The 143,194-nt window shown below is 44.2% G+C and overlaps 4 protein-coding genes across 17 annotated transcripts in view; 2 read left to right on the top strand and 2 right to left on the bottom strand.

Annotated features, from left to right (window-relative positions):
- Positions 1 to 11,869: 11,869 nt before the first annotated feature.
- ANKRD13A (ankyrin repeat domain 13A) lies at positions 11,870 to 40,542 on the bottom strand. 3 transcript variants are annotated; one of them, XM_075012411.1, is made up of 16 exons: positions 40,234 to 40,542; positions 35,649 to 35,698; positions 34,830 to 34,962; positions 34,544 to 34,668; positions 34,007 to 34,052; positions 33,089 to 33,232; positions 30,741 to 30,936; positions 29,221 to 29,287; positions 26,083 to 26,164; positions 23,816 to 23,874; positions 22,479 to 22,609; positions 21,584 to 21,741; positions 20,033 to 20,137; positions 18,345 to 18,505; positions 17,818 to 17,885; positions 11,872 to 16,929 (listed from the first exon to the last, which is right to left on the bottom strand). In XM_075012411.1, the coding sequence occupies exons 4-16, from the start codon at positions 34,631 to 34,633 to the stop codon at positions 16,731 to 16,733; spliced, it is 1,506 nt and encodes a 501-aa protein (XP_074868512.1). In that variant the 5' UTR covers positions 34,634 to 34,668; positions 34,830 to 34,962; positions 35,649 to 35,698; positions 40,234 to 40,542; the 3' UTR covers positions 11,872 to 16,730. The 3 variants fall into 3 exon arrangements, with proteins under 3 accessions (XP_074868510.1, XP_074868511.1, XP_074868512.1); XM_075012409.1 differs by lacking the exon at positions 35,649 to 35,698 and having other exon boundaries at positions 11,870 to 16,929; XM_075012410.1 differs by lacking the exon at positions 35,649 to 35,698 and having other exon boundaries at positions 11,870 to 16,929; positions 18,345 to 18,496.
- A 1,491-nt stretch (positions 40,543 to 42,033) lies between these two features.
- On the top strand, positions 42,034 to 104,105 carry GIT2 (GIT ArfGAP 2). 11 transcript variants are annotated; one of them, XM_075013095.1, is made up of 21 exons: positions 42,034 to 42,179; positions 55,452 to 55,585; positions 58,610 to 58,722; positions 59,788 to 59,893; positions 60,942 to 61,028; positions 64,685 to 64,815; positions 65,745 to 65,839; positions 68,588 to 68,633; positions 73,882 to 73,930; positions 75,692 to 75,764; positions 76,096 to 76,193; positions 77,806 to 77,917; positions 81,293 to 81,435; positions 82,172 to 82,321; positions 88,222 to 88,470; positions 92,676 to 92,765; positions 97,442 to 97,524; positions 97,647 to 97,835; positions 100,541 to 100,666; positions 102,381 to 102,444; positions 103,256 to 104,105. In XM_075013095.1, exons 1-21 carry the CDS (start codon positions 42,128 to 42,130, stop codon positions 103,466 to 103,468), a joined length of 2,403 nt encoding a protein of 800 aa, XP_074869196.1. In that variant the 5' UTR covers positions 42,034 to 42,127; the 3' UTR covers positions 103,469 to 104,105. The 11 variants fall into 11 exon arrangements, 10 of the variants coding, with proteins under 10 accessions (XP_074869196.1, XP_074869195.1, XP_074869201.1 ...); XM_075013094.1 differs by having other exon boundaries at positions 73,879 to 73,930; XM_075013100.1 differs by having other exon boundaries at positions 73,879 to 73,930; positions 100,541 to 100,695; positions 103,256 to 103,395.
- An 8,453-nt stretch (positions 104,106 to 112,558) lies between these two features.
- On the bottom strand, positions 112,559 to 123,820 carry TCHP (trichoplein keratin filament binding). The gene is made up of 13 exons (XM_075012918.1): positions 123,754 to 123,820; positions 122,742 to 122,934; positions 122,200 to 122,410; positions 121,832 to 121,888; positions 120,691 to 120,759; positions 118,621 to 118,794; positions 117,530 to 117,642; positions 117,171 to 117,237; positions 116,694 to 116,866; positions 115,482 to 115,563; positions 114,872 to 115,057; positions 114,359 to 114,502; positions 112,559 to 113,273 (listed from the first exon to the last, which is right to left on the bottom strand). Exons 2-13 carry the CDS (start codon positions 122,930 to 122,932, stop codon positions 113,241 to 113,243), a joined length of 1,500 nt encoding a protein of 499 aa, XP_074869019.1. The 5' UTR covers positions 122,933 to 122,934; positions 123,754 to 123,820; the 3' UTR covers positions 112,559 to 113,240.
- An 11,315-nt stretch (positions 123,821 to 135,135) lies between these two features.
- Positions 135,136 to 143,194, top strand: part of GLTP (glycolipid transfer protein) — a 16,548-nt gene continuing 8,489 nt past the window's right edge. For both annotated transcript variants that reach the window (XM_075012575.1, XM_075012574.1), the window contains exon 1: positions 135,136 to 135,323. In XM_075012575.1, coding sequence (XP_074868676.1) covers positions 135,221 to 135,323 — 103 coding nt within the window. In that variant the 5' untranslated portion in view covers positions 135,136 to 135,220. The remainder of the gene's footprint in view (positions 135,324 to 143,194) is intronic.

The following is a 143,194-nucleotide window of genomic DNA, read 5'->3' as shown; positions in this document are numbered from 1 at the left end:
CTCATGTTATGATGATCTTGGAGCCAAATATTTTGAGTTTCTTTTTGAAATAATGTTTTGTTTTGAATTGCTTTTATTTTGCATTGGATTTCATATTACTATATAACACTGTGAAAAGTCAGAAGCAAAAAGAAATGTTTTAATTGATCTAACCCTTTTTATTTTTAATTTTCTGGAGAATTTTGAAAGTTTCCTGATCAGAATGAAAACAAATTTCAGAATACCCAAAGTCTCCGTGAAATGCAATTTCCATTCTCCACATGCCTCTGCTTATCTCCAGCTGGGCGTGGGTAGCTGTTGCAAATGAAGGAGCAGGCTGGATAAATGAACCTGAGTCAGACCTTACAACAAGGCTTGTAAGGTTGAAAGGGGTCTGATATATACAAGGTTACCCCAGCTTTGGGCCCACCCTTCTCCCGAAACAAAGAACGTACCTACCTAGGGGAGTACGTAGCTTGCAGAAAGGAAGTTGGTCCGTGCATGTGCTTCAGATCTTCAGCCTCTGATGGTTGCAGGCCCACTGTGTGTTGTGATCCTGAAAACCCCAGGGTGCCAATCTACAAGGGGGTTACAAAAATATCTTGAGTCTAGTGGACAGACTAGTTCACCAAAGAATGTCGTGTGAGGTCTTAAATGGATGAAAGCCAAGGTCACATTGATTGTCAATAACATTGAGCTGTATGCATACATATTGTGCCTGGAGTTATGTATGTATACTAAAAATGTGTTTAAAAGACTGTATGAAGACAAATTTGACAAACAGGGTTTCTGTCTGACGTTATGACTGGACAGCTACATATGAAATCAACAGGGAGGAAGCAGGACAAAGGAAAAAAAGCAATGCATTTTTGTCTCTGAGAACAGACAGAGAACTTTGGGATATAATTGGAAAAGAATTACTCCTTTATTCGGCAGCTCAGAAGTAAATGGTCAGTTTGTTTATTTTAATGAAAACAGGATCTCTGCCCTACCTTAGTGGAAAATGTTGAAAAACATATTGTTAGGCCTTCTTTAGACAGTAGGATAGTCTATTAAGTTTAGTCTCTAAAATGAGTGTTACGATTTTGTTTTATAGGTCACCCCTTTGTTTTCACAGTTCTTATGTATTATCTCTCAAATCTTTGGTAAACTTACCCTCAGTTTTGCTAGAAAAGTATCTCAATACTGTGATATTAAGTTAGGATCTGATTGTGAAATGAATCCATCAGGCTGGTGGAGACAGAAGACCTGGTATCTCTGAGTGTTCAGTGGACAAGGGTTGGATTACAGAGGATGCCTTCAAAGAGGTTTAGGGACTGGGATGCACCTACTATTGCAAGGTAAAGTAAGGGCTGGCATTGCCTAGAGGAAATTTTGTTTAGGTGTGTCTGTCTGGTGGTGTCAGGGAGCTAATGCCCACCTTAGGCACAAACAAATCTCCCTTATTCTGAGGACACAGAGGTAACAAGGAGACTTGCAGTCATGATTGCCCCAAACATCATTGCAGGGTTATTAACTGAAATTCTTATGTAGATCTATGGGTTGTATTGGGGGTTTTCTGCACCACAGTTTCTGGGTTCTGTCCCTCGTACCCACTGGTGTCCATACGGCCAAGGCCCCTCATATTCCACAGCTGCAAAATTCCATCCCTTGTGACAAATTTGGGCTCCAGAATCTCTGATTTCATTTAGAAAACTTTTTAGCTCTTTTATCAAAGAGGTAGCCTGTTAGTCTGTATTTTTGAGAACAAGAAGTAGTCCTGTGGCACCTTATAGACTAACAGATATTTTGGAGCATAAGCTTTCGTGGGCAAAGACCTTCTTTATCAGATGCGTGAGTGTGGGGGTGGTTTCAGAGGGGTATGTAAAGAATGGGGTCCCAATAAAAGGGAGGGCCAGAGCTGACAAGGTTCATTCGGTCAGGGTGGAAAAGGGCCATTATCAGTAGTATGTATCATAAGAGGAAAAAACAAATCAGATAAGATGGGGGATATGGCCCATTGTCAGAGTCTAATGTGGAGATGTTAACACCTAGGGCAGAGAAGCTCCTTTTGTAAGGGACGAGCCACTCCCAGTCTCTGTTTAATCCTTGGTTAATGGAGTCAAATTTGCAAATAAATTGCAGCTCAGAGATTTCTCTCTCCATTTGATTTTTGAAATTTCTTTGTTTGAGGACTGCTTCTTTTAAATCTGTTATTGAGTATCCATGGGGATTGAAGTGCTCTCCCACAGGTTTCTGTACATTACCGTTCCTGATGTCTAATTTATGTCCATTTATTCTTTTACATAGAGACTGTCCAGTTTGGCCCATGTAAATTGCAGTGGGGCATTGCTGGCACATGATGGTATATATTATATTAGTAGATGTGCAGGTAAAGGAGCCCCTGATGGTATAGTTGGTGTTAGGTCCTGTGGTGATATCACTGGTGTAGAGATGCGTGCAGAGTTGGCAGCGAGGTTTGTTGCAGGGATTGGTTCCAGGCTGAGTTACTGTTTTGTGATCTATGGTAGCTGGTGAGGATTTGTTTAAGGGTGGCGGGCTGCAGGCGAGGACAGGCCTGCCTCCCTCGGTCTGTGAGAGTGAAAGATCACTGTTCAGGATGGGTTGCAGATCACTGATGATGCGTTGGAGAGGCCTTGGGTTTGTGCTATATGTGATGGTCAGTGGTGTTCTCTTGTTTTCCTTGTAAGGCCTGTCTTATAGCAAGTGGCTTCTGGGTACCCATCTGGTTCTGTCAGTCTGTTTCCTCACTTCCTTAGGTGGGTATTGTAGTTTCAGGAAGGCTTGGTAAAGGTCTTGTAGATGTTTGTCTCTGTCTGATGGATCAGAGCAAATACCGTTATACCTTAGTGCCTGGATGTATACAATAGATGTCCTGCATGGAAGCTGGAAGCATATAGATAAGCACAGCGGTCTGTGGGTTTTCGGTATAGAGTGGTATTTATGTGACCATCGCTTATCTGAACAGTAGTGTCCAGGAAGTGAATCTCTTGTGTGGACTGGTCCAGGCTAAGGTTGATGGTGGGGTGGAAACTGTTGAAATCATGGTGGAACTCTTCAAGAGCCTCCTTCCCAGGGGTCCAGATGTTGAAGATGTCATCAATGTAGCACAGGGAGAGGAGGAGCGCTAGGGGACGAGAACTGAGGAAGTGTTGTTCCAGGTCAGCCATAAAAATGTTGGTATACTGTGGGTCCATGCGGGTGGCCACAGCAGTGCCACTGATTTGAAGGTATAATTTCTAGCTCTTATGGGTATTACAAAAAACATCAGAGTGGTGAATGGTGTGTCAATTGAGACAGTGCTGTCTTCCTGAGTTTGAAGATGGCATGAAATTATAACCCTGAAAGGCATGGCATGAGCTGCCCCATTCACCTAATTAAGTGTGAACACTGAACGGTAAAGATATGACATTTTGAAAATTGAAAATATGGAGATTAAATTTAATTTCATATTTTACTATAAAATTACAGCCAATTTACTGACCAATTTTTTTTCAGTGCAATTGCATACAGTAAAAACATCCATGCTAAAAATGTATTTGATGTTGCTGCAAAATTGAAGTCTGGTTTGCTCTGGAGAGTGGGGGTTCTTGAGTGTAGCTGATATCTGTCTGTATATATAGAGCCATGGATGCATTAATCTGCCAGTCTGTGCTTTACAGCTGCCTGGCTTATGGTAGATCTAGTGTCGAGTGCAAAGGATGCCAGCCACTCAAGTTCTGTTTTTATCTTTCTGGCTGTGGAATACATTAGATTGACATTTCTAGAAGCCTTTGTGTTTTATGTGCCAGTGAAGTAATTTAAAGTTGTATTTGAAAGGTTATCTCTAGGAACTCTGTTAAGATGTCCTTCACGTGACATTGTCTAATAGTGATAATCAAATGCTCACTTTTTTACAGTCTTGTCTGAAAATGAGAGCAGCAAGTCAGGAGGAGAGAGAACATGCTAGCGAGGGGAAAGTTGGTACTAAATTTTCTACTGCTGCTGCAGGAGAACGAACCCTATGTTATGTGAAGCTCTGGTTGGGGGAAGGATATGGGATTTTCTAAATCGGGAGGACTATATGGTATTACCCAGTAATAAAATGCAACCCCTATTAGATGGATAAAAGCTGATTAATATGTAGTTCTTTAAAAGTAATCCTGTATAGGTAACCATCATCCAGTGGTGATTTTTCTAGAGGGCTCTAGTTTGCTTTAGTTTTTGCTATTCAATATCTTAATCAGTGATCTGAAGAAAAACACAACATGATACTTGATAAAGTCTGCAAATGACATGAATTGGTGGAGTAATAAAAAATTGTAAGGGTAATCAAGTCTGGTCTAGAGTCATTGGGATTGCAGCAGAAAAGACGACTCACATAGGCATCTTATAATGTCACTAAATGCAAGGTCATGTATCAAGAATCTGACTATGTAAGCCACACTTATACAAAGAGAGACTGTAACTCAGAAATGGACTGTGGGGGAGTCATGGTGGATAACCCACTAACGTGAGCTTGCAACCTGAGAGAAAATGCAGTCCTTGGCTGTATAAGCAGGGACTGTGGAATAGAAATAGGAAGATGTTCATACTCCTGTACGGGGCATTAGTGAGACCTGTGACTGGGATAGTGTGTCCCATTCTGGTGTCAATACTCAAAAAAAAAAGTACTGAGAAGTTGGAAAGCCTTCGGAAAAGGGCTGCAAGACTGATTGAGGGTCTGAAAGACCTGCATCACAGTGAGAGAATGAAGTGCAGTCTGTTCAGAGAAGATTGAGTCTAAGAGTAGTTACCTGTGGAGAAGATTTCTGGAAGTAAAGGTCTGTTCATGTGCACAGACGAAGGCCCAAGATTATATGACTGGAAGCTGGAGCTGCACAAATTCACACTAGCCACAAGGTGCAGATTATTTAGTGAGTGTAATTAGTCATCGAAGCAGTTTACTTAGGGCAGCAGCTCTCAACTGTGGGTTGGGATCCCAAAGTGTGTTGTGACCAATGTTCCCTGTAAGCTGTGTGTTTGGGCGGCTGCCTAGGAGAGATTCAGGGGCCACTTGGCTGATTAGCAGAGTGCCCACAGCTGGCAGCATGTGTTTCTACTTGTGGTGCACATATGCCCATGCCTGGGTGCACATAAAAAAATTGATTCTGCTCATTGATGGAAATAGAATTAGAGGGAACATTGGCTGTGACCCCCTTTTAATGGGATCACTGAGGCTGGCTTTGACTTGTGAGGGCTTGGGACCAAATTCCTAGTTCCACTACCTGGGGTCAAAACCAAAGCCAGTTGCACTGAGCGAAAGCCTCAGGGCTATGGCCCCAGGCAGTGGGGGGTCACAGGACAGGCCCCTGCTGAGGGCTGAAGACTGTGGGCTTTGCCCCGCCCCCGCCACGGTATCAGACTTCAGGTGGGCTCAGTTCCCCCTCCGGGGGGTGGCGTAATAATTTTTGTTGTCAGATGGGGGTTGCAGTGCAATGAAGTTTAAGAACCCAGAAAGTTTTTGGAGAATGTTGGGGATAACTTCCTGGTCCAAGAGCTGAACAAACTGACCAGGGGCCATGCGCAGCTTGACCTGCTGCTCACAAACAGGGAAGAACTAGTGGGCAAAATGGAAGTGGGTGGCAACCTGTGCTGCAGCAGTCATGAGATGGTAGATTTCAGGATTTTGAAAAAAGGAAGAAAGGTGAGCAGTAAAATACAGACCCTTGATTTCAGAAGAGCCAGCTTTGACTCCCTAAGAGAACTGATGGGCAAGAACCTTTCTGAAACTAATATGAAGAGGCAAGGAGTTCAGGAGAATTGACAGTATTTTAAAGTAGCCTTATTGAAGGCATAGGAACAAACCATCCCAGTGTGCAGTAAGAAAAGCAAATATGATAGGCAACCAGGTTGGCTTAGCAGGGAAATACCTGGTGAGCTTAAAGTCAAAAGGGATGCTGACTGGCTAAGTAGCAGTGCAGCAGAAAAGGGCCTGAGAATTACAGTGGACGGGAGGCTGGATATGAGTCAAGAGTGTGCCCTTGTAGCCAAGCAGGCTAATGGCACATTGGGGTACATTGGGAGAAACATTTCCAGCCAATCTAGAGAAGATATTATTCCCCACTCTTTGGCACTGGTGAGGCTACATCTGGAGTATTGCATCCAGTTCTAGCCCCCCACCCCAGTACAGAAAGGACGTGGATGCATTGGAGTGGGTTCAGCAGAGGGCAACCAAAATGATTAAGGGACTGGAGCACATGACCTACGAGGAGTGGCTGAGGGATTTGGGGTTATTTAGTTTGCAGAAGAAAAGAGTGAGGGGTGATTTGATAGCAGCCTTCAGCTTCCTGAAAGGGGACTCTGAAGAGGATGGAGAGAGACTATTCTCAGTAGTGATGGCTGGCACAACAAGGAGCAATGGTGTGAAGTTACAGAGGGAGAGGTGTAGGTTGGATATTAGGAAAAACGATTTCACCAGATGGTTGGTGAAGCATTGAAATGCTTTACCTAGAGAGGTGGTGGAATCTACATTCCTAGAGGTTTTTACGTCCCAGCTTGACAATGTCCTGGCTGGGATGGTTTAGTTACTGTTGATCTTGCTGTGGGCAGGGGGCTGGATTACATGACCTCCTGAGGTCCCTTCCAGCCCTAGGATTCTATGAACCCTGATCTAGGCAGTGGGACTCTTACTTTTTTGTCTCATGAAGCCTTTAACTCAAGAGTAGGAGGTTGTAAATGAGCCATGAGAGATTGTGCTTGATGCAGGAATCCCTCTGTAAAAATCTCCAACTTGTTATACAGGAGGTCACACTAGACCGTAACAGTCCTTGTAGTCATAAATTCTGCTAATTAATACGTACTAAAGTCCTGCTTTTGGCCTCCCACACTCAGTAATGCACACAGTCTTCTGGAATAACACAGACAAGCAGTGATTGATTTTCTTTTGATAACACTATTAAAAAAACACAGGCGAATGTGCCAGTGAGTGGTGGGGTGCGTTCAGAGTGCTTACTGGTCCATGAATGTGCACCAGCCATACATTTCACAAACACATTTACAATGGAAAAACTGACTTAAGTGGGAATTGGATCAAGCGCTGCCCCTGAGTGATATCAAGGGGGTCCTGACAGATTCATAATAGGACCTCTGATATCACTGGTTTGGGACATGCTGCACTAAATAGGATGGTAAATGTAGACCCATGAGACCTTTTCCTTCTCATACTTACCTCTTTTCCACACATGCCATTTCTTTCCTCTTTCAGTGCTCATGGGGAGCATCTTCGGTATCCTGTTGATCACCATGATCCTGATGGCAGTGTGCGTCTACAAGCCCATTCGACGACGGTAGCAGAGCAGGAAGAATCTGATTGGAGCCTTCACCTCGTTTTTGGACATTTTGAAGTCAAAACCCTGGTGCTCGAAAATGACCTGTGCTATGCAGCAACCATAAATACAGCCTGATTTGTAGTCCCTAGCTCTGATGTATAAACTACTATGGCTGCTTCGTAAATAGCCTCTGAGGAGTATTTTTTCTCCCTCTAAGAAATAATGTAACCATTGTATCTCTTGACAAGGCATGCTTACAACTACTTGGCTGCTCTCAAAGACACCATAGCTTGATTCTGAAAATCTCTAGCAACTTGTAGCTCAACAGAGACCTATGTCTACAAACATGGATGACTACAGTTAGACACTTAAATGTGACCTCAGTCTGTCAAATGTTATGTTGGTGACTAATTTTAAGCATTCATGTGAAGTATTTTACTTTGGTATTCCCCATATGCAGACTCTGACTTGAGCTTGCTCTAGATCTGAGTTCTGCTCTCAGTTTCCAGATGGGAGTAATATATGAGTAACCCCCTGAATACTCCTTGCACACAATCTCTGTCATCTTAAAATGAAAACACAATGTACTTTAGATATGGTTCACATGCCATTTGGGAGCAAGACTGATTAAATTTCAGCTGTTTCAAATGCCAAAGTTTTTTAGATCTCGTTGGTCAAATGCCCACTGGAGTGGGGTGTGGTGGTATCACTAACAGAGTTAAATGGAAACTTGTAACTTTTGATTTCAGTTGTAAAAATCAATATTGCAAGCAGACATGCACTTGATATGGTGTATTGAGTGGTTTTGCAGTCTTTAGGAATGCAGCTCTCTCAAGCATGGAGTCTTATAAAAGTCAGCCAAAAGGTGAGGGACTACCCATCCTCTAGAACCTTCAACTTGACTTTGTAGGTGTGGCATTTGAACTGAAATAAAGTATGAATAAAAATCAATTTAGTTATTTTGGGGCACATTGGTTTGTTAGTAATATTAGCTGCTTTTATTTTGAAGTGTCCATACTCAGACTTGTGCGAAAATAACCACGCTGGTTTTAGGGATCCAGTCCAAGTTTGCAGACCAGACCCTAGGGTTGACCAAAGTTCATGTCTTTAGCTATGTAATAGGCTTGGGCTCAGTAGAATGAAATGACTCACAGTGTAAACTTCAGTCCTTTAGATGTTTCCAGGAAAGTCAGTCATGGCTGAAAGCCTGCTTTGGTGAGATTGAGGGAATGTCTCTTTCAAAACCTTGCAGAAGTGTTCTGTGTGTTTGTTACGTGTAGCTGTCAGCTATGTGCATTGTATGTAATTTGTGACAAATGTTTACACTGGCAAATCCCACATGCTTATATAAATGCTGCTCTTTTTATTTGCACTGATTTAAATGTTAGTTGAATTTTTCTTCTTTGATATTCAACAAGGGACTACTTTTGTTGATGGTAATTTATTTTAGAATATTTTAATTTAATGTGAGTAACGACTCCCTGCATCTCTTCTGTTATCTTCCATTGTCTATTGTAACTTACGTAAGTAACATCTGATGATTCCATTTTATTTAAAAGGATGATGTGACTGCAGGTAAAAGTAGTGATGACTCTTTGCAGCTTGTCTGTATTATAATGAGATGATGCCCTGGTATTTGTAAACTTTAAGTAAAATATGAGCAAAAGCAAGAGTAAACTAGCAGTAAGTTTTTGTTCTTGCTGCTTCATTTTCTGTTTTGTAAATTGTGTCAATTAAATTGTCTGTTTACTCTCCTCCATTTTAATTTCACCTGAGTTTGCACTTTCATCTTCATAAGTATGGCAGTAAGGGAAAGTCTGGCTGCACTCAAGGTTATAGGCTCGTACCTACCTGTCTATCTGGTTGCTTGGAGTGGTAGTCTTGTTTGCATTCCTTACTCCAAGCTAACCCCTTATTGTACAAATAAAAAAGTTAACCAACCAAGTCTGTTGTTTGTATACAGATATTCTGCGCTCATTACAATATGTGCCACTGCTCTGTGAAGGACTTGGCAATCGGCCCAGCAGCCATTATGGACATTTGCCCTAAAGCATTCAGAACCCAAGGGAAAGTGAGGGTAAGCCCATATGGTCCTGTCTGATACTCTATGCTGGGATATCCAGAAGGCTAAGAGATTGAATTAACTGAAAATGAAATGTAAGATCGTGTATAGTTAGTTACATGTAAAGTGACTTTAGTTTGGTGTACCAGTGAACTAAGCCCATGTTGTTTCTCTCTTCTACATCAGTGCATTTAATGCGGTATCTGCACATCTTCCTGGTTAACTATGAATTGCTATTTTCAGGATATTCAATTCCAGTGGAAAAGTATCCTTATTAAGCGGTGTTCAAAAGAAGTTTCACATACATGCTTGAAGTTATAGGAGAATAGCATTGGTTTATTCTAATCATTGTCTCATTTTCAAGGAAAGCTGAGACCCAAAGATTTAATGCATTCTTAACTTCCCACCTTTACTTATCTCATGGGACACTCAGGACATGACTAAGAGCTTTTTAGCTGTAACAAGCTGGCGTGTGGATAAAATTCTCAGGTATCCAATGGGCTTTGACAGCAAGGGCTAAGCACTGGAATGTGTTACTGAGAGAGGTGGTGGAATCTCCATCCCTGGAAGTTTTTAAGTCCTGGTTTGACTTAGTCCTGGGTGGGATGATTTACTTTGGGTTGATCCTGCTTTAGGCAGGAGGCTGGACTCAACTCTATGACCACCTGAGGTCCCTTCTACCCTAGAATTCTATGATTTATGACTGGATTGGCAGTACTTGGCACTTGTGAAAGTCAGGGTCCCGCTGTCTCCTGTGGGGCATCCTACATTAGTAAACACTTGTGAATTCTTTCCTAAAACATGCATCTGTGTGACTCTCTCCACTCTTTCTCCAGGTCGTGTTCTTACTACTGACACAAGCTGAGTTACCGGTGTTCATGTGAATTTCAGATGCGCTCCTACATGCTAAATTTCTTCCCGTAGCAACCAGCTGGTAAATGAAAACTCAATAATTAGACTGCATAGTAACCCACTAGCATAAGTTACTATCTTCTTTCTCACACCCTAGTTCTAGCTGTGATGTAACTCTTTTCTCCAGTGGCAGTCCACATTAAAGTAACTAGCAACAGTGGGAATGCCTTTTTTTTTTTATAGCCCCAATAGTTGTCAATGGCAAAACTGTAGGTGTGATTACTTTTAAAAAATTGCCTGTGGTTTTAATCCTGCACAAGCCTTCATCCCTGAACACACTAGTCAGCACATGCAGCCTGATGTAGGGAATACATTGCTTGCTCCCATACATGTTTCTTCAGGACAAAAAGTGTGTTAACTGCCAAACAGCATTCTGGAATGCAAGAATGGCCACAGTGGGTCAGGCCAGAGGTCCATTTAGCCCAGTATCCTGTCTTCCAATAGTGGCCAATGCCAGATGCACCAGCAAAAATGAACAGCTGATCAAGTGATCCATTCCCAGCCCTGATGTTCTCAGATGAAGCAAAGCAATATTATATCCCCTTCTGAAGTTCAGGGAGCATTTAGAGAGACACTAATGATCTAATTTGAATATATCAAAGGAGTCAGACTTTTACAAAAATGGTTCTCTGGTTGGAAATAGGCACATGTTTATCTTATACACATAGCACACCCATCATCAGCATGCCTGGCCTGACACTATTTTAAGGCTGAGTTTGTGGGGCAACTGAAAGCTAGCAAAGAGCCTGCTCTGTTCCTTGCTCCCTGTTGGGCCCTTACTGCCTTAAACATCTTTAGATTTAAAATAAAGCAGTTGTACACTGAAGTGTGCTGTTGAAGGCTTTTCACTGCCTTGTCTTTATACACCTACAATGAAGACCTGAATCTGCAGTTCATAAAATGTGCAGTTAAATACTTTCATCAGCTACTACCCACAACTGGAACATTCCTTATGTGGGGACATAACATCTGTCTTCACACTGTGCAATTGGAGAATACTGAGGCAATTGACATGGGGGTGCAGAAGGGTCTTTAGTGCTGTTTTTCCCCGTAGGCGCATTGAAGTTTCACTTTCAGAATTTACTGCCACTTAATTTTTTTCTGTTCCTTGTGCACAGTATATAGTATGTTGCTCTACTCAGAACTTTCCCATCTCCCTTGATGAGCTAGTCACTGCAGCCTGTTTGCACAAAATATACTTGAGCTGAATAGGTCAGTACCCTACATAAAACTACCACCAGAATAAATTGAGGAACTACAGTTTTGATTTAGCAAGGCACTTCCACAGGCCAAACTTTAAGCCCTTGAACTAAATGAAAATAAATGTGTGCATATCCATACTCTCCTGAATTGGAGCCTTAAGTGAATTACAATTGATTCTGCAAATAATTATTGTTCTGTTCACTACACTTTCCTGTTGCAGTCATCAAAAGATACAAATAAGATTAAAAAAAGACTTGGGTAGCTCTTACTATAGAGTGAACTCTCTTCTACATCAATACATTTAATGCAGCATCCGCACATCTTTCTGGTTAACTGAGTGGCTATTTGCAGGATATTTAAGTCCAATAGAAAAGTATCCCTATTAAGCTGTGTTCAAAAGAAATTCCAAATACATTCTTGAAGTTATAGAAATAGCATTAACAGTTTATCCTAATTGTCTCATTTTCAGGGAAAGCTGTAGGCCTTCTCTAGATCACACAGATTCAATACTCATCCAATTGCAGCATGGATTTTAAGAGATCAGAGTTAATCTGGATTTATAATACATGAAAGAGGGTTACAGCTTTAATGATTCATAGCTTAGAAAACAGTATAAACTTTCTAAGTAAACACTGTAGAAAGTGAGAACCTTGCAATTGCAAACTATATAAAAAATGCCCTTTAAAAATGTTTCTGTAAACATCAGGTCTGGTATGCACTACTTTACTGTCCTTGTTGCTTTTACACATAAGGATACCCACAGGACTCAAACAAAAGCACTATATTTCTAAGGTGTAAAATGCTTCTCATTTACTTCAGAGATTATTTGTACCATACAAAGGGTTTAAAAACAGAAGATTCAAAGTTACCCATCAATGTCCAAACTGTCTACATGGATTAAGTATATCTCTTTTAAACAACTTAATTAGCTTACACCTACACTGCATACTTGATAGATGTGTATATGAAAATGTCAATTTAAGGAAAAGTACATGGTAAAAACATAGAAAAGTTAAAAAAAAACTCTTAAATATCAGATTTCAATGACACTGCTTCAAGGAAGGAGTTACAAAAATCAAATATATATCATGGTTCCAGATGATTCACACAGAAAAATACATTGAACAAGTAGGCATTCAGCTCAAAAATCTGTGTGTGAGTGAGCTGTATTTATAGCATTCAGAGGAAGCTTTTAACAAACTCAGGAGATACAAAGACTTACAATCTTTGACTTGAGAAAAACAATGTATATCTCAACAGAGCAAGGCACTTTGCTATTAGAAACCCACAGCAGTCACAGAGTACAATTTGAAGATGTACAAGACATCAACTATTTGTTTTACACCCCTAAGAACATACTGTAAATTTCACAAGGTTACACAGCTGATAGTTTCCTAATCAGTAATTCTTGAAAACAAGCAAACAAGCGAGACGTTAACTGTGGACTTTCCCCAGAACGGGGGTGGTACCAATTCTTTACCATGACATTCAGGTGCCTGAGACAGGAGACCAATTCTTTCCCTGCAGTTCCCCACCTCACTCATCACACACCTTCCAAAATAGGAAAGTTCAAAAATCCTGTGTCGGACCCCTCAAAATTATGAAATTGAAGAATAAAAGATACTGGGTTTTGGTCTCGGTTTTTTCACTGCACCTGCCCACAACAGAGGAAAGTGATTGAAATTCTCTCCAGTAGGCCCAATTAAAGATCACATTACAGATACCTATGAAATGCAGCCTGGTAGTGCAGCACCTCCAGCTTCTCCCCAAACCCAGCAGTCTGTTTATTTTATGCCCATCACATGCCTTCCCAACCTTCAACTCAATTTTGTCTGCTCCACCTGCAGCTCCAGCGGTTCTTCACCCTTACACTGAGGGAACCTTCACGGCTCACCCTCTCTTCACCTTCTCAGACCTGCTGATGCAAGGATGGGTGGGGAAGAACAGAGCAAACTGATCCTTTACTCACAGCAGGGGGCTGGAGGGGAGCAGAGCTGTTTTGAGCATGCTATCAGCTGGTCCTTTCCTACCTCAGGACTCTCCTGACTCCTGAGAGCTGAGGAAGCTCTGACTGGCAGCTGATCCCAGGAGGTAGAAAAGTGAGCAAGGTAGCCAAAAGAAAGCACATTTTCCTCAACAGGGTTGGGGGGACAAAAAAAAACCAAACAAACAAAAAATCAGACAAGTATTAAAAACTGTGTCATTGTTAAAACGGCCCCAGTAGGGGCTAAAATAGCGTTACAATCAGTTCAGAAGTGCTGGCACTGCTAATCTGCTACTCCTTTTTCTAGCCAGTCCTGACAAAGCCCCATCTTTTCCTAGTTCTTTCCCATCCAAGCATTTCAAGCCCCCTGATCCTAGCTGTTTTCAGACCTCCTGCCTATTCCACTGAAGGTGTTTGCTTTCCTGCCCTTTCTGGGCACCCCAACAAGGAGCATTTGGCACACAAGAGAGAGGCTCCCTGGCCTCAGCTCTGCATGTTCCGTCCCAGTGCAGTCACTCATGGGAATTAATGCAGTGAAAGTCCTGCTTAATTCCTGCAGCCCAAAGGCAGAGCCTACACAGGTGCTCTTCAGGGATGGTCCATGCCCAGTGAGGTCAGCACGCAGAAACGGGGTGGGAATCAAGCATGCTCAGTGCAAATAAATCTTCAGACAGCATAGTTGCTAATCAATAACATCACCGGCAGCCCTTAGGCATCCTTGCTCCAGAGCACAGAAGCAGTAAAGCTTTTCAGATAAACCATTTAAACAGTTTTACCAACATTGTCCTCCCCTCCCTGCTGCAAGCTTTGTTCTCAAAAAGGTGCTGAAGCTTAAAAAACCCCCAAAATTAAATAGTACTTTGCCTGAGGCAGACATCAAGCATTGTAAGTTTCAGTCCAAATGGTCACAGTTGTGTAGCAACTGAAAACCACCTTATATAATGGAAAGTATTCTGCAGCCTGACCTATGATTGTTGTTGCCAGCTCTGCCTAGAATAAAATTAATGTGCTTAAAAAAGGATTACTATTCTCTCACTCAGCTCTCACTCTCACTGGGGAGGCTCTTGAATGAGCATTTAGTTTACAGTGACCAAAGCACAAAGGAAGAAATTTCTGGAAGGGAGAAAGGTTGGAGATCTTGTTTTTCTATTAGGCAATGTCTTTATTAGGGAAATAAATCAATTTCAGATATGCAATTCTAGCTAGAATCCATGTATCACAATCGACTTATTTCCCTACTGAAGACATAGCCTCTATAGTCTCACATCAACGTCCCTTACTCCATGCGACAGCGTGGAGTACAGGGGTAGACTGCTGACCCCAGGGAGATCGATTTTGCTGCATCTTCACCAGACACGCAAAATTGAATTCTGGAAGATAAACCCTGACTAGGTCAATCTTCTATTTAAGTATAGTCAAGCCCTCAGTAATCAGACTGCCAGACAAATGCTCTTAAAGAGAGCAATGCACTTTATTTTCACATGAGCAGGAAAAAAAAAAAACCCTCAATACTTCAATCTGTTAAACTTCACAACTTGTTAAAAACCCAGCAAAAAAGGCTTTAGTCCCTTTCAGGGAGATATGACAATTACCGCAATTCTCTTCTCAAAAGAGAGAAGCAAGAATTCCCATGTAGAGCTGCTTATGGGTAAGCAAATGACTTTGCTGCTGCTAATCCCAGATAAGATATTCGAGGGTGAAGCTAGTTTTAAGAAATGCAAGCTGCATAGTCTGAAACAAGCATGGCACAGATTATACAGGTTCAAGTGCCCACACAAGGAAATTTGAATCTCATTGCTACATAAAACAATGGATGACTATACAATATAAAACTGAGTTCTAAATTACCCTTACTGATTACTATCACATCCATTTTATTTTAATATGTTACACAGAGCCAGAGGCAGCTGTGTTTTGCCTGAGTACCAAATGCAGGATAAGACAACAAAGTACCCTAGGTTTCTTTGCACTTTTGCCAACTCTAAGTAGGAAATATTGCTCAGTGATATGCTTTACTGCATAAGGCTTTCCTATGGATGTACAATATGTACTGGAGGAGTGCATTTGACAATCACAGCATGTAAGCTGTGTGCAGTTAGAGAACTGCAGACAAAAGAACTGAAAATATATAGTATGAATAAAGACCTGAGAAAACTTGGTTAAAATACACTCCCGTATTGCTAATGAACCAGTTCCCAACAAGGGTAATTCTATTGCATTATTTTGTCTTAAATAAAAGATTTAGATAAAAAAATATGTCTTCACATGGATGAGTTACATTTGACTTTTAAAAAGCAATATTTATATTTCCCTTTGAAAATGGCAGAACTTACTAATAGGCATACATGAAAATTTCACCTCATTTCTCTTAACGAATTCAGCACACTACCTCCAAAATAAAGTGTAAATTTTTTTCATGCAAAAAGTAAATTGTTCTTTTAAAAAAGCACCTACTTCTCTTATGTGTTTTCTTTATGCACTCTTTGACTGTGAGTGCTAAACTGGCCTCGAATCACTAAAAAGAGCAGCTTATCTTTCAATTAACAGGTTGTTCCTTTTCAAGGTAAAAAACTTCTATTAGCTATCTTTTTTGTCCTGGCCAGCAAGCATTAGCTTTAATCCTGAGTGCACCTCTAGCTAGAATTAACTCTTCAAGTTTAAGAACCAACCCTGTTGATAAGGAAGCACTGCTGCATTTTAAATGCTCAGTAACTGGAAAAAGGAAATAGCCGTCTGCACCCAAACCTAATGGAAAACACTTGCTGGAGTGAAAGACTACTTCACATTCTCCTGTTTAGGAAAGAAATAACAACAGGCACTGAATTACTAGACAAGACTGAACAGAGTAATATTTCTTTGGTAGGTATTAAGGAAGTTTCTCTTCTAAACTCCATGTATCAGATTTTAAAACACTGCTGCACTCCTACATATATAGCCCAGGCAAGGTTTCCAGTTCGTCTATAAAATATTTTTCTCTCTCTTCCCTTTATGAAATTTTGAACAGGAGATGGCCTGGGAGGCCAAATATAGATCTTGGAACTTTACAGCTGCCCTCACCTTTAATCACGGAGGTTACAGTCCACACACAATACTCGAGGCCACTTGGACCAAGATGGAGACTGAATGCAAAGAACTTTAGCATCTCTGGACCATGTCTCTATATTTAGAGTGTGTTACAGTTAAAAAGGTAGCTAGGACATCCTCTACTTATGCAACCCAAGAGCGGTCTTCAGGCTCCTAGCTACTGCAGCCCTCAGCATCCCATTGAGGCATCCCGATTTCAGAGGGTCCATGGAGGAATCTATTTTTCTATGAGAGAGCGCTGCAAAGCTTGTTGAAATTCTTCTTCCTCCGCTTCATGGCGCCGTTTCTCCTGCTCCTGTTGTTCTCTGACAGATAATTCCATGGCAAGTTGCAAGTCTTTATCAAAGCTGTAAGACTCACTTGGGACGCTAGAGTGTGGATTACCTGAGCTAGTAATATAGCTCTCCTGAAGTGCCCTGGTAAAAGAGAAACAGTTTCAAGTCACACATACCATTATTTCATTTTCTTCCTATCATTCTTTGAATGATGTCTCCAAGAGACTCTCAAATTGGCAGATCACCTCCGTTTCCTAACGTGGAAGAAAGCAATCCCCAGGACAGTTATAGAGAGGATTGCGTTCTGTGAAGAAGAGTAGCACTCATGCAATTTCTCAACACGAAATCCATTTTCCTTTGAGAGTTCCTGAGAGCCAGCTATCGAAGATCTGCTCCTGAACGACTACATTTCCAGCAGGCCTCTCAACATGAGCTCACCTAGTTTATAAGCACAAAGCTGGTAGTGCAGTATCATTCTTTATGCATGCACAAGTGCTCCTTTGCATCTGCAAGAGGAGGAACCTACAGATTTGGCAGCCTGTTTTCAGAAGGCCATTAAAAATTTGCTCCCTAATTTGTAAGGCACTGTCATTATGTTTGTGGGGAAAAAAAAAAGTTTTTTCCTTAAGCATCCAAACGTGTGGTAAATAAGGGTTTAGACACTTTGAGGAGTCACATTAGAAGCTGTTGCAGGAGAAAAGGAGAACCTTAAATTCTGAGATAAAGGATCCTTTGTTTAGAAGGCCAGCAAGAGCTGGTCAAAGAAACCCCAACTCCTATCCTCAGGCCGAGCTAACAAGTCCATACTCTACGACACTATAAAACTCATCTGAGGTACTTGGAGACTAGTGGTACTAGACAGTGATCTGGGCATCTGTTCTTTGGCTGTGATTTGCCTCATATGACTGGCACTTCCCTTCTTGCTTGCAAGAAGTGCAGCATGCCTGTGGGGTACGGCTGGAGATTTTTAGACTCTGGTCCAAGAATTTGGCCTAATACATTTAAGAATTTTAGAAAAGTTGGAATTACCTTTGATACTGTATATTGAAGTCCTGTGGGTAAGCAACTGCTCCATTGGCATGCATTCCTAAGGCTTCCTGAAGTGGGTGGGGAGGAGAGAAGTGCCACCGTGATTAAGGAATTAGCAATACAACTCACACTTGAAAGTCACTGATCAGTCAGACATGAATAATGAATTGATATTTGCTGTGACAAGTTTCAAAACCTGCGTGTTCCGATTCTTTTGAAAACTGCAATATTACAGGGATCTGTTATCCGTTGCTGTAGGTACTATAAATACCTTGGTATGAGTCTAGAGGTGCGTCTTACTATATACAGCTCATGTTAAAATAATGAAATACTGCTTTGGTGGATAATAGAAAGCTCAAACAATATCATAATTTTGCATTAGGTGTACAATTACTTTGGTGAACAGGTACTTCATTCCAAGTCAAAAACCAGGTATTTCCAAGTCAAAACCAGGCTGGGGGAAGGAGACATTCTACACTTCACCTAGAAAGAGGAAGAACATTGAACAGCTGGCAGTACAGACTTACTTTATTCCCACTGGACTCCAACAAACTCTGCTGAATAGCAAACTGCATTATTTCATTATCTTCATCCTGGACACGCATGTTCCTCCGATCATCTTGAGTGTGATAAGATTTGGGAATCTCAAACACAGACTGGTCAACCTCAAAGCTAGAAACTGTAGAAACTAAAATATAGTTAAAAATGTACTGTATTGTACACTTACAGGATGTTAATCCAAAAATCAACACCAAAACCACATTTATATAAATAAGCCAAAACAAAACACCAAGAACAACCATACTGGAGCAAAACAACAGTCCATCTTGCCCAGCATCTTGTCTTCTGATAGTGGCCAATGCCAGGAGCTTCAGAGGGAATGACCAGAACTCGTAATTAAGTGATCCATCCCCTGCTGACCATTCCCAGCTTTTGGCAAACAGAGGCAAGAGATACTTCAGAGCACAGTTTTGCATCCCTGCCCAATAGCCACTGAGGGACCCGTTCTCCACAAGCTTATCTAGTTCTCTTTTAACCCTGTTATAATCTTGGCTTTAAGTTCAGACACACCATCCATCACACATATGCCCTAGGTGAATGATCAGCTGAGAAGCTTATAGAGCAGCCAAGGTAAAGCAATAAACATAACACAAATGACACAATGCCAGCAAGTTTTGCAGCAGGGAAAACTAACATGGCACCAAAGAACTAAACAGGCAAATTTGCCAAAAAGTTAAACACTAAAATGCAGCCAACCTACCACTAAGGCTGCCGATTCCTAGCAGAAGTTTGCCAGATGCTCAGAGGGGAAACCTGTCCCATTGTAGCCCGTTCTGTGTATTCGTGGAAACAGGGCTACGGCTGATGATATAACATGGTACTTTTACATATATAGGCTTTGTATAAACAGTAAAGGCAAGAACGCTAGTATCCAGTACCCAAGGAATTAATCTTGAACAGGCAATTGAGTGGATGCTTGAAGTGTGACTGGTTTAATCCAGCAGCAGAAAAACATCAGCCCATTGTCCAGATCCAGTTCCCCAGGGTTAGCAGCTGGTGGGCTACCACCGCTGTATTTACCTGCACCTCCACAGGTGTAGGTAATTCAATCTCCTTTTGGCTGCAAATTACCATTCTCAGGCAATGGGAGCAGCAGTAAGTGGTGTCCTGGTCCACAACCAACTGGAGTTTCAATTGCCCAAAGCTGCAGAGGAGCAAGTAAATATAGTGTTGGCCTGCCAGGGGCTAACCCTGGTGAACTTCCACTCCTAGGTTGAGCTGACTGGTGAATACACTTTCCAGCCACTTAGATAGTTTACTACTCATATGGCTTTTGCGATCAGTTACAGTAAGAACTACAACCTACTATAGTCTCCCAAATTTAGGTCTGTGTAAGAGTGGCCAAGCTCGGTCAGGTTAAAGGTCCATCAAGCCCAGTACCCTATCTTTCGACAGTGGCCAGTGCCCAGTTTCCCAGAGGGAATGAACAGAACAGGTAATCATCAGGTGATCTTTCTCCTCTTCCAAATTCCTAGCTTTTGGCAGAGAGAGGCTAGGGACACCATTCCTCCCCATCCTGGCTACTGATGGACTTATCCTCCATGAATGTAGCTCGTTCTTTTTTGAACTCTGTTAAAATCTTGACTTTCACTCCTATATAGTAAGTAAACATTTCATAAAAACACCAGAGCTTTACACCTCTTATCCAACTCACACTGTGCGCTTTCAGCAGTTTGTGACGACCTTTCCTCAGCTGTCCTGCAGCTATTAACATTTTCAAATGTAATTCGAGCATTAAGCACATGAAACAAGGGAATTTCTGTAAATGGAAGACACAAGATTTCTGTAAGATACAGAAGAGCCACCTACTTTTCCAGTTACAGCAGCAGCAGTGGGTTTTTATACAAGCTTAAACAGATAAATTTCACAGATATTATGTAGTTGCAGAGTGACCTGCACCTCACTTTACCACACACAAGTCAGTAGTCAGTCTGTCTCATAAGAGCACTATGCAAGCCTTATAGTCGTACAGACGTCAACCAGCCACCTCCCAGTCCAATACACTGGACACCAGTCCCTGCAATGCACTCTTCACAAAGACACACCTTCATGCCATCTGAAAGTTGCAGCATAGCTTAGACTGCAGCAATGGGCTTTTTATTAAGCCACAGCTCCATTAGAAGAGCATCTCACACCTCGCTTGTTGACCTGCAGTGGCTACCTCAGTGAAGTTTAAGGTGATGATTTTGACCTAGTCAGCTCCAATTATCTAAGTCCCAATTTGTGTGGAGAGTTGATCTCTGGCAATCCTGAAACTGCTGTAGTCATGAAAAACATTTTCATAAATAGAAAGCACTAGCACTTCCCTGCTTGGTCCTTCAGAGCTTAGATTTAATGGTCATCTGGATATAGCAAACCCTCGAGATGTGTGCAATCAAGTCATGCATGTCTCAGGGTAACACAACTGCCACGCCGACAGAAGAGGGAAACCGCTGCTGTCGGGGATGGCAGCCACAAGTCAGGCTGCCGACCCTGACAGGAGCTGTCTCCCCACTGCTGTTACGGATGGCAGCCTAAATCGCAGCTGCACCCCTGCCAGGAGCGGTTACATGATTCCCAGAGTGGCAGGAAGCTGGGAACTAGGTGGCCACCTGGCTCCCAACTCCCCTCCACTTGCAGAGCCAGGAAACTGACCAGGGCAGCAACCATGGTCAATTTCCTGGCTCTAGCCACCTGAGGGGCACCTGGAACCAGGGGCAGCCTGACTCCTGCTGCCCTACACTCCTTGGATTCAGGAAACTGACCAAGACTGCTATACTGGTTAGTTTCTCAGGTCCTGCAAGCAGCGGGGAGAGGGGAACCAGGCTGCCTCCTGGTTCCTGGCTCTCCAGTACTCTGGACGCTAGGAAACTGACCAGGCCTGGTGGACTGGTCAACTTCCTGGCTCCTGCAAACCCAGGGGAGACAGGAACCATGCAGCAGCCTAGTTCCCATCTCCCCTCGACTTGCATGAAAACTTGAGTTATGCAGGGCTTGCAACAACGCAACCCCCATGTAACTCAAGGGTTTACTGTATATGGTAAGGCTCAGCTGTTTTCCCACAGTCTGACTGGGAGATGGGGAGGATGACAGGTGGTATTTTAGGAAATTAACTGTGTTTTAATGTTCATCCCCATTTTAAAACTTTTGTGCTATGGTTAGTGACCACAAATAGAACCAAATGGAAATGAAGAAAGAGTCTAAGTGCAAGATTGCTGAACAGTACCAATTTTGACAGGAAATCCAGGTGGAAACTCCAGGGTGATGAAGTCTTTAAGTCTAGCAAAATGAGCACTGGCTCTGGCCATCAGATCAATTATTGGGGTGACCTGTTCCATGAGAGAGAGGGGGAATTCTTCACACATCCATAAGGTTGCTTTAAACCTGTAACAGTGAATTATACAAGAGGATATCAGAAGAGTCTGCACTTTTGTGCTATCCATGTAGCAAAATACATACTATATTATCTGACAATACCACTAGAATTACAGAATGAAATACCTGGTTCTGGCACACACTGGGTACTCGGATACACAGCTCATTTTTGAACCTGTGGCCCAGACACACTACAACCCATGTAAGAATCAAGAATCAAGAATAATTACCATCTAAAAGAATGTCTGCTGTGAGAAGGCGGTGTCAGTCCCATTCCCAGTGGAGAGATTGATGCATCACAGAAATAAAACCTCACAGCTGTTGCCCTTGCTGGAAGTCTCAGAGGCTGAAGATCAGCCACACAAAGACAGAAACGCACTCCCAGTCAGACTTGAGGCGTAGTATAGAAGTTAATGTTGGCACTGGCTATGTTACTTCTTGTTTGCTGATAGACTTGAGCCTCCAGAGCCCTTACACATAACAGGCACCATTCACTTGTATTAAGGATAGGATTTTACTAAAATGGCTAGCACTGGACTCTCTCCTCCAACTCATTTTATAGGGAGCATCAGCAGGCCAAGCCTAAGTGCTTTTGAAGAATGCTACCCTTAATTCCATCCCCACTCCCTGAATAAAGTGAAGTGTATGAGAAATTCACAATATGGTTTCTAAAAGCAACACACTAGAGGCTAATCAAAGAAGATAGACATCAATCAGCAAGATTTTAAGACAAGATCATTTCTCACTTCTGTGTTCTAATAGTGACTTCTTTGGGTCTTCCTATGTCCCTATCTTTCAGATCAAACTTCGGGTCAAAATATTCTTCCAGAGTAATGGCTGTAGGGTTATTCATTGTGGCATACTCTGTTTTGAGATCCTGCAAAAATAAACAGTACTTAAAAAGGTAGCCATAATCCTGCCTACAGACAGCGCCAAATGCTTTAATTGCCTATTTTGAGTTTAGGCTGTTACGTAGATGTAGCCTAAGTGACAAATGCATAAAGCAGCTCATTCTCAATTAGAAGTCAATAGCAAAACAAACATACACAGATCCAGCAGAAATTAATACACCACGTTTCATACAGGCTTTGAATGCTTTACAAAGATAATACAACATGTAGCCACAAAAATATACCCCAGTTAGAATGGTGTGAGGATTTAATGTCTGAGATAGAAACTATAAAAAAGAGCTCTGTGTGGCTTGAAAGCTTCTCTCTCTAAACCACAGAAGTGGGGTCAATAAAAGGTATTACCTCACCCATGTTGTGTCTCTAATATTCTGAGTCCAACAGGGTTACTACACTGTAAGCATAAAATACAGCAGTCCCAGGCTCTCTGAGTACCCACTATTATGATGGGGACTTGAAATTCCAAGAAGGCAGAGTTCCTAGACATCCAAGCAAGCTCCTCAGCAAAACTCATGGGCAAACCATCAGCTGATAAATCCATTACCTACTCATCTTTAAACTTGTACAGATGAAAAAGTATCCTCTCTTATGCAGGGCTGGTCACATCAGTAAGTCACACTCCTTACAGACAGGAGGACACCTCCCATTTCTCAAAGTTGCCATCCTAACATGCTACTGTAGCACTGGTAACCCCAGTTATTTCTTTGTATTGCTGGGTCACCACTGAAACATCATATCTGCAATGCAAAGCAGCTGCAGGTGTGCAAGATTACAGTTTCAGAACGTTTGGGAGTACTCTAATCTTTTTTTGGAGGTGTGGGGGCAGTAGGCAGGCCCCTTAAGAACAGAAGCCCACGGAAATGCCATATTCTAACCTGCTTACAGCAGTCAAATTTCCCGCTCTTCCTTTGAGATTCCGTAACCCTCCCCCAGTCCTACGCTTCTTCCAATGGAAAGGTTCCCTCACTCTCTTACAGCAACAGTTTGGGGGGCAGGAGAGAGAGATGAATGGATTAGAATTCTCCAGTATAAATCTAGAACCCAGCGTTTAAACTATGTTTTTGGAACTGAAGAAATAGTTTTGATAACGATGTAACAAACACCACCTAACTCACCTGCATTTCTTAACACTGCAGCAACTGCTTTCAGAGTGACGAGAGAAGAATTTTACTTACCTGTGCACCATACTCATGCTCTACAGTACCCAGAAAAGATTCCAGTGGACTCCTGTCAGCTAGAAAAAAAGGGAGGGGGAAACGATAGGCTCATGAGATGAGTTAACCAACCCAGAAGTGCACATGCATCCACTCAGGCTCTGACACAAGGGAAACTCCAGCTTCACAGTGAGAAGGTGGACAGAGCCTTGTCCGCATTGCTCATTCAATGTGGGACAACCACAGGTGAGACTAGTTTTCAACAACCTTTGCTAGAAAAGCCCAGGATATATGGATAAAATGGGTATGAGATGAGGGGGAAAGGATTATGATTTTAAGGACATTAATATCAGATGCATCTTAAGTGTACCATTGATTACCGTGCCTCTTTTTCTTGGAGTGTCTGAAAACTACTGAGAGGCATTTGTTTCCCCACAGAAGAGAATTGTCTGGCTTTCTTCCACCTAATAGTATAATCTCAATACACACCCCAGAATTAAGAGTACAAAAATAATGCAGACTTAGTCTAGTTTTAACCAAGTAAAAGTAAACAGAAAGGAATTGAAAGTACAGAGGATTTCAAGACAGACAACATGCAGGTACAGAAAACAAAACCCTGGGGGAGAGTAACACCTTCTGAGGCTTTAGAGCAGGTATTGGCAACAATTTCCACAGGGGACCACACAAATAATTCGGTAATTGGTCACAGGCTACATTTTTCTACCATGCTGATGGCAGAGATTCATGGTGTATGAGGGAGTTTGGGTATAAGAAGGAGTCGTGACCTGCGTCAAGAGATTGGAGGGCAGCAAAGGGTGTCAGTGGCAGACTCTATCAGGAAGATGCTGGCTGTGGTCAGCTCCCAGCCGGAAGCCCAGCAGGGCACTGAGGCCTGCCTGCTGTGGCCCCCACATGCTACTCACAGTGGCCAGCTGCTGAAGCAAGCACGTCTTTGAGTGCCCACTGGGCTAGTGGGTCTCTGCAGCTCCCATTAGCCCGTTGCCAGCCAATGGGAGCTGTGAGAATGGTGCTGGGGCCAGGGGAAGCATGTGGAGATCTGCTGTCTCTCCTCTTCTCCCAAGGGGTGCGCAGGCAGAGACACCCCCCAGCAGCCAGCTGCTTTGAGCATGTGGGACGTTGGCAGGCAGCCTGCCTGAGCGCACAGCTGGGGCTGCAGGATCTTAGTGGCCCAGAGGGTCATGATGGGCCAGTTCCAAATGTTTGACTGTCCAGATCCAGCCTGCGGGCTGCACTTTGCCCACTGGTGCAAATTTTCAAAACACCTTTTCTCAAAACAATAGACGCAAAATTACACTAGATCTTTCACATTTACATTAGACCTTCAGACCAAGTAATAAGCCATCTCAAGTAAAGAGTAATGGAATTATAAAGGGCAGGTGCAGAGTAGATTATAACTTGTTACTCTGAACCACGTGTGCTCTGCCCAAAGGTTACCTCCTGTTTCTTTGCTCAAAGATCTTAACAAAATGTTCTATTTAATTTTTACAAAGCAGCAGAAATGCAGCACTTTGAAGACTAACAAAATGATTTATTGGGTGATGAGCTTTCATGGGACAGACTCACTTCTTCAGATTCTTTTCGTTCCAGTACAGACTGACATTTATCAGTACAGAGGACTAATAGCCTTATATATGCTATTATGTGCCAACAATCCCCTGACACAGTATATTGGACAGACGGGGCAAAATCTTCGCCAAAGAATAAATGGACACAGAGCAGACATCAAGAAACACAATATACACATAAGCCGGTCAGTAAACACTTCAACGGAGTGGGCCATTCTGTTAGAGACCTGAGAATTTGTGTCCTGGAACACAGAGAATTTAACGACAGATGAGAGTGAGAGATTTGCAAGTTAGGGTACATATTCAAATTTGACACATTAACACGTGGTATGAACAGAGACATCAACTACCTCATGCATTACAAAGACTGCGTCCCTTCCTTTGATGATTGTAATTATCTCAGACAGGACAATTAAGATCCCTCCCTCCCATCTCTCTCCCCCTTCCTTCAATCCTATTTGATTTGTCAGTTTTTATTGATTTTTTTTTTTTTTTTTTTGGTCCTCTGCACTTATGTCAGTCCGTATTGGAAATGAAATTGATCTGAAGAAGTGGGTCTGCCCCATGAAAGTTCATCACCAAATAAATCATTTTGTTAGTCTTTAAAGTGCTACATTTCTGCTGCTTTGTTTTGTTGGAGTGCAGACTAACACGGATACCTCTCTGTTACTATTTCATTTTAGATGACTAAGGGGAAATTACCTTTGTATCTTTTTTTCTCTTCTTCTGTCAAGTGTTCTGTTCGGATTTTTGTGACTATATTCACGTTGTTCGCCGTGTACACCTTTAAAAAAATATGCATTATTATCTATCCCATGTATTACTATTGCTCCTAGGGGCTCATACCACTGACAACTAATAAAGAAAAGAAAAATCCGCATCTTAAAAGATACCAAAGCAACAAGTTCGAGACGACAAACCAAAAGGCAGGGGAAAGAGGAGGGCAACAATCTGTCTACTTTTAAGAAATCAGAGATCAGCAAAACTTGAGTGTGGTCTACCTAACTCATTTTCCCATGAATTGTTAAAAAAGTTACACACATATATAGTAATGTCATTACTTTGACAGAGTCTCATGCTAATGCTGAGCTAGACAGGCATTGGCTGGACAAGCCGCTAAAAATCAATATCAAAATAGCTATCCAAGAAACAATTAACAATGGAAAACTAGTCAGCAGGAGTCACTTAGGTCTAATCCTACAGCAACAGCAAAAGTCAAAGACGTTGTAATTGATTTCACTGAACTGGGTCAGACCCTGGCAGAGAATCTCGGGAAAAGATTTACGTGCTTGCAGACAGACTTCCTTTTAATTAAGTTGATTCCAACTGAAAGATTGAATGGGCACTTTAAACTGAAGAAGCATAAAATTCCCCCATTTACATGTTAATCTTGAGGGAAGAGGAATAGGGAAAAGAAGTCAGCTACATGCATGCATCTCTCTCTCTCCCCTCCCCTGAAGAAGTCAACAATTAGATTCTGAGGATGGTATTTAGCTGATGATTCTTTTGATTATGCAGCATCTATCTAGAAGGTATTCTGGCTCTTGTTGGTGCACTCTCATACTTAGGAATAGTTCTACAGCAGTGATATCATTCAAACCTTTTTGGTTTGACTCCAAGCAACAAGAAGGGTAAGAAGGTTGCATTTACATTTTTGACCATATCACAGCTTCAAATTAATTCAATTTCACATGGTTTGATTGTACAGGTTGAAGTCACTAAACTTAACAAAAACGCCATCATATTAAAAGAACAGTAAGTCTGCAAAGACAAACCCAAGTTAAGATATGTCAGAACTAAGGTAACCTTAAACTGTCCTGTTTGAGCATTTACATTATTGCTACAATTTGATTACATGGTCACATAGCAGGAGATATGGACAGTGCTCACTGAATGGTAAGCTATGTGATGTTTGTTTGTATGGTTTTAATGTGCAGAAAATAACGTACTAGACTACACATCATCCAAATCCCTCACCAGAGGTAAATTAGCATGTCTTCATAGGTCTCCTATGGTGCTGTCATTGTACTATTGCAGTGCTTTATAAAGGTTAATGACTTTATGTTAACGACCCTGTGACCTAAGTAGGCATTATTCCCATTTTACACATAGGCATCTGAAGCACAGACCAATTAAGTGTCAACAAACTGAGTGCCCAATTTCACAAGTCAAAGATCTTATTTTTCAGAATACTTAGAAAATTCTGTGTTCAGAGTACCTCTCCAATTGAGCTCAGGTGCAGTTGAGAGTTCTCAGTTTTTTGCAGTGTGTGGTGCCAACCAGAGGCACCAGACCACTGAAGGTTTTGTGCACCCATATATAGCACAGCTAGGTCTAAACAAGGTGACAAAGGCATTAAAAACTGAGGCCAGGCCACTGTTCACCAGTTTCGTAGCCAACGGGAGATGGCAGAAACAGTTTTCTGAAGTCTTGCACATAGTGCTATGGGAGAACACTACACCAGTGATGAATTCAGGAGCCTCCTAAGCTGCAAGACTGAACTGACCAATTGTAGGTATGCACCAGCAACCAAAAGTGAATAAATCACGGTTGTGAACCATTCACAATGCTTTCCACTGCCCACCAACATAGCTTCTGTTCAGCCTCAGCCAGCTGTTCTTTGTTCTTGGATTTCACCCACGCACAAGGCCATCTGGTGAAGGAAGTTATCTGCATATTGCTGGCACGGGAGTCCGTGTTGCTTCACCAGATCATCAAATGGCTTTTGTAGATAGATGAATAGGAGTGGAGGGAGAAGTGATCCTCCCTTGTGGAGCTCCGCAAGGGAGGAGCTCATGAGCAGAGGTACCGTTTCCCATCACCACTCATTGGCTGCAGCCATCCAACCATTTTAATGCACTACCTTTGTCTTGTCTGAGAAAGGTGGCAGGAGTCAAAGTATCTTTGATTTCAGTTTTTGAAAAGGTTAAAATTTGTGAGGGAAATATGACATCTCATTTAAATACAGATGGAACCTCTCTCATCCAGCACGGGAGTCTATGTTTTGTCTATGTCCACTTATCATGGGTGTTGCCAAATTTCCCATGGTCCCATAAAAGTTGTTTACAGCCACCAGCCCTTGTGCTCAGTGTTCTGTATGATTATGAGTTCTAATTTATCCCCAAATGTCTTCTAAGAGTCCGGTAAGCCATGGAAGTGTGCGTAATGCTACTAAAATAGATAATATTGACCTCCCATGGTTCGGCAAATTCTCTAGCTTGGCACTGGTTAGGTCACGAGGGTGCCGGACTAGAGAGAAGTTCAACCTGTATATTGGCCTGCCATACTGCTCATCAGCAGAGTTGGGATCTTCAGCTTATGTGATAGAAGACTGTGCTACTGATCTCACGGAGTAACTGGGAGCAGAAGGTGGTCATTATCTCTAGTGGCAGATCTAGAAGGAGATGGAGATACTTTGCTACTGGATTTCACAGCTACTTAACAGGCAGCAAAGGAATGTAACTATGCAGAAATAATTAGCTCAGTTCAAAGTTCTGGAGTAAGCATTTTCTCATAGTTACACCTTTCTCTGCAAAGCTTTCTCCCTGTCTGCTTTTGCTCCGACTCTCACCCTGTTTCCTGAGCTCCTGCTCCCTTATCTGTGACAATCTCCAGGGTGGCTGTTACCCATTTCCCTGCCACTCCTCATCACTCTCATTCCCTTGCTATTTGGTATCCCTTTCAAGGCTTCTCACTCTCAAAAAAGATCTGGTGGCAAAACAAAGAAGTTACACATGCCAAAGGACACTATAAAAATCCAAGATACACAAGGGATAAAGAAGATCAAATTAGAACTCAATTAGCTATGAGACATCTTAGTTGTAAAGAATGGCTTTTTACCTTTGCTTCATAACCATTAACACCTTCTGCTTTCTCTGTCCTCCATACCCAAAATCCAGAGGTATTTCTGATAAAAGATAAACACCACAATAGTCTATATATTTGCAGTTTATGTTGAGCTCCAAGCCCCTGTTTTCCCTACCAACTTTTCACCTGAATAGTATTTTGAGCATTACTAAATGTAACAGCTCTAGAGAAAAGGTACAGCAGTTACCTAATATGATCTTGCAAATACCAACACCAACATAGCAATCAGTAATTTCCGTTCCCATTCAGAGGCTGGCTTAAGTGTAGAGACCAATGAACTGTGACATTATTTTGTTATTTGAATGCCTGACCATCTAGGAATTGGGAGGTTCTGGAAACCAGGGCATTGTATCACACAGAAAAATCACTCCTAACTTCCTGAGCTTAATTTCAAACAGCAGCATGTAGCTGCCAGTTGGGGAACTGGGTTGGCAGAGCAGAGAAACAGTTATCTAATAAAACATTAGGTAATGGTTACAAAGTGCTCAAGTCCCATTTTCAAAATGAATTTAGACACTTGGCTCTAAATCCCATTGAAATCCTATGAATCTCAGGACTTCAGCATTTTAAAACATTACCCCTTCAGTACATCTCAGTATTCAAGAAAAAGAAAACTTTACTGTGAACCACTTAGCGCCATGGCATCTAATACACTTGCCACTCGCTGTGTGGCAAACTGGACACCATGGTGAGACAAAATGCAGCTCCTCAGAGCCGTGCATGTTGAGCGCCCTCCACCTGCTCTGTGCACGCACCCGACCACTTGCTGGGACAAGTGCTTGGTGACAGCAGGGGCTGCTCCTGCACCTCTTGCTCTGGTGCAGCTCCTATGTCCCCAGAGCGGCGTGGCTCCTGAGGCTTGGCACAACCCCTGTGGGCCTGGCACATCCCCACTGGTGGCAGTTCAGGCCCCAGCGTGGCTCCTGGGGCAACAGCTCTGGTGAGTTGCTGGCATTCAGTTTGCGGGGGGTGTGGGAGGTGCCCGTCTCTGAGGGAGCGGGAGGGCATTGTTGGAGTGCAGGGTGGGGTGGGGCTGAGGGTGGAGGCTTTATTTAGAGTGGGGAAGGGTGGAGCAGGGAAGCCTGGCTCTGGGGGAGAGGGAGGGGGAGCATTCACTTATTTAGAGCGGGGAAGGCAGGGGGGTTGTGGCGAATGCAGAAGGATGACAACCACAAGCGTATTGGACACCACAGACTTAGTGACTTGGGATAGCTGCATTCCCTTAGTGGCTGCAATCCTGTACTCAAGATTTGACAAACTTTTCCTTGCACTAAAAAGACCAAATCAATCCCCACCTAACCCCCCTTCCAGCTGTCATAACAACTGCTTTATAAAGTATCTGCACAGAGCAAAATATACCACTTATGGTTACATACAGTATTATTTTTAAGCTATGTATTACAAACCTTTTAAAAGTTACACTGCAAGCATAATAATCTTGCATATTTTATATTGGGAAGACTTGTTCATTAACAGAAGCTTAACTACCTTACCTTTCAAAAGCAATATTTTTAGTATCAAGGCACGTATTAATAATGGGAGATGTAAGGCGTCTTTCCACTTCCCTTCTTTCTGGTGTCATAGAGCTCAATGTCAGATGCTTCATTTGTTGAGATATTTCAAAACGCTCTGTTGTGACAACTTTGTCATCGTGGTTTATCTCAATTAGTTCTGCCCAGCCTCCAGTATCTGTTGAAAGGACATATCTTATGCACTACAGACTTCAGAACAGACCTTCATTATAAAGAACTGACCAAGGCACTGAGGCTGCATCTACACTATGAAATTCGAATTTAAGGCAGTTAGCTCGACATTACCACCTGACTGTCTTCACTGTAAATACCATTAGCTCGATTTTGGGAGCACTAATATCAAGATTACAATATTGCCATTCCCTGATGGCTATAGCATTGAGCTCAAATTCAGAAGTTCGATTAAAAACAGTGTGGAAGCGCAATGTCTTAAAATCGAATTTGTTAGCCTCCAGAGGTGTCCCGTATGTAACCCACAATGCCCCTCAGTGCTCCGCTCTGTCTGCTACTCTCCAGTTTGCCAGAAATAGGTAACAGGAAGACTGAATTTCAAAGCAGGAGAAGCAAGCCTGTGGCTGTAGGTTCATGTTTGTATGAGAGCCTGAAAAATGTCTCTCTTTCCTTGCAATAGGCGCTGTGAGCGCATCTACCCATTACAAATAGCCCCTGCATGGAGTTTGTGGTTCTGTCACTACACATTTTTTTTTTCCTGCACTGCCTTGAGCCAGCCACTGCCCCACTACACAATGTCGCAACCAGGGTGTTGTGGGGGAGGGGGCGGCGTCAAGCTTGCAAAAGATGCCAAGGAACTTCTTGTCAGTGGTTTATATTTGTGCGCGAACAGGTGCCATGCAGTCAGGGTCTTTCCTGCACTCAGCCTGCCGTTCAGTGCTGACCGTGCTGCCAGGCAGCACCATGTTCTAGCTTGTGCATGTTTAGGGCTGCAAGGGCAAGAAAGATACTCGGGGGCTTGCTGCCTCTAAGGGGAAGTCTCCCCTAGTGGCTACAATACCTGGGGGCTTTCTGCTGCCAGAGGGCAGTCTCCCCCAGCAGCTAAGATGTGGGGGGACTACTTCAGCTACTTCAACATTCCAAGAGGCTCTGCAGCTGCAAACCACAGCACACTCCACCAAAAATCTTTTCGGGAGCTTGCTGCCCACTGCAGATACCTGCTGGTTTTATATTTTGATTATAAAATCTTTTTGCTAACATCAGTCTTCATGCTTTGACCCTCTCAGAAATTCCTGTTTGCGTTATAGGTTCAGTGTATGGTATTTCCCTGCCAGCCATCACCCGTCTTGGCAATATCTATGTAGGGAAGGGGAAAGTCAAAAATTCTTTTCTCCTAGACTTTTCTATCCTCTTTCTATTAACTTTGAGAATACAGTCCAGGTTCTTATATTATTTTCAGGGATCAGATGCAATGATGGGATGGGGGACACTGAGTGGATGGTCAGTTGTGAATTCAGCTACAGAAAAAAGACACTTCTATAAACTTTTTTGCTGTCTCTGTGGGTGCCCTACTTTTCCTTCATTTCAACAGGAAAAATGGACGTCTGCGTAGCATGGGAGGGGAATGAGTAAAATTCAATGTGGGAAAATGATGTCAAAGACCAGCGGGCATACCTAGAATGCTAGGGGGATGAGGGAACTGTGGGATAGGTTGCCACAATACATTACTGCAACAGTCGATGTTTACCAATTGAGCGTAGCAGCAATAAGTTGACTTTGTGAGGAGCACATGGAGAGGTGAGGATAGTCAAAATTGAGTTTATTAATTCCAGAATTACAATAATCAATATTAATAAGGTCAAATTTCTCTCGTAGTAAAGACGTAGCCACAGTACAGACCAAAATGAGGATTAAAGCAGCCTTTCAAAATTTTAAATCACTCACTTACCCAGAGGAATTTTTTGGAGTTACTACAACTAACATGGTAAGGATGTGTGAGCAGACTGCATGCCTGCCCAAGGTATTTTTATGATAATTGTGCATAATGGATTTAAGAGACCGTAAGAATGAAGATTCAGGCCTTTAAGAACAAAAATACCTCTGATTTCTTTCTGTTTTTGTTGAGAGTGGGCGAAAAGAATAAAGTCAAGTTCCAGTGATTCATATTTGCTCTAGAAGATTTTTCTTAACAGAAAGTCCAATCACTTCTACTTAGCCCAGTGGCCTAAAATGCCAGAAAATGCACTTCACAGCATAAACAGGTCTGTGAAAGCACATGACAATAAAACTTAAAAGTACATGTCCTTTCCAATAACACTGAAAGTCTGTCAGAATAATTTATGTTCTACATAATTTACCTTCTCCCTTGAAAATTAAGCTACGTCTTCCTCGTTCCCAGCTCATATTTTCAAAGCCCAATAATGTAATATCAACGCGTAACTTAGCACCACTTTTCCAGATGCGACAAGTATCATTTGGACATACTCTGGAAACTAATGGAACTACAAAAGAAACAAAATGACACACACAGATGCAAATATAAAAATCCTTAATAGAAAGAACAAGTGTCGGAAGACTAAATTCAACCAAAAGTTATGTGCTTGATACAAAAATTGCTCAATGAAACGTTATGACCTGTGTTGTGCAAAACATAAGAGAGATGATTATGTTCTTTCCTAGCTCGAAACCCATCAACCAATGCATAGATAACAAGAATAGTGATTCTCAGTACTGATTTTTGATTTATTGATGAACACAATAGGGAAATGAAATATTAGACCATACCAGTGACCTGATGCAATTTTGTATCCTGCCTCTTGCAGTGCTAAATACGTTGAGGTTTGGAGAATGTCAAACCACTTGTAAAGCTATTTTGAGGTATAAAGTAATAAGCTTCCTGAATATTTCATGTCTTGATGCATAGTGTTTGTGCAGCTCTTATGTCTCCCAAGTATCAGTTCTTCTAAGAACTTAGCCATCCTTTCAACGCAGTACTCCCCGCCCCCCACCCCTTTTTTTTTTTTTTTTTTTTTTGTAAACAAAGCAAAACAAAAAACCCTCAGATATCTGCAGGAAAGGTACAATTTGTGCAGCAGGTAAAAGTGATCAGAAGGAATCTTAAGACTCAAAGGACTTTGTGAGCTGAAGTTAAAAGTGAGATTGGAGAGAATAAGAGCTCTACGTGCGTGTGTGTGTTTCAAACATACTTATTATACGAACAATTCTTAAAATTTAGAGGAATAAGATTTTAAAAAATCCCCCCAAAACAAACTTACCCCAGCTAGTGAATTCCCATTTCATTTCCACATAAAAATCAGAAGTCTAGTGTAGAAACAAAATACTCAATGAACCAATGAGGAAAAGAATACTAGATTATTTAGAAACAAGAGAAAGTACAGGTTGAGATGCTCCTGACAGTACACACAATGAAATAATAACAAGTATGAATTTTACAGGAGGTAAAACTGAAATTAATTGAAATTAATGGGCACAGAGTGTAACATTGTTCTGTAAGTCTAACTATCATTGTTTTTTTATTGCATTACTCTTCATTTGTTATTCTAATTCACATAACTTTCAGTCTTTAACACAGAAAGAATAAGCATCCTTTTCCAAGACCCAAGAATAGTAATAAAAAGAAAAAACTCCATCATCTCCCATATGTTTATATAGAGCTGATAGACATAATTTTGAACTGAATAATGCATCAACTGGACTTTAAAAGTAGCAGATTTATGTAAACTGGAACCAAACTAACAATTCCTCCAGAAGCAACTGACAAGCATGCTATTCGTATCTCATGAAGCATTTACCTCATTAATTTTTTGAAGTAATTCAGGAACCCCTCCAAGCGTTGCAGACGTTTGGTGGTAGTCCCGATGCTGTAGAATCAGGTGTGCCATCTCTGGGTCTCCTGTGCTTACAGCCTCGTGTAAAACTGCAAGAAACCCAAACACAGGCTAGGTTTAATATTAACAAAAGCGAAGTGAATGAACACTGCAGCCATACCCCATGATCCTAAGGTGACATTTATGGGGACAGATTTTTGTTTAAGGTGACAGCTATTAACATACAACTGTCTTTGAGCTGATCTCTTACCTGTCCATCCCTGTGCATTCTCTTTGGTAACATCTGCCTTGTGTCGAAGGAGGACTTTAGCAGACTCTATATATCCCAAGGAAACAGCAAGGTGCAGCAAGGTCCGACCCCGTGGGTCACGCTGATCAACGTCCTGTTGAGTAATCAAGAATCAGCTAATGAGGAAACTGCTATCAAATGTAAATCATCAGAACACGTTTTAAGTTAAACAAAGATTTTCAGCAATAAGCTGTACTAGCTCAATGCGTATTATGTGCACCTACAAAACAGTTTATTGCTTGGAACTACTTATCCTACATGACTTGCTTTGATATGGCTACTGAATTGCCTATTTGTCTTCTTAAAAACTTGATCCCACTTCCTTACTGAAATCTGACAGGAGTAGAATTGGGCACCACAGAAGTGATTGTGGGTAAGGAAGATTGCATCACCATGATGGAAAATGGGGAGGAGGAAAACAAAACAGTCTATATTATGCTCCTCTTGTTCTTCATGAACAGTTTCTTTTAAGAGACGTAGACAGTGTTCTATTCTTTTTATTTTGTACCAGGAGTAGCCACCAGTTAAATGCACACAGGAAGGGATAATGAAAGACATCCAACATGCTAAAATCAGCAAAAATTTAAAAGAGCAGGCGATAATTTACAATGCACATTTTGTATTTGGGGTGAGTATATGGAAGAACATGTCAGTTAAAATATCAACTGTTTCACTGACACAAAGAACAATGGAGAGTGAGTTCATTCTCTACAAATCACTAAGAAATGCAATTACACAAGGCACAAATAGCCAAAACATGCAAGCACAATATATTCATACCTTACATATATTTTTCACTACTAGCTTTAGAAACAGAAGAGCATCTATAACTAAAGGAAAATGGGAAAAGTCAATATCGGGCTAAGAAAGGAAAGTGATTACATCAACTTAACATGTTTATTCGACAGCATTATGTTTAAAACACCAACTAGTAAGCAAAAAGAAATTTGAGTTAAGCTATCCTAATTTCAGACCTGCAGCTCATATGACCTTCAGTTTGATTTGCTATAAACTGCAATGCCTAATGCAGTGGCAAAACAAAAAGACTTTGGTAAAATCTTATCTGAATTTCTTTACTGTGGTTAGCCTGTGGCTGTACATTGCATCCGTCTGTCATTTCGTATGCTAACTGTATCTGGTGAGTTACCTTAAATCCCTCAAGACCTATCATGGAACATCTGTCACACACAACAAGCAGTTTGTCCTGAAGACATTAGAGGAAGTATACTCCTGGAATGTCTTTTAAAACTTTAATTTAAGAGAGATGTTTCAGTCTTTCCAACCTTTGATATGTTGCCTTTTCTTTTTTCTTTTTTTTTTAAATAAAAACGATCTTTGTGGCAGGAAATTGGACTACTGTGTGCATAAACAGGGCTTTATGCATTGTGGTTGATAGCAGAATACAGATTAAAATACACTGAGGCAGTAAACTCATCTTTGTTAAGTTTCAAGTGTTTATTTTAATACTGTTTTACCCTTAAAAGAGATGAATAAAAGATTCAGTAACATTTATAGACATTTCCTTAGTATAGACCAAAGATTATATGAATTAGAGACAGTAACAACATTCCAAAAGTCTCCAGAAAACAACACAGATGTGCTTTATGCCAATGCTAGTGTTTTATAGTCTACAGCTAGAGTTGTGGACAATCATTAGGATTTGTGTCAGAAGGTGGCATTAGCTGATGAGTTGAAAACACATTCACTATCTCAGGCACAATAAAAGCAAGCAAGCAAGCTATGCTTCTGACAGTCTGTGCTGTGCACTACTGAAACTCAAAGTTCTGTGTATACCCGTAGCAGGTATCATCATCATAACTTAGGCACCTGTTACAATAGCATGCAATACTGTCTGTTGCTTGGGATCTGATGTAGATTTTTGAACACATTTCCTACTTCCTCTCTCAATATTAGTACTTTCATTACAGCTCATGCCTGACTGGTGGATTATTGCATTTTCTGTTCTACAGTGCATCATGATCAGTTATTTTCTATCACAGTTGTGATTCTATATCCTAGCAAATCTGAAGCTGCTGGGCTCCTATGTTCTCAGGCAGTCAGTGAAGATCAGCAGACTACACTTACAATAAGCTCGTTGTGTTTTAACCAGGAAGGAAATTACTGCATTACTATCTTTGGAAGGCAGTGATCTTACTACCAGATCAGTAATAGGGGAGGGAAGATAAGGGGTCTTTTTTTTTTTTTTTAAAATAACATAGGGAGATACACATCTCATAGATCTGGAAGGAACCTTGGGAGGTCATCTAATCCAGTTCCCTGCCCTCTTGGCAGGACCAACCACCATCCCTGACAATTTTTTTTTTTCTTTTTTTATATCGATTTGCACCACACCCCTAAATGGCCTCCTCAAAGAGTGAACTCACCACTCTGGATTTAGCAAGCCAATGCTCAAACCACTGAGCTATCCGTCCCTGCCCCAACAAAAGATAAAGGCTACGTCTACACGTGCCCCAAACTTCGAAATGGCCATGCAAATGGCCATTTCGAAGTTTACTAATGAAGCGCTGAAATGCATATTCAGCGCTTCATTAGCATGCGGGCGGCAGCCGCGCTTCGAAATTGACGCTCCTTGCCGCCGCGCGGCGCGTCCAGACGGGGCTCCTTTTCGAAAGGACGCCGCCTACTTCGAAGTCCCCTTATTCCCATGAGCTCATTGGAATAAGGGGACTTCGAAGTAGGCGGCGTCCTTTCGAAAAGGAGCCCCGTCTGGACGCGCCGCACAGCGGCAAGGCGCATCAATTTCGAAGCGCGGCTGCCGCCCGCATGCTAATGAAGCGCTGAATATGCATTTCAGCGCTTCATTAGTAAACTTCGAAATGGCCATTTGCATGGCCATTTCGAAGTTTGGGGCACGTGTAGACACAGCCAAAGAAAGAAAAATAAAACGTTGCAATTTTCAATGGGCTGACCCTATCTGAGCATGCTATTTGATTAAAAAAATTTGTTTCTCTTTGCTGTGGGCTCCCTCCACAAAGCTTCCCACCCCACAGCTAGGTGGCACTCATTTACTGCTTTTCTGGCAAAAAGCATTAGTGCATGTCACACCTGCCTGTCTTCTGGCATTCCTTAAAATGATTTCTCACATTTCCCTAAAAGCTACAGGTTAAAACTCCCAAACCCAACACTCTCTCATCTGGCAACACCCATCGTTCAGCAGAACCATGGATCTTGCAGGACCAGAGTGCCAAGGCTGGGAGGAGGAGGAGGGGCCAGCCCGACCAGTGGCAGGAGCACAGGACAGAGCACCCACAGCTGGTCTGGCAGCAAGGGGTCGGGGACAGCAGCAGGGAGCAGTGGCCCAGGCTGGTGAGATGGCAGCCCAGGCTGGGAAGGGGCAGCTCATTGCCACGGCTGAGCAGGAAGCCATGGCAGCACCCAGACATGCGGCCCCAGGAAACTGTGGCTGGGGTCAGGCAAGAAGCTGTAGCCCAGGGAAGTTACAGTTGGGAAGGGAGGAAGAGAGGGGCTCAGGAAGCCATGGGCAGGGAGGCCAGGAGCAGGAGCTGAAGCCAGCAGGGGGGAGAATTGACCAAAATCCTTGGTCCAGGACCCCTCAGGTCCCGAAGTTGCTGGACCAGGGAAGCTGAACCTGTACAGAGTTGAGGAAAAATGGTAATACAGTAGACCCCTAAGTTACATGGGGGTCGCATTCCTCACAACTCCCGCATTACTCAAATTTCATGCAAGTTGGGGGAGCCAGGAACCAGGCAGCAGCCTGGCTCCCCTGGGCTTGCAGGAGCCAGGAAACTCACCAGCCCACCAGGAATGGTCAGTCTCCTGGCTCCCAGAGTGGCAGGGAGCTGGGACCCAGGTGACAACCTGGATCTGGTCTCTTGGGTGCTTGCAGGACCTGGGAAACTGACCAGCATGTGGCGGGTCAGTTTTCCAAGTCCCACCAGCACAAGAAAGCCGGAGACCAGGCTGCCCTTGGTTCCTATGTCCCCGCCACTAGCTGGTCAGTCTCCCAAGTCCCATAAGTGCAGGGGAGTCAGGAAGCAAGCTACAGCTTCATCTTGGGCTGCTGCTGGGAGATTGGCTGGGAGCCCAGACACTTCCCAGTCATTGGGCAGCACGGGACGCCTGACCCTGCCAGCCACAGTTCCTGTGGTAGGTGCTACTGGCTGGGCTCAGCGCCCCAGACATGGGACAGCAGGATCCACCCCGTCCCCACCTGGGGATCCTGTGGCAGGTGCTGATGAATGGGCTCAGTGCCCCAGCCGCAGGTTGGCAGGATCCACCTTGTGCCCCAAGCGGACTGGGCACCCCAGCTGTGCGGTTGCGGAATCCACGCTGCCCCCCTCAGCCAGGGATCCCGTGGCTGAAGCTGCAGGCTGGGCTCGGTGCCCCCGCCAGCTCCCAGTGTGGAGCTGCCGGGTCCCTCCACTCCCTAGTCAGGGATCCCATGGCTGTTGGGAGGGCTCCGCACCCAGCTAGCTTCTGGATGCAGCCCCCCGCCTCCCTCCTGCAGTGGCTAGGGCTGCACTGGCAAAGCTTTGCTCCCTGGCAGCAGCCCTTTAACAAGCCAGGAGCAAATCCCTCTGTGAAGGGGGAAAGAGAGGTGGCAGAGCAGTTGGCTCTGCCAGCAGAGCCCCACCAGCCGCTGCGTGCGGGGGGAGTAGGGGCAGGGGATCCCCTTGACAGGGGGCTCTCCTCCCCTGCACTGCGGCGGCTGGGGCTGCGCTGGTGGAGCTCCTTAACAGACGGATGACCTGCCCCCCACCCCCCTGTACAGCAGCTGTTGGGGCTAAACTGGCAAAGCCAAGTGCTCCGCCAGCTCGCATCTGAGGGGATTCCTGTACTCTCTACATATACCCTATATTATCATTTTTGCTCCATATCTGATGTAGTGGGTCCTACCCACAAAAGCTCATTACCTAATAAATAAAACAGTTAGTCTTTAAGGTGCTACAGGACTGCTGGCTTTGTTTTGCTAAGATACAGACTAACATGACTACCCCCTGAGACTGGACAGAGCTGTTTACAATCTATCTGTATCTCTCTCTAGGCCTATTTCTGGCTTTACTGAAAGACAATCAGATATTTAATAATCAAAACCTGCATGACAAAGAGTATAATCACTGTATCTTCCTGAAGTGACAATCACTAGTGAACAGCTGTAAAAATAAACAAACAAAAACACACGTCAAAGAGCTTAACAAAGAGAACCAAAATATTAGGCTTCTTTCCAGGTCCCTAGGTCACACAAAATGCATATGAATGATCAATTATCCAGATTTAGATATCACAACATAATGCCCTACATTCTGCCTGTGGCAGTCTTAGAGGACATTCCCTGTTCTACAATAAACCACTTCACCACATGTCGGTCTGGTGCCTGCTTTACCTTTCCTTCCAGCTCTTTATCCAGCTGTCTGTAGTCATTATTCCAGACTAAGGCGTGCAGAGGATACCTGCTCCTAGCCTCACCTAGGACGCTCATCCTGGCCCTCACCCGAGGGCACAACCTTCCCTGGGCGCTGCCTGCCCACTGCGCTCTCCCTCTTCGCTCAGCGACAGCCCCACCAGAGCCTCTCCGCACTGGTACCCACCCGCGTCTGGTGCCTCACGGATACTATCAGCCAGCTTCAAACAGCCCACACCCCAGCTCCTGCACCCTCCATTCCCCCACAGGCTCCCAGCCCTACAGGGCTCTGCCCGCTCCGGGGCTCCCTGCCCCCTCCGCCCCGCCCCCACAGTGGCTCCCAGCCCCCTCGGCGCCTCCCCCGCCCCCAGTGGCTCCCAGCCCCCTCGGTCACTGCCCCCTCACGGGCTCCCAGCCCCCCCCGCCCCACAGGGCCCTCCCGTCTCCTAAGCCCAGCCCCCCCCCCCGCTTGCCCACTCTCTCCAAGAAGCTTCACCGCCGAGCAGTAGCCGGAACGAACCACTAGGCTCCCGGAAGAGGGGGCGTCCCGGCATCCCAGGCAGCTCCGGTGAAGCTCCCCTTACCCCGCTAGTGAGTCCAGGGGAGGGAGAAGTTGCCCCTTGACACCCCCACTCTCAGCAGGCAAATGGGCTCTCCCATCCTTCAGACTCGCCGGTTGCTTTGTGCTGGGACATGAGGAAGCAGGAGATCTTCCCCCACCTCACTCGGGCATTGGTTTCGTCTGAAGCGCTTCGTAACAGAGTGGGCGGGACGACCCTACCTAGCACTTCCGTGAATCCGGGGGTCGCTATTTTGGGCGAAGATGACATCACGTACTGACTCCATTGCTGCCATCTTGACTGAGGGCAGCAATGCCCTTCCGTATCCGCACACTGGGGCACCTTCCCGTCCCCACTCCTGCCGAGGCAGCTGGGTAGCCTTGTACAGCAGTGGCTCAGACCTGTGGCTGTGGTCTTGTCTCTCCCTCAGTGGGCAGCCCGTGCTCGCCCTTCATTGCACTCAGATACTTTCCTCTGGAAAGACTTATCAGTAAAATTTTGTCTGGAAAAATGTATTTGCAGTCGGGGGACAGCGTAGTTAAATACAGAGACAGACGGACGTATAGCTTAACAAATGTCTATCGACTGAGTAAGGGGCAGAGCAGGTAGGGAGCTGCATACCCTAGGGTGAGACAGGTAATTCTTACACGCTCAGTTAGGCAGGTTTGCATGTTTGCAAGCTGCTCTCCCCCATCCCATTCGAGTCCTCTGTTAACTTCTTGCCATGGCAAGAAAGCGGACCGAAGATGAGTTTGTGGAGGAAAAGGCCATTGTTGGCTGTTCGTCAGGACGGGCAGAGATAGTGTCCTATGACACCTTGAGACCAACGAATTAATTAGGTCATGAGCTTTCATGGGCAAAACCCCGGGAAATGGGTGTTGTCCACAAAAGGCTCATAACTTTATGCATTTATTAGCTTCTAAGAAGCCACCGCACGGCCTGCTGCTGATGCGCCTCCACGCACGGCAGAGGTGGGAGGGCTCTGAGGCTGCTCTACTTCTGGCTCTCTTGCTGCCAGGAGCTAAAATGGTCTCCGAACGCGCTACAGACCCGTCCATGCCAAGAACTAAGATGGCGGCCACGGCCGACGTGTGTGGGGAGGGGCTCCCTCTCACGTGACAGGCACCGTCCCTGTCGCCTGCCTCGGCGTGAGGTTGGCCCAAGGGGTTTGGTGAATGGCGCTGGGGGCGTAGAGAGCGGCGCTAGCGTGCGCCTGCGCGGTGCGGCCCCCTGCGGGCTGACGGGGGCTCCCCAGCGGGACCTGAGAGCGGCCGGAAGAAGCGGCCCGTGCCCGCGAGCGAGGCGCTCGCGCCACCATGTCGAAGCGGCTGAGGAGCAGCGAGGTGTGCGCGGACTGCAGCGCTCAGGGTAGGAGCGGGCGGGAGCCGCTTCCCTCGGGACTCGCGGCGGGGGGGGGCGGGGAAGGACCCAGGCGTCCTGGCCGAGCCCTGCCCCGGTGCCCGGCGCCTCTGCGCGCAGCGGGGTCCCTCCGGCCGGCGGCTGGCGCAGCAAGCAGGAAGCCGCCGGCGCGGAGCAGGTGACCGGGGCCGGGCCTGGTCTCCGGCCCGGGGGCTCGGCAGCGCCCGGCCCCTCTGCGCTTCCGGCCAGCAGCCCAGCGGGGGCCTCCGGGTGAGGCCATTGTGGCGCCCGGCGGGGAGGCCCGTGCGGAGGGGGCTCGTGACAGACGTCGGGCGTCCGCTCGCTCTTCCCCTTTGCGGAGGGCAGGGCAGGGCAGGGCGCGGCGGCGGGGGCCGCGGAGCGCGGTTGGGCTGCGCCCTGGAACCCCGAGTCCCTGGGTTCGCGCGACTCAGCGTGGCGGGGAGCTGGCGCCCGGCTCTGGGCTGCCCGCCTCTCCGGGGAGCTGGGCAGTTTCCTGGCGCAGGGCGTGGGGGCAGCCCGGAGGGGTGCTGGCTGCCCTGCACTCACGGGAGCGGAGAAGCTGGCCAGCGCCACCGGCGGGAGGTTTCCCAGCTGCAGTCAGGGGCAGCGGGGGAGAGCCTGGCTCTGGGCTGAGCAACAAGAAGCCCCGTGGCACCTTATAGACTAAGGGATGTTTTGGAGCCTAAGCTTTCGTGGGCAAAGGCCCGCTTCGTCAGATGCACGAGTGGGGGGGGTTCAGAGGAGTATTTAAAGAGCAGGGGGTCCTACCAAAAGCGAGGCCCAGAGCTGACAAGGTCCGTTCAGCCAGGGTGGAATTGGCTCATTGTCAGCGGTACACATCAAGAGAGGGGAAAGGAGTTCACACCTCCGCATTGGAATCTGACAATGGGCCACATCTCCCCCCAGCACTGATCTGACTTGTTTTTTCTCCTCTCCTGATGTATACTGCTGATAATGGGCCATTTCCACCCTGACTGAATAGACCTTTAGCAGCAACGCGGGTCCTGTGGCACCTTATAGACTAACAGAAAAGTTTAGAGCATGAGCTTTCGTGAGTTAACTCACTTCTTCAGATGCTGGTCCTGGAAATCTGCAAGGCCAGGTATAAATAGGCCAGAGCAAGGCTGGGGATAACGAGGTTAGCCCAGTCAGGCAGGCTGAGTTGTATTGTCATCAGTAGATCTGGAGGTGCGAACTCCAAGAGAGGGGAAGCTGCTTTTGTATTTAGCTTCTCTTGGAGTTCACACCTCGAGATCTACTGATGACAATACAACTCAGCCTGCCTGACTGAGCTAACCTCGTTATCCCCAGCCTTGCTCTGGCCTATTTATACCTGGCCTTGCAGATTTCCAGGACCAGCATCTGAAGAAGTGAGTTAACTCACGAAAGCTCATGCTCTAAACTTTTCTGTTAGTCTATAAGGTGCCACAGGACCCTTCGTTGCTGCTACAGATCCAGACTAACACGGCTACCCCTCTGATACTTGAATAGACCTTGTCAGCTCTGGTCCTCCCTTTTACTGGGATCCCCCTCTTCATATACTCCTCTGTACCCCCCCATGCATCTGACGAAGCAGGTCTTTGCCCACAAAAGCTTGTGCTCCAAAATATCTGTTAGTCCATAGAGTGCCGCAGGACTTTTTGTTGTTCTTGAAGATGCAGACTAACAGGGCTAGCTCCTTGATACTTGACTCTTGGCTGCCACCCTGACAGGAGTGGGGAAAACTTCTTCTGTCAAGGGCAGCAAGAGCCAGGCTACTGCCCCTGTCAGGAGTAGTTTCCTAACTACCGTCAAGGAAAGCAGCCTGACTCTTAGATGTTTTGGAGCATAAGCTTTCGCAGGCAAAGACCCGCTTCGTCAGACTCATCTCTACTTACTATTCCAAAAATGGATTTAAACTTTCTAGCTTGGTCTGGGGTGATCTAGAAATTAGTAGACAGGTTCTGTTAACTCTGTCCGTGTATGGGTCACTTCTCCTCTCTGTGCCCCTGTGAGCATTGATGGGCTTAACTCATCAAAGTTTGCAGCAAGTTGTAAGCAGTTTCCTGTAATTCTTGTCTTTCAATGGGTGCAATAAATTGTGTTGTGCACATCAAGGCATGTGTGGATGTGCACCACCAATAGAAAGACATGCTGCTGACTGTGTGCGCTCTGCTGATCATCTGGGCTGCACCTCAGTTTCTCCTGGGCAGCTGCCCAAGCACTCGGTTTACAAGGAGCTCTGTTTGTAAGTCCTTGGATGAATAGATGGCATGGTATTGATGTTATTCCAGCAATGCGTCACCCAAACTTGAGAGAAACAAACTATTTGTTCACTTACACTTTCTTTGGTAAGAGCAATTAAAGTTGAAAGTGTAGAACAGGGTGCCCTTCTTTCTATGCCTTTCCAAAACGTGGACTTAAAAGTCCCAAACTGAAATGTTAGAAAATGAGTTTCTGGCTTACAGACTTCCTGTTTATGCCAACATATAGCACGGTTACTGGGTAAAAGCAAATTGTTTCTTAAATGAGGTAGATTTTCCTAAGTGCACCTGTCTCATTTCCTGACATTTCAGTTCTCCGGTTATGTTGTAGAGCAAGAATAACAGTTTTAAAATTACACTTCAGTAAAGTTTCTTAATCTTGAGGAACCATCTCTAGAAACAAGAGGGTGTAGCTCATTCAGTCACTGACATTTCCAGGGACGGGATTGAAAGGGCTCACTGGACTACCAACATGTTTGTTTTCATCTGCTGTATGCGTATGTATTTTGAGAAGCTGTTAAAGTACTGTTGTAGCTGTTTACAATTTGTTTATTATATAGTTGAAGTTTAAAACATGAGCTGTATAATACCAATATCAATACAAAAATTGTGGTCGCTCCAGTACTAAGGTTTAGATTGTAGTTCTTGTCCCAATGAGTTTCTGTCTTTTTTTTTTTTTTTTGTATATTTTTAGCCACAGTGATTTAAATAGGCTTGTGGGCATCAAGGCTGCAGCAGCCAAGGTCAGAGAGAAAGAAATCAAGAGCAGATGAAATGTTTGCAGTGTGGATAAAGAGGCCAGGCCAGATGGGGGGTCAGGAGGATGGGGGAGAACATAAGAACGGCCATACTGGCTCAGACCAAAGGTCCATCTAGCCCAGTATCCTGTCTGCCGACAGTAGCCAATGCTTGGTGCCCCAAAGGAGGTGAACCGAAGACAATGATCAAGTGATTTGTCTCCTGCCATCCATCTCCTGCCTTCGACAAAAGGCTAGGCACCATACCTTACCCCTTGCTAATAGCCATCTATGGACCTAACCTCCAAATATTTATCGAGCTCTTTTTAAAACTGTGTTAGAGTCCTGGCCTTCACAGCGTCCTCTGGTAAGGAGTTCCACAGGTTGGCTGTGTGAAGAAAAACTTTCTTTTATTAGTTTTGAACCTGCTACCCATTAATTTCATTTGGTGTCCTCTAGTTCTTATATTATGGGAACAAGTAAATAACTTTTTTCTGTATTCACTTTCTCCACACCATTCATGATTTATATACCTCTATCATATCACCCCTCAGTCTCCTCTTTTCTAGACTGAAAAGTCCCAGTCTCTCTAGTCTCTCCTCATATGGGACCTGTTCCAAACCCTTAATCATTTTAGTTGCCCTTTTCTGAACCTTTTCTAACACCAATATATCTTTTTTGAGGTGAGGAGCCCCCATCTGCACGTAGTACTCAAGACGTGGGCGTACCATAGTTTTATATAGGGGAAGTAAGATATTCTTTGTCTTATTTTCTAACCCTTTTTTAATTATTCCTAACATCCTATTTGCTTTACTGACTGCCGCTGCACACTGCGTGGATGTTTTCAGAGAACTATCCACTATAATTCCAAGATCCCTTTCCTGATCTGTTATAGCTAAACTTGCCCCCATCATATTATATGTATAATTGGGGTTATTTTTCCCAATGTGCATTACCTTACACTTACCCACATTAAATTTCATTTGCCATTTTGCTGCCCAATCACTCAGGGAGGGAGTGTTATGTTATATATGAAGCATCAAGATTTTCCATTGTTCTAGCAAGGTCTGGATGGGTGGTTTGGAACAGGGGTGTAGCTCCCTGCAGGCACAGGTGGCTCCATGTCCCCTGCTGCTCCGAGGCACTGCCCTCTTCTGCTTCCATTGGGTAGCAACCCCATGCTGCTGTTCTCCCAGCCAGGTGGAAGGGGGAACAGCAACACACAGAGCCATAGGTTCCCCACCTTGGTTTAAAAAGAGGGCTGAATCAAAGATGACACCCTGATTCCAGTTTTTCCAGCCTGTAAGGGATGATGATGGTGACCCTGGTGATCGACAGCTGAGTGACACAAGTCAGGCAGTGTGTGATGATGAAAAATGAAGTGTGTGTTGCGGGGGGGTGGAGGTGTGGAGGGGAGGGAAATAATGACTTAAAGGATCCAGAATGGGATGGGGAACCTTCTTTGGGTCGAGAGCCACAGAAAAAATCAGTTGGGGGACACGTATAAGTGAGAAATCAAATAAATAAACCCCCCTGTCAAATGTGGCCCCCAACTGAGAAGCAGAAATAAGAGACATTCACTTCACCTCTCTCAAATTCCATCCGAGCCTAGGAGAATGGCGGCTAATAGATTTTTGGGGGGCCTCCCTAGGTTCTGGGGTGGGACCGAAAATGGGGGTTTCAGTGCACAGGAGGGACCTGCTGGATGGCAGGCTGGGGTGTGGGTGGGCGGAAGGGTGCATTTGTGGCCTGGGGTGAGAGGTCTGGACAGGAGACAGGATGCAGGAGTGGGGGTCTGGGATTAGGGAGGCAGATACAGGAGCTGGGAGGGAGTGCAGGTGAGGGGATCTAGAAGGGAGAGGGTACTGGAGTAGGATGTGGAGTCTAGAAGGGAGGGGGGAGGAGCAGAGTGAGGGTGAGAGCTGTGGAAGGTATACTGTGGAGGGAGGAAGCCCATGCCTCTGTGTGGCTCTGCATGCTTGCGTAAAGTATGTACTGCTGTCCCAGTGGCTGCAATTGGGGCAGGGGGTTGTATCTGCATGGAGCACCCACCCCCCAGTGAGGCAAAACCTGCAGGCCAGACCCAGCCACGGTTTGCCTGTATCGGGCCTTTGAGTCTTAGCCCCTCCCCTTCCTTCCAGCGTCTTCCCTCCCCCAGTGGTGGTGCAAGCCAGTTGGTACTAGTGCTTCAGCCATTGGCATACCTTACTCAGTTTACATTTTTAGGTATCACAAGTTTTAAAAAAAATTGTCTAAAATATAATTTGCAGAATAAACATTTAGTGAAAGAAATCCTGTGAATTTGCATACTTGTATGAGTTAAACCCCTCGAGACCCGACCAGTGCCGAATGGGAGAATTTGCCAGCCCCTTGCGTAGCACTTCCACTGCTTACTGAGTGCTTCAAAGACATTTGGGGTAATTAGAGCTGAATAACAGCACTGAACTAGTGGCTAAACAAATGTATGGAAACTTGACTACACCCATATTAAGTGCTTGTCTGGCTAACTAACATCATACTATTATAGAACACTAGAACTGGAAGGGACCTTGAGAGGTCATCGAATCCAGTTCTCTGCCCTCATGACAGCCCCATGGCAGATTATGGATGTTGCTGGACGTAATCCTGTCGGATTACAGGTGTTGCCAGACGAGAGTTTTGGATTAGAGAGGTTAAACCTGTATAATGTAAAAAATTTGCTGCATTGCTAATTCTGTGAGTGAATTTAAGGAGAGACAAAATCTAGTTACATTACCCCTTTAAACATGTTTCCATACAGAGTATTAACATGGAACAATTTAAAAATTGATTTCCTTTTTGTGTTTGCTCTTTCTTCTGCTTGGATACTTATGAAAGACTTTATTTCATACTCAGTTTCACTTCCTGACAATTCAGTTCACTATTATTGCTATATTATTGGATTGTAGCTACATTTTTTTCAGAACAGGGCTTCAGTGTGTTCAGAGTTTAACGTTCATGTGGGATAATACACATGATTGGAATGTTGGTATTGAAGGCTACAGCCTGGTTAGGAAAGATAGACAGGGGAAAAAGGGGGGAGGTGTTGCCTTATATATAAAAAATGTACACACTTGGACTGAGGTGGAGATGGACGTGTTGAGAGTCTGTGGGTTAGTTTGAGGGGTAAAAAACAAGGGTGATGTCCTGTTAGGAGTCTACTACAGGCCACCTAACCAGGTGGAAGAGGTGGATGATGCTTTTTTTAAACAACTAACAAAATCATCCAGAGCCCAGGATATGGTGGTAATGGGGGACTTTAACTATCCAGATATATGCTGGGACACTAATACAGCAGGGCACAGACTATCCAATAAGTTCTTAGACGGCATTGGAGACAATTTTTTATTCCAAAAAGTTGAAAAAGCCACCAGGGGAGAAACTGTTCTGGATTTGATTTTAACAAATAAGGAGGACTTGGTCGAGAATTTGAATGTGGGAGGCTGCTTGCGTGAAAGTGATCATGAAATCAGAGAATTCTAAGGACTGGTAGGAGGGAAAATAGCAAAACAGAGATGATGGATTTCAGGAAGGCAGATTTTGGTAAACTCAGAGAGTTGGTAGGTAAGATCCCATGGGAGGAAAAACTGAGGGGAAAAACAACTGAGGAGAGTTGGCAGTTTTTCAAAGAGACATTATTAAGGGCCCAAAAACAAGCTATTCCCCTATGTAGGAAAGATAGTAAATATGGGCAAGGACCGCCTTGGCTTAACAAGGAGATCCTGCATGATCTCAAACTAAAAAAGGAATCGTATAAAAAATGGAAACTAGGACAAATTACAAAGAATGAACATAGGCAAATAACACAGGAATGCAGGAGTAAAATTAGAAAGGCTAAGGCACAAAATGAGCTCCAACTAGCTACAGGCATAAAGGGTAACAAGAAGGCCTTTTACAAATACATTAGAAACAAGAGGAAGACCAAGGACAGGGTAGGGCCATTGCTCAGTGAGGAGGGAGAAACAGTAATGGGGAACTTGGAAATGGCAGAGATGCTTAATGACTTCTTTGTTTCGGTCTTCACGGAGAAGTCTGAAGGAATGCCTGATATAGTGAATGCTGGTAGAAGAGGGGTAGAGTTAGTTTTTGAAATAAAAAAAGAACAAGTTAAAAACCATTTGGAAAAATTAGATGTCTGCAAGTCACCAGGGCCTGATGAAATGCATCCTAGAATCCTCAAGGAGCTGAGAGAAGAGGTAGCTGAGCCGTTAGCTCTCATTTTTGGAAAGTCATGGGAGACAGGAGAGATTCCAGAAGACTGGAAGAGGGCAAATATAGTGGCCATCTACAAAAAGAGGAATAAGAACAACCCAGGAAATTACAGGCCAGTCAGCTTAACTTCTGTGCCAGGAAAGGTAATGGAGCAGGTAGTTAAGGAAGTCATCTGCAAGCACTTGGAAGGTAGTAAAGTGATAGGGAACAGCCAGCATGGTTTTGTAAACAAACAAATCATGTCAAACCAACCTGATAGCTTTTTTTGACACGATAACGAGACTCGTAGATAAGGGAGAAGCAGTGGATGTGGTATACCTAGACTTTAGTAAAGCATTTGGTACGGTCTCGCATAATATTCTTATTGACAAACTAGGCAAGTCCAACTTAAAGGGGGCTGCAATAAGGTGGGTGCATAACTGGCTGGCTAATCATACCCAGAGAGTAGTTGTTAATGGTGCTCAATCCTGCTGGAAAAGCATAACAAGTGGGGTTCTGCAGGGGTCTGTTTTGGGACCAGTTCTGTTCAATATCTTCATTAATGATTTGGATATTGGCATAGAAAGTACGCTTATTAAGTTTGCAGATGATACCAAGCTGGGAGGGGTTGCAACTACCTTGGAGGATAGGGTCAAAATTCAGAATGATCTAGATAAATTGGAGAAATGGTCTGAAGTAAACAGGATGAAGTTTAATAAAGATAAATGTAAGGTGCTGCACTTAGGAAGGAATAATCTGTTTCACACATACAGAATGGGAAAAGACTGTCTAGGAAGGAGTACAGCAGAAAGGGATCTAGGGGTTCTAGTAGATCAGAAGTTAAATATGAGTCAACAGTGTGATGCTGTTGCAAAAAAAGCAAACATGATTCTGGGATGCATTAGCAGGTGTGTTGTGAACAAGACACGAGAAATCATTCTTCCGCTCTACTCTGCGCTGGTTAGGCCTCAGCTGGAATATTGTGTCCAGTTCTGGGCACTCCAATTCAAGAAAGATGTGGAGAAATTAGAAGGTCCAGAGAAGAGCAACTAGAATGATAAAAGGTCTGGAGAACATGACTTATGAAGAAAGGCTGAAAGAATTGGGCTTGTTTAGCTTGGAAAAGAGAAGATTGAGGGGGGACATGATAGCGGTTTTCAGATATCTTAAAGGGTGTCATGAGGAGGGAGAAAACTTGTTCTTCTTGGCCTCTGAGGAGAGAACAAGGGGCAATGGACTTAAGCTTCAGCAAGGGAAGTTTAGGTTGGACATTAGGAAAAAGTTCCTAACTGTCAGGGTGGTCAAGTACTGGAATAAGTTGCCAAGGGAGGTTGTGGAATCTCCCTCGCTGGAGATATTTAAGAACAGATTAGATAGATGTCTGTCAGGGATGGTGTAGACAGTGGTCGGTCCTGCCGTCGGGGCAGGGAACTGGACTCGATGGCCTCTCAAGGCCCCTTCCGGTCCTAGCGTTCTATGATCAGTTATGCCTGTCCTGCAGAGATTGGATTAGAAATTGAATTATCCAATCACTGGAGTGGAAAGGATGTCAAAAGGTCATCTAATCCAGTCCTTCGCACTCATGGTAAGTCTAAGTGTTATCTAGTCCCTCAGTGGCTAAACTGTAGCTCATGAGCCCCGTGAGGTCCTCTCACTGTTACAGTGTGACTGGTGGAACTCCCACCACATCCCCTTTTCTCCTCTACCAGACTGGTTAGAGGGGAGCTCAGGAACTCTGCCTTGCAGTTGGGGATTGGGTAGGGGCTTCTTCCCTCTGTGTGTGTGTGTGTGTGTGAGAGAGAGAGAGAGAGAGAGAGAGAGATCATCTTGGGGCTTTAACCTCATGGGGCAAATATGCTGCTGCTTGGAGCTTCAGCAGGAGCAGGACTGATGCCCCAGCAGATGTGCTTCGCGCTCAGACTTGTGAAGGTTGTCCTCTTCAGCTGGATGGGTCAGTAAGTTTGGCCACCCCAATCTAGATCATCCATGACTGGTGTTTATCTAAGCCTACTCTTGAAAATCTCCAGGGGTGGCAATTCCACAACTTCTCTAAGCATTTTATTCTAATTAGTAATTAGCAAGTGTATAGGACAGTTTTTATTTGTTGATGGGGTTTGTAAAACCTAAAATGTAGCCTTAGACTATGGTGGATGCATTTAAAATCCTTCAGAACGCTATCGATGGAAATAGTAACATTTCTGCTCACTATCACTCTAATGGGGAATAACAGTAGAATGTTGCATATTCTAAGGGTGTGCACTGTATTACGGATGTTAGACTGAGTAATCTGATAACCAAATGACAAACAGAAATTTTGGCAGTTACTTGGTTAACCACTCTACCCTGCATTTAAATGCAGAGTTGTGGCTGGGTGAGGGGGGAGCATCAGAGAGCCTGATCCCCATGGTGGGGAGAGTAGCTGAGTCAGCCTGTGTGCCCACTCAGCCTTTTAAATGCAGTGTGGCGAGAGGTAGGACAGAAGCTGAGCCAGCCTCCTGTACAGTAAAACCCTGAGTCACACGAGGGTTGTATTCCCCAAACCCCTGCATAATTCAAATTTCACATAGGTTGGAAGAGGGGGACCTCTCCCTCCTCCTGGGAGCCTGGAGCCAGGCGCGGCAGTGCTTGGTCAGTTTCCTGGCTCCTGGTTCCCATGGGGCTGAAGGTCTTCCCCCTGCCACTTCCCCCCTCCCTCATCCTCTGACCCCCAGGAGCCAGCCACTGCTTCACCTGGCTCACGGTGCCCAGGGGCTGAAAGGGTTCTCCCTGCTTCCCTCTTCACCCCTGCCCCCTCCTCCCAATAGTGGCATCCTCCTGGCTTCCTCCAGCTGGGGGAAGCCATGCCCCCACAGGCTCCATTCTCCTGCTTCCTCCAGCTGGGGGAAGTAGGCAGCTGGAGCCTGGAATTTTGACATTTGTATTAATGTGATTAACACATATGTCAGACTCGCGTAAAGTGAGGGTTTACTGTACTGAATTTTTTAACAATGTGAATGAGGATTTCAGAACTGATGTGCTCAGCTTTTCCCTATCTGATACCAAATAGTTAATGTCGCAGATATATGTGCTAAACTGTTAGGCACACCAGGATTCTATTATGTGCTTTGTCAGTGTACACTTCCTATTTTAAGTTATTTTACAAATTTACTCTTCAAATTTAGCCTGCAACACAACACTACTTGTTTTGAATTGTTCTGTAGTGTTCTTATAAACATATAATAGCCTATTTCTCTTGTTCTCTTGAGTATCTTGCCAGCAGCGTGAACTTAACTGTTGCTAAAACCAGGTATTGTTTGTGTACGGAGCTTTGCCAGCGTTAGTTGGTATCTGTTTAAAAGTGATAAGCAGTACACATACAAGATTTTGCACTAATTAATCTTTAGTTAAAACTAGTGCAGCTCTGATGACAATGAAACTCCTCAGCCCTGCTTCCACAATACTCTTGGTCAGAAGCCATTATCCTCCCTATTAGTCAGGCCTGTAACCTGGGGAGACTTCTTTGATGCCTTCCGCTTCCTGGCTTAACACATCCAGGCTTTGTCCGCATCCTCTTGCTGCTTCTTCCCCAAACATTTTTTTAAAAAGCAAACGTTTTCTTTTAGTCCAGATTGACAACTGTTGCTTAAACCTTTAACATCTCCTGTCCTAATGATTGTGTCCGCTTCCTCTCTGGTCTCTGTAACACGTAGCAGCAGCTAAGAACAACATCTTGCCTATCACTTTGATTGTGTCCATCTCCTGTGAATCTTTTCCATTGACTTTCCTGTTTTCAACTTTTTGATGTGATAGGAACAGAGTTAAAATGTCAACCTCTCCATTCTACTCAAGGCTTCAAATGCTTGTTCATTTTCTGCCACAAGCTCCTGTATGCTTTTGTCCACATGCCTCTTGAGGCATAGAATGCCCTCTCTGAACTATTCAATATCATTACTCTTGTATTCTCCCCACCTGTTACTTCCACTTGGAATATTTTTTGTTTCAAATCAGACTGCCGGTGCATTGGGATGAGGACTGTCTCCTACCATGTGTTTTTACAGTTCATGAAATTGAGTGGGGTCTTTAGGTGCAACAGCAATAAGAACAAAACAAAAAAATTCATGTACCACTTTAAAGACGAAGCAAGTAATTTATTAAGTGATGAGCTTTCATGGGACAGACCCTTTTCCTCAGATCTGGAAATTCTGATGAAAGTAAACAGGCACAATGAGAATAAAATGAAATGAAGAGACAAATCAGCTACACTGGACAGAAGAGGGAGGGGTGAAGGGTGAGGAAGAGGGAGAAGAAAATTAAGATGGGGAAATTGTTCTTGTAATGTGTAGGGCAATTGCTGTCTCTATTGAGACCTTGGCACAAAGTGTTGAACTTGAGAATAAACTCCAGTTCAGATGTCTGCCTTTGTAATCTGGTGTTAGTCTTTGTTTTAGGATGCAGATTTTCAGGTCTTTAATGCAGGAGGAGACCATAGCGAAGAAGATAAATGTTCTGTTCAGCTATTCAGTACTTACATTTCTTGTATTTTTTACCAATTTACGTGGAAGTGAATGCTGGCATAAAAAGTTTAGTTAATTAGTGCTAATTACATTGAATGATCCTGTAAATTAACGGTTACACAGGTTATTGTAATATTACCTTATGTCTGAGTTTTGTTCCTGACTGGATGGATTTACTGGGAAAACAAACACCTTATTTAGCACGTAATACTCCTTGAAAAGGTGGTATAAGTGAACTGTCACGTGCTCTGGGGGATGGTCTTTCTTCCACTCTCATTAAGTTTTGTATGTTTGTGAGTCTTCAGGACAGGGACCATTGTTTCTTGTCTGACTTGAAAACTCCTGTCATAGTAGGGCACTACCATAAGTAAATAATAAATTATAAAAATAGCACTTTCAGCTTCAGATGTAAGGGTAATAGATTGAGAAATTAGTTATTTACTTGTTTAGAGACTGCATTGGAATACAGGCATTTCAAACAACTTGCAACTTAAGTATGTGGTTGCAGGTTTCAAGGATACGCTTTCGTCTGTTGTTTACCTCACATACCAGAATGGCACATGCACAGTGTTCTAAGGCAGTGGATCTCAAACTGCAGCCTGTGGGTTGCTTAACTGCAGCTGTGTGCTGGTTGGACTACAATGTGACATCCTCAGGGCTATACAGCTACTATTAGTTTGTGTAAATAATTAGAGACCCGTTACACTAGGGCGTTGTTGCTTTCTGTAATGGTCAAAACTGTTCCATAGACTATTGAACATATCCTCTCATTGCCTTATTTAGTGTTATTATGGAGACTTGTTCATGATAAAACATGCTGTGCTATAACACCAGACGATTACTGGCGTAATCTAAAAGTAGCATTAAGAGGAATTGTATCAGAGTGGCATGTGTTTCTAACCAGTGTTTGAAATAAACATAGCTAATCTTGCTCTTTTGTCTTACAAAAATAGTGCCTCTTATTTGTATATTTAAATACGAAATATCAAAGAATGCACTGTAGCTGTAACATGGCAGACCTAAGACTTGAAGCAATAAAAAATACACACAGTAATATTGATATAGCATTTTGCATTTTGAGATTGCCAAGCCCGCCACAAGGATGGGGTATATATCATTATCCCTCTTTTTCAGATAGGGATGCTAATTATTTATTACAGGGTTTTCTTTCAGACTCCTTGCTGTAGTGTCTGCACATCTCATGAACTTTAATGGATTTAGCATTTCCACATTCCTATTGAGAAAAGGAAGTATTGTCGTCGTTTTATATATGGGCAACAGGCTGGAGTAAGTGTTCTTTTCCCCTCAAGGTCCGTGAGCAAGTCAATGTGAGAACTTGAGAAAGAAGCCAGATTTCTTGAGTCCCAGTCCATTGTCAAATTTCAAGACCAATATTTCTCCCAGCATCCTGAGGCCCAGGGAGTTTGTGGCTTATGCTATCTGACCGTGGACAAACAGTGTTAGGTCCAGGAACAGAACCTGTGACTCCTGATTCTCAGTCTTGTGCCCTAACTACTGTTGCATGGTGCCTCTCATATTGCAGTAAACATACTTTTTCTTTTTTCTTTTCTTTTCCAGACCCCTGCTGGGCATCAGTAAATAGGGGGATTCTGATTTGTGATGAGTGCTGTAGTGTACATCGGAGTCTAGGACGTCATATCTCTCAAGTGAGGCATCTTAAACACACACCATGGCCTTCAACGTTGCTGCAGGTAAAAGCTGAAGATTGCTTTCTCATGAGAATTGAATAATACAGTTCTTAGAGAATAAGAACTAGACTTATTGATGGGAAGAGTTGTTCCATTAAGATCTTTTTAGCATAGACTTCTTGGCTTCTGTTGAATTGTGAGAATAGATTACCAAAGTTAGTGTTACTTCCACATTATAAGCTTACAGTTAGGGCAAATTCAGAGCCTGAGTGTAGCTAAAATTCTCTTGTTTTTGACAGCTAGCTTTTGTCCGTCCAATCAGAGTTGTGCAATGTATCCAGTTCTCAAGCTGTCAAGTTATAAGGAACTTTTCTTTTCCCCAGAGCTACAGATGGGGGTCTGTTGCTGTGGTGATTCAGGAGAATCTAATTCTAAGCACCTGCACTTGCTGTTTTCTTTTAGTCTTTCTCGCATGTTCTCTATGTTCAGAAGGCTAAAAGACTCTTTTTGATAGCTACTTTTAATGGAGCCTTCTTGAAAAGTTGCATTGCTCTTTCAGAGTTTAAATTTACATGATGGTATGACTGCTGCAGAGACTGTACTAGCATATATACATCATCACAGCAATGCTGGCATAACCCAGTATTGCAGAAGTAGGCTATGCTACTGGAAGGGATTTTTCCACTGATGTAGGAACAATACCTTCCTGAGCAGGAGTATCTGTGTTGATAGAAGTATTTTTCCATTGACATGGCTGTTCATATGGTGGGGGCTAAGTCAGCAAAGCCATGACATTGAGTTTTTCACACCCTTGGCCCGCTTAGGTGTGTTGACCTGTCTTGTCATTGTATTCCAAGCATTAGCGTTGGTGGCTAAGAGGATGTGGATTACCTGCAATTGTAAAAATGCTAATTATTTGACTGGCATCCACAGGCTATTTAACAATGAGTAAAAATTGAATTATATTCCATTTCTTTGACTTTTTGAATATTGTGGCAGTTCTTGATAAGATTATAAACTGACATTAGCACTGTGATAGTCAAGTGTACAAATATATGTGAGTATTTATTTCCAGAACAGACTTTCTTTAGATAATTTAATGGAGCTATTTTTCTTGCCCAGTGTAGGACTCTGGTGTGCACGTGATTAGACATTTCTTCTAGGTCACAAACTTGCAAGTGTCTTACCATTCTGATTTACCTCACTGTGAACCTGTTGTTTTTTTTAAAAAACCAAAAACAAAATCAAAGACTTCTAGATAAATAACTTGAAAAGTGAGATGTTACTTTCACTAAGTAAGTGTTCCTGAAATTAAAGTAAGGGGAGGGTCAGGTTAAGATTCAGGCAAATTCTATTTTATTTAAAAAATAAGTTTAGATTGTATGTGTCTGATTCATGTCCCTTTCCCCACCCCACAATGCACACTATCTGTTCTGTGTTCTCATGTCACCATGTAACAGAAGATGGCATTCTTCTTAAGACAGGCAGCTCCTGCTTTTAGCAGCAGCAGATGTACATCTGGGTAGAAATCATGCCATACACGTGTCACCTGCTGCACACCATAAACAAGCTCATTTCTGGCCAGAATGCAGATAAACCTATCTATCTCGTAGAACCAGAAGGAACTTCCAGAGATCATCAAGTCCAGTGCTTTGTGCTCACAGCAGGACCTATCACCAGCGCAGACAGATTTTTTTTTTAAAAGTATTTGCCCCAGATCCTTAAACGGCCCCCTCAAGGATTGAACTCACAACTCTGAGGTTAGCAGGCGAGTGTGCAAACCACTGAGCTATCCTTCCATGTGAGTCCAGTCCCTGTACATTAGAGATGTTAGGGGCCAACTGGTTATGGTTAACTGGTGCAGGTGCCCTGTCCCCACTGGGCAGGGGTTTCTGTAGTCCTGCAGAGCCGCCGCAGGCGGGGATCTTCCAGCAACCCAAAGTAGCCTCAGCCGCCAACACGCCTAACCAGAGCAGCCTCTGTCCATGGTGGTGGGGAGGCGCTCCGGCCCAGCCGGCCTGGAGTGGTCTCCCCAGCCACCAACCCCAAACCTGTTAAATCAGTTAACCAGTTAAACCTGGTGTTTAGTCATTTAACTAATTAAATGATATTTTACATCCCTTCTAGGGAGGTCACAAAATTTAACCAGTTTCCTGTTAAACAGCATCCCTACAGTGAAACAAAGAACCTGTGAGGAAAAGAGGGTAGTGATAATGTGCTAACTTCATGGAATGTAGCTGGTTAACTGATCTCCCCATCAGTTGGGGAGTTGGGTCTCTGTAGGAGAACAAAGTTTTGTGTCCCCAAATATAAAGCTCCAAATCTACTTACACTGATGCAGCTTAAAGCAGCATTACGTGTTTGCCTTCAGGTAAATGCTGCTTTCCCTTCCTGGGATATAATCTGTGAAACTACTTACTTTAAAGGCCTATTCCAAAGTATTGCAAGTGCAGTACAATAATAAAATTAATAGGATAGGTAAACAGATGATGAACTTCTTAAACTAATAGTGAGGTGGAGTCTCTTACTGGAAAAGGGAAGAACTGCAATAAGCTAACTGGGCTTTGAGATGGGTACAATCTAAAATATATAATGGAAACAGTAGACAAAAGGAAATGACACTAAGGCTATGTCTACACTAGAGAGTTTTGTATTCAAAACTGGGGTTTGTTGACAAAACTCACGGAGCATCCACACAATGTGTTTTATCAACAGAAACCGTCAACAAAAAAGCCATGTAGGCGCTCCAGGCTGCCCTTGTGTCTGCATGTAAAAGCAGATCATCTTTTGATGGACTTTGTTGACAAAAATCTGTTGACAGAAGTTTTGTTAGAACATCTCTTCCAACAGTAACTTCTGTAGACAGATGATTCTAGTGTAGACATAGCCTAACTGTCTCTCTTTTTACCAAAATAAGTTTGACACCAGCTGCCTTTCAATATTAAAAAGTTCAAAAGAGCCCTTTTTCTTGGCATCTCTGTGGCCATAATAATGCTCTGCATTTGGGAAACACTGTTTGTGAGCTGCTCTACCTTTGCAAGTAGTAGTGCAAAACCTAATGTCTGTAACATACATTCTGGGTTTCAGATGGTTGAAACACTGTATAATAATGGCGCTAATTCCATATGGGAGCATTCTTTGCTGGACCCTGCATCTGTGATGAGTGGAAGGCGCAAAGCTAGCCCTCAGGATAAAGTGCAGTAAGTAGAATTCTTTGTATTGTCAGGAGTCCATTTGTAAATATGTGCCTGTTTTTGACTAGTGACAAAGGCAGCAACAGATGAATAAAACCCTACTCTTGTATCAAGTCTTATCAAGGACATAGAAGAATGTTGCTGATGTGAATAAATCTCGGAAAATCCAGTCTTCTGTAATCACTGATGCGTGCTCTCAGCAGAGGGAGGTGTTAAATATGCTCTGAGGTATCCTTTAGAAATCTTCAAGTTTGGGTTTCAAAGATCAGGCAGAAATGATTGAAGAAATGAGTGAAGAGATCTTTTCATTCTCTTGCATCATGTGCACCAGTGCTATCACTTATCGTCCAAATTGTTGGGTATTGATTTATTTTAATCTTCTCTTAAATCTCTCCAGTGTCATCTTTTCCATTTCTTTATCAGTGTTTTCTTCCGGAAGCTCAGCTATTTAGTTTTAAAAGGATGATTTTTCATCAGGCTTTCTATGTTATTTTGAAGTTGTTGATTCTGACAAGTGCTGAGCACATCGGCAGCTTTTAGTGAAATCTCAGAAGTTGAGGGTTTTCATAACATGTCAGGATAATTAAAAGCAAGTGAAGTAACTTTTTCCTAGAGCCTTGCAAATATGCGGGTACTTTCGATGCAGATTTGTGTATCTCATATTTGAAGGTACAGATACCAATTTTGTATCTGCACAGGGCTCTATTTATTTGTCAGTTTTAGAGTTGGTCAGACATTTTTACCAAAAATTTCAATTTTGCTAGACTTCTAAGAGTTGAAGAAGAAAACCTTTTTCATTTTCATGTGTGTTTTGCATTGGGAGTGGGATATAATTTCCCTACTGGTTCCAATTATTTTGATGCTCCTTTCAATAATAATACCTTTCAATAGGGAATGAAATCTGGATTGAATTGCGTACCTAATAAAATATTTCCTAGTGCCTTACTCTGTCATTTGTTACATGCAAAAATCAGATATATTGGAATTCTGTATGAAAATAAGCTATGAACTTCATTTTATATCTGTAAAACCAACATTTATTTTGCAGCTCCTTTGCTTTTCTTTTTACAGTCCCAACAAAGCAGAATTCATTAGAGCTAAATATCAAATGTTAGCATTTGTTCATCGTTTGCCATGCCGAGAAGACGACAGTGTTACTGCCAAAGACCTTAGTAAGGTAAGTATTGTTTTCTTGCAGTTTGTGTACAGGAACAAAACAGCTTACAGGTGTGTCAAAATATAGGTCTCAGCAAATATAGGAAGACTGAGACCTGAGTAGACTTGAGTTACTTTGACAATAGCAATACGAAACAGGGGTGTGTGTGTGTGTGTGTGTCCGTCCCCGCCTGCCCGTCCGTCCCCATATCTATAGTATCCAAACTATTGTCAACAGAATCTGATTGGCGCTAAGAGAAGTTGTATGTGGATGTTAGAAAGCCATATGCCTCTTAATCCTCTGATCAACCTTACTAGAAAATGTTGGAAAATAAAACATTTTTTTTAATACTCATCCCTTGTTTAACGAGTGCTCTACTTACCAGTACTCACCAAAATGAGGGAATGTATATAGTTACCACTGTTCACTATCCCAGTGAACTTCCCCCACTCATATGAGCCACCCACGGGGTCCCTGGTTGGAGCGTGGGCTGACCTGCAGCCCTGCAGCTAGAGCTGACCCAGCCCCAGAGTCCTTGGCTGGGGCGTGAGGAAATCCTCAGTCCCACCCAGCCCGATTCCAACACTCCCCCCTTGCCCCATGCCACCCGCTACCAACACCCACCCCATCCCCTTCTGAACCTCCCTGCCTGCTGCACCCTCCTACCCCAGGTAGCACTGCTGCAGACTGGAGGAATGAGCCACCACTGGAACCACCTGCAGGTTTTAACCCTCCCTCCGACTCGTGGCCCTAAACTGCCCCCAGCCTTTAACCCTCTGCAACCCCCCACCTCCAACCCAAGGTTCGCTTACCTTTTCAAAGCAGCACCACCTGCTGCCACTGCTTCACTGAGTTTGAAGTATTAGGAACCAATCAGACACTTTACATGTATTTTAATGGTAATTTAATGTCCCTCTTATGAGTTTTTGCCTGAGAGCAAAAAGTTGGGAACCAGTTGTGCTTGTACAGCGAGGGATGAGTGTATCTGTTTCTAGTGTAGTACAGATGATTGTGACTCATTGTTCTTGTATGTCCAGACTTTTAACAGGGAATCTTTTTTGTTTTCCAGCAACTCCATTCCAGTGTGAGGACAGGGAATCTGGAGACATGCTTGAGATTACTCTCGTTAGGAGCTCAGGCCAACTTTTTTCATCCTGTATGAAAACTTTTATTTATTAGCTTGGCATTACATCACTTCTTAGGCTACGTCTACATTACGAGATAAATACAAATTTATTAAATCGACTTTGTAAAGCTCTGGTTTGTAAATTTGAATTTGAGTATCCATCCTCACCACTCCACAGGCTCCCCACAAAGTCAGCTTATTGCTGCCACACTCAATTGCCAAGCATCAGTTGCTGCAGCTGTGCATTGTGGGAACCTATCCCACAGTTCCCTCAGCCCTGTAAGCATTATAAGTATTGTTTGCTGATGCAGCATGGGAAAAAAGTGCGCCACAAGTGTTTGTTGGTATGTGGTGTCATCTTCCCATATTGCTTTGCCCTCATTCTCCTCCCATGGAAAGCAAATGTCCATTTTTCCAAGTGGGAGGAAGGAAAAGTAGGGCGTCAACAAAGATCACCAAATTAACTGAAATCTCTTGCTTCTGTAACTGAATTGCTTTTTATAACTGTTTTTCTTTTCTTGGCGGTCACTCGATAACGAGTAGGACATCTTCGTGTCACCCTCCTATTTGTGAGGCCTTTGATGGCTGATCAGCCCAATTCTGGAGCTGCAGATCTTATCATGGAAGAGACAGGTGTTAATAGCTGTTGAAGGGGCATGGAACAGTTGTTGACACACTTTTCTTCTTCTCCACCTCTCCTTGTCTACACTGTGGCGGAACCTCTTAAACTGGGGGGCCCCCCCAATGGATTACCGTTCTCTACTGGGGTCGGTCTTGGGCAAGGTTCTCCCAAGTGTCGACACCGATGCTGCACTTTTTCGTGCGTGCCTACACCATGTCCTTATATTGCTTCCCCTGGCCCTCAACACTTCTCTGTCCTTCTTCCAATTCGGGAAACAGAATCTGTTTTGAGAGGCACTGATCAGACATCCGAACCATGTGACCAGTCCAGCAAAGTTGCTGATGAATGATAATGGCTTCAATGTTGGTCTTGTTCGACTCTTCCAGGATGCTAGTATTCATGCCCCTATCCTCCCCAGAGATATTTAGGAGTCTCCTGAGGCAGTGTTGATGATATTGTTCAAGTGCCTTCAAATGATGCTTGTATGTTGTCCAGGTTTCACATGTGTAGACTAGCGTTGGAACAACCAGTGCATGGTAGGTAAGGATCTTTGTCTTGGGATAGATGTCCCAGTTCTCGAAGACCCTTTGTCTGTCAGGTGGGTGAAAGCTGAGCTTGCACGGCTCAGACAATGATGGATTTCTGTTTCAATGTCAACTTTAGCAGAAAGATGACTTCTACAGTATGGGAAGTGCTCCACGTTTTCCAGCAGTTCTCCACTGACTTCAATAGAAGGCGCATGAGATTGTCCCATCAGTGAAGGCTGGTGGAGCACCCTGATCTTTTTAATGTTCAGTGTGAGGCTGAGATTCTTGTATGCTTCAGCGAAGGCACTTGAGATGGTCTGAAAGGCTGTGGGGGAGAGAGCCACAACCATATTGTCATCTATATACTAGATCTCCATGTTCAAGGTTGTCGAGGTCTTGCTTTTAGCCTTCAGTCTTCTGAGATTGAAAAGCTTCCCGTTCGTTTTATAGACAATCTTCATACCCTCTGGAAGCTTGGCATCAACGAGGTCAAGTGTCATGGCAATGAAGATGCAGAACAAGCCATGAGGCAGCCTGGCTTGACTCACATTTATAACTGTAGCTGTAACTGAATTATTGAAGATTTTACAAAAAGCGGCAGGTGTCTGTCTTTTCCAGCAGCCCTCCAGCCACTGTCCCGCCTCCCTTGGTTACATATGATCCATGAAAATAATGCAGGAACAATGCAAAGCTTGAAGAACTAGTAGGATAGTAAAGGTTTTGGAAAAAATGTGACTTTGTGAGGCAGGGTTTTTGGCTTCCCCGTCCGTTACACAGCTGCTGTGTCCTGGGATCACCCAGCAGTCTCTCTCTCCTCAGCTGGTCCTCCACCCACTCTTCCCTGTGTTAAGGGGGCCACAGCTTAAACAAAGAGGATAGAAAAGGTTGTGAAAAAAGATTTTGGGCTTCCAAAAGAGGATGGGGCTGAAATCTCTTGCTTTTTATAATTGAAATATCACAGATTTTACAGAAAGCAGCAGGTGTCTGCAACGGCTTTAAATTGCAGCAAGGCGTCTGTGTGTTCTCCACTATCCCTCCAGCCACTCACCCCTGTTTTAAGAGGGCCAAAGCTTGAAGAAAGAGGATAAAAAAGATTAGGAAAAAAATGTTTGGCTTCCCACTACACTACACAGAGTTGTCCAACATGGGGCTCATGGGGGATGGGGCTCATCAAATTTTCACAAGTGCTGGTGCTCAGGTGGGGCAGCCAGCACTGAGTGACTGTCAGGGTGCCAGACCCCTTCATCCCATGGGTGGGAGGCTTGGGTGGATTGGAGGATGATGGGCCAGTTGACATAGTCTCTGAAAATCATTTTGGGCAGCGGAGGACGTGGGCACCATGGCTGCAGAGCCAGTTGAAACGATCCCCACAGCAGCTGCAAGCCCCCGAAAATACTTTTCGGTGGGGGGATGTGGGATCTGCCACTGCAGAGCCAATTGAAATGGTCCTCCAGGTGGCAGCAAGCCCTCGAAAGCCTTAGCTGCCAGAGGAGACTCTTTCCCTCCATCACCTCCCCCCCCGGTGGCAGCAAGCCCCCAAAAATGTTTTTGTGGATGTGGGGGGTGCCAGTTGAAGCAGCCTTCCCCCTCCCCACCCCCGAGTGGCAGCAAGCCCCTGAAAATATTTCCTGCCCTTGGAGCTCTCACCACACGCAAGCCAGGACGTGCTGCTGCCTGGCAGCATGGTCTGCACTGAACAGCAGGCATGTTTTTTTATTGGGTCAGGGGCTAGCCACGTGATGTGGTTGGGCACGGGAAAGACCCTGACTACATGGTGCCTGTGCGGGAGGAAGGTAAGGATGGAAGGCACATGCACAAATGTAAATCACAGAAAAGCAGTTTCTTGGCCTCTCTCTTATGCACACCTCCTCCCTCCCCAACAGCCTACTGCCATGTGGTGCAGCCGGGCAGCAGCTTGCGCCACTGCAGAAAAACAAATCAAGTGCTCAGCTTGCAGAGGTAGAGAGAGAACCCTGAGAGAGAGACCCATGAACTCTGTGTTGGGACTATTTTAAATGGGTAGATGCGCTCACCGTACTGATAGCAAAGAAAGAAAGAAAAGTTTCTCAACCTCTCCTACAAGCATGACCCCACAGCCATGGGCTTCCTGGTGCCAAATTCGGATTTGCGGGCTTCCAGTTACCTAATTCCCAGAGAGCACTGGAGATGGAAGGGGCCCTTGGGTGTTGTGGGACACATACGGGACACCTCTGGAGGTTAATGGATTTGATTTTAAGACATGGCTCTTCCACACTGGCCTTCATTTGGACTTTTATATTTGAACTTGGTGCTACACTCGGCCGATTTCAATGATGATGTGATATCTATATTAGTGCTCCCTAAATCGAGCTAATGGTATTTGCAGTGAAGACAGTGATGTAGTATTGAGCCAACTCCCTTACATTCTAATTTATCTCGTGGTATAGGCGTAACCTTAGTCTGTCATTATATTTAACAGCTAATATACATTTATTATCAATCACATATTCAGACCTGCAAATTAAACATAAGCACATGTGATTTTAATGACTTTTTAGGAGAAAGGAAACACCCCACTTCATGTTGCTGCCAAAGCAGGACAGATTCTACAGGCAGAGTTGTTGGCAGTCTATGGTGCTGACCCTGGCACACAAGACTCCAGTGGAAAAACTCCAGTTGACTGTGCAAGGTAAAGGGCTTTGTTTTGATATTTGTCTTGATTTTTAAAAAAAGAAATGAACATCTCTCTCAGGTTAGCTGGATAATATGAAACTTAAACATTGAGTGAGTTGTTTTCCCTGGCTAAAGTAAATGTATGTGTACGAACAAGGAAGGATGTCTCCAGTCCTCAACCATTCTCTTTTCAAATGTCCAGAAGAACAGATTGACCTTCGAGGGTCCAAGAAGGCATTTGGCCCTACCAGCTAAATGGCTCCCTACGGCCGGGGGGACTCATTTTCAGATTACTTAGCAAAGAGCGTACTGTGTTGGCAGCTTCCTCTCATTTTTGTGTTGAGAGCTCCAGCGACATGGTGCTTGTATGATCTCAGCTGATGCAATATGGCAAAGGAAGATGGACATTTAGTCCTCCGGTCTTTCCCGTAGCATGTATGCCAAACGGTTCCAGTAGCAGCAAGATTCAGAAGTTGTATCGTCTGTGTTTGGATGTGTTTCTTTATTTATTTGGAAGTTGTATATAAGGAGACACCAGGGACAGAACAAGTATGTAGGAATCAGACACCATGCACCAGAGTTGTAGCCACTGCTAATAATACAGTACAAACTGGGCAAGGTTGGTTAACCATCTCAAAAACTGCTCAGAAAAGACTGTGCTGCCTGTTTCGGATAAACTGCTTATCAGCCTCTGTGGCAAAGAGAGAAGAAAGCTATTCCAGAGTACTCAGCTTGAAGAGACAAGAAGTCTAATTCCCTTTTAGTATTTACTTCTGAAGATTCTCTGACTTAGGAAAAATCTCAAATACACACTAACTTAAAAACACAGTAGTCTGATGTATTCCTAGTGCAAAATACATTTTTTTTCTGAGCAGTTTTTCATCTTTTGCTTTTCATAGCCAGTGAATGATAAATGAATTCCATTTTCTGTATTATATATAATAGACAAGGAGGACATCATGAATTGGCAGAGCGCCTTGTCGAAATACAGTATGAACTGACTGACAGATTAGCATTCTATCTCTGTGGCAGGAAACCGGGTGAGTACAGAAAACTATACCAAAAGTGTTTTTTTCAAATAGTGATTATTTGAATATGCGGCTGAATAGAATGTAGCATGTTTGTCATTGATGTTAGTGCTGATCCCATTAGATCATTTTTTTTATAAGTCTCAAGCCTTTTTAAAATAGGCATGATAATCAGGGAACAACAAGGGCAATTTTAGTGGCTTAAATTACAGATGGTACCATTAAAATTTGAATTTAATTTTTGAATGGTGCTAGGAAAAATATACATTAAATTCTCTGGCACTTTGGTTTTCTGAGAGAACAAATATAGAATGGGGTTCCCCTGGAAAAGCTGAGTTATGCTGAAGTGAAATAGGAAATAGACTTGTGGCATCATTATAATCTGTGGTCATGATGTTCCAAAATAAGGGGCATGTATTATATGAGACTCAGAGGCAACTGGCAACTCTAGATTTCTCTTACTGCAGCTTTCTGTATTGAGTGAGAGATTCTAAACCTAATTAATTAAACAAGCCATAAGATTTAGCTAAGATAAACATTTTTCCTAGGACCATCCAACTCATCCAAGAGCTTGGGAACTTACTTGTCACATCACCATTCTAAAAGGCATAAAAGGTCTTGACAAACGATGTTACTAACCATTTCATTCTTACAACTAAGCCCTGCATCTTCATCTTGCACTGCTTACACTTGACATGGTTTCCTTTTTATATCCAGGGAATTAATTTCTTCAAAATGTTCCCTGATAGGCTCTCTCTTACGCCCAGAGTCCATGACACTTTTTCTGTGGCAAAATTGTAAGGGGGGGTATAGGAAGGGGTGTGTGTGTGTGTGTGTGTGTGTGTGTGTGTGTGTGTGTGTGTGTGTGTGTGTGTGTGTGTGTGTGTGTGTGTGTGTGTGTGTGTGTGTGTGTGTGTGTGTGTGTGTGTGTGTGTGTGTGTGTGTGCGCGCGCTGAATGTCTTTCCTTTTTCCTTCCAGACCACTCCACTCTTCTTTTCTGTGCTGCTTGCATCCTTTACTGTGTTGTCTCTGGCTTGCTTACACTAGCAAGTTTTCAGAAAATCCGTTCCTTTTCCAAAAGAACATGCAGAGCTTCTACACACAAGGTGCTCTTTTGGTCCAAAATCGAAAGGAGGCTCTTCTTCCAGAAGCCCTCTTCCACTCCCAGATCAAGAAGAGCTCCTTCTTTCAAACACTTCTTTTGGAGGGAAAAAAGTGTATGTAGATGCTCTGCAGGCCCTTTTTTTTTTTTTTTTTTTGAAAGAGCTGTCCTCATGGCACTGGATTTTTCAATCCCTGGCCCGTTCTTTTGAAAGAGCAGGAGCTGGGTGTACGAGCTCTATCAAAAGAGCAGATTGCTCATTCAATCCGCTTTTTTGTGTGTGGACACAATCTTTCTAAAGAAGATTTTTCAGAAGAGATCTTCCGGAAGGACTTTTTTCAAAAGATTGCTGTAGTGTAGACATTGTCTTAGCTACTTTGCTGTGCTTAGCCGAGGTCCACCACCTCCCCAGTCTGAGTCTTTCTTCACACATACTACTTTTTAGTCTGCTGAGAAACAAATTGAAAGCCCAGACCTTTCAAGAAGCAGCAGCTAGTGTTTAGACCAAACAGACTAGAGCCACTGAATCATTTTTATAAGACTCTAAGGCTGTGTCTCTATTAGCCCCCTTCTTCGAAGAGGGCATGGTAATCAGCCTGAGCAGGGAATGATGATGAAATATTTTGGGAGTAACGGTACTTCAAAGTACGCACAGCTACACGGCTTGCCAGCGCTTCAAAGTCTGCAACTTCAAAGTTGCTGCAGGGAGAGTTAGCCTAATGAGGTGCTGCATATTCATCGCAGCACTACATTAGTATTCTCCGCCCAGGCTGATTACCATGCCCTCTTCGAAGAAGGGAGCTAGTATAAACACAGCCTTAGTGTATCTGTAGCATGTTAGTAATGAGATTTAATTAAAACTTACTTTTAAATGAGAATTTTAATATTTTATTGATTATTTTAAAGACAAAAAAATCCAATTTTTCATCCAGTCTTCCAACCAGTTTACATGAATGAGCAATAGACTAGCAAATAACGTTCCATATTTGAGGAATACAAAATAATATACGTTTAGAAAGGAAGTGAATAAGAGGCAGCATAATGAAAGTACATAAAATAATGCATAGTTTGAAGAAGTTCGATTTTTGAACTGCTATTCTTTTTCTCTCAGTTTCCAAAAGCTAGGGGATATTTAGTGAAATCCAATTGTCCAAAAAGAAGTACTTTTTCAAACTCATAACTAAACAGCAGAACTTATTGCCACAGCATGTCACTGAGATTCAAGTCTTAATATATTTCACAGAGGGGTTGATCTGAAGAAGTGGGTCTGTCCCACAAAAGCTCATCACCTAATAAATTATTTTTTGTCTTTAAAGTGCTACATGACCGCTTTTTTGTTTTGACTGAAAGGTTGTTTGTTTATCTGGGTAATCAAACTATCTAGCATTGTTAGCTGATGCTAACAAATTCTGAAAGAAGCCTTATGCTTCAGGGCTAAGACGCTCTCTGCTAGCTATTAGGGGGAAATCTAATGTGGGAAGCCGATCAGCCTGCATCTGCTAAATGGAAAAATTCCCTTTTGCAGTTTGTCAAGCTAAGATCTGTGAAAAGCAAACATGTTTTATAGTCTAATAAAAACTGATAAATGTAGGCCAGTAAGAATGTTTGCTTGAAACACATCCTGAATTTTTTAACATTTAGCTTATCTCAATTTCAGATCACAAAAACGGACAACACTTTGTTATACCTCAAATGGCAGACAGGTAAGACTGCTGATTGAATAGATTTTGAATCATTAATTGCTGCTTTAATTTTTTGCATTTTCTATTGATGTATCTTTCTATCTTATCAGTACAGTTTATTCCTTGTTTGCCATATTTGGTCCATTGGAGCTTTTCTGCTTTAGAACTTTAGATTCTGAGGCAAACTAGAAAATATGTGAAATTTATCATATAGTTGTGGAGGTAAAAGAAAATACGCAGGTAATGTTGGAAAGCAAACTTGATTGATAATATCAATAATTACTCTTGAACTTGTGTCCTGATACAGTTCCATCAGACTTATATTTGAGGGGAAAATGGTGTATTTTCCAATAAGCTTTCTGTAGGGTTGCCTGTGCTAATGATAAAGAGTATAGGAATGTAAAGGTCATGTTTGCTAAACAGGAATATGAAGTGTTAACATATAACCAAGTTCATGTATTTTTTCTTTTGTTGCTGTGCAATTGGAAATAAGACGGCTGTAAGTAAATAAGACTTCAGTTATTTTGCAAACACGCTAATGGATGTAACAGTTACTTTAAAAATACCCTTTCATTAAAACTCGATAATCTCCAGTTAGAGATATAGGTGATGGGTATAGTCCTGTACAGTACTTTATGGTGCAGTAGAATTTTTGTCCATTAACAGTAATATTTAGCTCTCATGTAGGACTCCTCATCCATAGCTTTCCAAGTGCTTTACAGAGCAAGGTGAGTATTTGCAACCTAGGATATCCCTTTCTAGACATCCACATTGCTTTCCTCTCTCTGCAGCTGCCTGAGGCAGAGTTTTGGAGCTGCATACTCTGTCTTCTCCTGCCCATACCTCTTGTTAGTTTCCTTTCTCTGCCTCCTTGGCAGTATGCATAAAGTTTTTACAGCTCCTGCCTTCACATCTTCCTGGGGGGGAACTTTTTTGACAAACCTGTCAGTGTTCAGCAATGATTTCGCCCCCACCCCCAAGCCAGTTTTTAGCCATGTGTTGAAATGCCTCTGGAAGCTCAGATGTGATACCTGCCTGCTACCTCCTCTGCACCTTTGAAATATGGCAGAGCAACATGAAGAATTTCAAATGAACACTGCTCCATCTCTGATACTGTCCTCCCAGACTCAACAGCAAGTGAGTTGTGCCCAGTCTGCAGCCAGTCTTCCTTCCCAAATGTTTGGGCCCCAGGGCTATGAGTCAGAGAGGCATGTGGGATTCTCTGCTCATTGGAGCAGCTGCAACTCCAGTCTTGGAAAAATGGACCAGGAAATCTAGGTACAGAACAGGCAGAGGCTCCTCAGATGAGGAGGACCCTAGTCACCCCACTCTGGGGGTAAGTTGCAATGGACCTCTGGAGAGTAGAGGGCACACATTGGGGTGGGGGGACACAGGTTGGCCATAATAAAATAAAATGAGAATTGGGGATAGTAATGTTGGTAAACTCACATTGGAAGAGGAGACCCTTCTTTCTTTGGTGGTCTTAGGGCTGAATTTGGAACTGCTACATGAGACATCCTCCCAGGTCCTTTGGCTTCATTTCAACCTGAGCAGATGCCTGGCTATTAAAAGGGAAGGACGAGTATTATTGACTTTGTCCTCCAACATTGTCAGAACACTTTCGTACAATAGTATCAACCTTAAAAGTGTTCTACTTTGTTTGGACCAAGTTTTGCATCTGGTGTCAGGAACAGGAAGTTAACCCAAGAAATCCAGGAATTTTGTCTATCTTGGGTTTTCTCCAAGAAATCTTTAACAGAGGTCTCCAGATCAGTACTCTTACTTTTCAGGAATCTGCCTTTAGCAGTGTGATGGTTTCAAGATCCACAGGTTCTCTGGAAAAGAGCCCCCAGGTAGCCAGATTCCTTAGGGCAGTGCAGTTAGCCAAGCGAGCAATTAGACCTCTTTTTCCCAAGTGGGATCACTGTATTGAGAGCCCTGACAAACCTTTTGAACCACTAATGTCAGCCTCAGCATTTATTTGTCCGTCAAAACTTGTTTCACTAGCTGTCACATCTGCCAGGCAAGTGTTGGAGCAGGAAATGCTCTTGAGGCAAGAACTTTGCCATTTGTTTCACAAGGGCAAGGTGTTGCTCAGTGCTCCATAATCATTAGCCCCAAAAATGAATTTTGATCTCCACAGTTCCCAAGTTACCTTTTCCTATCCCAAGGCTAAGCATCCCACCAGGGAGAGGGCTTTTCAACTTTGCCTCACGGCATCCACAATGTGATCTAGTGCCTCGTTTGTGTGCTCACAAGGGCTCAGAACTTTCATTTTTCTGTTGGTAGTGCGTTAAACTATGTATTGTGGACTCAAAGAAATTGCAGAATGTTAAGTCGTGCTCCACGTGACCCCAGCGACCATTTGGGCAGAAAGAGAGAATTAATGCCACCACAATAGAAATTTGTAACGCTGTTAAATGCTCCCCACTTCAGTAAGCACTAAAGATTGACTTCCTGGCTCTGCAGAGGCATCATTTGCTGGGAAGGTGCAGCAGGAGGTGGCCCAGAGATGCTTTTGCCCTTTGAGCAAGCATTATAGTTTTTTTCCTGACCTTTTCTATACCAGTCTTCCTGGGCATCAGGAACTGTGGGAGGTGCTGAGCTGCAGAGTGGGAAATGCCTTACTCCTAAATTCTTTTCTGCTTGCAGCATTTCCCACAATTCTAACCACCCTGGATCGCTCATGTGTCAAAGATGGGCGATTAAGTGGAATCATTACCATATAACAACCCTTTTTTGGTGTAATTTACATATTTAATTATCTACAGAAGTTTTATTTGTTAATGATGTGCAAGTTTTACAGCTTGGAAATAACTCCTCTGGAAGCAAGCAAAAGCTGAGAGGGTATGGTTGTGTGGCTCCAAAAATTTGCCTCCTTGAGCCACAAAGATAGGAAAGCACCCTAGACACGTGATTGTGGGAGGTGCTGCTAGCAGAGAGGAAAATTTCTTACCAATAGTTTCCTCTAATAAACATTATTTTACATAGGAAGAAACTGAGGGGGAGAGAGGTGCAGTGACTTATTCAAGATTACATATTGGGTCATATAGCCTGCAGTAGGACTTTGTTGTCTCAGTGCTGTCTAGTTTCCTCTCCACTGGGCATTTCCTCCTTTTTATCCTCTCCAGGATAATTGCTTGCAGGAACTTACCCAGAGCCTTTCCTCACACTACCTTATTTGAGTCTTTTCTTAATAGAGTTGCTTGGAAGAAGTTCTACTGAAAGGATTTTATGTCTGTTCTGGAGGGATTCCTTCCAGTAATATACAGTGGGCTCACAATTTGTTGACTTTTTGCATCTGGGCTTTCATGTTCTTTGTTTTTATTCTAACCACAAAATTTGCAGTTTGTCCCTCTGTCTTGAGACAGGAAGCTAATAACAGAGAATTGCTTCATTGTTAGTCATTACAGTGTCAGTTGTGGTTAACTTTGAGATGAGGCATTAGTGTTTTTACACATTTATCCAACAGGTGGTCCCACCTCTACCACCATTTAAGTAAAATAATATTTTGAGTTAATTACAGCTATTCTTCAGGTCACAGGACATATGTTAGGGCATGATCAGAAGAGATTATTTTTAAACTTCCCTTTAGGAGCATTTCAGCATCTGTAACACATTCTACCTTTTTAGATATGCAGGATAGCCCCTTGATTCTGTGTGTCCTGGAACAACTATATACAAGAAACACACAGGCCACCATCCTTACCTTCATAGTAATGACTGCAAACACACCAAGCAGTCTGTTATCTCTAGCCAGGCACTCGGATATCACTGTCTGTGATACACACCCTAACATACTCAAAACCATTTTGACCAACAAAGGACGCTCTATCAGAGAGGTGCAAATTATATCCTGGAATGGGCCACACAAACACCCCAAGAGAATGTTTTGATACAGAAATACAACAAAATCCCCTCCAGCCACACACCCTTAGTTGTCATCATCCACCACACATCGGAACCCACAAGGGATACCATCAAAGTAGTACAACTAGAACTCCATGGGGATTGTCCAGAAAGAAATCTTTCTTGAACTCCTTCCTCTGGCCTTCAAACAACCCTCAAGTTCTCCAGCTTCATCAGAACCAACTCCTCCCACCTGCCCCAACAGACTTGTACACACCCGATCAGAGCAGCACAGGTTCCTGCCAGAACAACAGAACCTGCAGCTGTTGCTACAATGATTGACACCCCCCCCCCCCCCCCAACACACCTTTCGAGGTCCTAGATCGTACACGTCTACCTCAGCATGCAGTGCCCTAAATGCTTCAGTAATGACTGTGGGAGAAACCAATCACTACACTCTCAAATGGACACTCTCATGTAAATAAGATAAAAACATCCACTGGCAACAGCGTGAATGCTTTTGACAAGTAGTCACTCTGTATCTGACCTGTCAGTCTGCATCCTTACAGGAACCTGCACAATGCTTTCAAAAGATGACCCTGGGAACTTAAACGCTAACTAAAAATCATGGACTTAATAAGCCATAAATCCAGTGTCTTTATTACAGCAATCTGTAACTCACTAACCACTATCACCCCTGGGTTTTTTTGTGCTCTGACTACAGGAGTGGTAACAAGTCATTTCACCTTGAATGGTCCCATAGAACAGTATCTCTTAACTGGTTGATGAACTAGTGCCAGTCTCTGAGATCTCCTTGACACAGTTTAGGATGGCAGCAAGCTGATGCCTCGTTTCAAAAAGATTGAGAAACACTGCTTTAGAATCTGTGCTAAGTACTTATGCAAAATTAGGTGTTACATCTCATATGTAATTGTGATGTTTGCAGTGCCTTTCCCAGACCTGAGCTCTGTGTAGCTCAATAACTTGTCTTTCACTAAAAGTTGGTCTTATAAGTGGTATTATTACACCTACCTTGTCTCTCTAATATCCTGAGACCAAAATAGCTACAACACCACTACATGCATACACTTGAAATGTAAGTTAAACTCCTAGGGTTGGTTTATGTGAATAGCTGTTCCTTTTATAAAGCAGTGTGGATGCGCTCTCTCCAGAATAAGAGCATCTGCATATGGAGAACATCAGGAATCTGCCTTAAATTTACACTGTCTTATTCTGGATTAATTTGCATGTGTAAATAAGCTTCTTAGAGTTTGGGGAAAAAATTCATCATTCTGGAAAGTTACAAAGATGTGTCTAATGAGAACGAACAGTCTTTTTATGGAGGAACTTAGTAATAAAGAATTGCTGTTCACACTGGTATCTTTGTAGATACAGTGATCATTTCTCGTTTTCATAGCAGTCTAGATTTGTCTGAACTGGCAAAAGCAGCTAAGAAGAAGCTCCAGTCTGTAAGTAAAGCTGACTTGAGTAGTGTAGTCTCAGTAATGTGACAAACCTCTGTGTTTCATCTCCCAGATGGTTACTGACGTCATAATGCAGTGTGCTTTTGTGTTAGTTCCTGCACGCGCAAATGCCACTGCCATATTAACTGATAAATTCAAAGGAAAATATGGCAAGAAACTGAAAATGAAAGAGGAGTAAATAAAAAGCCCTCAGTATTGGCTGGTGGATGGGAGGTGAAATTTATTTTTGCCTTGTCTAGGAAGAGCTGCCAAGAAGGTCTGTGATTTTGCCTCATAATGTTATCTCAAATTCATTACCTTTAATTTTATATTATCCTGCCTTCATGTGTTCCACACGTGCACCAGATGCTCCAATATTATTTTGTTTGTCTTTCACTTTTTGAAAAGTAAGAATAGCTCTATTAGTGTTTGCCTGATCCATCTGCCTTTAATACTAGTTCATCTAGTATCTTTAAAATACTACCCAGGCCAAATTCCTGCTTAGACAGGTTGAGAATATGTGGCATCTGCTCCTAATGTCATTTGTGATCTTTTTGAAGAATGATTTCAGTCTGACTTTCATGCAGAGTGTGAAAATTTAACAAATTGGGGAAGAATGACTTTTATGCAGTAACGTGGTGTTTTCTGCAAACATTATAGTGATGGCAGTGAAACTTCCAATTAAACTGGGCAATAAGTCTGGAGAATAAAATGCAGCAGAGGGAAAAAAAATCATCTGCATACAAACCTCGAAAACTGAACCCTATCTCCACATTTAAACCCACTCTACTAGCAGGTATTACAACCCTGCAGATAGAATTGTGTACTCTTGCTGCCTTAATTGTAGTTGTTAACTCCACCTTGGACATAAGGTTCGGAGTAACTTTGTGGCTAGACAAATAAGAGGCAGTCCTATAAGCACCTTGGAGACTAACAAATTTATTAGGTCATGAGCTTTTGTGGATAAAACTTCCTTGTTATTTGTGAAGCTGCAGACTAGCACAGCTACCCCTCTATGGCTAGAGAAAGTCTTGAGCCAATCAGCCCGGGGGGTTGCTCTAGGAGCTGCCATGCCTGAGTGTGTTGGGTCATTAGCAGTGGGATTTATTACTTTCCTTGTAAATGAAGTCAGATCCCAGGAAAGGTGTTAAGTTGACCCTACCTATTTGTCTTGAAGGAGGGAAGTAGGGCTGCATTTGGTCATGCCTTTTGGCAGTTTTTCATTAGCAGTTTGTGTTACTGGCCATTGTGAGGCCCCAGGGGCACTTACCTGAATAAAATTGCTAGTCGTAACCCTGACACTTTGGTTTACACAATTGTCACTTTCTCAGCAAGTCCCTCATTCCCAGCCTAAGCATATCTCCTGAACTGTTTGTGTTAGGAATAAATTGTGGAACAAGTACTAACAAAGCCTGCTCTTCTCACTTAATAATGGAAATATCTCCTTCCCTTTCCACCAGTATATTATTATTGGAAGGACAGGAACTCTTAGAAGGTCAGCGGGGAAAGGTCAGCTTTATCTGTGCTGCCTGGTTGTAAAACAGAGCTGATCTGTCTAGATGCAGCACCAGCAGGATGAGATGCTACTTTGACAATTAAATGCCACAGCTGCAGTTTGGCTGTTAATCTGTTAGTGCTTCATGGGCTGCAAAACTAACAGATTATCTCTTGAATGCAGACATGCACACCTGCTTTATGCAGCATCAGAATATTTTGGTCCTTAATTTCTTGTTACCTAATCCTTAATCACTTCATTCCTATTTTTAGCTAAGTAACCATTTATTTGAAGAACTTGCTATGGATGTGTATGATGAAGTTGACAGACGGGAAACAGATGCAGGTGAATAAAACTCTCTGGAATATATACATAGTTAAAATTTGAAACACTATCTTACACATAAGATACTAGTGTAACTAAATGCTGTAGGTTAAGTAATTTTTCTGTTTAGGATTTGATTGGTACTTAATTTTTACTACATGGAATGAGTCAGTTTTGTGTTGGGGTGTAAAATGTTTTACTAATTACTTTGCTGAGAGAACTCCCAGAAGAAGAAGTCCCTTTGACTTTGATTATTTTTCATGTTGAAACGATAATCTGTTGACCTAGTTCAACAAGCAGATGTTTGATGGGGTAAAGCTGCTCTGACACTAGCTCTGTTTTCTCTGCACAGTTTGGCTTGCCACTCAGAACCATAGTACACTGGTGACTGAGACAACGCTTGTCCCTTTTCTCCCTGTAAATCCTGAGTATTCCTCAACACGGAATCAGGTAAGTTATCTTGTTAGCAAGGGTTATGAAAGCATTTTATTAACATAGTTCAGGTGTTCAGATTATTTTTATATATATTATTATTAACCTGTGGAAAAAGGGACACTCAATTTAAAGGGTGTTCCAGCTAAGAGTAGAAAATTTTACGTTATACCTGTCTCATTTTTTTTGGTTTTGTAGTTACAGTTCCCTAACTTTTAAAAGAAGTAGTCCTCTCCCTTATTTGAGTCTTTCACAAAGTAATGAAGTTATGAGAAAGGGAAAATGATGAAACGAAATGAAACAAAGTAGGGAAAATAGAGGCACTGTTTCTCTAATCTTTCTGTTACAGTAATCTTGAGTGTTACTTGTAACAAGTTTGTGTGTAAGTAAAATACATTAAATTCTTGAATATCCGGCAGCCCCTGGGTCTGGGAGGTTGCTGGATAGTCAAATGTTTTGGATTATAGAGAGGTATACCTAGCAATGCATAACTCTTAAGAAAAACAAGATTAGATATTAAGAAACAAAAATATATGCAGAGAACTTTATTTACTAACAGTACTATTGTACACTATAAACTTATACTGTATTTGTTGCATGTATTTGTATTTACTTACACTATCCTGTACTTTCAGAAAAAGTAGTGAAAATTTACTTTTAGTTAAAATGCCAGTTATTTGAGAGTTCCAGATGGTAGAGTGCTGAATATGAAAGAGTTTACTGTACCTACAGAAATGTCATTAAGCAGATGGTGCAACCTATGCCTTTGAAGTAAACTCTTGATTTTACAGACCCCAATATAGCAGACTTCAGGAACAATGGACCCTGTTCCCCAAGTCTGCTTAACTGGGATCCATAAAATCCTAAATACCCTCCTGCCTCACCCCCCAACCCCAATGGACTTACTGTTGCAGAGCCGGACCTGACATCTCTTGCCCCAAATCCGCCACGTTCTCCTCCCACTAGGGGTGGTGCGCATATGGGCAGACGGCACTTGTATGTGTCCCACCGCCAGTGGGAAGTGTGTGTGGTGGCTCTAGTGACAGCAGGTCTTGCTGCAAGCCACAGTACGGCTGCCAGCCATGGCAGGAGCATTGCTGCCACACGCAGCGAAGCCTCCAGCCACAGTGCAGCTTTTTGTAGCCACGCGCAGTGGGGCCCCCAGTGGTGGCAGACTGTGGCGGCTCATTGTGTGGCAGTAAGTAGTGGGCATTTTGGGGGTAGTGGTGGAGGGGCTGGTGGAGCCTGGCGGGGGTTGGATCATAGTAAACACTCTGATTTAATGGATATCCGGGTTTAGCGGACACCCCTCCCCTTGTGAGTCCATTAAATTGAGGGTTTATTGTATTATATAAAGCACTAGGTTAATTTTTAATAAATAATTATTGTAAATAAACTAATGTTGCTTCTAGGAAGTCATCTTTGTAGGCAATTTTAGTAAAATTGAATGTTTGCGGGACACTTTAAAAACTTTTGAGAATGGTGTTATAATGTAAACACAAAGATTAGATTAGATGTGATTTGGAAAAAAAATTAATTATGGTGCATAAAGGGTGTCACTCTGTATCAGTTCTGCCCAGAAATTGCTGTGCACTCTCTGTAATTCTTTGAACCATGTTCTCTGCTTCAGGGAAGACAGAAACTAGCTCGGTTTAATGCCCATGAATTTGCTACACTGGTTATTGATATTCTAAATGATGCCAAGCGAAGACAACAAGGGAATCCTGTTACTGGATCTAAAGGTGAACGTTTTTGACTAATTGTCTTGCCTTCTGAACTTGAATCAGTAGATCTGTAATTTCAGTGTTACCATAGCATTATCCAGAAGTACCTCATGTGGCTTGATCACGTTTTGAAATGAGTAAACAGATTAAACTCATTAGTGAAAAATGATGGGTGCATGAGTTAATGGATGTAAAGAGGCAAGTAGTGTTTGCTGATAATAGCACATTTAAGATCAAGAGTAAAATTTAATTGTACAGGTGGAACCTCTCTAGTACAGCACCCTTGGGACCTGACTGTTGCCAAACGGGAAGTCAGTATTGTCTCGCTAGCAGCATTACCAACACTTTCACTGCTTACTGGGCTTTTAGAAGACCATAAGGGGTAAGTTAGAGCTAAACAACAGCACAGAACACTGAGAGCCAGGACTGTTGGATGTATAACTTTATGGGATCACTGGAAATTTGGCCACAACTGTGATAGGTGAACATTGGCTAAATAAAGTCATTCTGGACTATGGATGTTGCCAGACCAGAGAGTCTGACAAGAGAGATTCAACCCATCGAAGACTTGAATATTAAGGGTGTTATGTCAAACAAAATGGACTTGAGACTTGTACACAATCCAGAAGTGTCCTCTGTGATGGACTAGAACAGCGGTCTGTGGAGTTCCTCAGTTAGCTTCCTCAGCCTTTGGAGGCCCGAAGTTTTGCAACTATCTCTAACACGTATTTGTTGATGATCAGGAAAATACCTGTGTGATAGGGGTTATAGACTTTTGTCGAAATGTGGGACTCTGCTGTCCTTGAGAACTTGCTAAGGGTTAGGTTGCCTACAGATGCTCACTTTCTGTGCTGTTAGAGCATATCTGCAGTTCATTGACATCCAGAAGTATAACCATTAAAAACGCAACTCAAAAAGTAAGCTCACAGTTGCAGTTCCAGTGCTGGAGATTTGAAGTAAACATTTAAGTACAATAGTTTCTCTCTAAAGAGATGCCAAAAGATGGTATTTTATTATACAATTTGCTTGTATTACCCAACTGAATGCAGTAGATCCCTGACTTATGCATAGCTTGTGGTCCTGGGCAGCCACATGTAAGTCAAATTTTGCATAAGTCAGGACTGGGAGGGGCCATGCTGCCTTTGGGTCCCCCCGGTCCTGGCTGCAAATGGCTCCCCGCTCTGGCGAGTGACGGGGAGCCCAGAGTCAGGTGCAGCAGCAGTGGACACTTTCCTGGCCCCTGAGAATGGTGTGGAGCTGGGAACCAGGCAGCAGCCAGGCTTCCAGCTCCCCTCCACTTGCAAGAACCTGGAAACTGACCTGCACTGCTGCACTTGGCTCTGGGCTCCCTGCTGTTCATGGGAGCCGGGAAACTGGCCAGTGCAGCAGCAGCACTGGTCACTTTTCCAGCCCTCACAAGCAGAGGGGAGCCGGGCTGCTGCCTAGTTCCCAGCTCCCCACCATTCATGATTTCAACTCCCATTATTGCAAGAAAAGTATAAGTAGAAATCAGCAGGGCCAGATGAATACCCAGCTGCTCCAAGATAGGCCCAAAAAAGCCAAGAACAGAACACCACTGGTCATTACCTACAGCCCCCAACTCAAACCACTGCAGCGCATTATTAAAGACCGACAACCTATCCTTAATTGGGATGCCACACGCCAAACCGTCCTAGGTGACAGGCATGTTCTCTCCTACAGACAACCTCCCAACCTTATGAGGATTCTCACCAACAACCACAGTCTGTACCTCAGGAACACCAGTCCTGGAACTTTTCCTTGCAACAAGGCCCATTGCCAGCTTTGTCCACATATCTATTCTGGAGATACCATCATTGGACCCAACCAGCTTATTCACAGAATCACGGGCACATTCTCATGTTCCTCAACTAACATCATATATGCTGTCATGTGCCAGCAATGCCCAGATGCTTTGTATATTGGACAGACTTCAAACTCTCTTAGACAAAGAATTAATGGGCATAAAACAGACATGAAAACACTCCTGATTCACAGACCTGTCAGTCGCCACTTTAATGGAGTGGGCCATTCTGTTAATGACCTGAAAGTTTGCGTCTTACTGAAGAGGAATTTTCACAACAGTTTGGAAAGAGAGGCTGCTGAACTCTCTCTTTATATTCAAATTTGACACACTAACACGTGGTTTGAGCCGGGATGGGAATTTTCTAGGTCATTATAGGGGCTCTTCTGCATACTTGGCTTTATCTAATTCTTGACTCCCCCCCGACCCCGCCTTCTGCCACTAACCCCACCTGCCCCCTCTCGTCTCTGATTTGCTCACCTTGATTATATTTTTCTGATTTGTCAACCTTGATTACTATTTTTGGTTCTCTGTGCCTTAAATATTGAATCTGTTCTGGTATAGCTATGGTCTGAAGAAGTGGGTCTGTCCCACGAAAGCTCATCACCTAATTATTTTGTTAGTCTTTAAAGTGCTACTGGACTGCTTTTTTATTTTGATAGTATATAGACTAGCACAACTATCTCTCTGTTACTATAAGTTGAAATCATGTAAACTGGGGGTCTACTGTAGTGAAATCTGTGTTGGCATTTTTCTTGTTTTGTACCATATTTTCTTTACTGCATAAAGTGTGTTAAGTTAAACTTGATTCTCCTTAATTACTTGAAGGTGTCTAAATGCTTCAAGGAAGTGACAGAAATAAAATTGAAGACCGCATAATTAACTTTTCTCTATAGATTTGGCTGTTTTAGGCATAGATAATCCCATCAAACTACATGGGGCTAACTGTGTTTTTCTTTTTCTGTTAGAAACAAGATTTTTTTTTCCTGTCCTAACACTTCTCTTTTTGTGTTTTCTTTTGGTCTTATTGAAATACTCTTGTTATACATGAAAGAATTACATGGGATTTTGTGCAGGGGGATAAGCCAAATGCTGCAGTTATTGATAATGTAACATTAATTTGACACATGCGTATATTATGCACATGCACACGGGCTATCTCCTTGATGTGAGTAACAGACTAGTAACTGTAACACCTTTTTAGTAGCTAGCTAAATTGAATGCGAGGGAGGATCTGGGTGTCTGTCAGTCTGGACCAGTGCTCCAATTTTAGTAGGAGGAGCATTCTTACACTCTTAAAGAAGAAGGCAATCTGTAGAGTAAAAGTGTAACCACAGTGAGTCACAAGGACCTTTCTGGCATGTTCCTCCCTGGGCATTAGTGGTAGACGGCCTGTCTGATATGTCTTTACCAACAGCTCTAAGCCATTCATTCCTTTCTGCTCATCAGAAAGGGTGCTTGGCAGGCTGCACTTAGGCATGTTACTTTGCATAAGGCTGTAGTCTTCTAATGTTAAATAAAATAAACTGTTCTGCATACAAATCCTAAACTTAACTATTTTTTGTTTATAGAAAATGTGGAACTGATATTGAAAGCTATCAACAGCCAGCATAATAGTGAGAGTCAGGATAATGACCAGCCTGATTATGACAGTGTTGCATCAGATGAAGATATAGATCTGGAAACAAATGCAGCAAAAGCAAACAGACAGAAGGTAGATGTATTAATGATATTCTTGCAAATACTTGAAATCAGTTGAAGAGCTCATGTGAATGAAGTTAAACATGTGTAAGTGTTCATAGGATTAGGTCCTCAGTGATTATTCACTTAATTTCATAGTTGTTTCCCACATTCTATAAAAATCTCTATGCAGGATCACAAAATATGACTTAAAGCATTTATAAGTGAATCATTAACAGGTCCACTCTGAAAATGAGCTCCATACAGAATTTCTTATTTGCAGACAAACTCTGGACCCAACAACACAAATACAAATACAGAAACACTACAGCAATGGGTGTATCATGTCACGTGACTCCTTTCATCAGAATATCTCAAAATACTTTTGCATTAAATCTCATCTGCTTATCCGGGAAATAATAAATACAGGTGGACAAATGAAAGCTGAAATAATGCAGTAAGATAGGGAACGGGGAATAGAATGTAAGAATCCTGTTCTATCTCATAAACTAATGTTGTTAACGAGCCAGAATATAAAATGCTCATTGTTCATGCACACTTACCGAAATCTTTACTAAACAATATCAATTTCTTGTTTAAAATCCCAAGGTTAGTAGTATTGGATCTAAACAAGCTAAGAATTCACTGACAGCAGGTTTCTTTTGAGATGGTCCATAGCTTCAGTTGTGTAAAGTGTGCTCTTTGAGTTTCCTCAGTAATTCATCTAAAGAAATGTGGTAAGCGTTTTACCTATTTTATTGCATTTATAGAGCCTGGATTCAGACTTGTCAGATGGACCAGTCACAGCACAAGAATATATGCAAGTTAAAAATGCTTTGGTAGCTTCTGAAGTAAAGATTCAGCAGTTAATGAAGGTGAACATCAACTTGAGTGAAGAATTGAGACTCATGCAGAAAAAGGTAACCAGTATAGTAGCATCAGCTAAATTAAAATCCTGCAGCTAAGGGGGTTAATTTTTACATAAACAAAAAATAAGGCCATATGTGAAGACCAGTTTAACTATTTTGACAAATTAGTACAAGTGTGGAGTTGATGGTATGAAAATTTATATATATAATATGCCAGCCAAACTCCTGATGATTTGTCCTTCATTGGAGGTGGTGGCAGGAACTTTTTAGTTCAACCTACTTTATTTTTCTTCAATTCCAAACCATTATTTTTAAAATAAACTTGTTCCATTGTCATGTTACAAAACGAGCAATTGTTTGAGACTTGGAAACTGCTCCTAGCAGGCAGCCCTAAAGTGCACCTTCTGCTTTTGTTTTTTATTCCAGTCATAAGGGCTAGTGGAGGTCAGCAGAAGGTTGAAAAGGCACTCCCCATTAAAAGGGGAAGAGACATTTTAAAATAGCATGGCCTCAGTCTTTTTGTATACAGGAGATCTATATTTGTTTTCCTCTCCCCATGTTAGATCTGAGGAAGTAGAATTTACAGTGGAGTAGACACAAGGGGAACTTTAAAATAAAAATTTACCATCTCCATATTTAGTAGGACAGCTGTTTTTAAACCTACAGTACTGCCTTTGGGCAGACTATGATAAAAGGTACAGTGCTAAGCACACGTTAAGTGATGTGCTTATACACACTTTTAAAGTGTGTAATTTTTGCAAGACCAATTTACCACGTGTTAAAATTATACTTATGCCAAGTTAAAGCCAGGCTACCAGACTTTTAAACCCTAATGTAGACAAAGCCACTGTGTCCCTACAGGCCAGAAACAAATCAGTTGTCTTAGCAAGCATGTAATAGCTAGTCCTAAGGTATCTGTTTGGCTTTAAGAAAACATGGACTGCTTTATGGGATGTTGACCACCAAACAGAGTGACTGGAAGCTAAGGTACAGAAGTTCATTGCTGGCCACGAAAATAGAATTGCTGAAAATGGAAGAGACCCCTAGATCTGGTTTCTCATGCTTGATTGCACCATGACCTCCTGCTGACAACAAAAATTACTATGTGACTCCAGGAGTGGGGACCAAAGCATAAGCCTACTACTAAATCCCACTGCCCTGGACGGGGAGGGGAAAATACCCCAGGGTTTCAGCCCCAGATAGAGGCCCTATAATCTGAGTGGAGGGGCTTGGCTTTGTTCCTAGGCCACACCAGTCTAACACCCAGCCAGCCCCCTTGAGAATCCTGATCCACAATAATTTGAGAACAGTTTACATCACATCATTTCATGGTGCATAAGCAGTGTCTGTCTGAACACTATCCGTTACTGATGCTAGAAAGTTACTAAGATTCTAGAATTTAACTAGTCACCCAATATTCAAATAAGTGAGGTAGGATCTGATACCTAATACATAGTTGTGTACTTTTGCAGTGAGTCAGTGTACATGTGCATTCCTTGTCAAAATCTATAAATAATTTTGCTTACTCTGTGTGGATTTGTTTTGGTTTTGGTTCTGGTTTTTCAGTGGTTTGGGGTTTTTTTATCTGTCCTTTAGCTGGAATACAAAGGTTAGACCTCTGTTTCATCTGGCACCCTTAGGATCTGACTGGTGCCAAACAAGAGAATTTGCTGGACAATGGGAGGTCAGTATTGTGTAGCACATCACCAACACTTCCACTGCCTAATGGGCTCTTAGAAGACATTGGGGGTAAATAAGAGCTAAACAACAGCACAGAACACTGAGAGCCAGGACTGGTGGCTGTAAACAAACTTTATGGGACCGTGGGAAACTTGGCTACACCCATGATAGGTGGTCATCCAGGTAATTAAAATCATGCTGGATTACAGATGGCACTGAATGACAGAGTTCCAGATTAGAGAGGTTCAACCTGTATCTGCCATGCTGTCCCGGAAAAATCCTGTCTAGATTTTCAGGAAGGAATTCAGTTAATTGACATATAACCAGTCCTGCTTGAAATCATGCAGCTATGAAATGGCATATAATTGTAACTGCAGTATTTTGTAATCGGAGAAAAATCCAGCCAAGAGGTGCTGTCCAGTTACAGTATTGGAGTTGTCAGCTTTCCTAAGAAAACTCAAGAGTTACCTCAATGAGGGCTAGGAAGATTTGTTCTCCCTGCTTTCTCTAGGGTCTTGGCATGAGGACACTGGGCAGTGGTGCAGCTTTCAAGGGCCTGGAGTGTTTGCAGCCTCTCAGCCATTAGGATTTAATGCTAGTCTAATTCATGGCTTGAGAATATCTTCTGCTTTATCCCTAACCTGATAAACTGAGCAATTGGGAGATGGTTTCAACCATTACTGTCCAAGTTGCTCTTTCACGAGGCTGGCAACAGCTGATACAAATCACATCTGTGCATACAAAGAAGGCCTTTGTATGTACAGTTGCATGGTTTTGCCTTTAAGAATTCTGTTGGAACCCAAAATTTATAGAGGAACCCAAGGCATCTTCTTCACTATTTTGCAGGATTTCTGATTAACCAATTGCCTGCATAATTTTCATTAATTTTTGGTTTAGAGATGAATTTACACTCTGAGGAACCTAACCCAGAGAATGCTTTTCCTGTAGGAGGGTGGTAGCCATGTGGGGAACCTTTTTTGGGTCAGGGGCCACTGACTAACAGAAAAATCAATCGGGCCACAAAAGTGAGAAGGAAAAACAAACTGTCATTCCCCCCCCCCCACCCAAAACAAAACAAAACCCCTCACAATGTGGTCTCCGACTGAAAAACAAAAAAGAGCCACTCCCCTCATTCCCTCACAGACACATCCAGACTCTGAGGGGGACCAGTGTTAGTACATTTGTGGACCCCAGTAGGCTCAGGGGTTGGACCACAAATGCATGGAAGAGGTCTGCCAGGAAATGGGCTTGGGTTTGGGGTCTAAGTTGTGAGGAGGGTGCAGGGGTAGCTGGACACTGGGCATTGTCTGGATGCTGGCAGGTGCAGGACTGGGTAGATGGTAGGAGTTGGGGTCCAGGAACAGGCTGCAGATGTGGGGGTCTGACCAGGAGGGGCTGCAGGAGAGGGGTGGGGGTCTGGGTGGGAGGAGGTACAGACGTGGGCAGGGCTGTAGGGGTCTGGGTAGGAGGGTGTGGGGTGCAGAATCTGGAAGGGAGGGGTCAGGGTGGGACTGATGGGTCTGGGAGGGAGGGTCTAGGTGCAGGAGGATGGTGGTGTGGGGTACAGATATGGTTGGGGGTGCAGCTTACATGTGTAGCACTCTGAGACTCACAAGGCATGCAACCCCTGTGCTGTTTGTACGCACCGCTCTCCACTGCGCTTATTGGCTGGAATTCCAGTCAGTCAGAGCGGTTGAGGACAGTGCCTGGGAGCACTGCTGCTCCTCCTTCCCCCACTGGGAGAACAGCAGTGAGCAGCAGTGCCACGCAGAGTGGCTTCCTGTCCCCCCACCAGCCACCAAAGCCCATGAGCTAGATCTGTCTTGCCTGACTCCAGCCTGTGTGGCTTGGGGCTCCACAGTCCCCATCCCACCATGGGCTGGTTCCTGGGGAGGGGAGCCCTGAGCCTCAAGGGCCAGATCTAGGCAAGCTGCAGTCCAGATGCAGACTGTGGGCCAGAGGTTCCCCACCCCTGCATTGTACATTAAGATTTTAATACATTGATGCAGCATTGTGTGAGGAGGCAGAACCAGGTTTTCCTGTGCAGCAGAGCTGACTCTGATGCGAGGCTTAGCATCAGAAAGCCAGTCATTTAGAGGATCAGTTTGTGCTGGCCTTTGATCCAGCAGTGTTTAGAACAGTGATGGGGCTGCTGTAATTTGTCACTGGCATAGGTTTCTCAATGATCAAAGCTCCTAAGAATGGTCCCACTGGGTCAGAGAAAAGGTCCATCTAGCCCAGTCTCCTGTCTTCCAACAGTGGTCAGTGCAAGGTACCCCAGAGGGAGTGAACAGAACAGGCAATCAAGAGATCCATCTCCTGTCACCCATTCCCAGCCATCCCTGAGATGCCTCCTGCACCTTACCCTCTGCCCAAAGGGGAAATGGAATAGATAGCACAGCACCTAGCTGCAGTAGCTTTAGGCAACAAGAGGTTGCCCTGTGACTGGTGTTTTCTGCTGGCTACTCGTGATCAGAATCTAAGTGCTTTGCAGTCGCTGAGCAGAGAAAAGGAGCCAGAACTCCTGTGGGAAAATGACCCTTAGTCTCTCAATTGGCATAGCTTTATTGGATTTTTATATAAACTAAGAATGCTGTCTCCTCTTGTTGTCTGAGATATGTATCTTATGTATCTGAACTGGTGATGGACAACTTGCAGCCCATCACAGTTCTATGTGTAGGCCACAAGACGTTTTGCTGCCAGATACTGCTGGTTTTTTTCCCTACTGGTATTTCTAAAATGACACATGTAAAACAAGATTGTGCATAATGTTAACTGAGAGCCATGTGCATCCAATCAAAGTAGTGCTGTGCTTCCAGCTGGCACACTGCAAATTATAGATACGCGAGCGCAGTTAGCAAAACTAATCCAGGAGACTTTGTTTTGACGGTCGTGTGGACCACTGAGATGGAAGGCCATTCATGCAGCCCACGCACTAACCTGGGTTCCCCATTGCTGGTCTGAGCTCTCTTACTTCAGTTACTTGAAAAAGATGCCAGTTAAAAAAGAGGCAGAGCTACTATTGATTTTGTGTCGCTTGTGGGTAGGTTCTCCCTAGATCGAATGGAAACCCTTCTAACTGAATGGGTGTTCTTGTGAAAAACAGGTGACTTCCTGACACTTGCACCTGTCTGCTAACTTAAATCTTGACAGGGTGGAGAATTTGGACAATGGTGGTGAATTGACCTACTATGACAATAGAAGAATAGCAGAAGACAATTGAATTTACATCATACCAGGTTTATAAAATACGTGGTAGAAGATAAAGGGGGAAAGAAATTGAGCAGCATGGCCCTGCTTGTGTGTATTAAAATGTCAAATTTTTAAGGAATTATGTTGATTTTTCGCTGATCCTTCGGTCTTAACACACACTACATGATATGACAGACTGTATGGAAATATTTAAAATGGAAATCAGGGTGCTGGTCAGAATCTTCACTTACGAGTCCTGCACAGTGTCAGGCAGACTACAGTTTCACAGTATAGACCAGTTTACTTGAAGGGTCACATGACAAAAAGCAAACAACAAGTAAACACTGAACATTGGGATTCCTAATAAAAGGCCACCCAATGTTTAACACATTTATGCTCCGCATGTTGTTTGAAAAGAGGTACATTTTTGCAGTTTTCTTCATGTGTTACTATAACAAACTTATTCTGAGAAAATCTCTGAAATAACAAAATTTAAATTGTTGCATTTTTCCTTACCCACAGATGGTTATTATTAAAATCATGATTCTTAAAAAGCAGTAGCTGATATCCTATTTTCATAAACTTTATGCTGTCCTCTAGCTTTGCAAAGCAAGCTGTGGTTTTCTTTATGCTGTATCTATGCTATAATTTTAGTGTTTGCATGCTGCAGGCTTTATTTGTCATCTTTAAGTTACTATAGTAACTGCTTGAACTGGAGTGCTTTGCTTGAAAAGAATTTTTTTCTGTTGTTCAAAAGGCCTTTGTCGTAATGAAAAAATATGTAAAAGTACAGCTAGCCTGGAAACAGATATTATACTTTTAACTGCAAAGGCCATTTAAGAACCAATTTTAACTTAGATCCCATCTAAAACAACTAAGTTCAAACTGACGCCAATAAATCTACTAGACCTACACTAAGCAAGTGAAGCAGATTGTGAGACAGCAAATTCCATTTAAAAATAATAATAAATCCAGCAACAGTTAGCTGGATTTTTTTCTTAAGATGACAAGCCTGTGTTTGTGTGTTCAGTATGCTTGTTTTAGAAAAACAAAGTCCCACTGCTAAACATTTTTTTCAGCTTCAAACACTACAGAGTGAAAATACGAACCTCAGAAGACAGGCCACAACCAATATATATCAGGTCCAAACTGGTTCTGAATACACAGACCCCAACAATCATTCTTCTTTAAAGCGACGACCGTCTGCACGAGGTAGCCGACCTATGTCCATGTATGAGACTGGATCGGGTCAGAAACCCTACCTCCCAATGGGAGAAGTCACATATCCAGAAGAGAGCATAACAAGGCTGCAGCCTTTCCCTCCACATGTAAGTAAAACTGCTAATGCTTCTGCTCTTCTTTGTATGTTCAGCTTTTCTATTGCAACTCTGCCTGTTTACCTGGTTATTTACCAAAATCTCTGGGCTGCTTCCTAATAAAGCAAAACAGTAAGTATTATCACTCTCTCTGAGTGATTGTTCACATCCGTGTTGCACTTAGCGCACCCATGCCAGAAGTGCTTTCCTTAGCAGTACTTGTAGGGTTGTGCTTCCAGTGACTCCTGAAGCATCACCTTCATGGCACAGTATAGAGGGTGCTGTGCCCCTTCCTTCCCATTCAGTTTCTTCTTGCTGCCAATGATGGTGCTGGAACACTTCTCGCTGCAGCTAATGCTGTTGCTGTTCTTTCAGACAGCTTTCTCCTCCAAGCAGTCAGCAAAATTTGGGCTGTGACAGGCAAACCCTGCAAAAACCCCCTGCAGCTATGCAGCTGGGAGCCCAGACAGGAGGGAGGGGTCTCACAGTTCCCCAGCATGGGAGTCCCAACCTGCAAAGCCACACATTTCCCACCCGATTATGGGTACTGAACCTGGAGATTACTGAGCCCTGGGTACTGCATCAGGACCACTCCAGGGAAGGAGACCCATCTTCCCAGGGTGTTGTGCTATAGGGGCACTTCCTGGCACCAGACCTCCTCTGCCTCCCAGTCCCACTTGACTTCACGGCACCGCTCATAAAGTGCTCACCAGCCCCCAGCCATCACTGATCACAGCAGACCCTGTGGCAGCCCCCTGCACAACAGTTGGTCTCCAACGCCAGGCTCTGGATAGGAATCGGCACTGTGGAGGTCGTAGTCACCAGACAGTAATAGACCAGCCCCCATCTAGGCACTGATCAAGGCCTGTTGGGCATCAGTGGACCTACCACCTTCAGTGGATCTGTCCATACCGGTGGTATTGCAACCAGTGCAATGGCCAGCACTATGGTGTTCTAAGCAGTGTAAGTCCCCCAGCTAGGCCAGTTGGTAACTTGCATCTCGGAGAGACTGACTGACTCCTTTCTCTCTCAGCTATCGAGGATTGCCTAGAAGGCCGTTTCTCTCTCAGCTACCGAGGATTGCCTAGAAAGCCCCTCAGGGCAAAGCAGAGTATGTCCTGGGACCTTCTGACCCAGTAGCAGCACCAAGGGCTGGGGTATCTTCCTAGTCCTCTCCCAATGAACCTATTGTAGGGCTCCCTACCCTTGCTTCTCCAGAGGACATGAAGGCTCACCCAGGAGCTGCTCAAGTGGTTTGCCTCCAACTTGAACCTGAAAGCAGAAGAGTTGGAGGAGACCTCAGATTTGCTCTTCAGTGCCCTGTCTCATATCAGCTGAGTTGGTATTTCCCATCCACAAAGGGGTGGCTAAAATTACTCGTGCCCTTTGGCAAGCCTCATCATCCTTGTCCCTTCCTCTAAGACAGTAGAGAGGAAGTCCCTTCCAGGGACTCCAGCTCACCTGTCCTTCATGTCACTTGTAATGGAAGCAGTGAACCACAGAGGGAGACAGGGCCAATTGGGCACTACCCCAAAAAATAAAGACTGCAGGAGGCTGGATTCATTTGGGCAAAAAGTTTTTTTCTTCTCCAACTTACAACAAAGGTGGCAGATCATCAGATTCTCTTGGGGTGATCGGAGTTTAACCTTTGGCACAACATGGCCAAGTTTGAGAACTCCCTCCAGCAGGAGTCCAAAAAGGAGTTGAAGATGGTCTTCCATGATGGCATAGCAGCAGCTAGGGCAGCTCTTCAGGTAGCATCTGACACTGTGGACACAACCATCTGAACCATGGCATCTGCTTATGTCCTACTCCCTGCTTGTAAGAGGTTCAAATCTCAACAGGACCACAGACAGGCAAGCAATTTCCATCAAAAACACCCTCATGAGAAATTCAGAGGCTATGGGAGGCACTCTTCCCAGCAACACAGCATGGCTCATCCATCCAGCCAGTTTGACAGGACACTTCAAAGTGACTTTCTAGTCAAGTCTGCAGATCCATACCTCCCTGGGTTTTTTTTTCCTTTCCCCATCCTCCTTTCCTGGTTCCTCCCAGTGTGGAGGTTAATTAAATTGGACTGCTGGGTCTTCAGTGTTACCTCTTAGGGCTACACTCTTCAACTACTCTCCCCTCCCCTCCTTCCCAGTCCTTTTTCAGGCACCCTTCCCACCAGCGTTTATGTGAACAGGTGGCGCCAAGGGCTCCTTAAGATAGGAGTAGTGGAAGCTGTTCCTTCAGACCACAGCAACAAGGAGTTCTTTTCTCATCCCCAAGGCCAAGAGCAGGCTTAGGCCCATTCTGGACCTTCAAGACACTGAATTATTAACTAGCAAAACTGAAGTTCCACTTGGCCTCCTTATCCTCCCATTTTTCCCTCCCTGGAACTTCTGGGAGGCATTCTTGGAGTCACCTGCTGTGGAATGTACATTACTGGTTTCTGTAACTGGTATTCTTTGAGAGATGTTGCTCATGTCTATTCTGTACTCTGCCCTCCTTCCCCACTGCCAGATTTTCTGGCAAGAAGGGACTGAGGTTGTTGGGGAGCACACAGCGTTCCTTATAACATGCTACGGAGACATCATTCCAGGGGTCACTAGGGGTACTGCTAAATGAAAACCACCTGGCACTGGTGCATGTGGTGAGCCTGCATGGACACAAGCAACTAGTGTCAAAGAACACCAGTTAGAGAAACATGTAACTGTATTTTGCTGTATTAACAGCTGCAGGAGCTTGATGGCTTGAAGTACAAAAGCTGTAAAATAATTCTCTGTGTAAATTGGAGCTTTTGGATTCTGCTCCTGTATCCTTTAGCCATGATGTATTTACCAATATGTCCATGCATGAATATTTCACAGCCGGAGGTTAAAAACCTCGCATTTCAACAAGGTAGATGTGGTTTGTGCATCTCTGTTCTTGAGGCATACAGATGCAAGTTCCATATATAAGAATGTAAGTCCTTTAAAAATACTAGGATTGAACTTAGTTGCAGATCTTTCATGAGCAGAAATGGTATATTGAACTCTCCTAAGCCTGTTTTTGAGGAGGGTCTCCTTTTATGGGCCTCTCTGCAATACTACTTTTCATTATAGTCTCTTATTTCATTTGTTTTTAACTCCAGTGTTCACAGTTTAGTTTTTAGGGGACCAAGTCCATTCTGATTAGTATTTTCCTGAATTGTTCAAGTTGCAGTAGTAGGGTCCAAATAAACACTGATTCTGTTCTAAAGAGTTTGCATTCTAGACTGACGACAAAAAATACACCAAAACTTGAGTTCATCCTTTAAGTACCTTTTTAAATTGCCACAGCAAGGGGAGATGTGTGAATCTTCTTTTTTTTGCTGCCCAGAGCCGGAATTGTAAGGCTCTGTCAGTATGTCTGTGGGACAACATTATCTCATATTCTTCTCATTTGCATGCCTTAAAGGCATTTGAATGAAACCATTCAATTATTTGAAAGTTTAAATTTATTTCCTTTCTTGAGAAGAGTACCATATAAGTATAAAACAAAATAACTGGTGAAAGCAGTAGTCGTGAATGCCTGAACCCTTACGAGAAGTGCTATTTTGGCAGATGACACTGAACCATCAGACATTAATGCCACAAGCTTGGATGTTTCAGTCTGATGAACGAGTATGGGACTTCTCAAACTGCTGGAAATAATAAAGCACTTACTAAACATTCAAATAAGATGTTAAAATATGTATAATTGAAGATTGTGGACTTGCTGTGAAAGATTTCAGTATAAAGTCAGTTTCTGCAGCAAGAAATGTCAGAACTCTTTTCTTGTACAAAGCAATTTATTCGAATTGTAAGAAAGCTTCATAGGTTCTTGAAACTTCTCATTGGTAACCTCTTGATGATTTAGAACTAACAGTTCTAAAGCATTATTTTCTTTGTTGCGAAACTTGGGTACAGAAACATACCGCCCCCCCAAGTAAAATCCTCTCCTCAAGCCTAGTGGGATATATTAGTTAAATGAACACCTTTGCAGAAGCAGAATTTTAGAATTTTAACTTCATGGTTTTGTGAACATATTTGTTCACTTTAGAATTCAACACATTTGATACTAAGTCTGTTTTTTCAGTCATTCTGGCCTTGTCGCAACTTTTATTATCCAATTTTAAAAATGCACTTCTCTTTAAAAGTTATTTTCAGAGTATTTGTGGGTTTTTTGTTTTCCCGAGTGTTTTTTCTGTTTTCCCTCCCCTTTTTTTTTAGATCGGGAGGAGTACGTTCGTGACCTCCTCTTCATCCCTGCCTTCCTTCCCCTCCACGCTTTCCTGGTCAAGGGATGAGAGCACACGAAGGGTTAAGTACCTTCTGAATTGGTCTGTTACTTGGAAGAGATGCAGGCCATCTCCCTGAAAGCCTTGTGCCTCTATCCTTTCCCATCTATCTGCTAACTAGCCTTCATCCTTGCATGAAGTGGCACTTCATCACTTTCAATTTCTTTTGCCACATATATAGATACACTTGCTTCACTCTTGTCTAACTTCCCACCAACTAAAATATCCATGGCATTTAACACCATGCACAAGTTGCTCCAGAGTACTTATTCCACAATGTGCTATTGGAAATGAGTTGGTTGCTGGAGAAAAGTAATTTAGCAGGCACTTACCAATAGTTCATGAAGCAGTATGCACTTTATTTCTGCTGACTAAAATATATTGCATGGGACTACAATATGCTCAAAGGGTTAGTAAAAGCTATGGAGCCTGTTACCTCGAGGGATCACCAATTTGCATCTAGTAGTCCTTGTTGGTAGTGATGCACAGAGATGTTATTTTTCGATAGCCATTTAGCAGATTGTTTGAAATGAATTTATCTAGTTACATTAGGCAAGCAGCCATGTCACCCATCACTTCTTTTAATATTGCATAGTCCTTTTACCAGTGGAACTGAATGAAGCCACAAATTGAATAGGCCTGGGGGCTGAACTCCCTCTTAGCAATGCTGTTTTTAGGTCAGGGTTAAAGTACATTTATGGCACAATGTAAAGGAAGCTCATATTGTTGCTGCCTGAGAATCAACAAGAAATTGGTTTCTAGGATCTTTACAGAGGCACCACACTGGCTTTAAAAAAAGTCATTAAGCTTTTAACCGCACTATAGATGTCTCTGATAACCCAAATACACCTGTAATTTGCTTGTTTCTATCTCCATGTATGGACAGTTTTAGTTCTGAACTGCAGGGTTTACTGAGACATTATGTACATTTTCATTAAAGCATTAAATGTGAAGCAGATAAATAAGCTATATCCATGTTATACCCTGTTCCTCTGCAGCCTTAAATCTAGCCCAATTTGAGGACAACTAATAGAAACAGAATAAAGTGTCCTCACTACAAAAAAGCAAGATTAAGAATGATTAGGTAATTGAACTATCTGATACAGTACGCTAGTCAGGTCTGATTTCTTTTTTAAAGATTTTACATTTTGTATGGGATCGATGGATGGAAAAAAAAAAATGCAGAATAATGCCATCCGAACCAACCTCAACCACAAGACAATTATGGTGAAAGAACCATGATTTTAACATATTCTTTGCTGCATGTATTTATTCTCTTTATTTCAGAATAATTTATAATTTGAAAACTGGTATCTTTTACATACTCTTTGAGCAATATGAAATATTTGCATAAGTGAATCACTTTGGATCATAACAGTGAATGAACTGCAATTTTCATTTGCAGCTTGAAGCCTTGATTATTAAGCATCTTTAATGGATGTAACTATCATCACCTATATACTCCTTAAAACATTTGTATTCTTGCTATACTTTTATATCTGCTTTATACTTTTATACAAATATATTTATGCTAGTTTGACAGAACGCATTTTGTAGTTTTGTGTTTCTGTTGATTTAAGCTTCACTTTTCATCATTAAAGCAGGATTTTTCACAGGAGCAAACTAAAGGAGAAAGTCACGCATAGAAGACTTCTAAAAATGCATATTTTAATAAGACTTCTCTCCTTTTTTAGCCAAACTCTTCCATGAGTCTGATACCTCAGTGAAATCACATTCCTGTAGCTGATGCTGTATTATGTTTTTTGGCAGCTATGTGGGGTCTCAAGTCAAGCTTTATCCTTTAACAGTTAAACAGTGAGGGACAAAGTTTCGTGTGTCGACATTTTCAGGATTCATTTGCCTTTCAAGTGCTTTTTTTTTTTTTCCAGACAGACAATTTTCTTTGGCATGATAGACCTCCTTTAAAACTTCATAACACAAGTTAATTCTGACTACAAATGACAGCAACTTCCACCCCATCTGCAAAATATTCAATTTACATGGAATAATAGCAGATGACAGCTCTTTAAATTACTGTCTTCCTTCACAGTAAAGTGTGAATTACTAATTTGGATACAGTTGATTTATCATTGGAACTAAAATTGTTCTAAGATACGGCATTTTTAATCCTATCTTCTAAATTGAATACCAAAGCAAAGTCCTGTTTTTTTAACTGGCTATTTTTTGTTTGTGACCAGAGTGTTGAGCTTGGCCATTTAACAAAACGTTTTCTATCTGTGTACTGTCTGATAAATGCCATACAAATTGTTTTACATACAGCTTTCTATTGTCAGAGTATGCCTAGCATTTTTTTCAGATTTTTGCTCCTCTAATTATCTTACTGCGGGTTGAACCTCTCTTATCTGGCAATACCCACAATCCAGCATGATTTCATTTAGCTGGATGACCACTTATATTGGGTGTGGCCAAGTTTCCTGTGGTCCCATAAAGTTTGTTTACAGCTGCCAGTCCTGGCTTTCAGTGTTCTGTGCTGTAATTTACCCTTAAATGTCTTCAAGAGCTCAGTAAGTAGTGGACGTGTTGGTAATGCTCCTGGACAGTATTGACCTCCCATGGTCTGGCAAATTCTCTTGTTCGGCACAGGTCAGGCCCCGAGAGTGCCAGACTAGAGAAGTTCAACCTGTAGATGTAATGAAAAGAACATCTCAAGTGAGGTTTCTTCCTATGTAAGGTAGGATAGAAATTTTTCAGCTTGAGTTCAGACAAGGGACTGCCCTTTAGCATTTGGAAAGCACCTAGCCCACAGGGGCACCTCTTTAAATAAGAATAATGGAAAGTGGTGTTCATCAGTCAGCTTCGTTTGTGCCTGATGTAATGGAAAGTGCAGAATAAGCATGCTGGTTCAAGCCTTCCTTTAAAATCTGACACTGAAGAGTCCCTTGATTCTCTCACTGTTTTTCTAATAGGGGTCAGTGAGGAATACCATAGCATTGTTGGCTTTACTTCAGTTCCAGGATCTATACTGTGCAGTAAAAGTCCACGCCCCACAGAGCCATTAATGTGGCGTGTTCATGGGTCCAACAGGTATAATTGTCTGTCCTCTAGAAAAATGCATAGTAACATAGCATGCCCTGGCGTAGGCACCACCGAGGAGAGTTGGAGTTTGTAAATTGCTGGCGCTTTGCTATCCTTTGGTGTAATCCGGAGCTGCTGTTGGAGGCAGGAGGGAAAGCAAATCAGAAGTACACTGTCCTTGGTTTTGCATCATGCTTTCCAGTCCCATGAAATTATCCTGGATTTATTTTCAAATCCCAAGTTGCACACTTTCCATGGATAGGAATTCCTGGGGTTGGTGTGGTTGTGAGGTATTCAGAACAAAAATCCATTGGGATGCCATTTTCCCTAGATATAAACTTTACTGGAAACTTTCAGAAGTGGTAGAATAACTCGTTATCTGAAAGATTACATGGAATGTGATGAGAGAAACTTCCTGAGTGCAGAGGACCCTATGATGGCATCTCAAGAGGTGCGTATCCCAAGCCATAAGAATACAAGTATGCTTGGTTATGGCTGTCCCTCTGCTCAGGAAGAGGTATGCAAAGTGTGCCATACAGAGGAAGGTTAAAGGCAGCTATCACCAGTAAAGCAGTTATCATGAACGGGCAAAAGTGGGACATCAGCTATTAGTCATATGTTGCATCGAAGACTTGGGGTTGTCTGGAGCTTGTGCTAACTCAATTTCCAGCTCCAGGCCTTTGTAGAAGCACATTTGCTCAGTCATTTGCAACAGCATAGCCACCAGGTTCCAGAAGTTATCCCAGAATCATTAGGTGGGGGTGTCCCTTTGAATACTGTGGGAACAGAGGCAAAGTTTTCTTAGGGGCTAGAAGATCATCAGTGGCAAGTAACTGAATGTTGGGTTCTGATGTGAAAGAAATAAAATCCCTGCTCTGTAAAGCTAATGAGCTTGTAATGACTGGGGAAGAATATTCCCTAATATGTTAAACTACAAAATGTATTTAAGAAAAAGACCACATAGGGCTTGTCTACACTAGTTCCCTTCGTCAAATGGGGCGTGGCAATTGGCCCAAGGGGGGAACATCAATGAGGTGCTGCCATGCATATGCAGCACCTCATTAGGCTAATTCGCGCCACGGGAACTTCAATGTTAGCAACTTCAAAGCGCTGGCAAGCCATGTTGCTGGGGACTTCAAAGTACTCACGCAACTTCAGTGTCCTTACTCCCGAAACTTCAAAGTGCCTGCAGCTACACAGCTTGCCGGCGCTTTGAGTTGCTAACTTCAAAGTTCCCACAGTGAGAATTAGCCTAATGAGGTGCTGCATATGCATGGCAGCACCTCATTGCTGTTCCCCACTCGGGCTGACTACCATGCCCCCTTCGAAGAAGGGAACTAGTGCAGACAAGCCCATAACCCTTAAGTCATTTCAGCATGGTTGCTGCATATAGTGATGTAAGCCTACAAGACACACGACTGCTGTCAATGAGAGAAAGTAACAAAACCTCAGCTTGCAGCATCTTAACCTCAAATGTGTTAGTGAGTATGATGTAGCACAGAACAGTGACTAATGGCCGTGGCAGTTTGAGCCTGTAAAGTAAATTAGGACCTAAATGAAATCTTGTGCAAAGAGAGTTGAACTAGTTTACACAGGACACACATCCCTGGCAAAGTCCTTGACCATTTTTAAGGTACTTAAACATTTCTTTATTCTTTGTAGGCACCGAAATTAGAGAAACAGAATAGCATGCCTGAAAGTGACTATGACAACCCCACCCCCAGTTTGGAGCTGGATGAGACGGGGTATGTCTTACTACATGAATGAGCTAATGTTTGTGTCTGTAAAGCATCTGAAGATATAAAACCTTTGTTAAATGGTAACTAGAAACTGTATCATGATCACTTCAACGTTCTTTTTTCCCCAGGCCAGGTAAGAAAGGAAGGCAGAGAAGTGTCATTTGGCCAGGGGAAGGGTCTATCCCTGAGAACTCAGACGCAGATGCAACCCCAAGTTCCACTTTGCCCAGTACAGAAGATGTTATTCGAAAAACAGAACAGATCACTAAAAATATTCAGGAGCTGCTGCGAGCAGCACAAGAGAATAAGCATGACAGGTAAGAATGGGAATCCAAGTGCTCTGGAATTTCCAAGATTTAAAAAAACATAATAAAATGCTTCCAAGCATGGAAACTTTAATTGTAAATGAATCATGTAGGGTCATGTGCTCCCTTGGTTGAGGAGAGCAACAGATGATGATGGGGCTGTGGACACTGTGCATCTCCAAATATGTACCTTCCACCTGGATCCACATAGGCTACGTCTACACGTGAAGCCTACATCGAAGTAGCCTATTTCGATGTGGCGACATCGAAATAGGCTATTTCGATGAATAACGTCTACACGTCCTCCAGGGCTGGCAACGTTGATGTTCAACTTCGACGTTGCTCAGCCCAACATCGAAATAGGCACAGCGAGGGAACGTCTACACGGCAAAGTAGCACACATCGAAATAAGGGAGCCAGGCACAGCTGCAGACAGGGTCATGGGGCGGACTCAACAGCAAGTCGCTCCCTTAAAGGGCCCCTCCCAGACACACTTTCATTAAACAGTGCAAGATACACAGAGCCAACAACTAGTTGCAGACCCTGTATATGCAGCACGGACCCCCAGCTGCAGCAGCAGCAGCCAGAAGCCCTGGGCTAAGGGCTGCTGCCCACGGTGACCACAGAGCCCCGCAAGGGCTGGAGAGAGAGTATCTCTCAACCCCCCAGCTGATGGCCGCCATGGAGGACCCCGCTATTTCGATGTTGCGGGACGCGGATCGTCTACACGTCCCTACTTCGATGTTGAACGTCGAAGTAGGGCACTATTCCCATCCCCTCATGGGGTTAGCGACTTCGACGTCTCGCCGCCTAACGTCGATTTCAACTTCGAAATAGCGCCCAACACGTGTAGACGTGACGGGCGCTATTTTGAAGTTACTGCCGCTACTTCGAAGTAGCGTGCACGTGTAGACGCAGCCATAAGCTGCTGTACCAGCATTTCCACAGCTTGAGGGAACACCCCCCCACCAGTCAGTGGCTGAGAGAAAGGAGACACAACAGCTTCTCTCCCTGGAACACTTCCTCAGGACTTGGTAGATATTCTTGAGAATAGTTGCTGTTTGGACCAGTGCCAACTCCCAATCTAACTGCATCCCACTAAGTATGAAGTGGTACAGGCAAGTGAGAGTGTTGGGAGATGGCTCCCAAGCAAGTGGAGGTCAAGGGACCCTGCAGAGGCTGTGGGACAAGTGGGTTTAACCCATGGATCCCCAAACTAGGCAGATAATAGTCCCTGCCAAATTCACAGCTGTGAACAGCACAGCATGGACCAGGAAATCAGACCTCCCCAATGAAATCTACCTGTCGGAGCAGGGGAAGTGAGGGAGGAACAAGGTGCTCCAGCTGAGGGGATCCTGTCATGCACTAGGCTTCAGCAGCTAGGTTGCCAAGCTCGGGAAGGGATGGAACTTCTTCCCCTCCGTGGCTGCTCTTAGAGGCTGATCGGTGCCACCTCTGGGCACCTCCCTCAGCTCCAGGAAGTTCCATGACTGCACTTGCTTCAGAGCGTCTTGTAGCCAGAGATGAAGGTGGGTCTAATCTGCCCTGTGTTCCTGGGCACTCGTAGCTGCCAGTGCAAGGGAGGGACAGGATTTCCTCTTCCCCTGCTTGGTTGCTAGGAGGGTTCAGTCCCACCCCCAGGTACCTCCTCCTTTGCCTGGAGAAAGCTCTGTGGCTGTGCTGCCTTCAGAGCCGTGCACAGGAGTGATGGTGACAGTCCCCTGATCTCCCTACCCTCCTGGGTGACCCATGACTACAACCCACTGAGATTTCCATGTAAACAACTGAAAATGTGAAATTGACTAATTTAAAAACAATTCAAACTTAGTCCTGTCTGACAGCCACTCTTGTTGTTTGCTCCCAGGGTTCATACAGAGGGGAGATGCAGTATAACATTTAAAATAAGCATATTAGTTATTTGTATATTTTACCAATAACAATAGTTGAGACACACCAAAACCATCCAGAAGAAAGAACCACAACATGTTTCCTTTACTAAATTGAGCGAGGATACTTAGTAAAGAACAATATTTTCCTTCCCCACATTTTCTTGTGCCTGAAGATAAAGGGAGTATTTTTTACACAAGGGATGTGTCTCTCTTTAGATCTGTAAATAAAACAAATGAAATTTGTAGATGCCAATGGGGAAATCTTTTGAAAGAGATAGTGATTAGCTTTGTAGAATGACATTTTCTGTCCTCTGTTATGGAGGAAAGATATTGAAGGAAAGGCTTGAAGAGATCAGAATAAGGAACAGATTTAGTTACTAAATCAGTGTGTCTTCTAGCCCATACATGGAGCACCTTGGTTATCATACTTAAGTGACTGTGGTCCTCCAAAGCATTTAGCCATGAACATAAATGCAATATTGAATTGTATTGTCTGGCTTTGCCACAGATGTGATACCGCTTGATGCATCACATAGCAGAGGGCAAACTCTATGGGAAAATAATGGAACAAATCTCTTTAACTGAATTCTGCCCTGAATGAGGCTGTTTAGAGGAGTCCCGTTTGCAAATATGTTGTTGGATAAATGAGGTTCTGAGAACTGTAATGACATGGCATTCCAAACTGTTGTTGGGGATAGTGCAAATAAAAATGATTTGCCACATGGATAATCTGAACATGAATGCTAAATATTCTCCCATCATCCTAATGAAATTCCTTCCTTTTTCTCATTCTTTTTGTTCTTTTCCTGTGCTCATCTGTCTAAATAGGCCATTAGAGCGTGCAGGCATGCTTAAGCTCAGAGATAGCCTCAGCTGTTTCAGTACACTGGTTCCATGGGCTGAGAGAGCTCCCCTGCAGACTTTGACCCTCCAGCAGCCTGATCCTACCTCCTGGTACTCTGGCCTCTGTCCCTGTCTTCCAGGCACAGTGTTCTTTCTCTATTTCTCTGCTGCTGCCTTTTCCCCTTCATGCACGTTCAACATGATGGTTTGAGGTTATGCATGTAAGGCTTCAAATGACAAGAAAGCTTTTATTAGTAACAAGTACTAAGTGTTATGAGGCCAGTTCTGTGTCCTGTGAAGTTAATAGCAGTGTTCATTCTTGATGGTACTGAGAACAGGATCAGGGCCTAGGAGTACAGCTAACAGAATCTTGAGGTTTCCCTCTGACAGCCCTAGCTTGTGTCTCTAGCCTAGTCAGTGTCAACATAATTTTCATCTCACCTTTGATGACATTCGTTGTTGCCATGTCCATGCACCGTAATTGCAGAAATAGCATTGTTTGTGTGACCTGTAACACACACAATTTATTCTTTTGGTCTAACAATCTGTTGAATACTAGAGCCCACCCCTCAGCAGGCAGGGAGCTGCTCCATCCCCACCAGTTAATTGTAACCAGTTCATTTTTTTGTAGTTTTTCTCTACTATCCAATGTAGTTCATGGAGATTTACACAAATAACATTTTGTCAACAATTTGGAATGATCAAAATTAGAGATGAGGCCTGTTAGGTTGCCATGTCCCTACCCAGGGACCCAAAACACACAATCAAGATGTCCCCCTTGTGTAGCAGCTTTCCTGCATAACTCAAATGACCTCTGTGTGTTGCTTTCAATTTTAATATATCTGTAATTGACATGTTTTTGCATGTTCAGTATTTCAGGTTAATGGAATAAGATGATTGTGTTTTCAGTCTGAAAGTGACGTTTAGATCTAGCACTGAGTGATTTTTGCAAAGGAAAAATGTTATTTTGAATGGCTCTGCCTAATAAATCTGACGTCAGTCTGCACGTACAAGGGTGTGTTTGGTTTGTTTTTTTGCTTTCAGTCCTGCACACTGAGCCAGTGTCACAGGAACACTTAGAATAGTGCAGGGGAGGGGTACTGAAAGCCAGCCACCCCTTCCTAGCTGGGAAAAGGTATGGAGCCCCAGCCCCCTAGTTTCTGCCCCTATATGCTGAGCCTGAGAGTCCCTTTGAGGTCTTAGATATGTTTTTGTGAGCCTGATGGCTCCAGTTAAAATATTGTTGACCTGTCACATTTTGAACAGGGAGATAAACCCCTCTAAAGCATGTTGTGCCACTGCTGTGAAAATGCAGAGCCAAACTCTGCAGGTTGAATACCACGACTTTGGGAAAGGTCAGTCATACACTCTTCTGTGCTATTTTCATATTATAAGCATGTATTTCCATACTTGAGTACAGATCTGGATGTTGGTATCTGACAGGATAGTGTGAGCAGCCTTCCCCCACAAACAGTATTAACCCAGGAATAGTTTAAAACTTTGATTTATCTAATGCAAACAATCTCACATCAGCTGTGAAGTTCTTGCTTTTTCTGAGCCTGTTTTAGCACAGCATTGTTGAAACACAGATATGAACATAATTTACTAATGAATGTTTCACTGGCAGCATCATCAGACTTGTGTTGCATAGTCTGCTACAGTTGTGTTTGGAGGCTGTGCTAAAATAGTGTTCGAAGATGATGTGCCATTGTTTACTAGTTTGCTTTTGGAAAAATAGTCACTAACCAGTTGAACTTCAAGAAAATGTAAATGATTTTGCTGCTTTTAAATATATGTGTGTATATATATTTGTGTCCTTTTGCAGTTATATACCATGCTCAGAAAGAATACATGTGGCAGTAACAGAAATGGCGGCCTTGTTCCCAAAAGTGAGTAGCTTTATTTCTTCAGCAATGGCCATGTTTCTTAAACGTATTCTGCTCTCAGTGTCACTAGTCTCATGGCTGTGTGAAAGAACCTTGGAAGGGAAGTTGGTACAATGGATGAAATGTTTCTGACTGGATTTGAGGCGTGGGTTTATTTGATTAAGAAAATCAACTGGGAGACTTAAAATGTCTAAACTTTTGCTCCTTTTTATTCCTCCCTGTGCTTAAGGTGTGAGGGGGTGGTGGTTTGTTTGCAATGAACCGAAAGCAAAAGATAGCTAAGTAGGAGGGAGAAATCTTACCTTAGGCAAGACAGTTGTTCTTGTCAGACTTTGCATCACCATGGTAAGTGGATAGGTTTAGTTGGTATACCAGAACTCACAGGTGGGTTGAGGTGAAAATAAGAATGTCTACAGTTCTGATAAGCCAAGGATACTTGCACCTTGCTTGAACAGCCTTACAGCTCTACCACCTTTGCTTGATCTGTCATCTCATGACTCTCATGGGTGTATTTGTCTTTAGACCACTTCTCAGGCCTTTTATAGGCAGCTTCCTGAGAGCAAATAGTCATCTCCATGTGGGTTCCCACAGGGTCTGCTTCTGCCCAGTGCCTTTTCTTGCCACATGCTGCCCTGCAATCCCTTCTTTTCCTGGTCTTTGGCAAGGGAACAGGTACTGAGCCCAGCCCACCTTGCTTACAGTAGTAGAATATGTGCAACCAATGCTAAACTCCCAGTGATTCAAAGTCCAACTAACTCCCTTCTGTATAATCCATACTAGCTAGCTCAAGCTTTGTTTGCTTTTCCCTTCCCAGAAACCCAAATCTGAGCTGGTGAGGACGTCGCTGCGGCTGCTGACTTCTAGTGCCTACAGACTCCAGTCTGAATGCAAAAAAACACTGCCCATAGAGACCTGCCCTACCACGGACATCCAGCTGGTCACTCAGCAAGTGATTCAGTGTGCATATGACATTGCCAAGGCTGCCAAACAACTGGTCACCATCACAACCAAAGAGAACAACAACTGAGTCCGGTGGGGTTTTTTAGTCGTGGCTTTTTTGGAGATTGGAGTTTAAATTTAGGCATGTAACTTCTCAGATTTGTACAAGACAGCCAAGGGGGCAAGTTAAACTTTTTTAAACTCAGTGTTATTTTTGCATGTTTTCTAACAGAACTCTGAAAGATTAATTTAACCCACTGCCTTATTTTTGTGCCTGTGTTCCAGTTTAATTACAGATTATAGTATGTTGCAAACAGCTGTGGAGTCACTATCCCCACCATTGTATCAGAGGTCCTTAGTGGAGATTCCTTGCAGCTGTATTCTGCTTTCAGATATTATGTGCGTGCGCACCCACAACTTTCACTGAAGTCAGATACACATATCTAAGGGCAGAATCTTGCCTTTTGACTGTACATCCTTGAACTGCTCTGCATCATGAATCCCCTTGAGTAACAAATTCTCTCTCAGCAGGACAGTGGACTGTGAAGGCTCCAGGTGTGTAACTGTTGAACAGTCAGTAGAATGAAGTTTTTTCTAGTCTTCCTGAGAATTGAATACAAAGTTTATATTTTCTGTTCCATATCAACTGTTGTGCAATAACAAGTCCTTTGTCTGCTGAAACCGTAGTAGTAGGCATCCAAACCTATTAAATGTTAACTGTACAAGGTCTTTGTCACTTTATCTGTTTTGGAGGGAAGCATGAGAGAAGTCATTTCATTTAGTTGTTGTCATGCCAATTTTCCTATACATTTGATGTTACTTTAGAAAGGTCCATTACTGGTTAAAACCTGTCATTTTCCTTTCTCAGACTAACTCATTCTGAAGTTTTCTACAGCATTTATTCCCACTTCATTGTCATCTTTAAGGAAGTCTTGTTTGCAGCAGTATTGTTTAGTATCTTTTGAGAAGCAGTTTCACTAAAGCGCCCTGTGATTTCTTTGAAATGGAAGCAAGGGGGCAAGTTCTAAAGAATCCACGCCCGACATCGTACATCATATTGGAATGTGAAAATTACACATCTTATAGCACCTCTCGGGAAAAGCTTCCCCAAACTGTATACAAGGGGACATTAACCTTTAAGGGTCACCCTTAATACAGAACCACTGATGTGCTAATCATCCACTTCAAAGTATTCTCAAACTGCCTTCCAGTAATTGTTTCTGTTCTTTAAAGATCATGGGTTAAATTTTCAAAAGCATTTAAGTTACCGTTTTCAAAGGTGACAGAGGTACTTAGAGCCAAGTCTTACTGAAAGTAGGTGAGGCGTGGGTTCCTATGTGACAGTCACCTTTGAAAAGGGGAACTTAAACTCCTAAGTCATGCTCTTTAAAAAACATTACTCCATACCTGCTTTCGATAGTCACAAAGCACTCTTCTGTTTGCAAGTGTACCTGTCAAAATGAGATTGTAGCTGAACTGGAACCTCTCAAACACTTTTCTCAGTTCATACATAAAAAGATGTTTACTCTCTACCAATGAGAGTATAGCCTCCCTATAGTCTGTTCAGACTAGGCCAGAATTTAGTCTTGCATTGGAAACTTAAAAGATCATGTTTTGTGATTTCTGTAGCTGTGCAGATTCTGTTGAGCTTAAAGGAAGTAGTTGAGTTACTTTTGTTGCTGAATTGAGAAGACTCAGTGCAGAAGGAATAGATATGTTGTAGGTTTTTTTCTAACTACAACATTTAGCTTTTTCCCAGTGATGCTAAACTATCAGATGACTATTGTAAACCCTGGATGTTATATTTAGTTTTTATATAAAAAACATGAAAGTATGAATTCTGAAAGCTTTTTTGCCCACACACTAGCCCCCTTCCCTTGATATAAAATACAGGGTGAACCTCTCTAGTCCAGCAATACCCATGGTCTTGGCACAGTGTTAGCTGGATTTCCACTTAAGATGCGTGTGGCCAAGCTTCCCCTTGCACCAGTCCTGGCTCTCAAACTTCTGTTGTTTAGCTCTAATTTATTCCTGTCTAAGAACTCAGTAAGCAGTTTCCCCTGAAGGCCCTAGAAGCTATAGGACCACACAGTTTGCCATATTAGTATTCTCATTGGATACTGTTAAGTGTGATATTACAGGTCAACTGATTGAGTCTAAGTAAATAAATGTTAAATCTATTTTTCTCACAAATGTTTGAGAACCACTATGTAGGAGACTGCTTACAGGACAGCAGACAGGCTACAGTATGTAGTTTTGCTAAATCGTAATTTTTTGATTGTTGGGGGGTTTTTAGAGAAAAATTTGCTGTTTTTCAGGTAAAACAAATTAAACCTTCAGAGGTTCCTTCCTATTAAAATTGTTTGTATGTGTATATTTAAACACCGAGTAAGTGCCATAATATTGTTAGTGCTGATGTAATTAACTGCTTTTAAAAAAAAAATACTATTTTGGGTTAAAAGGAAGTAAGTAGAATAATTCTGTTGCAGTCTCATTCATAAATTATTTATCCTGTCTCCATGCCAATATGCACTGACTTTAAGCATGTGGAAATGCATTTAAACATTTGATCTGAATTGTAGAAAAGTATTTTTAAAACCTATTACCAAAATTAAACCACTAACAATGGTTATGATAGGATATAGAATAACCACACCTATAGACTTCTTTGAACCAGCACAGTAGGAAGGTGAAACGTTTGCTAGTATTCACCATCAGGACAATACATGCAATTTTAATTTTTAATATATCCTGTGTGGGAAGCAGAGTACAGTCATATCTAACATTTTGTTTAAGGATATCAACTTTTTTAAAAGCTTGTTCAGTGCCAAAACTTGAAAAATCTCTTCAGGTAAGTGGCTGCAGGTTTTGCAAGTACCCGATTCAGTTAATTAGTAACAGAGAAAGTGGTGCTAGTCTATATACTACCAAAACAAAAAAGCAGTAAAGTAGCACTTTAAAGACTAACAAAATAACTTATTAGGTGAGCTTTCGTGGGACAGACCCATTTCTTCAGACCATAGCCATACCAGAAGACTCAATATTTAAGGCACAGAGAACCAAAAATAGTAATCAAGGTGAACAAATCAGGAAAAAAAAATTATCAAGGTGAGCAGATCAGAGAGTAGAGGGGCAGGGCAGGAGGGAGTCAAGAATTAGATTAAGCCAAGTATGCAAAAAAGCCCCTATAATGACCCAGAAAATTCGCATCCCGGTTCAAACCACGTGTTAATGTGTCGAATTTGAATATAAGAGTTCAGCAGCCTCTTTCCAAAGTAGTGTGAAAATTCCTCTTCAGTAAGACACAGACTCTCAAGTCATTAACAGAATGGCCCACTCCATTAAAATGTGGCTGACTGGTTTGTGGATCAGGCGTGTTTTTGTGTCTGTTTTGTGACCATTAACTGTTTGTCTAACAGACTCTTGATCCACAAATCCATAAATCGGTCAGCCACATTTTAATGGAGTGGGGCATTCTGTTAATGACTTGAGAGTTTGTGTCTTACTGAAGAGGAATTTTCACACTGCTGTGGAAAGAGAGGCTGCTGAACTCTTATATTCAAATTCGACACATTAACACGCGGTTTGAACCAGGATGTGAATTTTCTGGGTCATTATAGGGGCTCTCTTGCGTACTTGGCTTAATCTAATTAACTCCACCCCACCCCTCTACTCTGATTTGCTCACCTAACTTTTTTTCTGATTTGTCCACCTTGATTAGTATTTTTGGTTCTGTGCCTTAAATATTGAGTCTGTTCTGGTCTGGCTATGGTCTGAAGAAGTGGGTCTGTCCCACGAAAGCTCACCTAATAAATTGTTAGTCTTTAAAGTGCTACTTTATTGCTTTTTTGTTCTGCTTCAGTTACTGTGGTGTAACGAGCTGTACAGTGTGATTAAAGTGCAACCCCCCCTTCACTTTCTGTAGCTAGGTATTTTTTTAAATTTCAAACATCAGACTTACATTTCTGTTGGTAAACTGTATCTTGTCTAAATAGTTCTGTTCCTCCTTCCCCTTGGTCAGAGTAGCAAGTTCTTGCACTAAGCAGTTGTTTAGCTGGAGAGTTCTTATTACGGTACTTCCTTTGAATAAGCCAGTAGGACAGAAGTGCACTTTATCAGAATGGCACTTGGAGCAAAAGCTGACTCCACTCCACTTCACCAAACCCTCAGTTGCTCAATGTGTTCATTTTCTCCACCTGTCAACGGTGTTTGCCAGAGTAGTAAACTGGGCCCAAAGCTTGTGTAGCACTATGCTTGAGACTGGGACAGTCCCCTTTGAAAGGGTCTACACAGCACTTATAGGCCCAGGATTTGAGCTCAGTTGAGCCTGCTGCATCCCGTGTCTATACACAAATTGTGCTAAGCATTCAAGCCCTATTGCTTTTGCACAGTAGGCTTAGTCCCACTACTTGTGCTCTACCAAAAGTATCTCTCAGGCTGACTTTCATTGTCTGCTAGACCCAAGTTTGGCTGAGGGTCATTTCCCCACTCTGCACCATGAACAAAGGATGAGTGCTTTCAGTCAGTGTTAGGACTTGAGCCTGCATAATACAGTAGATGCTGAAGCTTTTGACTTGGGCTCCATGATTCAGCTATTCCTAACTGGGATTCCAGTGAATGTAGACCATCAAGCTGTGTCTGCACAGCTGCAAAACTTCTGTTGCTGGCCTGTATCAGCTGACTCAGGCTCACGGGATGGGATCAGCTCACCTCCAAAAATCTACACTGCAATTGGGCAGTCTTGCTGGGCTGCTAGTGGCCAACGTGTGTGTCTTATTGCAGTGTAGACATATTCTCAAGCCCTAGGTTAACAAACCTAGGGTCTGCTAACTTGGGTTCTAGTTTCACATTGCCATGCAAATATACTCTTGAGTGGCTGCAGGGCAGGAGCTATTAACAGACCTGGTGTACTTTCAGTACACAAAGGTGTGAGCTTTTTCATGGGGCTGGATCCCCGCTTTCAAATAACTTTTGCCCTTTGCTGTTACAGAAACGTAACCCTTTCTCTACAAAAATGCTGCACAGGAGAGTGAAAATGCCTTTTTATGAACTGTATTTGTGTAATTCTGTCCATATTGTACTCATGATTTAGCCTTTAACGTTTACTGTATTCCTATAAAGTTATTGTACAACCCATAAGTGTTAATATTGTTTTGGATTATTTGCCTGCTACTTGAGCAATAAACAGGCTTTCAAAGTGGTTTGCTTTTGAGATGTATGGGCCAAATACAAATACATACAGGATGGTACTATAAACAGTGCAAAAGGAATTAATGAAAAATCATGGAAAACAAGCATGATTCCAGGAGACTGGAAAAGGGCAAATACAGTCCCTGTCTATGAAAAGGAAAATGACAACCCAGAAACCTACAGACCAGTCAGCTTAATGTGTGCGCCTGGGAAGATAATGGCACAAATCAAGGAATCCATCTGGAAAATAAGGTGACAACACTCAGCGTGGATCAAACCAATCTGAGAGCTTTCTTTGATAGGATAACCAGCAAGGGGAGACAGTAAATGCAGTGCGCCTAGCCTTCATTAAAGCATTTAATAGTTTATTAATAAGGTCATGCAAGGCTAGGGAATGACACCATAAGAAGATATATAGAAGCTACGTGTATAACTGGCTAGATAACTGCTCTCAGAGAATGGTTATCAATGGTTCAGTCATGCTGGAAGGGCATAAGAAGGGGGGTGGCAGAGGAATCATTTTTGGGACTGGTTTTCTTCCCTGACTTTGTCAACCATTTAGATAACAGCAGATTCCACTGAAAGTGGGTGGATGATACCAAGCTGGGAGGAGTTGCAAGTGCTCTGGAAGACAGGGTCATAATTCAAAATGATCTGGACAAACTGCATTTGTCCTGGTTGAGATTCATCCGATTTACCACTTGTCCAGAGTACTCCACTTGGGGAGGAAGCAATTCTTTGGCTCTAGTATATGATGATTTGGCATCAACTGCAGTACTGTGTCCAGTTCTGGGCAGCACATTTCAAGAAACAAGGAAAAACTGGAGGGGGGCTAGAGTAGGGCAACGAGAATGATTAAAAGTCTAGAAAATGCAACCCTTCAGGGACAATTGAAAGAATTAGGTTTGTTTAGTTTGGAAAAAAGACTTAACCGTCTTTTAGGTACTTGAAAGCTATTAAGAGGAGAGAGAAAAATTGTTCTCCTTGTCCTCTGAGGGTAGGACAACAACCAATGAGCTTAAATTGCAAGAAGGCAGGTTTAGGCTGGCTATTAGGAAAAACTTCCTATGGTGGGGGCAGGGGGTTAACCCTGAAATAAATTGTGTAGGGAGGTGGTAGAATCTACATCATTGAAAATTTGAGTTCAGATAAACATCCATCAGCAACATGCAAGATAAAGCCCACCAAACCTTTTAATCTGGCAGCTCCCAGTGGCTCTCTGTGCTGCTGGCAAAGAAAGGAAGAGGAAAGCTTTGTGTGCTGCCCCTGCCCTCCAGCAAAATCTCAGCTCCTATTTGTCATGATTTTATAACATCCAAGGACATTATCGTCCCCGTGGGCCAGGGAATACACACCTTTGGCTATGAAAAATCCAAAGTCTCGCAGGCTGGCAGCAGCATTACTAACAGTCACTTTTTGACAGTTGGTTTCCCCGGTAACCTGAACTCATGACAAGGTGTTTGTATTCTAGGCCTCTGATTGGGCAGAGGTGAGGGCTTCTAGCACCTTCCACACCCCAGAGGACCTAACTGAAAACTGCAGGTACAATCATGAATATTCATTTAGAATCATGAATCATGCATGAACTCCCTGCATATAAGCAGGTGCCTCAGCCATTCTGTGGCCCTGGAGGACACAGGCTAGACCCTGCTACTCCACATAGGGAGGCGTGGCTGCATCTGCGGCGTCCACCAAGCCCTTAGGCCAGCCCAGGGCAGCGAAGATTAGCTGAAACCACCGTCTTGAGCTAACTCACTTCAGCACCGCCACTACACCTGCGGCACTGACCGGGCCCAGAGCAGCGCCTGCGCTCTCAAGCAGCAGCTCCTCCCTCAAGCGGCGCCCAGCAGCAAGCGGTCTCCGTGGGGAGGTGGCCGAGTGTCGAACTGGCCCCCCACAAGGCGGGTACTGCACGCTCAGCTGCCAATCCCGGAGGCCGCCATCTTACCATCGCCTCTACCTGCGCATCGCTACTCTGACCATTGGCTTCTTCAATTATCTGACAAGACATACCTACCAGATTGGACTTCTCACCTCGGAATACGTAACTTACCTGGACTGACATTTTACACCTGGGACATCGGGGCCCTCAAAGGGGGAGTAGGGGTTGCGTCCCTATGCTGTGCCGGCCCGATGGGGTCAGCACAGTACCCAAGGGCCTGACCCTCAGGGCCGGGCCTAAGAGCCCAGGGTATTCAAATACAGCACATTTAATTGTTAATCGTTATTTATATTAGTGTTGTCCTTATAGTACATATTGAAGTATTTATTAATATTTAGGAAGGTATTAGCTGTCACCCTGTTTTACCTATATATTCCTCCATTTATATATAATTGTGAGTGAAGACTCGGCCTCCTCACCTCCCACAGGCTGCCAGCACAGTGCTTCCTAGAGGAGAGCTAAGGCCTCCCAGGAGCAACTTATAAATAAAGCCCACAGGGGGAAACGGAAGGCCTCCCACAAATAGGGGAGACAACCTTGACCACCCCTGGGTTTATATTTTGGGGCAGGTGTAGTGCCCTGCCCCTGGTCAGGAGCGGGGGTTTGCACCCCTCACTCCGCCTGTATATGTTGGCAGCAGGGATCTTAAACTTCTAACCCTTTATACCCTTCCCTCCTCAATAACATTTATTTTTGCCTTCGGGTTCAATAAAAGTCTTAACTGCATTCAGGAACCATCACTTCAACAATGTATCTAGTAAGTTTATAGTTATTATTAAGGGTTTTAAGTAAGGTTAGCTTGTTGTTTTGATAGTTTAATAAAATAATTACTTTCGTTTCACGCACTTGTACCTTGTCCTTGGTCTTTCCTCGCTAGCCACTCCCCGCTGGGAGGCTTGGGCGGGGTCTAGTGCACACTCAGGTGGGGCTCTCCTGCCTGGGTTTGCAGCAGGGAACTGATTGGATCCTGGGATCTGTGCCAAGAGGCTTGTGACCTCCTTCTAAGGGCTTATTTTAAATTACCACCTGTCCAGAAAAAAGCCCAGCACTATTGGCTGGAAACCAGCCCACACAAACAGATTGTACTGGGGTCAGAGACAGCTTTCCACCCCTCCTCCTGCAAGAGGTCCCAGCTACATGGAACAGCCAGTTGGCTGGTGCTGCTGGCAGGGGAGGAAGCCTGCCTGCAATGCTGCTAGGTAAGCACCTTCCAGCCATAGCCTACCTCTCATGCCCAATTCCCTCCTGCACTGTCTCGCTCCCGGATCCACTTCTGGACCCTGCAACAGGTCTCAATCCCCTCCTTCATCCAAGCTTCTCTCAGACCCCTACACCCTCTCCTGCACCCCAGGATAGCAGCACAGTAAGGGGTAGATTAGAACTAATGTAATGCAACCCTAACTTTTTACTTGGGATTTTTGCAACTTGTGCTCCACCTCACGCCCCAGTACTGTGTTCATACCAATACTGGGACTTTAACAATCAAACCAGGGATTTCACTCTGTTCCTTAACTGAGCAGTGGGGTAAGAACATCTGACAGTGTTCTCCTCTGCTGATAGCTGGTAACTTTACATGTGATGGAGTACAGTAGGTTAGCAGGAAGAGTTGGTTAGACACATCAGCCAGTGCCCCATGCCTCAACAGGTTTACCCTCTGATTCTAACAGTAGACACTAGCTGTAATGTCATTTAAGAGCTCTGAACCTCATTACTTAAGGTACACTGGGTAGGAAGAGGGAGAGAATCACTTCTCCCGTAAGTATGTTCTTCCAGTCTGGAAGGTAATGAGAGTTAGGGTCGGTTTGTGTTCTGGGGTCTATTGTTGTTTGAAAGTGGGGCTTTTCTTTAAAGAGCTGGGAGTGTCTCGTTTCAAAGCAGCAATGCCCATTGTTAAAGCTAGTACTGTACTGTTCACTAGAAAGCTGGCCATGTGCACACCCAATGCAGAAATACCTTTCTGAACCTGAGATGGTATGTGAGAACTCCAGCCAGGAAATCTAAAAAAGACAAACATTTATTGAATTCATTAAAGGCCTAGGACCTATATGAAACTTGAGTCAAGAACTGACATACTATGGCACTACAATCCTCACAGGGTTTTACAAACATGGGAATGAGGATGCACAGGAAGGACAACAGCTGTGTTTCTGAGCAAACATTAATTTGGGTTAATATAGGAATCATCACTAAAGAAACACCTTTGGCTACAAACAGCAACAGGAGGTGGTTTAGTATACTTGACTCAACCGGGTTGCATCAGTCAAGAATACACGCAGATATTAAAGCTTTTTGCATATTTACGTTTTCATCACTATTTTGCCTATTTGAAGTGTAGTTGGACCTTCAACTTTGCTATATCATGTCACTTCCCAGCTTCTAAACAGTGGAAGTAGCTGGTATGACATAAGAGCCCTCTCTACACTTAGGATGATATTTTCAAAGCAAACTCCATTAGCCTACCTCTGCTGCTCCTACATTCAATGGACATTTGATCTTGACTTCAATGGGAGAACATGGACAAATGCTTTTGGAAATGTCACCCTTCGTTCGCTCTGAGCACTCTTCCATGTTTCATGGACTATTCCTGACAATTTCATGACAACAGTACCTTGATTGTTTTAGAAATACTCCACAAAATCCTGATCTTTCGTAACAAGCACGTAGGCTGCAACACTGAGTCCTTCAGACTGATAGTCACACCTCAGGACTGACTTGAGGTCAAACAGTCTCAGGTCCAGGCTGTTTTTGGACGACCATAGGTCTGGAAGAAAAACAGCAAGAAATGCCATAAGAAATTTATACCCAGAATTAAACTCCCAAGTATGTACTATTCCCTGTGCTGGTGCTTTTGTGGACAAGCTGTAACTTGCAATTCTATTTTCTACAGCAGGTACCATGTTCTATTAATAGAGAAAACACCCTTGATTGAAAGCCACCAGTGACATGGATAGCAGGAATGTTAACATGGTGGTTTAATTGTTTTAACTCCACGCTTACCACCCAGCCTGTCAGGGGTTGTGCTGCCTGAGTCACCAGTGCCTCTAGGACTTGGGCTTCCCCCTCCTGGCATGGCCAGTAACCCCTAGGTTAAACATACCCATGAGCTTCATTTCATCCTCCCCAGAGGATGGTCACTCAGCAAAGAAAATAAGAGTGCCAAGCAATGAAAGGCTCTTAAAGGTTACCATCGCTGCTGTAGCAACTCTAAGCTCACTCTGCCCTATTATTTAGAATTAGAAGCCAGCTGGCATTGGACTGGTGGGGTTTTTTCTGGGCATGTAAGAAATTTTCCAACACCAGTTTAATTCAAATGCAGCCTTCCTGTTGCCAGCATACTAACAGGGTCCTGCTTCTGTTGCAGCTTTACTAGATTCTTGGACAGAGAAGGGGGATGTTGGGAGCAGCCACCTAAAACATTAGATCCCCTGGTGACAAGCACACCCTAGTGCATGGCTGAGAACTAAGGCTATGCTATGAGGCAGTTGTGAAAGATAGGGCTGTGAAGACATAAAATGACCATTGCAGAAAACAGGGATGGCAACATGAGACAATACTTGACCCTTCCAGACACAGGCCCCCTTTCATTGGATTACTCAAGGGACATAATGAGAATGGCATTGTGGCAGAGTACTGACATTCCCTGCCCCTCCCAGAGTCACTGTTCCTGTGCAATGACAGAAAAGGAGAATTTTCAGGAGCAAAACCTCTGCCCAGCTCAGGAGCAGGTCAGACTCTTCCTTCTTACTCTCTAAAGCACCCTGACCTCCACTGTCAAACACCAGGCCCTGTGGGGAGATGCAATATGAGCATGATTCCATCTGTCTTGCCAAAGACCTTGCTCCTTACCTTCCTGTGATAGCCCCGCTCAGTCATGCGCTTGGCCTCTTGCTGCACTAACTCCTCACAGCATTGCTCTGCCAGCCTGGCCTCTTCTTCCTCCTCTTTCTGGCGGCATAACTCTTCCTGCTCTTGGAGACGACGCTCCGTAAGCTGAGTATTTAAGGATATGACATTAAAGTGAGATCACTGGTAAAGAGATCCACACTAAAGAAATGGATGGAAAGGTCAGGATTCAAAAGACTGAAACAGCATCAGAATCATCTTCATCAATTGAGTATCTTAGTTTGGAGCTGGGAGGTTACCCAACTAAGCCCAAGTTACATCTGCTTGCAGTTGTAGACTCTACTTCTCTTAGCTACATGGGGAAAGCTGCTGAGAACCTTGTTCTGTCATTAAGGAATAGAAGAACGTTTTTCCCATGCATGAAATCTAGCAAAACCAGCAAAGGAAAGCAGATTTGCTAACAGCATCCTAGACGACCAACCCAACATGCAGGTCTGATGAAGACCTGGTCTCTACCTGGGACTCCAGCTCCTGCTTGCGAGCTGTTTTCAATTCCTCCTCTTCCTCTCTCTCTCGTCGAGTCAGGTCTTTTGCCTCCTCAAGCTCCCTAATCAGCTGTTCACGGTACTTTACAGATTCCTCTTGGGCATGTCGATTTAGCTCCATCTTCTCTTGGATCTGATGCAGTCTGCCTGCAAGGACCTATTTAGAGTAAGATGGGAGATGAAGAGAAGAATAGGATAAATAGACAGAAAGAGGCCACACTCAAACCAAACTAAGCAGATCTCAGTCTAGTGACAGTGTCTAACACGCTAGCCACTAGCCACATGGGGCTCTTTGACCAGCAGGCTTGAATAATACCTATATTTTAAGACTAACATGGCTAGTTAGCTATAGCAGTAGGTATAGTAGTAGTATATTGGCTACTGCTTCAGAGCTGGTTGGACACAATGGATCTAACCAGTTAACTCAGTCCTCAAAGTACACTGAGACAGCAGAAAAGTCCACCCCTCAGCACACAGGTAACCAGTAGGTCTTACTGTGCTTCTATTTATTCTATGCCAATATACTAGTATGAAAATCCCAGTTTCAGACAGCACACTAATGGCTTTAGAGAAGGCACCACCTCATTCATCAGTCTGTCTCTGGCCTTCCTCTCTCTTTCCCATTCTTCTTCTCTCTTTTCCCACACTTGTTTAGCTTCTTCCCTAAGGGGAGGAGTGGAAGAGAGAGAAAGGCAGTTGATCTCCAGCATTATTGTTTGCACTAAAAAGGGGAACATAGAAGCATTCAATGCCTTATTTCCTACAGCCCCTCTAGTTTACCTGTGTATGCAGACAATTGTAGAAGAATACGTAAATACTTGCTGGTTCTAATCCTTATGGTTAGGGGTGTGCCTGCTTCTACTAGGGATGGGAAACCAGGGAGGGCCCTGCCAGAAAATGTAGTTTGTAAAGCTTCTCTTTTGCAACAGGATATTTAGCAGGGAAACTTCCTCTGCCCCAGACTTGTCTGGGCATGACATGTCATATTGACTCCTGGCTTTCACTGAGCCAAATTCTGCTCCCACTCATACCCCATGGAAACTTCATAAAGCTCAGCAGGATTGCAGGGGACATCCCTATCTCTTGAGAAGCAAAAGAAACAACAAACAACTTTAGAAGTCATACTTAGGCCACAAAACCCACTGATGAGAGAATCCCATTGACAATCCATTACAGCAGGGTTGTGACATTTGTGACTAACGTTCACAAATTCAATTATTTGAAAGCGGCCACCGCCTCACTGGGGCCCCAGGTGAGGAGCACCAGTGGTGGCCACCTTGCTGGGGCCCCGGGGCAAATGACATTCGTGAGGATTCTCAACACTGAACCCTCGCACATGTTGCACTTCTAAAAAATAGCTGTTCCCTGTTTATTATCTGTAGCAAGACAGAAGGATTATGGAATCACTCCCATCAAGGAAAAAGGAGAAGGTCTCAATGCCCTTCAACCAAAAGACTGTCCTGTCAGCTTAATATCTATCCTTGTGTTATTCCCACACTGTGACTGGATGACCAAACCATTCACCTTAAAAAATGGAAAGTTAAAAAGGACCTACAATGCACTCAAGCTACTTCTGTTATGCAGGTTTTGCCTCAAATCAAGCCTTCCTTCTAAGACTGAAAAACTAACTAGGAAGCCAGAGAAGATGGTGTCTTGTTGTCACTTCTCCACCTGTTTGAATCAACAAAGTAACATGTACAGAGTTCTACCACCTTAGAGGAATTTTTTTTTTAAAAGAGGATCGTTCACTGTATTAAAGCTCTCTCCACAACTGAGAGATGTGTCAGACTCACCTAAAAACAGTCTCCAGTTCTGCCTCTCGCACCTTTTCTAACTGGAGCTGTTCTTCAATTACACGTTTCATCCACGCAGCATCTGCAACAGCCTGCTCGCGTCTAGCAGAGTGGAGGCGTTGGTCCTCATCTTCCTTTTCTAGAAGAGCTAGTAATATTTGCCTGTCCATCTCCTAGAGGAAAGCCAGAAAAGTAACACATGCACAGCAGGTTTACAAACCAGATTGCAAGTAAAATTCTTTATGTGCACAAATATGCAGATGGATGTCAGGACTCGTTATAGATTAGAAGCTCGGAACAGAACAGATTCTCTACATCACTCCATTTCCTCTTGCTCTAATGCCACTATGAAAGGAGCCTCATAAGGCTCCAGGCAGTCAAGCCATACGCAAACAAAATAATCAACATGCGGAAGCAGGCGTTTTTAGTGCAAGAAGGGTATATTATCTAGAACAGTTAAGTGATCGCTGGTCTTACCAGTTCCTGTTGTATCTGTTGTGCACGTCTCTTTAGTTGGGCATTATACTGATGTCTCAAAAAGCGACTAGGAGAAAAGGATACAAAACCGGAGTAGCACGAAAGTCTCATGTTCTTACCAACATTCAGAAAAGCAAACCGTGACTAATCTAAGCATCACTGCGGAGCAGTTCTCTTAATGTGTTAGTGCAATTTTTTTCTATCTATTTAAAATACTAGCCCACCCATTGCTCTGGGCATTGCCATATATGCAATATTAAGGAAACTAACGTTTGCAGCCCCCACACAGTGCATACTACCATGGACCCAAGAATGGATTTCTCCCAAAACCCACAGCACTGAACTACACCCTATCATACCCAAGCTCCAGCTTTTTCCTGCATGCTTCCATTTGCTTTCTCTCTTCTTCCAGCTCCTCCAGCTCCCATTGCTGTTTCAGTAAATTCTCTTGCTCCTTCTTCAGTTTTGTTGCCTGTTAGTAAAGGAACAGCATCTCAGGGAGCTAAGGCCTCCAACATCCCCCATCTATTCTCAAAGCCTTTGTAGTTGGAGGGCAAAAGCAGCACACTGAACCAATTACACAGTACAATCTTTTATTTTCCTGTCAGCACTGGAGCAGCAGCTGCAATTCTCTTCATCTGGCACTTCCATTAGAACAGGGTTAGTTCTTCAGGATGTACTTTTCAATACAATAAGTATTTAAGTCTGAAGCTTTAAGTCCGCAGCTGCTTCAGAGACTACCTGGCCCTCTGATAGAAAGCGCTACCTATAAAAGCCTGAACTTTCCGGTCCCAGTGGGAAATAAGGAAAGGGAATGAAAACAAAAAATCTTCCTCACCTGCAAGTGTTGTCAGGTATTGCCAGCTTGCAGCATGAAACACTGAGCAGAATGCCTCTCAGGAGGCAGCTGTCACCCCACCTCAGAATTGAACCTCTGTACCTACAGCTGTGGCATGTTTTACTGCTGGGTGTGAAATGACAAATGGACTCCTTTTCAAGCAGTTTCTCTCAGGTATGGTAAAGATCCCACACTAATTTCACTTCTGCCTTAATGTGAGAGAATATTGGAGACAAAACGAGGAACTCCAGCTGGAAAAAGGCCTTCAGGCTGCAAGTTACCCTGTTCTTAAAATTACCCTCTTTCTCTGAGGCCATGGATGAAATTGGGGTGCTCAGGTATGTATGGAGGAACACATGAAGGTCAAAGGTTTAATTGCACTGAAAAATTCCAGCTCAGGTAGAAGTAAGGAGCCATCAGCAGCAGAAGCCACAACTAGCCAGCCCTGCTTCTTCACATCAATGTTGAGAGAAACATTCAGCCAGAACCATAACACTGGCCTGTCTTCTAGGACTTCATGATGGTGGATTCAGAACAAACCCCCTGGTGTCTCCCATGTGAACCGGAGGCTATCAACTGCAGCCTACTTCAGATGGGGAGAAACTCAGTTACCTCCATTTCCCGGAACTTCAGTTCCTCCATTTGCTGCAGTAATCCCTCAGCTCGTTTCTTCTCTTCCAGGCGCCTCTTTTCTTCCCCTTGTTTCATTCTTTCCAGCGCTTCCCTTCGGGCAATTTCATATTCATTTTCATACCGTCTTTTTTCTTCTGTTTCAGTTGCTTCTTGCTAATTGAGCCCAAGGAAAACATTCAATGTCATCACTAATTCATGACCAATTCACATGTTTTTCATCTAGTACAGTAGATTTTATATAGAGATATTCTAACACTTTAGAAGTCTGGTTTAATCAGTCATTTCAGTAAATAAGACCTGTATTTCAAATGGACATTCAGACACGCCTGCTTCCCTTGATTCCAACTGGAAATGTAGCTACTCATTTTTTACATTAATTCTAAGCCTTACACATTCTAGTGGGGTCAAAGAGACAATGCTGAAATGCAGCCCTCTATCTGAACTGATGTTGAATAATCAGTGTGATGGTGACAGACCAGTTTCTAGCTCATGCCTATGTTTCACTGAACCCTGACAGATACACAGCTGGAAACTAGCCTGGCTCACAAGTGCTGCTATTGTTAAGATAGACAGAGTTACAAGAATGTGTTTGGACTTTATGAAATCCTTGTAGGATGCACCAAGTATTCAGCTTATGTTTGTACCCCACGTTATAATACAGTAACATTTAAACATTTGCTGTACAACTGAAAACGCCCACACTCTGAAGAGAAGCATTACGGAGCGCGAGATCTAATTTGCCGCACAAAGTGTCATCTCCTGTTCAACAGAAGACCTGTAGATACCAGACAAACCTTTGGACATCAGTGGACAAAAGATTTTGTTGCTTGCTCCCTCCACACCCACAAAAAGGAGATGGGCAACAGCTTGAACTTTGTGGGGAAGGGAGTAAAGATTTCTGCCAGAAAGAAGTAATTATTAATATGGTGCTGGGACTTCAGAAAGGGCGGCCATTTAGCTGGGTCAGCCCTAACAGATAGCGAGAACTTACACATTATGGCAGAGTCTATCATTTTTTGGAAACTAAGCTATTATAACTTATCTGTGTATGTTTACTTACTTCAAGCCTCTTAACTCTTACTTCCTTCTCTTAGTAAATCTTTACTTAATTTATTAGCAGACTGGCTACAAGCATTGTGTGTGGTAAGAAATGTTAAGGTACAGATGACCTTGAGTAAGCAACAGGGAGTAACCTAAATATTCTTGTGATTTTTTTTTGTGTGTAAAGCACCAGCCAGCACAATGGAAAGTTTGCCTGGCTGGCATGATAGAGTGCCTGAGGAAATTGCCAGTGACTCCATGTTGAAATTGGCACAGTGCCTGAAGAGTACACACTTGACATCTGGTTGATGAAATCTAATTGTAGAACATATAAACTAGGTCACAAATTCCAAACTGGCTGCAACAATCTGCCCTGAAGTTGGCATCCATACCCATGAGACTCTCCAAACAGCCTGACAATACATTTTAATTGCCAGCCTAGCCATCTACTGTTGGCTGCATTCAAACTAACCGAAGATTTAAATAAGACTCATCTTATTTTGATATCTGAAGCTGCTAAGTTTGACAAAGTTCTTAAAGATGTGTTCACATGGGTACTGCATTTAGCTCTTCTAGGTTGGAACAGAGCCTTGGTGTTACCACAAACCAGGCACTGTGTTTTGTCTATTAAGCAGTACTGCTGATTTTATAATTATTAGGCAAACAAACCAGAAATAAAGACGGAAAGGAGATTTTTGTATAGTGGGCTGAGAAGATGAAACATAATTAAAGATAATGTCTACATGATAAACTGAGGCACCAGTACACACAAACTCACAATTGATATCTGGCAGTCCCTTCCACCTCTGACAATATTAATACCTACACATAGTAGGTGGAAGGTTTGTAAGTCTCCAGAGACAGCAAGATTTCCGAAGCAGAGCTCAAATAGAATGAGCAGCCCTTCCACCCCACCCCAAGAAAGCCAAAATAGTATCTATTCTTACATTTCAGAGTTCTTCCTGCACCTAGCAGTTACAATAATTCATTTGAGCAATCCCAACATACCTGCTTTCTTTCTGTTACCTGATCGCCCCACGCATTTATCACATGCTTCTTGTGCAGCTCTGATTCAATCTGGAGGAGTGAACATACAATCAACTAGGAAAGTCTGATCTCCCATTCTGTACTTTATCACAAGACACAGGCACTAAGAAACTATGATGTGCACTGTTACAGGTCTGTAGACGGGGAGAAACAGCTAACTAGTAAGCATCGCATTCCCAACCAACCATCTGTTCTACGGTAGCCCACATTGCAGCAGCAGAGTCCCATGAGTTGGCTGTCGAGGAGAGTCTCAGCCTTCAGAAGAGGAAACTATGTGTGTGGCTCAGTTGAGAAGCTGGTGAACGTCTTTGGCCAAGGAAGGTTGGATAGGAACCCATTCATGCACTCCTACCTAAGCCATAGAGGTCACTGTTAAGGATCAAACAGCAGCGTGAAACAGTCAGCAGCAAAACGCCTTCCAGCAGATTTGCCTACAACTCCAGAAATGAGCTTTTATACCAGTGGTTGTTTTACAGCCAACAGTGAGATGCTCCTTCTGCCATGGCCTGAACATACAATTTATATAGCCTTTGCTAGCCCTAGGATTCATGTAGCAATTCCAGTCACAGGACTAGTTGGGAATAATCACAAAATGTTAAAGAATATAACAATAAACAGGCACTGTGGAAGGCCAACAGAACAAAGGCTAAGAAAGCACTTCCGTGTTACAGGAAGCAATTTTCAAGTCCCTTAGGAAGTTCATTCCACAGACTTTCACTGGAACTTAGGTTCCAAAATTGGATGAAATGGGTAAAATTAGCAAAATCATCTACACCTATTGTACAAGGCAAGAGCCAAGTATTTGAGACTCTTGCTGTCTTACTATTTTGTTGCATTGGCAGCAACCTCACCCCAGAAGGAGGAGGTTCTACCATAGTGACTTCATCTGAGGGTCTGCAGAGTTAGTCATGAAATAAAGAGGTTTCTGCGTAGTTAGAAAAAGAACATGCCTCTGTAGGAGTGATGATACAGAGCTCTTAGGTGGCTGAACCCCCCCCCCTTTTTTTTTTTTGGATTGACATCTGTAACTTAGTATTTTAAAAATCTAAAGCTTGATTTAGTACACTCAAAGCAACAGTGAAGTGACTCCAGTAATTATCACCTCTCGGAGTTTGATATTGTTCTTCTTCCAGTGTTCATACAGCAGCTCCTCAGCAACCTAACAAAAATCCGTGAGAGACAGACCACATCAGAATAGATCATATTTTAAAAAGGTATTAGAATATCCCAAAAATATCAGCTAATTGTGATCAGGATTGGGAAATACAGCATTAGACAATCACCCCAGACAACTAGAGGAACACATCTTTGGAATGTTACTAGAGCCACTTTTTTAAAAACTTTAGGAGAGAAATAACTGTTTCCTGCGCCTCCACCCCAGGTTTGAGAGTGACAGAAGGGCACACCAGCTCAGCCTAAGAGTTGCCCCATCCCGGTCTTACACATCTCAGACCACTTCTCACAAGTTACCTTTCTCCGACGCTCTTCTTTAGCAGATTTCAACTCTTCGCTTCTCTCTCTGATCTTATTCAGATCAGACTCCTTGTTCAGTCTCAGCTCCCTGAGTTCTGCTGCTAGCAATTCACGTTCTTCATACAAAAGTTTCCTAAGTTGTTCTCGTCTCTGCTCCAAGCTGACTTTTTTTTCCTCCTTCATTTTCTCATGGTGATATGCATTCATGCTAAGGAGACAAACACAACAGAAAGAAGGATTAAGCATCAAACCCAGAATAAGATAGTCTGCAAACCACAAGGCAGATGGCAGGACGGGGAGGCATATGTCCGACTAATGATACAGATAATTGGCTGTTTCAAACCTCCTCAGTTCACCAAGAGTGTACCTGCCAGTACCCACTGTTTCTCATACACATTCTGCCCTTGTTACACAAAGATGATACCCCAAGGCCTAGTATCCCAGAGCCCAGAACACAAACCACAGAGCCAAAAGCGTCTGTGATAGTGAGCCCCTGTTCTCCACCACTCACTCTCCCTCCCTGCCTCATCCATTATTACCTCTGCTGGTAGGACTGCCGCGAGCTCCACTGGCTCTGCTTGGAGCTGCAGACTCCAGACTGCTGGAAATAGCGGCTGTGCAAATCCCACTGCTGTCGTCGCTGGGCCTCCTGCTCTCGCTGATGCACAATTCTCTTCTCCAGAGCCCTGCTACGGCTGTGCCAGAAGGAGGGTAGTGTAGGCAATGCCATCTCTGCAACACAAGCATAGGCATGTCACCTGGGCCTCACCCTTTAACCCACTCTCTGCACTGCCCCCTGAACCCTGCCACCCTTGACACCAATACCCCTGCTCCTCAGCCCTCTCCCCATTCCTTAGCGCACTCCCCAGCCCTGCCACCCCATGTCCCTGCTCCTCAGCCCGCCCCCATCTCTGAACCTGCTGCCTGGCCCTGAGACACACAGCCCCCTCCCACACCACTCCCATCTAGCCATGCCACTTTCTGCCACCCCACATCCTGCCCTTCGGCCTGCTCCCACACAGCCCCTCCGGACCTGACACTCCCCATACTGGTACTGTAACCCACATACCTCTGTGTGGGTCACTGCCCCACGTAGTGATACCGAGACCACTTCACAGAGAAAGTGTCCTCGACAGGCCGAGAGTCAGCTGGCCCTTAGCTCCAGCTGGAGAGGCCCCTGCACTAGGCTCCAGAGGTCCCAGATTCGAGTCTGCCTGTGAGAAGTTACGGTACTGCTGCCCCTCGGGCTGGTCCCCAGCTCTACCGCCCCACACCCCTGCTCCTCAGCCCCACTGTGAGCCCGCTGCCTGGCCCCGACACCCGGAACCCGCACCCACCTCCCCACCCCAGGCCGCGGGTGCCCGGCCCGCTCCCACCCCGGTCCCACCTCCCCACCCCGCCACTCCCCAGGCCGCGGGTGCCCGGCCCGCTCCCACACCACTCCCCACAGGCCCGGCCAGCCGCCGGACGGAGCAGCGGCCGCCTTGCTTCTCCGGCCGGGCGCACGGGGCCGCCCGAAGCGACGCTGGGCTGCCCCCGAGCGGCCCTTACCGACAGAGCCGGCGAGAGAGCTCCGCTTCGAGCGGCGCCCGCCAGAGAGGCTGTAACGGCTTCCACACTTCCGGCCTCCGCCGCGCAGCACCATGGCAACCCTTCCGGGCGGGGCTACGGGCGCCCTCGAAGGACACGCTACCCCTGAGTGCGCAAGGAGGCGAGACGACCTTGGTCCCGCCCCCTGGTCCCCAGGCCGGCAGTGCGCCCCGTGCGCGCGCGTAATGGCATTCTGCAGCCTCACCGCCGTGCAAGCCTTGCACGCGCGTGTGCACGGGGACCCTTCGTGCAGCCTCCACTCACACCCTTTCGGTGCGTATAGTGTTTGCACGCCCACGTGCGGCCTTTGCACGCCCCTAGGCGTGTATTTGCATTTTGCACAGCAAACAAACACAAGGAAATCCGGCCCTGGGTAGGTGACCAAACCCTGCCAGAGCCTCCCAGCCGTGCAGGACCCATTTCTTAGGTCATGAACGCTGAAGGTGCTGGTCTCTGCAGTGCCCGGGACTGCCTGTTGGTTTTGCAGTTACAGCAGGGATGGGTAGTAATTTGTGATACGGGAGTGCACCCCGGTTTTGGTAAGTGGTCGAGGGCCGCACTTTTCTCTGGAGGGATGCGCTGGGTTTGGGACGGAGGTGGGGTGCAGCAGGGAGCTCAGAGCAGGAAGTTGTGGGGTCTTGAGTGAAGGAGTAGAAGGAGGAGCTGGGGCGGGGGATTGATGTGCAGGGCCCGGGAGCGGGTATAGATGCAGGAGAGGATTCTAGTCTGGGGAAGGGGGGCTTCCAAAGGCAGCAGCACTCTCAGGCGGGCTTCCTTGTCACCCAGCAGCCCCAGCCCACTGCCTGTTCCATGTGGTGCTCTTCCCTGGAGACAGGCAGGGTGCTCACCCCAGCAGCATCTCTCAGCGCCTATTGTCCAGAAACCAGCCAATGGCCCCTGAGAAATTGTGCTGCACTGCCCGCACCCCCTGCAAAATCTCTCAGCTCTCAGAGGCCCATTTCCAGCCAATAGGAGCTGAGATTTCGCTGAGACTAGGGGCAGAAGGTGCAACCAGCCAATGGGAACTGAGAGATTTTACAGCTGCTGGGGCAGCACCCAAAACTCTCTCCCCTCTGCAGGCAGGGGCAAGATTAGAAGACTTGGCGGGCAGGATCTCAACTGCCCCGGAGTTACAGACCAGTGCGGCTTTCCCTCTGAGTCTTTTAACCTGTCATTGTTATTTGTAAACCTTCGCTGCGCTGGTGTCTCTGTATGGGACACATGTCCTAATAAATCTGTTGGTCTCTGAGGTGCAACAGGACTCCTTGTTTTCCTTAGAGAAGACAACATCATTCTTCCCAGGAGCTTACACTAAGTGGATGGCCACAGTAAACCTCACCACGACCTCCAGGCAATTCAGTTTACTAGTACTGCTGCTGGCTTTTTACATATATTTCCTTATATTGGATTGGGTAGCAGCATTTTGTCCAGTAGGGAAGGAGCATTTTGGGGCACTGTAGAAGCAGGATTAGAAGGAAGAGAGTGTGGTTACACTGGAAGGGTGGAGCTGACTCCAGAGTCCTGGAGTAGTAGAAGAAAGCAAGGGTGAAGAGAGAAAGGGAGAGATGAGACAGGATTAATTCTGTGGGCAGAAGTTGGCATTTTAAAGGGTCAATCTTGAATTTTAAATGAAGTATTTCAATTTGCCCATGCTGCTAATTGCACAAGGTATTCTTCAAACAGCAGGAATGTTAATGAGCTGAGGCTTTTCACCACTTAGGACATTGGTTTGCTTTTAGCATTCCAGGCAGGTTGATCCAGAAGGTGGACTTGTTAGTTTTACTTTTTTTTCCAGTCAGTTTTACTTGTGATGTGGATGGAAGTTTACAATGTTGATGAAATCATGTGATAGTAGTACTGCAAAGACACAGATTATACTCTGAGCAGACCAGGGTAAGCGAGAGGTTTCTAGTAGCCTGAGAAGCTGACACAAACTGACCGGAGGGTGACTGCAGTAGTTATTTAATACATTGTACTCGGCCTTCTCTCCTTTCTTGTGCGTGCATTTGTGAATACTGCATTCCCTGATTGTCATGAAGTAGCCTGAGGTGATATTGTTGAGGCTGCAAACACTGCCAGGGAAGATGTAATGCTAAACACCACCAACACCATTTCAACATTTAAGTAAAAAAAAAACAAGGACTGACAAGCTTTAGCAAGATTTGTTTTTTATAAATAACTAGTGTTTTGACCCTGAATTGACTTGACAGGTCTTCTTCTACGATCACAAAACACTTGTGAAAATGTGAGGTGTCTACATTACAGCCTGGCACTCAATGCAACAGTAAGTCATGCTCTCTTGAATCTGACCTTACTGAGCCTATTTATTAGCAGGGAATGCTGAATTGCCTTCGATGTCCTGTGTGAAGAACAGAGGCATTTCAAGATAAGTCTGTATTCAAAAGGAATGGAGCAGCCCATGTGTCAACCTTTGGAAAGCATTCTGTATGATCAGCAAAGCACTACAAAACTTCCAAGCATAGACCGTTAAAATCCAAGATCTGACAGGTAGTCATAGATCTGATATGTCAGGGTAAGAAAATCACTGTTAGGTCAGTGATTCTAATTTGCCCCCTCTATATCTTTAGACAGCCAGACATGTTTGCAGGTTTCTAAGCTTTTCTGCATCTCTACAAAGGCAGGAGGGACTGTTCTGATCACATTTTCCAAGAAGTGGCATGTTATCCTGACATTGCCAAGCCAGGTTATAAACCTAATGAGGATACGGTTGCAAACTGGATGCATTTTTAAAAGTTGGTATTCTCCTGTCTGGTTGTAGGACACCAGAAATGTCAGTCACTTGAGGAATATTAATAATTTAGACTCATTCATTTGCTGCACATACACCAGGCTAGTAAACTACAGAACTCACCTAAAGTAGCTGCCTTTAATTTATATTATTACTACAGATTTCCTTAAATAATCCTGCAGCAAGTTCTAGCTATAAAATATTGGTCAGCTTTATTAATAATTTGCAAAATTATTCTTGTGGCTTGACTATGGCAAAATTGAACTACATGAACTTTTGACCTGGCTGATATAGATTCTCAGAGAGAACAGAGAGCTGATACCCAAGAAAGGACCAACAGGCTTGCAAACAGAATTCAACAAACCCAGGATACAGACCTATCTGTTCCAAATGAATCATATTCCAAATACCTTTTACTCCCAGTTCGTTTCTCATTTAGTCACACTCCCTCTGGCTGACAGGGCCACGTTCTTCATCTAGAAGTAGTAAAGAAGAGAGAAGTTGTGCAAGTAGGAGTACGAGAGATGTAGATTGTAGACCAATGAAAGTTTGCTAAATATCACATGCAAGTCCTGGCCGTTGAACGCCCATGACATCAGACTTGGTTCCATTGTCCTCTCCCAGAAAGAGAGCTGTACCATCTCTGGATTCATCAAGACAAAGGAGGTGGCTGAGTCTATGGCCATGTTTATAAGATGAGATAAATTCAAATTTAAGGCAGTTAGCTTGATATTATCAAGTGACAATCTTCACGGTAAATACCATTAGCGTGATTTTGGGAGCACAAGTATTGATACAATATTGTCAGTAACTGCTGGGTGTGGCGTCAAGTTCAAATTTAAAAGTTCAAATAAAGGCTGGTGTGGTAGCACCATGTCTTAAAACTGAATTTATGAGCCTCCAGAGATGTCCCGTATGTAACCCACAATGCCCCTCAGTGCTCCGCTCTGGCCACTGCTTACCTGGTGTGCAGGAATTAGGTGACAGGAAGACCATGAATTTCAGTTCGGGACTGGGAAGCCTGTGGCTGTGGACTCGTGTTTGTATGAGAGGCTGAGAAACATCTTTCTTTCTTTGCAATTAGCGCTGCAAGCGTATCTACCCACTACAGATAGCCCTAGAGTTTGTGGTTCTGTCTCTACACTTGGCATTTTTTCTGCACTGCCTGGTGCCTGCCGCTGCCCCGACATACCACGTGGCAGCGAGGCTGTTGTGGGGGTCGTGCTTGCATAAGAGGCTGAGAAACTTTTTCTCAGTGGTTTACATTTGTGTGTGCACCCTCACTCCCTTCCCTGACAGGCACCATGCAGTCGGGGTCTTTCCTGCCCTCAGCCACATTACATGGCTAGCCCCTGACCCAATAAAAGGACATGCCTGCTGTTTGGTGCTGACCATGCTGTCAGGCAGTACCATGTCCTGGCTTGCACACTGTTAGGGCTTCAAGGTTGGGAAAGATTTTCAGGGGCTTGCAGCCTCCAGGGGGACGGCTTCCACTGGACCCCCATCAAAAATATTGGTGGTACCTTTCTGCCCCTGACGGGGAAGACTTCCCTGGCAGCTATGAATTGTGGGGGCTTGCAGCCACACGGGGGAATGGTTCAACTGGCCCTCAAGCCACAGACCCCGCACTCCAAAGCCAAAAAGATTTTCGGGGACAATGTCAACTGGCCCCTGACCCTCCCAAATACCAAACTGACCCACAATGGTGATGAAGTTTGGCGAAACCCATGCCCCGTGTTGGCAAAGTCTGTATAGTGAAGAGGGAGGCCAAAAATCCTTTTTCCTAGCCTTTTCTATCCTCTTTCTTCTAACTTTGGACCCCTTCACGCAGGGGAGAGTGGGTGGAGGGCCAGCTGAGAATACAGACTGTGCACAGAAGCTGTATAATGGACTGGGAACCCAAAAACCCTCCCCTCAGCAAGTCTCTTTTTTTTTTTTTTTCCAAATCTTTACTATCCACTCTTTCGTCATGCTTTTCATTGTCCCTGTGCTATTTTCAGAGATCAGATGCAATCAAGGGAGGGGGGGCAGTCAGTTAATGGCCAGTTGAGATGACACACACCTGCTGATTTTTATAAAATCCTTGATAATTCAGTTACAGCTGCAGTTGTAAAATGCAATTCAGTTTTAGAAGAAAGAGATTCCTGTTAATTTGGCGATCTTTGTTCAGGCCCTACTTTTCCTTCCTTCTGCCTGGAAAAATGGATGTTTGCTTATCACCAGGGGGAGGAATGAGGATAATGTAATGTGGGAAGATGATGTCAAATACCAGCGAAAATACCCAGACTGCTATGGAGCTGAGGGGACTGTAAGATAGGTTCCCACAATGCACTGCTGCAATAGCCGATGTTTGCCGATTGAGCGTGGCAGCAATAACTCAACATTTTGAGGAGCACATGGGGAGGTGAGGATAGTCAAACTCGAATTTATAAAATCCAGCGTTACAAAAATCCATATGAATAAATTCAGCTTTATCTCATAGTGTAGACGTAGCCTATAGGAGAAAGATTCCACTCAAACACAATTCAAATAGTGGGAGCTCAGTCACACAGGCTAGAGTGAGAATTGTTTAACAATGTAGACAAACCCTTGTCTTCAAAATGCCTACCAAGCTGGATATTTCTCTCATTGTTTTTTGCTCCAAGGGTGTTTTTTGTTTCTGTATTTTGAACAAAATCTATTATTTAAAAAAAAAAAAAAAAGCCATCAGCACCATTTTAAAAAAGAAACAAAAAGGTACAGAAATGGAAAGCCAGGTAAATCCAGAGCTGGCCTTTATAGTGTGCTGTTCATACGACTGAGCACAAAACATTTTTGTTTTTTAAGTGCACACCTAATCACCCTGTGCGCTAACGGTGTGTCAATAGATACCTCTCAGTTTGGACTCTTAAAGCCGCTATTAATGTTAATTATTTATACAGTGCTCAAAGTCTACGTGACACTTTCAAAAAGGGACAAGAGATGACATCCCAACTGTACTGAAATAAATGCGAATTTTGCTATTGTCGTCCATGGAGCCAGGATTTCACCAAAGGGCCTTGCCCGGACTATCTCACAAGCTAAGATCCTAATCCTCTGAGGTGCTGAGGTGACCTCTGTGTGTGATGAAGATGCTCGGCACCTTGCAGGAATGGGTCCTAAATAAGTTTAAACTCTTTCATAAGTGCACGCTTATAAATGTATTTCAGCAGGCGTTTGAACAGTTATGCAGCCATGCATAAAATGGTGATCTGTCTTAGACACTTGTTGCTACCTTTGGTACTCACTGTGCCTTAAAACCTTACACCATCGTAAGGATTTCAACCAGTTTAAGTATTCATTGTGCTGTAAATATTTAAGGCAGTTTACAGGTGTTCTCCTCGGCATTTGAACTGACTCAAGCACTTTTGCCAACCTAAAAAAAATATTCTTTTTGCTAAACCTCGGGAAACTAAATGCAAAGTGTTGCACCAATTTACTGTTAGCGCTGCACAGTTAAAAGCGCTGACTCAGAAAAATACAGAGGTGCAGGCTCCAAAAGCAACATTAATCTGGTTGTAAGACACGTGTGATGTTCTGCATTGATTTTGCTGGTTATATTTATAATACAAACATGAACATAAAAGAGATGACAAGATAATGGGATGGTGGCACCTTTACTTTTGAACTTTCTGACTTTAATTGTGCTACCTTCACGTTGCATCAACGCAGCTTTTATATCCTTAACTAGAAGATTTACCCGGCGTTACTTAGGTCCTTCAGGGCAAGGGGTTGGGGGCGTGGAGGTGGCCGGAGTCAGGGCAGGGGCTTGGTGATGTGGGGGGTTCACAGCAGGGGGCTGGCTCTGTGGAGGGTGCAGGAGTCGGGAGAGGGGGTTGGCGCTCTGGGTGCAGGAGTCAGGGCAGGGGTGGAGGGCTCAGGCGTGAAGACAGAGGCTTGGGAGGTGTGTGTTGGTTCAGAGTGGGGACTAAGGGCGCAGGATGAGAACTGTTGGTGGCCACGCTGCAGAGCTGGTGAGGGCCGTGCTGCCCAGGCTCTGGCATTGCTCCCTGTGACCAGCCTGGGGCAGCGGGGACCATAGTGCCTGGTTGGTGGCTGCTCCCCAGCTCTACAGAGATGTTGGGGATGCGCTGGCTTGAGCGAACCACACTTAGGTGTGTGGGTGACACTGCTTTGCAGGCTTCTTTATCCCACTCATCTGAACCCCATTAAATCTGAGAGAGTGTTTTAACACTTCTTTCTGTTCGCCCTGCATCATCTTCCTCTATACCTGGAATATCATGTGGCCACCAAGAAAGACCATCAGCATCAACACTGGCTTCTCCCAATTTATAAACGATATCAAAAATTGTATGGTTACAAGGCTGCCACCCATCCATGGCCAGTCATATCCAACTTCGCAGTCCTCAAGATGTAAGCAAAGGGGTTGTTATCTGTCATTACTTTAAATTGGGCTCCATACAAGAAGTCATGGAACTTACAACAAACTGCCCCCTTCAAGGCTAGATGTTCTAACTTGTGAACTAGATAACTATGTTCACTTGCTCACTGGAGCATTAGTCAGATCTTGAGGTGTATTTTGAATTGCCAGTTACCAAACGGTGCAGTGAAGGCTGTCTTTGGACAATCGGCTGGCTCTACCGGAACTTGATAGTACCCACGCTTTAAATCCAGTACAGAGAACCATTTAGAGTCTGCCAGTAAAACAAAAGTCTCTATATCCCGGGTAATGGATAGGCATTCTTTCCAGTAGTGCTGTTCAGTTTCCGAATATCCACCACCATTCTAAGAGCTCTTGTCTTACACACCAGTACCACTGGTGATGCATAGGGGCTGCATGTTTCGTCAACCATTCCAAGGGCCACCAACTCACACTGATGCTAATGCAGTTCTTCAAAATCAGAGGGTGAAACCCTTCTAGTTCTTTCTTTAAAAGGTGCATCACTTGTGAGTTCAATTCTGTGTCACTCCTGAAACTCATTCAGAGTCTAGCTCATAAACAGCAAAAGCCTTATAAGCTTCCATAGTGATAGTTTCAGCAGCACTTGTAACTCCCCACTGAGTACCTCTGGAGCTTCGTGCTGGTGCCTCTGCAGTTTGAGCTAAAAGCCAGCTTGCTCTCGGCTCAGGCTGTAGAGGACACTTATTCTTTCTCTGAGAAGTGGTCATGGGACAGTGAACAACATGTAGGGGTGTGGGTTAAACTTGCTGTCTGCGCTGTGGTCGTTCTGGAGTATAACTGCCTCTTGCTAGCAAGACTCCTCCCTTTCCATCTGATGAGAAAAATCGCACTCCAGGCACCTCCCATTGTCCAAACGATGACCTGGATTTAAGTTATGCTAAGAGGAAGCTGCATATTGCATTTGCTGGTCCTAGATCTTACAACGTAGGAGAGGTTCTTGAACAAACCGACTAATGGACGGATGAACGGATACACAGACAAACAGACAGATGCACTAAGTCTCTCAACTATAGAGGAGATTATTACAGGACTTTTTTTAAATAGAACTGTGCTTTTGAGGCAAATGATTGAAGTCATATTATTCAGCAAGTTGCCTCTCAAAGATGCTGCAGTGACAGAGAAACTGATGCAGGCTTCTGTCAGTAACAAGCCCTATCTCTACACTGGTGCCAGAATTAATGGGATTAGTATTTCTATATTTCCATTTTGTCTTCTCTTCCCCTAGTTCCATTTCCCTGCAGCTGTGTTTTGCTTCAGGTGGGCTATGGAGCCCAGTTTGAATTTAGAGAAAGTGCTCCCTTTGCCCATGGAAAAAGCACTGCATGTGGTCTTTGAGCGGACAAAGCACCACGAAGGCAGGATTTTGGTTTGAATCTCTTTTTTCTGACCTTTGGAGGGCATGCTTAGAATTCACCATCTGCATGTCAAGTTTCTCAAGCCTGATCTAACAGGAACAGTAAGTTATGTGACAGTGAAGCCATCTGGTCTATATAAAAAATTTAGCTATATTAAAATATTAATGGCAAACTAGATTAGAATACCTCATTAAGGCCTGAGAAAGGAACCTTTGGAAAAGGGCCAACAAAGTATAAATTATGAAAGAGGCTGCAAAACCAGTCAGTTTACCGGCATGTGCTGCTAGGAATAGAGTTTGATTTATACATGCTATCGTGGAGATAATCATGTACAAACACATTTTTGAATTGCCTTCAGTGCAGATGTTCCAACACTGTTCCACCTCCCATGGACCTCCCCGAGAAGCACAGCTGTAATTGGCCGATATTTTCAAAATTCCCAGTGTCGTTTGAGGCTACAGTGTGGACAGGCACCAACAGGCAAAGCTCTGTCTTAAGCTATGGACTGTGTGGTTCCTGGCACAGAAAGGCCTGGATATACAGCTGTCCCTGCCAGGTTGACCTTTAGTCAAGGAAGCAGTGACGGGTATTTTGCTCCTGAGCCAGACTGGGGTGTTATCCTAATCAGGTTACTGATCCAACACAGAGCTCTTGGCATTCAATGCCTCATTTAAAAGCAACTGAAAGGTACATTTGGGGAGGGGGAAGAATAAAAAGTTCAATCTTAATGAAATACACTGGAGTTCAGGTTGTCAGGATAACCTCCACAAAACACAGGGAGCAGACCCAGTTTTCACTTCTCTGGCCTGCAAACCTACCTTTGAAAGCCATTGGTGCCAGCTGCCACCTAGGCTTTTGGCACTGGATAGCATTAATTCCAGAAGGGTGACATGACTAGCAAGCCACCTTCTCAGGATACCGCTAAGAGATGGTTTGGTCCAGGGGGGCTACCTCCCTCGGATATACTGGGCACCTCTGCAGTGGGGTGTGCTGGACTTTTTGATGGTGCCTGGCTGGGGAGTATGAGGCAGAGCTGCCACTAGGATAGCATGGTGTGCCAGGTGCTCTGGCTGATACCAGCATAGCAGGGCACACCAGGGTCCATGGCTGGCACTAGCATGGCACTAAGATGGGGGCACCAGTGACAGGCACTAAAAGACTGCAATAGAGGTGCATACAATATTTATACCCCAAATTTAAAAATAAACAGCAAGAAGACCAAAAAAGCTGCCACCACAGCTACATAACAAAATAAAAGAGGGAATTAGAGGCAAAATGATTTCCTTTAATACTGCACTCCAACTTCATGAGGAAAACAGAACGGCGCATCAGCACTGGCAAGTCCAGTGTAAAATTAGCAGGTCCAAAAAAGAATTGGGAAAGACCCAAAAACTAGCAGCAAAATGTTTTTTTAAGTGGAGGAAGAGCAGGAAGGCAGCCAAACAACCAGTGGGGCCACTGTACTATGGGGGTGCTAAAGGAGCACTCAGAGGACACAAAGCTATTGCACAGAAGCTAAATTTATTCTTTGCATCTGTTTCACTGCAGATGTGAGGGCATTTTGCACACCTGAGCCATTCTTTTTCGATGACAAATCTGAGCAATTGTCACAGATTGAGGTGTCCATACAGGAGGTTTAGGAGCAAATGGATTAGTAATAAACAGTAATAAGTCACCAGGACCAGATGGTATTTCCTACAGTTGTTGTTAGCCCACTAAGGGGCCCTAATCAGGACCTCCCCCACAGTATTAAAGCAGGCAAATTATAATATAAAGCAAATGGTGGGCCCCTTGGGCTGGTCAGGGCTCTAAGTGTAACCCACACACCTCTGTGTGGTTCACTGTCCCATGTAGTGGTACCGAGACCACTTCTCAGAGAAAGAATAAGTGTCGTCTGCAGCCTAAGCTGCGAGCCAGCTGGTTTTTAGCTCAAGCTCTAGAAGCACCTGCGTGAAGCTCCAGAGGTTCCAGGCTGGAGTCTGCCTGGGGCAGTTGCATAAGTTGTTGCTTAGTCTCCTTATGCATAGTGCTGATGTTCACTAAGCTCAGAAATAACTTTGCAGAAGTGTTAACTGTGCTGTGTCTCAGTGGACCACTTACGCCAGCCGCTGCCAGAGGACTGGAAGGGTGGCTGACGTAACACAGGCCTTTACAGAAGGCTGCAAAGCTGATCCTGGCAGTTACAGGCTGGTAAACCTAACAACAGGCAAACTGTGGTAAGAAGGGCCACGCCGGCCAGCCCAATGGTGCTTCTCGCCCGGTAGCGTGTCTTGTGCCCGGCCAGTGCCAGTGCGTCAGCGGGAGCGAACAGGGCAATTACGAAGTGAGCCCTGGTGGCCGTCCCAGCTGCTGCCCACCTGGGCTGATGGCGAGGGCCCCGCCTGCCGGGCTCTGATCTAGGGCTGCACTTTTCGCCCCGCTGTGCTGGGTCAAACCCCCCAGACCTGCCCCCTGGGACCTCCCTGGGGCCCTGCTCCGCTGCAAACCATGCGGAGGTAAGTAACAGCCCCGGCTCCACACTGCAGGCCCACCCCCGGGGCCGGCCGCCAGGGGGCGCGAGTGCGCCGGTCCCCTGCGCGGCACTTGCCGCGCTGCCTCTCACCCCCAGGGGGCGCGCTGGGCCGGCGGAGGGGCGGTGGTCCGGGCCAGACTTCAGCCCACGCTCACTTCCGCAATGGGCGGGTCCGGGCGCGCCGGCCGGGGATTGGGCGGGCTGGGGCGCGAGTAGCCCGGGGATTGGGCAGGGCAGGCCCGGCCGCGACTGGGCTCCGCCCCTCAGAGGCTCTTGCCGGGTGTTCTACCCCCACGCTTAGTGCGAGCCCGGGCGGCGGCGGTAGCTCCGGTCCGGCTCGGCTCGCGGTGCGGGCGGCCCCCGGCCCGGCCATGGCGCTGCTGCTGGAGCACGAGTTCCGCGTGGTGCCGGCCGACAGGGAGATCGAGACCGGCCCGTTCCTGGACGCCGTGGCGCATCTGCCGCCCTTCTTCGGTGCGGGTGCGGGGTGCGGGTGCAGGTGCGGCGGCGGGCCGGGCCGGGCCGGGCCGGACCAGACCAGGGAGGGGGAGGACCCGGCGAGCCCGCCCCGCGCTGGAGGCGGCTCGTTCACCCCCCGGCCAGTAGCACTCGGGTGTCGGCCCCGGCGCGAGGCTGCCCGGGACACGAGTCCGGCCCGTGCGGCGAGCTGAGAGGTGCGGCCGCCCCCGGTGCCCGTCACGGCCGAGCCCTGCGCCCCCAGCAGCGCGTGTGGGCACGCCGGGGTGCTGCTTCCCGCTGACGGGGCCGGGCCGGGCCAGCTGGCGGCGCGCCCCTGCGGAGCCCGGCTGTCTCGGGAGGGGCAGCCTGTGCTGGCTGGCGCACGGTGCTGACCGCCTGGGCGGGAGAGCTTGGGCCGGACCCTGCACGGCGGGTCCAGGGGGGCGTGAGGGTCAGCGGCGCCCGCCCGTGGGGAGCCGCTGTGAGCGGGAGGGTTCAGCGTTTCTGGCGCTCGCCAGGGCCCTGGCTCCAGTGTTTCATGTGCTGCCCTGCGGGTCAGCCTGGGAAGGAAGGGACTGTCTTCGGGGAACTGGTGTCATGACAGCACCGCAGCTCCTGTGCATAGGTGAGCCCTTGGGTGGCTGTACTCCAGGTAAAGGTGTGCAGTGCCTGGCGTGCACGCAGGCTTACTGGTCTAAGCTGCTGACACCAGTGTAGTTTATTCCTGGACAGGAAGGCACTAGGAGGGTGTGAGCAAAATTAATCACAGTGTCAACACCTTGAAAACCTAGTAGGCTACAAGCAGCCTTTGCCCGCGTATACGGTATGACTGTGCAATGCGTTTTTAACTGACTGATGGCAGGAGGGGGACCGCGGAATATAGAAAAGGTTCACACACCCTTAATGTGATCTCTGCCTCTTGCCTGGCTTAAAGTACATGGCACAGCCCTTGGGAGCAGGCTTTGTCGCTGACTGGGAGGGTGATGCTGCTGAAAAGGGGTTTGGTGGTGTGAATTTACACAGCTCTGTAACTGCCAAATGCTCATAAGCACATACAGCGGTTCAAAGTGTATGGCAATAACCTGTCTGCTAGTTCAGTAGCACCTTAAAGGCTAACAATATTATTTATTAGGTGAGACAGACTTCTCCAGATCTAATGCTGTTAGTCTCTAAGGTGCTTCAGGACTACTTTTTTGTTTTTGTTTTGTTTTGTGAAGACACAGACTAACACGGTTTCTTCTCTAAGATGGTCTGCTCTTATGTGACTTGCACTAAAAGTCCTGCATAGGTCAGTCTGCCAGGGTTCCTGTTAGAAACTTTAACTTCCTGGGATATAAAACTCTGCTTGGTTGTTCTGGCCCCAAATCCAGCATGCTCTTGAGCTAAAAGTAAGGGAGGTGGCATTTGTTTTTATGTTCTTAAAAAAAAAAAAAAAAAAAGGCACAGGCAGGTGTAAAGTTATGATGCTCTGGCATCATGGTTTGGGTTTACAAACTTTTCTAGCACTTCTCCCTGATCTTAGTAGAGCATGAGGTGGCAAAGGGACTGTTAAACAGAACTCTAGCTCTTCTAAAATTCAGCTCGATGATCTGTATTGGAATAAGATAAGAGGTTTGAACATGGCATTGAAGACTACAAATTACGCCTGGTCCACAAGATTTGTAGGAAAATGTGGTGCATAGGTCAGATATGCAGAAAAGTGTTGCTGGAAGAGCCATGGGACAAGTGAGTCTCGCCTGCCCCAGGAAAAGGCATCTGTGAAGCAGTAGCCTCCTCCCGTAACTTCAATTCCCTCCTCAAGGAAAGGGAGATTTAGGGTTAAGAGAGTTCTCCTTCTTTCCTTGCCCCTTCAAATCTATCACTACCAATAGTCTTCTTGTAAATGGAGCCAGTCCAATACAAGAACGCGCTCACTGACGTTAAATATCTGGATGATGTGTGGGCAAACTACGTCACGCTTATTCTGCCTCACCTGAGGTTGGTGCCTCCCCCTCAAATGGATTTAAGTGGGAGGACATTGTCTGATCCTCAGAGAACTGGCAGCCTAACTTATGCCTTAGAAAACAGCTTTCCAGAAATAGAATCTGCTTGTCTGGAATCTAGCATGTTGGTGAGAGGATACAGTGTTTGCCCATCAACACAACTTGCTCACCCCCGACAAGATAACAAGCAGGCCACGAGGTTTGGTGCAGAATGTGAGTGGAAATTCTGTGGCCTGTATTACATGAGAAATCGGACTAGATGATCATAATGGTCCATTCTGGTATTAAAATCTACTTGAATTGTTCTGTTCTTGAGATCGACATTCTGTTCCAAGTGAGACCTGGTGATGGGGCTGATGGTGAAAGGAATGCAGTTGTTAGCACAGAGTTTCTGAATCAGTCTTGCTCGGTGGCTGTGATGTAGGAATTGTTCCTCTTTCAGGGCTGAAATCTGTGCTTCAGCCCTGATGGGAAGGGGACAGGTCTCAAGACTGTGCTGTTAAGCGAGCACTGAGCTGCTCAGGTTGCAGGCTGAACTAAGCAGGACAGTTTAAAGTAAATCTCGCTTCTTGACCCTGCAGGACAGGGTTGCAGGTAAAACAGAAGTGGCTTAATGTTTATTGCGGTAGCCGGAAACGAGAGAGAGAGAGAGAGAGACCTGGCACAAACTGTCCAACTTTTTCCAGATGAATTTTAATGTCGATAAGTAATGCACATTGGAAAATGTAATCCCAACTGTGCGTACAAAATGATGGGGACTAAATGAGCTTGGAGTGACTGTGGATGGTTCTCTGAAAACATCCACTCAGTGTGCAGCAGCAGTCAAAAAAGCAAACAATGTTAGGAATCGGTAAGACTGGGACAGAGAATAAAATAGAGAATCTTATTGCTTCTATATGTGTACTGATGTGGTCGCCTCATCTCAAAAAATTTTGGAATTGAGAAAAATTCAGGAAAGGGCAACAAATGATTAGAGGCTTGGAATGACCAAGACTTTTCAGCTTAAGAAAGAGGAGATAGGAACACGGTCCATAAAATCATGTCTAGTGTGGAGAACGAGGAAACATTATTTACTTGATCGCATAATACAAGAACTGGGGGGTCACCAAATGAAATTAATAGGCAGCAGGCTTGAAACAAAAGGAGGTATTTATTCACCCAGTGCACAGTCAACCTGTGGAACTCCTCGCCAGAGAATGTTTGTGAAGAACAGGATCTGACGAGTTCAGAAAAGAACTAGATACATTTATGGCAGGTGGGTCCGTCAGGCGGGAGCGACCGAGTGGAGCAGGGTGCTGCTTGCACCGCCTGCATGGTGAGTGTGTGGGGTGGGCCGAGAGGAGGTGACTGCTGCTGCCGCCTTTCCCTCTCATCATCCTCCCCTCCTCCTGACCACAGGATGGCTGGAGTGGCCACCGTGGGGAGGGGGGCAAAAGCACAAGGTCTGAGGTGGCCGTCCTGTGGACAGGCCGGCTCTGCCTGGCCCAGCGTTAGTGCAGCAGGATGCAGGAGAGTGCTTCCAGAGCACGTGTGGGGCTAGGGAGTGATAGTCAACACATCTGCACCTTCCCTGACTCCTTAAGAGGTCACAGGAGCCATCCTTTGGGGAACACTGAGCTAATGGCTCTTTCCCGCAGCAGCAAGGAAACTGGATTGATTGTCTGTTAGTTTCATTGCTGCCCAGAGTGTTCTGACTAACAACAAGAAAACTGACAAGGCTGTCTTCACCTTGCTGGGTCTTGGCAGAGGCCTCAGAGCTGTAGGGCAACATTACTTCCCTTCTGCTCAAATTTAGAGTTACCTTTACAATCACAAGGGCTAAAATGGAAGGTTGGCTTCTGCTGCTGTTGTGACGTGTTGCTTTAGGTGTGTTTTGTCTGGGCCTTAATTTACACACGTTTTTAATGCAAGTATTTGCCAGTTAAGGGTTGAGGTATGTTTTTGCTGAGCTGTATCTCCTGCAAATTATTTGGCACGAGGAAGTGGAACATGGCATATCGGAAGCAGCCCAGTTCTTGGATAGGGATCATGCTTCATAACTGAAAATAACAATCTTGCTTCCATCTCCGCCCTGTTGCCAGGCGGATGGCATTGACAGTTTGCTTCCTCATTGGTACGATGCAGAGTGACTAAGGAGGCATCTCCCCTTCAGACACTTTGTATGTGGTACCCGTAAAAAAACTTCAGCAGCGCAGTGTTCTGATGGAGACTCTCTCTAGGGGGCTGACAGTAGTTGTCAGTGAATGGAATCAATAACAAGAACTCTGATTCCAAGCCCACATCAAAACAATAGGTGGGCTCTGTGAGTTGCCCAGTTTGCAACTGCTTGTGAGAGCTGCGGAGGCTACTTGAATTTGCTATTGCTGTTCTAATCAGGAGAAAATATCCCCAAGCTGTGTTGTGCTCTCCTGCATGAATCCAACACTCCAACCCTACGTTTACACTTACCCGAATCACGCCCATGCTGCCAAATCAGATAAGCAATGACCGGCAGGGAGGTGAATGACTACTGAGTAGGAGGCGTAGAATGACTCTCCTTGAATGGGTTGGAAAATACAGGTGACAGCAGATAGGAATGTTACTCCCCCTCACCCCACACACACACGCAGAGCACCACAGGAAGGCTAGGTGTCCTAGCAGCGCTTACTTGTGGGTGTTGTCGTTGATGGCTCGGTTGGGGTGGGGAGTGAGCTGGACTGGAACCCAGTTACTTTGGGGATAGGTGCCTTTTGCATGTGTGTAATTGAGCCAGTGAGAGAGCCTGGGGCATTACTGGCTTCTGGTTCTGTGCTCAGTCCATTTCATCATGCTGTATTCCTCTGCAGGGCCTCTCCTGCTGCTGTCTTGTAGCACTGTACGCTGCTGAGCTCCTCCTGACCTTCCGGTGCCAGTGGGTTAGGTAAAGCCATCGGAGAACCTCAAGGGCTACTTCTGAAAAGGATGCTGCTGTGACTCCGTGTGTGCGACCTTTCTGAAGCCACAGAGCCCAGCGGGGTTTGTCACCCTTCACTGGGCTGCTGAAGAGTTACTCTGATACCATCTGGCTACAACGCCAGACAGAAGCTGCTCTGAGCTCCCCATCTCGCTGGACCCATTGCCCAGCGATGGGTAGGAGTGGTCACCGAGCGTGGCCCCCTCCTGTCCCCGAGTAAAACGGGCAGCCTTGGTGGAGGGAGAATTGCTTTCTGGGGGTGGGAAACTGTCTCACACGTGCAGCCCTGGAAGCTGACGTGCTACGCAGCCTGACGCAGGGGTGCATCTAGGACAGCCTGTGTGAAGGCAACTGTTGCAAAGTGGTGGTGTAAAAAGGGCGGCACCGTTTCCATGCTTGTCTTGGTGACTCTGATTTCCCTGTGTGCCAGGGACAAGCTGTCTGTCTGTCTGTCTCTTCTGGCAGCCCCACGAATTTTGCCTATGACAGGTGTGAGGTGAAAACAGGGTTAAGGTCTGGTAGCTGGAGCCAAGTTCACAGCTCTGTTGGCGTCTAGCTGTGCTGCTCATTCTGAGCTCCCCTAGGGATCGGCAGGTCTCTTGACCAGGAGTGTCGCTCTCCGCCAGTCCCCAGCTGCGTCACAGCAGACTGCTTGGAATATATTGCACTAAAACCTCCCCAAAGTACCAAGTAAGGTCTTCAGCCGACACACCCATCTTTGCTCCTGGCCTGGGGGAGCGCTGGGAGACAAGAACCAACGCTTCTTACGAAAGGATCGTCCCGCCCATGGTCTGCCTGACTCACATGTACTGTAATCCGGTGACTGCTGGGATTGCATCACTCAGCAGCTCCTGCAGGTGGAGGTTAATTGGCAAAGACCCCATCCAACTGGCTGAACTACTAAGTTGAAAAACTGCTGCAGCGTGCAGTTCAGATTCCCTTGAGTCAGACCAGGACTGTAAGACCTGCCCAGCCTGACCCAGCCCAGCCCAAGCACGTTCAAGAGGAGGCTGAGCCACAATATGAGATCACGATTTATCCAAGGTCCCCTGGAAAATTGGGGCCACGCCAAGGATAGAGCCCAGACCAGACTCCAGTCTGGTGCCTTAAGCACATGACTGCTGTCCTTGTCCCACTCTGTTCCTCACATTCCTGGGTCTCTGGAGGCTCAGTCATCGGTGCAATCGTTTTGATAGTGCTTCATAGCTTCCGTCCCTACAGAACACTAGAGCTGTGGTGTCCAACCAGTTCTGAACCAGTAGCCACTGTAGTGGCTTCTTTTTTCCTTGTCTAGATAGCACGATAGTGGCTACTGCTGTAGAAGAACTAGCTGCATTCTTCTGAAAATATCGCTAGGTTCAAGCCAACTAGTCACACTCCGTGGGCCAAATAGCCACATGTGGCTAGAGTGCTGGACAGCCTGGCACTAGAGGCTGGTGGTGGTCTTCCTCAAGTCAGGCTGGGGGAGGACTTTGTTACATTGCTGTCTCAGGAGGGCAGCTTGATGGAGAAGGTTTCTGCTTGGCAGCATGAGAGGAGCCATCGATCTCAAACCCAGCAGCCCTCAAGCATGGCCAAGTAGCCCCGGAAGAGAGGCTGGCCTCAAAACACCTGTTGAGAAATCCTGCCTTTATCCCACCGTGCTTCCAGCAGACACGGGTGCGTTAGGGAGCTGTATCCAGAGTAACGGGACTCATAAACACACAGCAGAAGGAGAAGTGAAGCCATTAGCAGCTGCCTGCTTCACAAACTCCTGTAATGCTCATGTTGTATAACCGCTGCCCCCATCCACTGTCTAAGTTGAGAGCTTAATTCGGATCAAAGTAGGATGTGGATTTCAAGTGAAAACTGACAAGCCTTAGAAATCCTGTGGGTTTTTTGTTTTCTTTCTTTCTTAAATCTGGCTACAATGAATGGCATTGGGCTGCTTCAAAACCGGGGGTGGTCGCTGTTAAACTGTGAGTATAGCAAGTGTCTGGTGTGCAAGCAGGAAAGAGGCCCAGTTATCCCTTGGTCACCAGTTTCTCCAGGCTGCTGGGTGAGGCGGGTAGAAAGCCCCGGTCTGCCTTGCATCACGCCAGAGGGCAGCTTAAGGAAACAGTCTGATTAAAAACAGGAATGTGAAAGGCAGCGCAGTTGTGCTCGTGGGGCAGGGTTTGTGCTAAGCTTGTCCTTGGATGGGCTGCTGCAACAGGGGCTTGTTAGATCTCCTGGGAGCCAGAAGCAGCTGGTGCCTCCTGCCCCCACAAGTTTTTGGCAGAACATCACTGGGGAGTTGTCTTTTCATATCGAAGCTGTGACAAGCTGACCTTGTTCTTAAAGCTTAATGGATGTTCACTGCGAGCTGAGTAAATCTGGAAACCTCTGGCTCAGCAAAGCACTTAGAGTAGCTCAGGGTCGTGCTTCGGGATGGAAATCCCCAAAGCAGTGGGCAGTGGAAGATTACTGTCTGTGGCCCGTAAGCGTGGCCGCGTTGGAAAGGCTAGACTGTAACCCAAAAGGTCTGGTGGGGCGCTTTTCTGGAAGGAGGAGACTGATCCTGTCACATGCATGTGCTGCCCCTCGCCACTGAGTTTTGCTTCTGTCCTTCATCTTACCCTGATAACTGTTTCTCTGGATGGAGGATAAGTGAACCGGACCCTTATAAACTAGTTGTGAAGGGTGATGCGAGTAGCGAGTACGGGATTCCCATTTTGTATAATAGTTAAAGCGTTGATAAAGTTAGGTGGCAAAGGGTTAATACCATAGAAGAGGCTTATGTGTAACAGGGTTGGGCGCTCTGTGTGTGCTGACAATGTTTAAGATATTGGAGGAAGAAAGAGCACCTGTGGGCACTGTCAAGAGGGGGGCAAGTGATTCACCGACGCCCCCCTGCCCCCACCCAGAAGGGCTGCTGCTTTGGCTGGTTGACTGGGGATCTCACCTTGGCTTTCTGCTGGGGTCTCCTGTCTGGGCAGCCCTGGACCCTTTCT

The sequence above is a fragment of the Carettochelys insculpta genome, chromosome 18 (genome assembly GCF_033958435.1).
Source record: "Carettochelys insculpta isolate YL-2023 chromosome 18, ASM3395843v1, whole genome shotgun sequence".
Taxonomy (NCBI): Eukaryota; Metazoa; Chordata; order Testudines; family Carettochelyidae; genus Carettochelys; species Carettochelys insculpta.
Note: the sequence above shows the minus strand (reverse complement) of the source record. Positions and strands in the feature narration are given on the sequence as shown.

Excerpts from the sequence above, each read along its gene's own strand:
- GIT2 (XM_075013094.1), top strand. The coding sequence starts at position 42,128 with ATGTCGAAGCGGCTGAGGAGCAGCGAGGTGTGCGCGGACTGCAGCGCT. Across the intron at positions 42,180-55,451 it reads CGCGGACTGCAGCGCTCAGG|ACCCCTGCTGGGCATCAGTA; the intron begins GTAGGAGCGGGC and ends TTTCTTTTCCAG. Across the intron at positions 55,586-58,609 it reads GGCCTTCAACGTTGCTGCAG|ATGGTTGAAACACTGTATAA; the intron begins GTAAAAGCTGAA and ends TCTGGGTTTCAG.
- TCHP (XM_075012918.1), bottom strand. The coding sequence starts at position 122,932 with ATGGCATTGCCTACACTACCCTCCTTCTGGCACAGCCGTAGCAGGGCT. Across the intron at positions 120,760-121,831 it reads ACAATATCAAACTCCGAGAG|ATTGAATCAGAGCTGCACAA; the intron begins GTGATAATTACT and ends TCACTCCTCCAG. Across the intron at positions 118,795-120,690 it reads AGGTAACAGAAAGAAAGCAG|CAAGAAGCAACTGAAACAGA; the intron begins GTATGTTGGGAT and ends GGGCTCAATTAG.
- ANKRD13A (XM_075012409.1), bottom strand. The coding sequence starts at position 40,329 with ATGAGCGTCCTAGGTGAGGCTAGGAGCAGGTATCCTCTGCACGCCTTA. Across the intron at positions 30,937-33,088 it reads CTTAATTTTCAAGGGAGAAG|ATACTGGAGGCTGGGCAGAA; the intron begins GTAAATTATGTA and ends TCCTTTCAACAG. Across the intron at positions 23,875-26,082 it reads AGAGAAAAAAAGATACAAAG|CTGACAGGAGTCCACTGGAA; the intron begins GTAATTTCCCCT and ends CTTTTTTTCTAG.